Raw genomic sequence first — 144,179 nt, forward strand, 5'->3', positions numbered from 1 at the left:
TCTTCTTTCTTTCTTTCTTTCTTTCTTTCTTTCTTTCTTTCTTTCTTTCTTTCTTTCTTTCTTTCTTTCTTTCCCATTCCTTCCTCCCTCCCTCCCTTCCTTCCTTCATTCCTTTCTTTTTTTTTTTTTAACTGTAAAGCATTACAGATTCCATCTAAGTCCTGGCTGTACCCTGTCCCTGATCTCATTTCCACTTATGCAGGTATTAACTCTCCTGGAGTTGGCTGACCTCTGAGGGGAAAGTTTTCTGGGTCTCACTTGGGTCCTTTAAACATGGAACTGCCATACCGTTTCCTATGAGTTTGGTTATTTTTCCCTCTGGCCATGGAGAAAATGGCCAAACTTTTGTTCCAAGGTCGATGCCTTCAACAGCTCCCTTCTCACCCACAGAGACATTCTCAGGTGTCCTAGAGAATGCACAGTCCCCTTCCCCAAGTCTCTGTTTCATTGCCTCCGGTGGTCTCTCCAAGTTCAAATCGCTGCCAGCCATTCCTCCCCACTGGCTGATTCCATTTAACCATCCCAGTCCCAGAGTGCTGACCCCATTGCCTCATCCTTGTATATGGCCTCTCCATTGGTCTCTTCCACTGAGTGCCTCACTCATTCATTTATTCACTCACTGACTAACAAATGTTTATTGAGCACCTACTGTGTGCCATGTACTTTCCTAGGCACTGGATGCAGCAGTGAGTGAAGAAGACAGACAAAAATCCCTGCCTTTCTGAGTGCTCACATTCCTACATCCCCTAGTACTCTCTCCCTTGCTGTTTTCCACATTTTTCCAAACTCTGTGCTCTGCAATCTAACTACCGGCTTGTTAAACTCCTCCATTTATCCCTGGTTCTCTTATCCTGGCCTTTACTTCTCCAGAAAGACATTGACTGAGGGTGTAAATTCCTCTTTAGCACGAGGGCAGGCATGAGCCTCAGACATTATATAAACTTGAGGGTTTCAAATTCGGTATCTATTTAATAGAACAACCTTGTCTTGAAACAAAATTGTAGGTGGAAGTCTAAGCTATTAAAGCAGGTAAGAGAAGAACTGTTTTGGTACAAGTGAGGCAGGAGAGCTGGGAACCCCTTACCCTTGCCTGCCCATCATTTTCTGTGGCGGTTCCCAAGGCTCTGGCACAGTACCCTAGGGTGCCACAGAACACAATTAAGAACCACGTCTGCACAAGTTGCATGCTCACCAAGATGCACTTTGGGTTGGGGCTCTGCCTATCGAAATGCCAAAGGATGGGGGAAAACTGGTGATTGCTTCTCACCCCTCCCCTGACCCAGGTCACAGTTTCCCAAGGTCACTTGCTGAGTCGGCATTTAGGTATTCATTTTTTCCTCCTGTTGACTGACTTCCTGAGCTGCTCATTTTGTCATTGTGTTCTTTTGTTGTTGTTGTTGTACTTGTCAGGAGTTATTTTCTTTGAAGAAAAAGGACTCAACCCACATATTATGAGAAATTGGCTCTGACATGTACTTCTATTCCTTCTCCAATGAAGTTTCCCTCTACATTTTCTCAAAGTGTCATTAAACTCTAATAGGCTTCCCCCAGTAACTCCCCCACTCCTGGGCCTGACTTAACCAAGCATTTTCTGAAAACAAGGTGACTCTTATTTAAGGATTCTGAATGTATTCCAGTTTTTGGCAGTCTTAAGCACACAGCTGAATGTGTGCTAAGTCTAGCATGGATAATTACACCAGCTGTGACCTTTTAGAAACATGTATTTGGACTAAAGAGGTGTTTAGTCACTTTTGATTGACTTAGGTTTTACTTGGTTTATGTTTGGTAAACTTCGAATATTTGCTTCCGTGTAAGCTGGTTAAACTCTGAAAGATGAGTGCCACGTGTGGCCTCCTGTGTGGAAGGGCCTCTCTGTGATGTCTGTGACACAGCAGACTGTGTGTGCTTATGCACACGCCTGCACACACACAAGTGTGCGCACGTGATTAGAGGCAGGTGGGTTGGCAGGTGACATTTAGAAGTAATGTAGCATGACACTGCCATGCGTGGGGCATGAAGTCAGAAAGGGCACTGGCTGTCGGGAGACAGACACAAGCTATTACTGCTTTAAAGACAGTTTCCTTGCAGCTGCCGGAGACGCAGGAGAGAGCACTCGGAAACGAGCTGCTCTCCCATTTGTGCTCACCAGCCTAGCGTGATCTTGGACAAGCCTCTTAAACTCTCTGAGCCTCAGTGTTTCCATTTTCAAAATGGAAATGGTGTGACCCCATCCCCCACCCTTGCTGTTGAAGAATTAGGGATTCTGCATATTAACTGCTGGTGGCACACAGTTGGAATGCAGTAATGGTAGAGTACATCCATATTTGAGTTTCTTGCCGTCTGCTCGTCCTGCTCACAGACTCTGATTTGGGCCCTCCTCTTCTGCTGCATCTCCCCACTCTTGATCCCTTGGTGTAGCAGAAGCTGCCAGAGCCCTGCCCACAACCCCTTGCCCTTTCCCTCTCAGTGGAAGCCCTTCTGACCTCCAACTGCCAGAACCTGCATTTCTTCTCGTGGTCACCAGAACCTACTCCACCAGACTGGCAGCCTTGAGGAATTAACATCCTCCCCACCCCTCGTGCCAGGGACAGTCCTTCCCCAATGATTGATGAGAATTGCTGTGTACACCCCAGCTGCCTCGGCCCGCACGTGGGTTGATGCCGAGGTGCATGTTTTACGATGAGTGCCAGAGTTTCCCAGTGGAATAGCTTCGGTTGCCCGCACTGGTCGCTGGCTTGAAAACATTCCCTTTATTGCTTCTTGAGTATCTTCACAACATGGAAGCTGGCATTTGGACAATCCAAGAGATCAAGGTGGAAGCAGCAATGTCTTTTATGACGTGTATCTTTCCTATGACCACTGTGGCACATGGCCAAAAACTTGGTGGCTTAAAGCAACACAGATTTATTCCCTTATAGTTCTGTAGATTGGGAGTCCAAAATCAGTTTCACTGGGCTAAAAGCAAGGTTTCCTCCAGAGGCTTGAGCGGCGACTCTATTCCCTTGACTTTTCCAGTTTCTAGAGGTCGTCCTCATTCCTTGGCTCCTGGCCTTATCAAATCTGCTTCTTCCTCGTCAGTAGTCAAATCTTCTCTATCCTCCTCTTATAAGGACCTCACAACTACTTAGGGCCCATCTGGATAATCCAGGATAATCTTCCCATCTCTAGATCCTTAATCATATCTGTTAAGTCCCCTTTATCATTTAAGGTAACATTCACAGGTTCTAGGGATTAAGATGTGGACATTATTCAGCTGACCACAACCTGCCTTTCCTCCACATTAATTAAAAATGAGTTACTAGGTACAACACACATTCAAAGGAGAAGAATTAGGCCCTCATTTTGAAGGGAGGACTGTAGACATGTTTTAAAACCTCCAAATAGAGAAACCCTAACTAAGACATCTTGGTACCAGCATACATACACCCCAGTTTCTGATGCTTTCTCTTTCCCAAGTTCAGTTGCTAGAGACTGAGGGCTTGCACTGGACATCCTGCTCTTTCTCTGGGTTCAGTGGGTTCCACCCCAACCCTGGGACACTCAGTGCATCTGATTCTCAGCTGCCCTTCCTGTGACAGAGTGCTCATAAGGACACCAAAGTAAAAATAACACATGTAATCTTAAACTCCAACTGGCTGTTGCCTGTTTTGCTTCGGAGGGGGTCATAATTCATATGGCTGAAATATAAATTTCTATACAGAGACTAGAGGCAGCAGGAGGAAAAAAGGACTGGAATTTTATATTATCTGCCACTGTTTACTCCTTTGCTTTAATCAATCAGTATTTATTGAGAGCATACTATGTGCCAGGTGCTGGGACAGCTGGGGCAGAGCAATGAATTTGTGGTCACAGGGCCTGCCCTCCAGGGGCTTCCAGTACTAGTGGCCTCAGACAATGACAAAATGACGCCTCAGATGCATTGTGATCACAAGTGCCCCCTCCTCCTCTCCCCTTCCTCCTTTTTCTTCTTCTTCTTAAAGCATTGGAACTTTCAAAAGTGGCTAGAAAAGGGGCCACTAGAATACCTTTCTCTGATAGCACTGTCAGGCCGACCCTATTTCCACAAGGCCCTCACAGCCCCAGCTCCTGAATAGCAGAGAGACCGAGAAGCTTACGGTAGATGAGGCATAAGATGACCATGCAACAGGGTCCATTTGGGAAGTTCCATTTAGAGCCACTACAGGAAATGACCTCCTGAGGTCTCAGAACTGACAGAATTCTGGGGCGCCAAGAGAACCATGCAGCTGAGTGCCTCTGAGCCATTGACTTCAGCTTTGTCAGATACCTCAGATTAAGGAAGAAGCAAGTCTGCCCCTGCAGATTTGGCTATCAGCCTTGATGAGGATCCTCAAGTCAGCAACCCCTGGTAGCAAGAGTCGCCCCAGACAAACCTTTGTGGCATCCACCATCAGCCTGTGCTTGCCTCTGCTCAGCCTTGATCCTGGCTCAGGTGTTTTATGCTTGCTTGCTTTTTTTTTTGGTAACATATTTATTGAGATATAATTCACATACTATACAATTTACCCATTTTAAGTGTGCAATTCAATGTTTTCTTGTATATTTATAGAATTGTGCAACCATCCCCACAATTTTAGAACATTTTCATCACCCCCTAAAGGAACCTCTTACTCTTAGCTATCACCCTCTAATACTCTCATCCCCCACTCCAGGGCTAGGGAATAACTCATCTACACTCTGTCTCTATAGATTTGCCTATTTGGACATTTTGTATAAATGGAATCATACAATGTGTGGCCTTTTGTGTTGGCTTCTTTCACTAAGTATAATGTTCTCAAGGTTCATCCATGTTCTAGCATGTGTCAGTACTTCGTTTCTTTTTATGGATGAATAATATTCCATTTTATGGATATACCAGGTTTTATCTATCCATTCATTGGTTGATGGACATTTGGGTTGTTTCTACCTTTTGGTTATTATGAATAATGCTGCTATGAATATTCAAGTTTTTGTGTGGACATATGTTTTCATTTCTCTTGGGTGTATACCTAGGAGTGGAATTGCTGGGTCATATGGTGACTCTGTGTTACCTTTCTGAGGAACTGGTAGACTGTTTTCCAAAGTGGCTGCACCATTTTACAATCCCATCAAAAAAGTAGGAAAGTTCCAGTTTCTCCGCATCCTTGTCAGCACTTGTTGTTGTTTGTCTTTTTGGTTATAGCCGTCTCAGTGGATATAGATTGGCATCTCGCTGTGACCTGCTTGGAATTTAGCATCTTTTGAAGTTTGACTTTCCATGGGGCCAATGCCCATCTCGTTTGGCACTGTCTCTCCATATCTTGCCTGGTGCGTAGGTCATGGTAAATCCTCATGCACCACGGGGGTTAGATGCAGGAGGGTGGTTTTCCGTGTTTGAGGTTTCCAGTCATGCTCCATCTCATCTCCTGCCTCTCAAATAAGACTTTTCACTTTCTATCTATGATCTCCTTTTACCATCTAAATGTCCACCCTAACCTTTGGCTTTACATTTCTGCCCAGGGATGGCCATTCCTTACTTGACATCCAAGTGAGCTCAGAGTTGTGTAGGAGAGAATCTACTTCAAATGTCCAGAATGCACCGCAAATGCCCAATAAAGTAGCTCATGTTAGTTCCTCCAGCCCAGTACCTGACCCACAAGTGTTACCAAGAAATGCTTCCTTCCTTCATCTCCTAGCCTTGTATATTAGTTTCCTATTGCTGCTGTCACAAATGACCACAAACTTGGTGGCTTAAAACAACACATTTTATTACCTTAGTGTTATGTAGGTCAGAAGCCCCATACAGGTCTCACTGGGCTAAAATCAAGGTGTCAGCGGGGCAGCATTCCTTTTGGAGGCTTCAGGGGAGAGAATCCACTACCTTGCTTTTTCCACCTTCTGGAAGACACCCCCATTCCTTGACTCATAACCCCTTCCTCCATCTTCAAAGCCATCTTCTCACATCTCTCAGACCCTGCTTCCGTAGTCATATCCCCTCTGACTCTCTCTCCTGCCTCCCTCTCCACTTTTAAGGACCCCTGTGATTACATTGGGCGCACCTGGACAATCCAGGATACTCTCCTTATTTTAAGGTCAGCTAGCTGATTAACAATTTTAATTCCATCTGCAACCTTAATTCTGTTTTGCCATAAAACATAACATGGTTCTGAGGATTTGGATGTGGACATCTCTGGGAGTCATTATTCCTTCTCTCCTTCCCCTCACTCTTTCCCCTTCCTGCCTTCCATTCTCTCTCCCTTTCCTCCTGCCTGCTCCCACCACATTTTAATAGGGGAAGAAATCGAGCAGGCTGTCACTTTACCAAGTGTGCTGGCAGGTCAATGGCAGTTCTGGGGTCATTACTGAAATGCCAAAGGCAGTAAAAGCTGTCTGTCAAAACCGGCCTTGTAACTTGTAGGTCTTTCAGAGTATATTTTTAAATGGAACTTTAACTTCACAAGGTTCATTTTTTCAAGGATATTATGAATTTGCAAATTTTAGAATGCAATTCTTTCATCCTTTAATCAGAACCATTCAAAAGGCAAGTTATTTGGGCATTGTACACAAAGAGGATAAATTGCTTTGTGGCGCAATTGCATCTTGGTGCTGGGAAGAAAACTGGGAGGGAGGGGCCCATGGCAGAATCCTTCCATCCCGTGACCTTCACTCCAGCCTGTGAGAGAAGGCTGATGGGGTGATTCTTAGGGAAAGGGCATCAGGGCCATAATTAGCTTAAACCTTGAGAAAGATAAACTTGGAGGGTGAATGGGGGAAGGAAAAGAAAGTAATGGAGTCACAAAGCAATCTAGACTTTCTTTTTAAATTTTTCTATGATGGCGTTTGCAAGAAAACAGATGAAAACCATCTTATTCATTCAACAAATCTTTACTTGAGATGTGCAGTTTGCAAAGAGAAATATTATGCAATGTAAGAAGATTATAAGGCAGAGAAACAAAAGGCAATACCCTTGCTTTCATTGAGCTAATACTGACATAATCACACCCCATGCACCACATGCTGGGAAGGACACACTGATGCTGTCTGTGGTGGATGGTTCTCATTTCCTGGGTGTCTCCCACCCAGTTCCTCTCCAGATTGTGTAGTATTGGTGGTAATTATTATCCTGCTTCCTACTGTGGAAGCTACAGCAGGGTGAATCTCTGGAAGCAGAAGATGGACATATGCCCAAGGCTTGGCCAGTCAGGATTGAATGGGGTCAGACAAATGGAGAGAATTCCTTGATGGCAGCTGCAGGAGAAGCTAGTAGCCTGGTGGTAGAATCCTTGTCAGGCTGGTTTATCAAAACTTGCTGCCACTGGACCTCTAAGACTGACTTGGTTCATGCCCGTTTTCCAAGTTGGGTCCTTCATCTTCCCATCCGCCCAAGTTGGCTTCATCCATTGTGAACCCCAATTTCCTCCTCTAAATTACTTCTCTGCTTAACATATCAAAACTAGTTTCTGTTGCTTGCCACTCAGAACCCTGGTAGATAACACTCTTTATTAGCTAGGAGAAAATAAGCTTAGTGGCTACTAATTGTAGACACACAGGAAGCCTGGGCATTAGGGCTTAGGGACCAACATTTCCCTATGCCAGGAAGGATCTTCCATTGGATCTTGGCATGTCTCGCTCCCCTTGGACATTCCAGTCGTTGTTCAGTGCTGCCGCCTCAGAGGTGACTTCCACAACCAGCCTGTCCAAGTCAGCCACCCTGTCCCTCGCTATCAAGGAATTTGCCGCGTGGCTGTACACTGGGGGCTTTAAAAACATTGTTGCCCAGGTCCGACCCACGATGGATTCTGACTTAATTGGTCTGGAGATCATCCTGGGCATCTGGATTAAAAAAAAAAAAATCAGCCCAGGTGATTCTAATATGCAGCTGAGGTAAAGAATCTCTGATCTATCACACTACCCTATTTTAATACCCTCTAATACCTACATTTTCTATTTTTCTGATTTGAATCCTGGCTCTTTTCCTGCACCCAAATGTAAGCTTAGTGAGGACAAGAGTTTTTTCTTGTTCACATGCTTGTACTAAATAATAGAACAAACAATGAGTGAATGAATGAACGGTGCAAACATTTCTTTCCTTTTCCCAGCTGGTTGCCTTTCAGGATGCTCAGATTTGCTCTGGATCGTGCCTGAGCAACCTGTCTCCATCTTCCCTCCCACCTGATTTCCTTCTCTCTCTCAGCCTGGGATCTGTCCCTGCTATTGCCCCATGGACTTGGAGTCTTGGACACTGACATTTGAAATTTCATCTTGGGAGGGCTTTAGATTTCTCACGTGAGGTTGGGCAGGGGAGAGGCTTGGCTTTTCAGATTCTTCAGTGGAGAACTGACAAAACAACATCTCTGTAGATGGAGAGGAGCTAAGAATGGTGGTTTCTTCTGGTTTGAGTATTGGGGTTAATTGGGTGGGCTCGAGCTGAACTACCTGGATTTAAATTCTGGCTCAAGCTGTGTGCCCTTGGGCAAGTTGCCTCACCTTTCTGTGCCTCATTTTATTCACGGGTAAAATGGGGGCAATAATAATGAAACTTTTCTTGCAAGGCTGTTTGTATGAAATGAGTTTACTGTTTTTATAGCCCAATTTAAGGGTTGTGGGTTGTGCTAAAAGAGCCACCAGCCCTGAAGTTAAGAAGGAATGTGGGGTAGAGAGGGACAGGCAACATGGTTGTCTGCAGTAACCGTAATGGAACTAGGAGTTAGGCATGGTGCTGAGTGTTTCACAGGGATCCTCTTATTAAGTTATCACAACCAGATAAACCAGGCACTATGATTACCTCCAGTTTTGTAGACATATGAGCTGGAATCCAAACCCCAGCAAGTCTGCCTGACTCCAGAGCCCCAGGTGAGATATTGCTGCTAGAGCCTGAACCAAAAGGGATTTATCGCGGTAAATGCATTTCCTGGACTTGGACTGAGCTGGAGGAAGGATGTGAGAAGCTGGGATGAAAGAGTGGGCAGATTTCTTGGAGAAGGCATTGTGAGTGGGAACTTCAGGGAAGCGGAGAGCTAGAGAGAATATCGCAGACACTGATGACGGGGCCTACATAGGCAGAGGCGGTGTGAACCAGAAGAGGAAGCTATTGCAGGCACAGCTCTTTACCTGGTGGGGGTGCCCTGCAGGCAGAGTTTATGCAAAACCTCTCCTTCCAGTCTCCACCTTTCCTCCTGGCTTATCCTCTCCACTAGTAATCTCCCTTCCTTTCTCCTCTACTACTTCGCCAGTCTGATGACACAACAGTTGATGGATTAATCCATTCATTCAAATAGTAAACGTATTGAGAGCCTGCTTTGGGCCAGGCAGTCGCTGCAGGTAAAACAGTGAGCACCCCTTCATCTCAGTCCTCACCGTCCCCTCACCTCCTACCAGCTGCAGATGCCTCGGTCAGAGAGAGCTCCCTGCAGACCCCTGCCAGTCTCTGTGTGCTCACCTGGCTGAGCCTCTCGGTCTACATCAGAAACCCAGCGGGCGGGCCAGGAAAGTGCACGAAGAGAAAAATCACAAGCTGTATGTAGACCCAGGCTGGTTTCCCTCTTAAAGCCCCCCTCAGACCCATTAGTAGATGATGCAGAGACCACAGGGAGCCCATGTCTCTAAATGCTGCCCAATTTCCTCAGAAATGGGCCTGGCTGCCCAGGATTAGGTAGGTGGAAATACAGATCAGAAAATGATAGTTTCGCCTGCCTGAAGGAAGCTTCCCACAGCGTGGTTCTCCCAAGAGAAAGCCCTTGCTTTGTGCCCTGAGTGCTTCAGGGCAGGCTCTTTTTGGAAACTACATGCTTTCCTTCATTTTCGCTGTCAGTCCCTGAGTGACCACCCACTTGCATGGATTTTTGCAGTAACCTCCCCAAAAGACGCCTCCCCACATCCCATCAGCCAGAATGTTTCCAAGGTGGGAATACAGTTATGGAATCTTCGTCTCCACTCTGGCAAATGCTTCCCAAGTCTCCTAGAAGGAGTTAAGTCAGCACGTTTCACCTATAGGGCCTCAGGGTTGGCCTGTGCCTCCCAGTCTGGCCTGATTTACACCTCTCTTTGCTACTAGGAAGTGCTTCCCTCTCCGTCCTACAGCCCCTCATCAACTCCTCAGCTCTGCAGTCACATCTCAGCTCAGTTTCCAAAGTCCCCTTTCAATAGGCTCACCTCTAATTCACCCCAGCTGTGATTTCACCTTATTGGTGTGGTTCTTTCATTACCTCTGTCTCCCCGGTGAGCCCACTGAGGACAGGGAGCTCTAGTGTCATTTTTCCTCCTTCCTAGCCAAAACTTTTAGACTTCTAGCTGCTTCCCAATATTTATTCATCCCTCCTACTCTGAATTCTCTCAGAGCAGCAATATGCCCAGCTGAAAGACCATATTTCTCAGCTTCTCTTGCAGATAAATGGGGCCAGTTCTGGATATAAAGTATTGTGTAGAACACATGGGAAGGCTGTATGATGGTATATTACTTCACTGAGAGAAGGCAGTTTTGACCTTTGCATGCTTGCTATGTGGACATGATGGCTGGAGCTTGAGCAGCCATCATTAGACCATGAGGTAAAGCTGTAGATTGATGGAGCATCAAGACAGAAGGAGGCTGATGATGGATCATAAATAGACTTGTGGTGGTGATCACTCTAGTATATACAGATGTTGAATTTTAATGCTGTACACATGAAACTTATATAATAAAAAATAATACAGAAGTAAAATAAAATCAAAGAAGTTTGTATCCCTGATAACCATGGCAGTCCCCATACCAATTCTGGACTGCCTGACTTCAGACTTCTTTTTTTTTTTCCTTGAAGAATTATTTTTGTTGATTCTTTCCCTTATGAAATTTATTCAAATTACAACTATTTGAAGTGGTAAGATCACAGCTAGAGAACAAGTTATCCTGTAAGAAATCCATTTATAAAACTCTTCATAAAAGCTTTTTTCTCTTTTATATTATGTATTTTCCTTTTTAAAGGAGCATACAATACAAAGTTAACTTATTAACACTTTGCCTATTCCCAATTTTGGGAGAAATACTTACTTATTCAAAATCCTGTAGCCCATAGGAAAAGAAATTCTCACAACCTGACAACTGCCACCTGACTTTCTCTTTAAAGCTTCTTCCTTCAAGTATCTCCTCTCCTATACATTAGTTGTCATGTCCACACTTAGTTCTTACTTTCTTTTCCCAGAAAGGCAAAGCTTTAGCTACTACAACTTTATGAACAGATCTACGGAAATGAAACAAAAAATGAAAACGGAAATGAAAACAACAACCACAACAAAACATGAAAACAAAATACCCTCTCAAACAAACGTATGGACACCAAGGGGGGAAAATGGCAGGGGGCGGGGTGGTGGTGGGATGAATTGGGAGATTGGGATCGACATGTATACACTGATGTGTATAAAATAGATAACTAATAAGAACCTGCTGTATAAAAAAATAAATAAAATAAAATACCCTGTCAAAAATCACAGACCAGCTAGAAACTATTCTGGTGTTTACAGATTAATTGCTATTTTTGTAGAAAATTGTTAGATGATGAAAATGCGAGTAGAATACATACCAGTGTAAATAAATCCATCTCTCTCCAGAGTCTGTACAGGTAAACTCACACCTGACATTGTTGGACAGCTCACATGTTGCTGTTTACATGGTTTATGTTCTCAAGGCCGTTCTGTCATAATTCCCAACTAGTAACTTTTAGTCATTTCGTGTGTGAGTTGTAATAGCAGCAACTCAGTGGTACAGGAAATGTTTACTTACTTATACTTAAAGTAACACAAATACTAAACTAACACACTTTGTGTGCTGGTGATATGATAAAAATAAAATGACAAATGCAAGAAGAAAACAGAATGAACATCTAATTAATGGACATTTGTTAAGCCCATTTACTAAAGAACTCTTCCGCATGAAGGGACTTTTAAGATGTGTTAGGGGTCCTTTCACTTTCAAATCCATAAATATGGCATTACATTACCAAAAGATTTACTAAGAAAGTGAAAACAGAACATACAACAGCCAGGTGAAGTCTTTCATTAGACTTTGGAAAAAGCCTGCTGTGTGCAGCTTGAAAAGAGAATCAGACAAAGCTGGAAGCAGAGGCTGCTAACCAGATGAAATCAATATGGGAGATGGAGAAAAGTTTGATATAAATGTTTCCTACAAAGGAAGAAAAACCCACAGTGCATATCCAGGCGGCACTTAGCCTAAAGCCCCTGTTCTCTCTTGCACCCCAATACTTCACCTAGGAAGACCACATCAGTGCTATGTATCAAGTCCAGTGTGTGTGATAGGAGGAGGACAGGAATGGAGGCTGATGAAGAAAAAGGAAGATAATCTGCGCATTTGGCTTTCTTCCCAAACATCTGCTCACGCGTACCTGCACAAACAATTTAAAGCGCTGGTGCCATTATTTCAACCCCACCGCAACTTTGCCTTCAGTGAAAATCGACTTGCAGCAAACTACTGGGGCTGTCTTCTTTCTTTTTCCCCACAAAAGATATTTTCAACCTAATTAAACACATATAATGGAGTGCCCACTATGTGTGTAGCATCGTTTAGACACATAGTATTTCAATCTAACTGTTTCTCTTGCGTTTCCTTCCTCCCTCCCTCCCCTCCCTCCCTCTCCTCCCCCCCTCCCCTCCCCTCCCTCCCTCTCCTCCCCTCCCTCCCTCCCTTTCCTCCCCTCCCTCCCTCCCCTCCCTTCCCCTCCCCTCCCTCCCTCCCTCCCTTCTTTCCTCTTTCTTATAAATTTATTTTATTTATTTAGTTTTGGCAGTGTTGGGTCTTCGTTACTGCACGTGGGCTTTCTCTACTTGCAGCAAGTGGGAGCTACTCTTTGTAGCGGTGCATGGGCTTCTCATTGTAGTGGCTTCTCTTGTTGCGGAGCATGGGCTCTAGGCACGCGGGCTCAGTAGTTGTGGCTCATGGGCTTTAGAGAGCAGGCTCAGTAGTTGTGGCGCACGGGCTTAGTTGCTCTGCGGCATGTGGGATCTTCCCGGACCAGGGCTCGAACCCATGTCCCCTGCCTTGGCAGGTGGATTCTTAACCACTGCACCACCAGGGAAACCTCTCTTTCTTTCTTTCTTTCTTTCTTTCTTTCTTTCTTTCTTTCTTTCTTTCCTTTCTCTCTCTCTCTTTCTTTCTTTCCTTCCTTCTTTTTTTCTTTCTTTCTTTTCTTTCTTTCTTTCTTTCTTTCCTTCTTTCCTTCTCTCTTTCTCTCTCTCTCTCTCTCCCTCTCCCTCTCCCTCTCTCCCTCTCTCTCTCTCTCTCTCTCTTTCTCTCTTTCTCTTTCTCTCTTTCTCTCTTTCTTCCTCCCTTCCTCCCTTTGTCTCTTTCTCTCTCTTTTTTTCTTTCTTTCTTTCTTTTCTCTCTCTCTCTTTCTTTCTTTCATCCTCTCCTTCATACCCACAGCCCTTAGCATCTAGGGGATGGATCTTGAGGTACTAGGGAGCCAAAGCACACATATTCTCAATGAGCAATGGCATGGCCATCTCCACCTCCCAATGGAAATTTCATTCTTGGACGTTACCTGCAGGATTTGCAACTGGCACAAAGCTTCCAAGTTGAATTGCCTTCCTGAAGTGTTAATCAGTAGACACCCTGGCATGACATTGCTTCATTTTTTATGTGCTGACTTCCCTTGACCCAACCTACTCGATAGACAAAGGGGAAAGGGCTCTGGCTGGGGCTATTGCAACACTCAACCCAGTCACAGATTCTCTTCCTACCAGCCTCTCATCTGCCCCCATCCTGAAAAGTGTCCCCAGAGTGAAACACAACATAATCCTTTCCCCAGGCACAGGTGCCTGAGACATTCAAGTATGGAGGGGTCCATACCAGCTATTCCTTGGGACTTCTACATTATCTGACCTGGTTCTCTTTTCTCACAGGCCACTCTGGTCAGTGAGCTTCAGGCTAGATGGAGCTAGATGAGACAAGGCGTCTTGCAGAGGCTAACACTTAGGTCACACAGGGTTAGATACTCTGATTGCTAGGGGTTCTCTCATCCTTAAGTTAAGAGTGGCCTCTGCTTAACTACTTACTAACTACTAATTAGCAAAACTATTCAAAGTAAACAAATAAATTAAAATGGTAATGGGTGCCACAAGAATACTTAAATAGCAGCTGAAAGAAAGAAAGAAAAAGAAAGAAAGAAGGGAAGGAAGGAAGGAAAGGAGAAAGAGAGAAAGAGAATGGGAAAGAAAAATTTAAACAATCCACAAAGAATTCCTAAGTAAGCATTTGCTACAAATGTACTATAAACCTAGAGATACTTTGGGAGCAGGGAGTGGGGTGGTTTATGGAGACACAAAAATCCTCAGCAGGTTAGAGTGGCAGAACTCTACATTTCTTCTGGATTTGCACAGATATTTGAAAATAGTTTTCTTCATACTAAAGTCTTTGGAGATTCTCCTGACCTCCTAATGTGACAGTATGCTGCTTAAACTGAATAATGCGGTAACATGAGAGTAGATCCCCCTCATTTGCAGATGCTATATTTGTGAATCTGCCTACTTGCTGAAATTTATTTGTAATCCCCATATCAATACTGTGGCACTTTCTGGTTATTTGCATACACGAGCAAAGTGGTGGAAAATGTAAAGTGTCCTACACATGTTTCCAGCTGAGGTCGAACAGGGGACTTTCTGTCTTTTTGTTTCAGCTTTCATACTGCAAACAGTATTGTCCTTTTGCAGTCTTTTTAGTGCCCTGTTTTTCACATTTCTGTGCTTTTTGTTGGTGATTTCGCTATTTCAAATGGCCCACAAGTGCAGACATAGTGTCTAGTTTTCCTAAGTGCGAGAAGGCTGTGATGTGCCTTATATGGAAAATATAAGCTTCCTTCAGGTATGAGTTATAGTGAAGTTGGCCATGCACTGAATGTTAATGAATCAACAATATGTATTAAACAAGGTGTCTTTAAATATAAACACACATAAAACAAGTTTGTAAAGTAATTGGTTGACTAAGATTTATGACCAGAGGCTTGCAGGAACCTAACTCTATATTTCCTCTAGGAGCAGTGGCTCACTATTTACTTATACAGTATTCGTGGTGATTTTATCAAACATAAGTACTGTGGATAATGAGAATAGACTTTATTCCTAAGAAGAGTTAAATAAATTCATTTCAGAGTTTTGCTTCAAATTTGTGTTTCCTGCAGTTCCATTCCATACGAGCAGACCTCAAAGACATACTTCTCTCCAGAGAAGGCAGCGCTGGAATTGCCCTTAGGGTGATTTGTGCCGTTCTGCAGCCCAACTGTAGACAAAACAAGCCAGCCCAGGGCCAAGGGAAAGTACGTGTGTGGGACATGGAATTGCTCATTTCTCACTTGCTGGGTCATCTATGAGATCTTGGAACCTGGGACAAAGTAAGGCTTTCCCAAGGGAGCCTGCAAATGTGCACATGGACAGTTTTTCCTTTTTTAAAGAAAACATTCATTAAATGTCAACTTTGTTCTCAGGTTTGTAGTTTACTTCATGATAATGTGTTGATAGAAGAAGGGACAACACTGCATTAGAGATGTTCTGCTTCCCTGATTTAAAAATATGTCAGTTTATGAGGAGGATTCACATTAAGCATAATCAAGTGCACACCAAGTCTTCCACCAATCAGAGCATTTCCAGATAATAAGCCCCGAGTCTCAGGAACATGGATGCTCTTTGTTCTCCAGGAACCATCCAAAGGATCTAAATGGGAGCAGAGCTGGAGCAGAGAACAAAGCCTTCTTTTGGAGATGGCAAATACATCCCATCTTGTGGACCAACTGTTTTTCATTGGTAGTGATTCCAGGGGAAAGTGTGTTGAGAAGGAATCTGAGGCCAAATGCAGGCTCAGTGGTGCATCCTGACATGATTGACTAGTGATGTCTGCTGTGGATGAGGAGAGGTGTAGCATATGTGTCGTGTATTTGCCATCCATAAGTTAAAGCAACAGAGCTTCAGCAGAAGAATCCCTCTCTCACTAGCTCATAATAGGATTGTGTCAGGTTTGGTTTCTCTCAATGCTGTGCTTAGCGATGTTGTCTGATATAGAGTAGAAGCTCAATAAACAGCTGCTAAATGTAGGTATGTACTTATATACCAGTGAGTGTGTAAGGGAGGGGAGGGAAGGAAGGCAAGTTTTTCAGGCCTTTGAAGTAGAGTAGAGGCAGCAGTTTGAAGCCATGAAGTCTTCTATTTTAACTTGAAATCCTGCCCCATAGGTGGCAGCCTCCTTTGCCTTCACTTAAGGCCGTTTAAAGATGCAAACTGTTGCAGCAGCACTGGCACCACCCTTGAAGAACAGGCTGAGCTGCTGGGGGCCACAGAAACTCGGCAGGACCCAAGCTTGGGAATAGATTTTCTGATTTTTTTTGAGTACTTAAAACTACAGCTACCCATGGGGCATTATGTAGAAAGAGTCACCACATAAAGCCTTCTGTGATTGATTAGTGTCCCTTTCAGGGTCTTGTTTATCAGCATAACTGGTTGTTTACTAGGGGGTACATTAAGCCTGTCCATCCCTCCCTAGGCGCCCTGCAGGGCAGAGGGTCACACCTGCAGCTTCTCCTCATGATCTGCACAGGAGCCACACAGAAGGAACGCATGTCCGGACATCACAGGAACAGGCTCCAGAGGGGTGTCTGTGGAACACAGTGGAATCCAAGGGCCAGTTGCAGGAGGGAGGCCCTTCCCTCCTTGCTTTTCAAATGGAATACAAGCAGTGGTTCCCAGTATGGTACACAAGGTGAGCCATAGAATTTTGTTTCAAATTTAAAAATTTTTCGTACTTTTAATGTTGTGTTGTATGTTTTAAAATATCCATGGTACATTACCCTAGAGGTAAAGTGAATATATATGTATACAATTGACCCTTGAACAACACGGGTTTTCACTGTGCATCTCCACTTATACACAGATTTTTTTCCAGTAAATATTACAGTACTACATGATGATCCCAGTTGCTTGAATCTGCAGATGTGGAGCCATGGATATGGAGGGCAGACTATGGTGTATATATATATATATATACACACACACACATATACTCAAACAAACAACCTTTGAACATTATCCATAAAAGAAACATAAGAGGACTCTGAAAGGTGGAGGGGGAAAGCAGACCAGCTAGGCATCTTCAGACCTAAGACACGGCAATGGAGTTCCTTGGGTTTTCTTTTTGTCTCATATATCCTGGACTGGGTTCAGGAGAAGCCAGCAAAGTTGGAAATGTAATAGGTGCAGATCAAAAAAAAAAAAAAAAAAAATCCCTAAGAAAGGCCTACTCTCTCTCTAACCAAAAGGCCAGGAAAGGGGCAGTGTAGCAAGACAGGCCATCCAAACACCATGAAAAAAATCTGTGACCCCTGCCTTACCCCATTAGCAAAGGCCAAGTGGAGAGTCTAAATGTCCACTCTCACCAAGGATGGAGCGGTAAGGAGGTGAGGTGCCTTTCCCTCACCAGCCATGGTGGTACCAGGGGAGCCTTAATGGTGAGCCAGGAGTCCCACCCTCCAGCATTAATGAGGCACCCATCACCCCTAAGTGGAGGTTGAGTGTGGAACTTAGACTTCCATCCCCACCTGGCAGTAATGAGGCGGTGTAGAATCAGAGGAGGCATGCTAGAAAGTAATAACTTAGATAAGAACCAGAGTCTCACAATATAATAGAAAAGTGTCCAGCATACAAGTGAAAAATCACCCATTATACCAAGAACTGGGAAAATCTCAATGTGCATGAGAAAATACAGTTGTCAGATGCCAACACCTAGGTGACACAGATGTTGGAATCACCTAACAAGGATTTTAAAGCAGCCAACATGAAAATGCTTCAATGGGCAATTTTGAACATGCTTGAAACAAGTGAAAAAAATACAAAGTCTCAGCAAAGAAATAAAATGCTTCAGAAAAGTTTTAAAAAAAGAGAAGTTTTAAAGAAGAACCAAATGGACATTCCAGATCTGAAATATACAATAACTGAACTTAAAAAAACCAAAAAGCAAAAACCAAAAACCTCAATGGATAGGCTCAATAGCAGAATGGAAGTAAGGTTTCTACTAAGAAATCTATACAAAGGGATACACTCAAAAACACTACAGATAAATCAAAGTGAAATTCTAAAAAAATGTTCAGGTAACCCAGATGAAGGCAGGAAAAAGGAAACAGAAATGAAAAACAGAGAGAACACACAGAAAACAAAATGTCAAACTTAAACCTTAACATGTCAGTAAATACATTGACTGGAATGGTCTAAATGCACCAATTAAAATGCAGAGATTGATAGTGAATTAAAAAAAAAACATGATACAACTGCATGAACGAGAGCTTACTGCAACTGTGACATTATAGGTAGGAAAAGTAAAGAATAAAAGTAAAAGGATGGAAGAATGATATATCAGTAATCAAAAGCAATCAGAGCAGGAGTGGCTATGTTAACATCAGATAAAAGAGACTTCAGAATAAAGAAAATGATCAGGGACAAAGAGAGGCCTTACGTGATGATAAAAAGTTTGTCCACCAAGAAGACATAGCAGTCCTGAATGTGTATGAAACTAACAATGGAGCTGCAAAACATGCAAAAAAAAAAATTGATAGAACTGAAAGGCGAAATAGACAAATCCACAATTGTAGGTGAAGACGTCAACCTCCCTCTGTTCAACAACTGATAGAACAGTTAGAAAATCAGCAAGGATATAGAAGAACTCAGCACCGTCAATCAACAGGATCTAATGGACATAGAACACTCTGCCCAACAGCAGCAGAGTACACATGCTTCTCAAGTACCCAGGGGGCATTCACCAAGACAGACCATATCCTGGGCCATAAAACAAACCTCAAGAAATTTAAAAGGATTGACATCACACAGAGGATATCCTCTGACCACATGGAATCAAACTAGAAATCAATTACAGAAAGATAATGGGAAAATCTCCAAACATGTGGAAACTAAACAATGTAGTTCTAAATAATCCATGAGTCAAAGAGGAAGTCTCAGTGGAAATAAAAAAGTGTGTTGAACTGAATGAAAATAAGTAAATAAAGCAGGATAAAAATTTCATGTAAAATTATATTGTAAAATATAGAGAAACGACTAAGAAAGTCATTCCTACAAGTAAACAGTATTTTCTTCTCCAAATAAAACAAATAAACAAACAAAGCCCAAAACCAAACACAAGAAAAAACACTGGCAGGGGGTGACAGAAAATGCTCAATGTACTAAATCCCAGGTCACATTCCTCTTTCCTGGGCCCACAGAATACTCTGCCTCCCAGCTCTCTTTCCTGGGGGTATCAGTCCTGTTTGCAGCAGGAAACAAAAGATACATTCAAATTAGCATCAGCCAAGGGAGTTTAATTAAAGAGCTATTTATAAAGGTGTGGGTGGGGTTTAGGGAAACCTCAAGGGATGTTACAGTGCCTGGTCACAAAGGGTAATAGAACTGTTACTAATCTGAGGCTGGAAGGGCCAAGTGCAAACCGGTTCTACAGCCTGGAGACAATGAGGGGTGTAGAGAGAACCACCTAGAGAGAACTGAGACCTTTTATCAGGTGACTCAGGGGAAGAAGCTGGAAAAGTAAACCTCCCCCTCCTTCTCCCTCCTGGGACCTCCTGCCTGGATCCCTTTTGGCCAAACTCAACTGGAAGCCAGAGGCAAGAGGGTCCCTGTGATCTGTAATCCACAGAGATTAGCCTTCCAGGGGAGATAGCAAGGTGGAGAAAGGTAGATCAAGGATTTGGTGGGAGGCGATGCAGCTGGAGACAAATGGGAAGCTATCAGGGTGGCAAAGGGACCCAGAGATTGGGGGACAATGGCAGCATTACAGGATGGACTACTTGGAGGAGAGTTGCCAAAAGGAGCCACCCAACCCCCAGCTGACTAGAATGCAAGTGAGAAATAAAACCTTATTATATTAAGCCAGTGAGATTTGGGGGTGTTTATTAATGCAGTGAGTGTTAATTACCCTGACCAATATACCCAGTAAAAGTCCGGATCTCATATTCTGTGTCGAGTCACATATTAAACACACAGTATACCATTCAGGAGTAATTAAAAAGTGATTCCAGTATTTACTTGTGCCTCTTGAAAAACACCAATGGGGATACAATTCATAATTTTAGTAACTCCTCTTAAAACCTATTTTATCACCAATACAGTCCTCATTTGCCCAGATATTGTTATCCATCAACCCTTGCAACCAACCCCCCCCAACTCCCAGCCTGTGCAGGATTTGTTCTTATTTATCCCACTTCCCTCCCATCCCTTTATCATGTAGGTCATTTAGCTTCTCTCTGTTGACCTATTGCTCCTTTAGTCTCTCTCTTACCACAGAAGATCCCTGAATCTGGTTACCTAATACGGAGGGATGTGTAGGACGTAATAAAATTAAGATAGGCAAATAGGAGAAAACCAAGGATACAGTTGAACACAGGCCATGTGCTTGTGGCAGGCTGGCTGCCCTTGGAATTGGTCTGTGAGACAGAGTTGACATGCGGTGTAATAAATAAACTTAGGGAGCACACTTTGGATCAACACCTGTGGAAGGCAGAGGGAGGAAGTGGGTGCGCAGATGGAGAGCTGCGCTGTGACACAGGAGCTCCGGAGCCCATACAGCCCTTCAGATCTGTCCTGCTTTGGGCCACAATGGCTTGGCCTTTATCCCCCTGCCTCCATCTGACGTTGATGTGTGACTTTGGGTGAGGCAGTTCCTGAGAGGGCTGACAGCTCAAGGCTGCTTGCTGACAGCTCCCCCGGCAGCTGGAACAGTAAATTCTGCCTTGCAGGGAGACCTGGGCATCTGGTCTCCTGTCCATCACCGCGCAGAGGGTCTGTGAGAGGTGGGCTGCAGCCCTGGCTCGGAGCTGTCTGCAGTTTCTGTGGTCATCACCACTGTGTAGAGATCGCTGCCATTCCTTCCGTGCAATGCCTTGAGGCCCTTACACCAGGCTACATTTGCCACTTTCCAGAAGAACCACATCAAAAGTCTCTTCTTCCAAGAGGCCTTGATGTCTGACCCTCAGCCTCTCCCATCCTCCTGACCCAACGCTGCTGGGCCTGCTGCATGAGAACTGCAGCCCCAGAGGGGTCTCCCTGGGCTCTCTGACTTGCAGGGTTATAGAGTGTGTGTTGCTGGTCTTGCTGTAACTCACTGATTTCTCATTACTGTTAAAGAGTGGGGTAATGAGTGTCATCATTGCAAGGACTTATTTACAACTCTGTCCCTCCTGTTTGTTAGCCCCAGATGGCTAAGGGATATCCACTATCGCTCTGGGGCTGTGGATAACTTGCTGGCCCTCTGAGCTGATTCTTTTTCCTGATTGTGTATGATTAGGGCCTGGAGAGCAAGGGCTTTTTAATTTCTCTTTTCCCAATGAGCCTGATTTTTCAATTCTTTTGATGGCTCAGACCTGCCTTTTGTAAGCTTGGGAGTAGAGCCCAGGGGAATAAATGCTATGGGGCCCTAGGGCATGAATCTGCTTGGGTTTGAAACCCAGCTCGGACATGAACTGCCTGTATGAACTTGGGCAAGTTTCTTAATCCCTGTACACCTCAGTTTCCTCACCTGTAAAATATGGATAATGGTACCTGCCAAATACAGTCGTTGTGCGGAGAAAATCTTGTATCATATGCTTAGCACTGTACCTGACACCTGAGCAGTGTCTATTATGTGGTTGTCATTATTGCTAGTTCCATTTTTTCCTGTGAGAAAAGTGAAGCTTAGATTGCAATTAATGATTCTGATTGGCTGATGGCAGCTTCTCCATACGTATTCCTTCACCAGCTTTATTTTGTCACCTTCTGTCCACCCCACCCCTAGTTGTGATACCATAATAAAACCTTTCAACCATTCTATTGAATAATTCCAACACCAACCGCAATGCCCAACGAGATCACTGAGTCCTTGGCTCAGTTTGGTGTCCTCACTTTGTGCTGATGCAAACATTCATTGGCTCTGGCCCTTCTGAGTTCCCCAGATAACTGATCTTTGGGGAAAACAACCCAGACTCAGGCAAAAGGTATGAGTTCAAGGGAGTAGTTTCTAGAAAGTTGCCAATATTTAATGAACGCCCCTCGCCATATCTTCAGCTTTATTTCTTATCACCAAGTCCCTTGAACACTATGCTCCAACTATTGCTTTTCCCTGGACATTCCATGCTCAGAACCTCTGAGCATATGTGGAGGCTGTTTTCTTATGTCTGTAAGTCTCTTCTCTCCATTCCCTTGTCTTCACTTAGCTGATTTCTACAGTCTACCGTACATTCTAGGTTTTCCCTTGATTAACATCCTCCTGAAGATTGCCAGGTCTTCAGATTTCTATGGAAAATAGTCATATCTCAGTGCTCCATTCTGTCTCCTTATTCTTGGTCCTGCTGCTTTTTCAGCAATTTTCTTTAACTGCCAACATCACAACTTAGACAGGAGTTATCCAGGACTCATGGGTATGAAGAGGAAAGGGAGTACTGTTTATCTGGGACTGAAGGTTTTATAATAGAGACCTCTGTGCTCTGTGGTTTTGTGTATCAACTCTATATGTATTGAACGTGAATTCTGTCCATCCACACATCCATCCATTCAACAATAAAATGTTAATTGAGTAATACAAACCTGAATCAGGGGAAAGGTGAATCCCTGCCTTTTATGAGCTCACAGACCAATATAGGAGAAGAAGTATATGTACAAAGATTAAAAAGTGAATCAAAATTCAGTCAGTATCATATGATCAAGGTTTTATGGAAAAACAAAACCGCTTTTTGATGGGGGTACTAGGGAAAGGAATCTTTGGTAGATAATATGATACCTTAGCTTGACCTGGAAGGAAAGATAGGATTTCAACAGGTAGGAGTGGAGATAAATATTTCCAGGAAAAGGAAGGAGCAGGGGCAATGGCACCAGTGTACTGTTGAAACATTTCATGCATCCACAGGTAGCTTGAAGGAAGTAGTGGGAAGTGATACTAGATAGCTGGTTATCACAGTGAAGGGAAAAGCTAGATAAGAAGTGTAGACTGCATTTGGTAGGAGATATGGCATTATTGAAAGGTCTGATGTCAGAGTGACATCAGCAGGGCTGTGCTTTAGGCAGGTTTATTAGGCAATGTTGTGCAGAATTTACTTCAGGGAAAGACCAAAAGTAGATTAGAGACTCTGAGGTGGAGAATGAGATGGCTGGCTGGACCAGCCTGTTGGCAATGGGCTACGTAGGAGAGAAGGCTATGAGGGTGTTCAAGAAGCCAGATGCCTAAAGCTTGGACATCAGGATTGAAGGAGGTTTCAAATGCAGTAAAGAGGGAGGTGATGAGACCCTGACAGAACAGCCGGTTTTGGAGGAAGATGTTGAATTTCACTTTAAAGAAAGGAATTAGAGGTGTCAGCAAGACCGTCTAGATGGAGGGGTCTAGCTGCAGTGGGAATTGTGTGGTTAGAGCACAGAGGCATTGGATTAACTGCGTTAAGAGCTTGTAGGGAAGAACAGCAGAGAGACAGAAAGCTGATGGTCCCGTTCTACAGTGTGTAGACTTCTTTATCTTGCGAGGGACCTGTTAGCCAACTAATAGCTTTCCTGGCCTGAAGACAAAGTGAAACCAACTGCCTAGATAGAGTGATTGGGAATTCCAGAAACATCCAGTGTGGAATAGTTTCCCTCCACCATGAGGCTAGAACATGGACACAAGGTATTTGCTTTACTAATCGCAGGTTAGTTCTTTTGGTCACCCCATTAGTGTATCCAGATGACAGCATCTTTCCTGTCCCCCTCCCCTGAGATGGATGGTGAAGAACCAGAGTGTTATTTAAAATCCCATCTCTTTCTGGAGTCCCAGAGGGAAACAGACACACCAGAGTTGTGTGACAACCCTGAAGGTAGGAATGCCAGATGAAAGTGAGACCAAGTCTTGAGGTGCATGGGAGTCATAGATCACTCCATTTTCTCTGGAGACTGGCTGAGACCATTGTCCCTGAGTCCTTGGGAGTTTACAGTTTTGTATTAAATTTAAGTGTTTCCTTTTGATGAATTATTTTATGATGGACATTGTAAATTACTCTAAGGAAACTTTTTAGTCAGCAGGAATTTATGACAATGATAAATTTGGGCAATGTCTTTTTTTTTTTTTTTTAAATATTTATTTATTTATTTTATTTATTTATTTATGGCTGTGTTGGGTCTTTGTTTCTGTGCGAGGGCTTTCTCTAGTTGTGGCAAGTGGGGGCCACTCTTCATCGCGGTGCGCGGGCCTCTCACTATCGTGGCCTCTCTTGTTGCGGAGCACAGGCTCCAGACGCGCAGGCTCAGTAATTGTGGCTCACGGGCCTAGTTGCTCCGCGGCATGTGGGATCTTCCCAGGCCAGGGCTCGAACCCGTGTCCCCTGCATTGGCAGGCAGATTCTCAACCACTGCGCCACCAGGGAAGCCCTGGGCAATGTCTTTTTAAGTGTCTCTATGAATGAACACTTTCAAAATTTCCCCAGGTTCTAGTCAAAGATAGAGGCTATTGGTGATTAGTTTTGTACTTTCCACGTCTCAAGTGACTTCTTTTATTACGATTCCCAAGAATAATACTTTTGATTTACCCTGATGACATATTAACAGCTAGTCATACCAAATACATTTTTCTTTCTTATGCACCAAAAGTATTTTCTTGCCGTCAGCCTTTGGGGTACAGTGAATTTCAAAAAGTTGTCTGGTGTTTTTCTTCAACATTGAACATTTCTTAGCTTTGTAAGTTATCAAAATAGTTAGAGGGTCTGGAGACAAAAAGAAACAGAAATGAATGTAGAATAGTGTCTCACCGACAAGACATAAGAGAAGATGAAAGTCATCTTGTGGCTTTCATTTATTAAATGATTGAATTGGACCAATATTATGGTGAATCCCATTAATGGATGAGAAGGACCACCCCTCCCCCCAACTTGCACTCAGCCAAAATCAGTTGGTTCAGTGGCCACACTTAAATATTGCCAGTATGAATGAGAGCTCATATTTTGCACTAAAAATCATTTTCAGGGTAGTCTCATTTGTAACAGAAACAACATTATTTGACTTTTGCAGCGTCCTTTATTGTTTCTCTCTTATGCTCTACTTCTTAGATGTGTTTACAGCAGAAAAAGCAATCAAATAACTGGCCACTTCAGATTTTCCCAAGAGTAGATGAGTCATTCATGACTCATTAGAGGTGGGAAGCATCTTTCATCTCTTGAAAAAAAAAAAAACCTTTCTTCTTTCATATAACATAATTTGTCTTCGTTTTCTGATACAAGCCCTCACATTTGAATTCAGAGGCCTTAAGAGCAAGTTAAAAATATACAACATGTCCTTTGAGTATTTCAGAAGTACCATCTCCACACAACTAGTTAGGAATTTTCATGTCTCTGTCAGATGTCATTTTGACCTTGAAATTTTAATTTGGGTCCTTATAAATAGAAGCTAAAAATGCGTAAGGACAAAGGGAGAAACAGTGAAACAGCAGGAGTTATGAATGTAAGTAGTGGCTCCTTGATGCTTCTGTTCTAAAGAGGATGTTTCCCTGCTTTTTAGGGGGAAAAAAGACATAGTGTAGAAATGCAAAAATGTGCAATGGACATTGAATTTACTCTCACATCTCTTGATGTGCACAACACTGGACTGTTGATGTCTGTGGAAGGAACTGCCTGGATTTGTGCACAGAGAAGAAGTTCTGGCACAAGTTCTTGACATAAAATTGTTGCTCTACTGATAATTGTTGACTAAATCAGCTCATCAAAGTAGTTTTGAATGGGTTGGAGTTTATAATTCTGTACTGAATAGAATATATACATGAATAAATAGATGAGGGGCTATATGAGCCATTCTTCCGGGACATCAGGGGAGTCACAGACACTACCTTGGCAGCTTTTCCAAGGAAACTGGTGGATGCTGTCGAATCTCCAAAGTCTCTGTAGTTGGCTGGACATTCTAGAACTCATTTGAATGAACTAGAACTGGCTTGAAGGCTGTAGAGCTCATCTTGTTTAGCACAATAGTCATTGATTGCACTTTTATTTATCCTTCATTGATTAGTTCTACTCATTCAGTAGCTTTGGCACTGAGTTGGTGGTCCTCCAAGATGTTCATTGAATAAGTTCTTCTGTGTTTGCACTTCTAATGTAAGTACACTAAGGGTTCCTTGACCAGTTGCTGCCCAGCTGGTACTCCCCCCTCCACCCACATCCTCCTTCTTCCTCACCATCTATAATGTATGTGACATCTCATCCATTTCAGACCAGTGGTGAGCTAGTGTGTGTACAACATGTCCTCAGTAACAATGAGTGGGTGTGGGGCACTAATGTGAAGTGGTGGGTTTGGTGCAAAACCCAAGTGCAAATCCAAGGCAGAGGTGGCCTGGGAAAACAAAACAGATAATGGAGCCCAATCCAACTCCAGGCTTATGGTCTAAAATCAGAGCATGAAAGAGGCATCGCATGGTGTCTAAATGGCCTTTGACAATCCTTTGAACTGCTCATAAAGTTCTGCATGTGTCACTCCTTTGAGCACACTGGGGACCAACCTGGTGTTTCTCAACAAGCCACCCATGGCCAGTGTTCCTCCAGGGTCTCTCTCCCACTACTCCCTCCCTACCCCATCCGTCCCTCCCTTCTTCTCTCCCTCCTCCTTGGTCACGTGCATATATTTGAGTTTGCATAAATTGAGTCTATGATGCTAGACCCTGGGAACTGGACTATAAGGTCCAGAAATACTCAGAAAAGTGTAAGAAACAGTTCATGAACAGTAGGCCTGCAAAACATGTTTAGGAAGATGGATTGAGTGTTTGACTTGATGTGGTAGAACAAAGAGGGATGGCAGTGTCCTCACCCACAGCCCCACACTGACTGAGCAACAAGGATGTGGAGAGTACAGAGACTGGAGACAGAGTGTAGGGACCGTGCACACTCTCCTGGGACCGCTGTCCCTTGTCTCTGCAAGTGTACCCTATTTGCAGGATTTCCTGACTTATATTGTTATGAGACGGAGTATTGCAAAGGTTTACTACAATTTAAGATTCTTATTTACAATTCTCATTGACACACTCAAACTGAGTAACCCACTGAAAAACAAAAAGCAGTTCTAAGACATACCATCTGAGAATGCCAATAGTTTGCTATGTAGATGCTCTGGAGTTAAATTATAATAGGATTTAATAATAATAATAGCATAAAATGTTAGAAATAAAAAAAAAATGATAAATCTACCATTCTAATGTAGCTCTTTTTATTAATACATATTCCCCTTCCTTCCTTCCTTTCTTCCTTCCTTCCTTCCTTCCTTCCTTCCTTCCTTCCTTCCTTCCTTCTTCCCTCCCTCCCTCCCTCCCTCCCTTCCTTCCCATATTTATTGTGTCTACTCTTCCTAGGTACTTTTTTAGGCCCTAGAGATACAGCATCACAAAACCAAGATTGCTGCCCTCCTGGAGCTTACATATGTTAAACAACAGACATAAAAATAAGTCAATTAAATAGTGTATTAGAAGCTTTACATTTTATTGGACAAAAAACCCCATCACCCAGGGTAATATGGTGTGAGATTGCCTGGGGGAAGGGGCAGGTAATGGCATTAAGGAGAATGATCAGGGCCTGTGAGGCAAGCCTTCAAGGAGGGGAGGGAAGTCACTGCACGAATGTATGAAGGAAGAGCAGAGAGTACCACAACCACTAAAGTCTTGAGGTAGGAGCTTGCCTGGAAAGTTCAGGAATGGCAAAGTGGCCTGTGTAGCTGGAACAAAATGAATACGGGGGGAGGATATAGAAAGTGAGGTCAGAAAGATGAGATGGGGCCCCATCATGTAGGACCTTGAGGGCTTTGCCCCTCCTCCAAGTGGAGTCGAGCTGAGAAGTTGCATGAACTGACCTACATTTTTAAGGCATCCCTCTGGCTGCTCTGTGGAGAGGAGATAGAGGCAGGGCAAGGGTGGCAGCAAGGAGACCAGTTGGGGAGCCCTGTAGCAACAGGGCGAAGGTGGAACAGTGATCCACACATACCTGTTCTATGTGGTCCTAAACATAATAGACAGCATTGAAAAATATCAATAGCAGGCCAGAAACCCCAGCAACTTAGCTGTCAGTCTTCCTCTTAGCACTCCTATCAAAGGCCATGTAATTAACAGTGGGATTCAGAGTTTGGGAGGGAGCATGTCTTGGAGAGTTTTGCTGATCCATTGCCTGAGTATTGTCTGGAAGAGAATATCTATGCATTTATTAAATTTCATCTAATGAACATATTGATGAATCATTAGTATTATTGTTTGCTGCTTTAAGGATCACATGCTTCGTCCATTTACCTTTGTAGAATCTGGTAAACTGAATGTGTTTGAGATTATGAGAATCTTTTCTGCCTAATTTATTTTATAAACTGCAAATGTAAATTATACAGCTCTCATGTGCAATTTCAGTTGAGAAGGTAACAGCGATGTTGCTGTAATTGAGACATTCTAAGTTGGGGGGCGCGTGCAGAACCACTGAATTGGAACGCCATTTCAATTTTTTTAAGATGTTTTTAGTTTTAAAAATAATTTCCAGTGTGTCATTTTTGTAATTTTAATTTCAATTTATAGCCTAAACATTGCAATGAGCTCTGGGTGGTATTTCCGCTTGCTTTGGGTCTTTGTCTGCTAATGTTTCTATTATTGCGTGCATAGTGAAACAAGCACATTTAAAAAAACAAAAACAAAAACACACTTCTGACATAAGCATTTTCTAACTGTGTCCTATTATGGAGCACCAAACACTCCAGGGAAGCTTCTTGTTGCTCTTGTTTTGGGGAGTGATGTTGTGGTGGTAGTTTTACATCTTTTCTACTTTATTTCCATGGCAAGCAGAACAAGATATGGGTCTGTGGACCCTGACTGTGAAATGCTAGAAATGGAAGAGCTCTTAAAGATGACCTAGCCCACACCTTATATTTTCCAGATGGGAAAACTGAAGCTGAGGCTGGTCAAGTAACTTGATGAAGAACCGGTACTTACATTGTATCTTCCTGAGCTTATTAAAATGTGGATTATTATTGCACCCAATGTAGTCTGAGTCTGGCCATGTAAGGTGAGTGGTACCTAGGTTAATGGAATTCTTGTGGGGTTTTATTATGAATTTCTTATTTCTTATTATGAGTTTTATTTTTGCTGCAGTATTCTGTTGAAAGAACTGTTCTTTAGGTTGATGAGACATATAAAGCTTGAAAAAGGCAAAAGAGATGGGGTTTAAGGCAACTTTTCTCTCCCTATAGTTAGGACACTAGACAAATGATGAAGGAAATGATTTTCTCAAAGAGAAGCTCAGCTTTGTCTTCCTAAAGCTGAAGTGAGATGCTGTGTCTTGCTGTGCATTGTCATTCTGTAGAGATTGACCCATCCTCCCTGTTAGGAAACCACAGACTTACAATTCACCACTCACGGGAGAGTCACACCTCTCAGTAATAGACAGTAATGACTGTAATAAAATAAGGCTGCAGCTCAGAGAACAGAAAAGTATCACTGTTGGCAACGGGGGTGTAAACATGATCCAATTAATGGTCATACCAACAAGCTCAGGCAGCCATGCATAGTGGAATAAACCCAAAGTTGGGGTCCCCAAATGAGATGCAAATTCTGGTGCTGCGTGCTCCCTAGGTGTTCTTGGACAAGATGTTGGACCTCTGTTTCCTCATTTGAAAAATGAGAAATATAGTGCACACCTTACCAGGTGCAGAGTAAGAGAGAAGAATTCAGTGTGACATCTGGTGGCATCTAAGGGACCTGCTATGGAAAGTGCTCCCTTGGCCTGACATCCCTAAGCCTCTGATAAACAGCGCAGTGAGCTCAGTGTGGGAGCTGAGAACCCTGCTCAGGCACTGACATGTCTGCGGAAATGAAGGGGTTAGAGGTCTGCTCTTTCAGCCATTATTTTTAGAAATATTGAGTTTTACCAGCCATAGATCTGGGAGTGTAGCTCTGGTGGCAGCTAAAATGGGAATTCTTGATAAATTCAGTGTCATGGTGTCTCAGGGTGAGCCTGTTCTCATTGTCCATAGTGCCCTGTTGATTAGCCTATTAGGCGTGTTCAAAGTGTCCTATGCTTTTCTTTTCTCTTCTTCCCCCCGCTCCCCTCCTCTCCCCTCCTTTCCTCTTCCCCCCTCCCTTCCCCTCCCCTCCTTTCCCCTTCCCCTCCCCTCTTCCCTGCTTCCCTCCTTTCTCCTTCCCCCTCTCCCCCTTTTCACTTCCCTTCCCTTCCCTCCCCTCCCCTGCCCTCCCCTCCCCCCGCCTTGAGGACTGCGGGAAGCACTGTAGACACACAGCCCTCAAACATCAGCCTGCTCAGGAGTTGTCTCATCTGAAGAGCATCACTTTGCCCAGGGCCGGCCACATCCAATGACTGATTACTGTACGAGCTTTAAAGGCCTGGCCTCTCACATTATCTTGGGACAACTCTGAAGAGCCATCCTGGCTTCACAGCTCCCCACAGGGTCATCTGAAGCCTTTGTTGAGAATTTCAGCTCAGCTTCCTCCTGTGCCCAATCCTGCTTCCATCCTGTCCCTTGCATGGTGGCAATTCCATAAGCATTACCTGAGCAAACTACTGTGTGCTCTTTTCCACCTCAGAGACTGCTTCCCAGAGACCCTGATCCATTATGACAATGACCATATGTGTATAAAAGTGTGTGTATATGGACGTGCATCAAGAGTGTTTTCAGTGCTGTCTCTGTCAGTCCCTGTTGAGAATGACCACCCCCTTTCATATCCCACCTTGCTCTGTGTATTCTCTTCATCGTGCAGTTTCTCATCATTTTCCACCCTTGTCAGCATTTATGGGCCATTGAATTTTACTTTTAAATTTTTTTTGATTAAAAAATTTATTGAAGTATAGTTGATTTACAATGTTGTATTAATTTCTGTTGTACAGCAAAATGATTCAGTTATATATATATGTATATTCTTTTCCATATTCTTTTCCATTATGGTTTATCATAATTGAATATTGACTATAGTTCAATATGAGATATTGAATATAGTTCCCTGTGCTGTACAGTAGGACCTCGTTGTTTATCCATTCTATATATAATAGTTTGCATCTGCTAATCCCAAACTCCCAGTCCGTTCCTCCCCCACCCACCCTCCCCCTTGGCAACCACAAATCTGTTCTCTATATGTGAGTCTGTTTCTGTTTGTAGACAAGTTCATTTGTGTCATATTTTAGACTCCACATATAAGTGATAAAATATGGTATTTGTCTCTCTTTTTGACTTACTTCACTTAGTATGATAACCTCTAGGTCCATCCATGTTGTTGCAAATGGCACAATTTCATTCTTATTTATGGCTGAATAGTATTCCATTGTGTGTGTACGTGTGTATGTGTGTGTGTGTGTGTATATATATATATATACACACACACACACACATACACACGTACACACACACACACACACAAACACACCACATCTTCTTTATTCCTTTCTCGATGCACATTTACGTTGTTTCCATGTCTTGGCTATCGTAAATAGTGCTGCTGTGAACATAGGGGTGCATGTATCTTTCCGAATTATAGTTTTGTCTGGGTGCCCAAGAGTGGGATTGCAGGATCATATGGCAAGTCTATTTTTAGTTTTCTGAGGAAGCTCCATACTGTTCTCCGTAGTGACTGCACCAATTTACATTCCCACCAACAGTGTAGGAGGGTTCCCTTTTCTTTACACCCTCTCCAGCATTGGTTATTTGTGGACTTTTTAATGATGCCATTCTGACTGGTGTGAGGTGATACCTCACTGTGGTTTTGATTTGCATTTCTCTAATAATTAGCAATGATGAGCATCTTTTCATGTGCCTATTTGACCATTGAATTTTAAATTCTATCATCTTCTTTTGGGAGTGGTCTATGTCCAGTTGCAGGGGTGGAGGGTGGGCATTGGGGCTGGTGACCAGACTGGGCATTTCAACAGCCTTTGGGTCAGAACTTTGCAATTCAGATGAACAGTTTCAAAGAATTAAATTTTTTCTTCTCATTTTCATCTTTAACCCCTCTTCAACTTGTAGAGTAGATTTCTAATGATAAAGAATTCCTTTTCAAGTATTCAAGAGCTGACCAAGTCAGAAGTGAATTTTATTTTTCAAAGAATGATCTGAATTTACGTCAGTGTGTTGGATGTATTTTGCTTTGGAAGGTGGAGTTATATAGGTCCTCTTTTTCTGGCTTTCATTGTTTCTATTCTCCCCCCTCCCCAAATTTCTAAATAAAAGGCACATATTATTTTTGTAAATGAAAAAAACAAAAGATGTTTTATTAAGAAAACCCCCTCGAGATAGCCTCATCCACCAGAGGGCAGACAACAGAAGCAAGAAGAACTACAGTCCTGCAGCCTCTGGAACAAAAACCACATTCACAGAAAGATAGACAAGATGAAAAGGCAGGGGGCTATGTACCAGATGAAGGAACAAGATAAAACCCCAGAAAAACAACTAAATGAAGTGGAGATAGGCAACCTTCCAGAAGAAGAATTCAGAATAATGATAGTGAAGATGATCCAGGACCTCGGAAAAAGAATGGAGGCAAAGATCGAGAAGATGCAAGAAATGTTTAACAAAGACCTAGAAGAATTAAAGAACAAACAAACAGAGATGACCAATACAATAACTGAAATGAAAACTACACTAGAAGGAATCAATAGCAGAATAACTGAGGCAGAAGAACGGATAAGTGACCTGGAAGACAGAATGGTGGAATTCACTGCTGCGGAACAGAATAAAGAAAAAAGAATGAAAAGAAATGAAGACAGCCTAAGAGACCTCTGGGACAACATTAAACGCAACAACATTCGCATTATAGCGGTCCCAGAAGGAGAAGAGAGAGGGAAAGGACCCGAGAAAATATTTGAAGAGATTATAGTGGAAAACTTCCCTAACATGGGAAAGGAAATAGCCACCCAAGTCCAGGAAGCGCAGAGAGTCCCATACAGGATAAACCCAAGGAGAAACATGCCGAGACACATAGTAATCAAATTGGCAAAAATTAAAGACAAAGAAAAATTATTGAAAGCAGCAAGGGAAAAACGACAAATAACATACAAGGGAACTCCCATAAGGTTAACAGCTGATTTCTCAGCAGAAACTCTGCAAGCCAGAAGGGAGTGGCATGATATACTTAAAGTGATGAAAGGGAAGAAACTACAACCAAGATTACTCTACCCGGCAAGGATCTCATTCAGATTTGATGGAGAAATCAAAAGCTTTACAGACAAGCAAAAGCTAAGAGAATTCAGCACCACCAAACCAGCTCTACAACAAATGCTAAAGGAACTTCTCTAAGTGAGAAACACAAGAGAAGAAAAGGACCTACAAAAACAAACCCAAAACACTTAAGAAAACGGTCATAGGAACATACATATCGATAATTACCTTAAACGTGAATGGATTAATCCAACCAAAAGACACAGGCTTGCTGAATGGATACAAAAACAAGACCCATATATATGCTGTCTACAAGAGACCCACTTCAGACCTAGGGACACATACAGACTGAAAGTGAGGGGATAGAAAAAGATATTCCATGCAAATGGAAATCAAAAGAAAGCTGGAGTAGCAATACTCATATCAGACAAAATAGACTTTAAAATAAAGAATGTTACAAGAGACAAGGAAGGACACTACATAATGATCAAGGGATCAATCCAAGAAGAAGATATAACAATTATAAATATATATGCACCCAACATAGGAACACCTCAATACATAAGGCAACTGCTAGCAGCTATAAAAGAAGAAATCGACAGTAACACAATAACAGTGGGGGACTTTAACACCTCACTTACACCAATGGACAGATCATCCAAAATGAAAATAAATAAGGAAACAGAAGCTTTAAATGAAATAATAGACCAGATAGATTTAATTGATATTTATAGGACATTCTATCCCAAAACAGCAGATTACACTTTCTTCTCAAGTGCTCACAGAACATTCTCCAGGATAGATCACATCTTGGGTCACAAATCAAGCCTCAGTAAATTTAAGAAAATTGAAATCATATCAAACATCTTTTCTGACCACAACGCTATGAGATTAGAAATGAATTACAGGGAATAAAACATAAGAAACACAAACACATGGAGGCTAAACAATACGTTACTAAATAACCAAGAGATCACTGAAGAAATCAAAGAGGAAATCAAAAAATACCTGGAGACAAGTGACAATGAAAACACGACGATCCAAAACCTATGGGCTGCAGCAAAAGCAGTTCTAAGAGGAAAGTTTATAGCTATACAAGCCTACCTCAAGAAACAAGAAAAATCTCAAGTAAATAATCTAACCTTCCACCTAAAGGAACTAGAGAAAGAAGAACAAACAAAACCCAAAGTTAGCAGAAGGAAAGAAATCATAAAGATCACAGCAGAAATAAATAGAAACAAAGAAAGCAGTAGCAAAGATCAATAAAACTAAAAGCTGGTTCTTTTAGAAGATAAAATTGATAAACCATTAGCCAGACTGTTCAAGAAAAAGAGGGAGAGGACTCAAATCAATAAAATTAGAAATGAAAAAGGAGAAGTTACAACAGACACTGCAGAAATACAAAGCATCCTAAGAGACTACTAAAAGCAACTCTATGCCAATAAAATGGACAACCTGGAAGAAATGGACAAATTCTTAGAAAAGTATAACCTTCCAAGACTGAACCAGGAAGAAATAGAAAATATGAACAGACCAATCACAAGTAATGAAATTGAAACTGTGATTAAAAATCTTCCAACAAACAAAAGTCCAGGACCAGATGGCTTCACAGGTGAATTCTATCAAACATTTAGAGAAGAGCTAACACCCATCCTTCTCAAACTCTTCCAAAGAATTGCAGAGGAAGGAACACTCCCAAATTCATTCTATGAGGCCACCATCACCCTGATACCAAAACCAGACAAAGATACTACAAAAAGAGAAAATTACAGACCCATGTCACTGATGAATATAGATGCAAAAATCCTCAACAAAATACTAGCAAACAGAATCCAACAACACATTAAAAGGATCGTACACCATGATCAAGTGGGATTTATCCCAGGGATGCAAGGATTCTTCAATATACGCAAATCAATCAATGTGATACACCATATTAACAAATTGAAGAATAAAAACTGTACGATCATCTCAATAGATGCAGAAAAAGCTTTTGACAAAATTCAACACCCATTTATGATAAAAACTCTCCAGAAAGTGGGCATAGAGGGAACCTACCTCAACATAATAAAGGCCATACACGACAAACCCACAGCAAACATCATTCTCAATGGTGAAAAACTGAAAGCATTTCCTCTAAGATCAGGAACGAGGCAAGGATGTCCACTCTCACCACTATTATTCAACATAGTTTTGGAAGCCCTAGCCACAGCAATCAGAGAAGAAAAAGAAATAAAAGGAATACAAATTGGAAAAGAAGAAGTAAAACTGTCACTGTTTGCATATGACCTGATACTATACATAGAGAATCCTAAAGATGCCACCAGAAAACTACTAGAGCTAATCAATGAATTTGGTAAAGTTTCAGGATACAAAATTAATGCACAGAAATCTCTTGCATTCCTATACAGTAATGATGAAAAATCTGAAAGAGAAATTAAGGAAACACTCCCATTTACCATTGCAACAAAAAGAATAAAATACCTAGGAATAAACCTACCTAGGGAGACCAAAGACCTGTATGCAGAAAACTATAAGACACTGATGAAAGAAATTAAAGATGATACCAACAGATGGAGATATATACCATGTTCTTGGATTGGAAGAATCAACATTGTGAAAATGACTGTACTACCCAAAGCAATCTACAGATTCAGTGCAATCCCTATCAAACTACCAATGGCATTTTTTATGGAACTAGAACAAAAAATCTTAAAATTTGTATGGAGACACAAAAGACCCCGAATAGCCAAAGCAGTCTTGAGGGAAAAAAACGGAGCTGGAGGAATCAGACTCTCTGATTCAGACTATACTACAAAGCTATATTAATCAAGACAATATGGTACTGGCGCAAAAACAGAAACATAGATCAACGGAACAAGATAGAAAGCCCAGAGATAAACCAATGCACTTATGGTCAACTAATCTATGACAAAGGAGACAAGGGTATACAATGGAGAAAAGACAGTCTCTTCAATAAGTGGTGCTGGGAAAACTGGACAGCTACATGTAAAAGAATGAAATTAGAACACTCCCTAACACCATACACAAAAATAAACTCAAAATGGATTAGAGACCTAAATGTAAGACCGGACACTGTAAAACTCTTAGAGGAAAACATAGGAAGAACACTCTTTGACATAAGTCACAGCAAGATCTTTTTTGATCCACCTCCTAGAGTAATGGAAATAAAAACAAAAATAAACAAATGGGACCTAATGAAACTTCAAAGCTTTTGCACAGCAAAGGAAACCATAAACAAGACGAAAAGACAACCCTCAGAATGGGAGAAAGTATTTGCAAATGTATCAACGGACAAAGGATTAATCTCCAAAATATATAAACAGCTCATGGAGCTCAATATTAAAAAAAACAAACAACCCAATCCGAAAATGGGCAGAAGACCTAAACAGACATTTCTCCAAAGAGGACCTACAGATGGCCAAGAAGCACATGAAAATCTTCTCAACATCACTAATTATTAGAGAAATGCAAATCAAAACTACAATGAGGTATCATCTCACACCAGTTAGAATGGCCATCATCAGAAAATCTACAAGAAACAAATGCTGGAGAGGGTGTGGAGAAAAGGGAACCCTCTTGCACTGTTGGTGGGAGTGTAAATTGATACAGCCACTATGGAGAACAGTATGGAGGTGCCTTAAAAAACTAAAAATAGATTTACCATATGACCCAGCAATCCCACTACTGGCATATACCCTGAGAAAACCATAATTCAAAAAGGCACATGCACCCCAAAGTTCATTGTAGCACTATTTACAATAGCCAGGTCATGGAAGCAACCTAAATGCCCATCGACAGACAAATGGATAAAGAAGGTGTGGCACATATATACAATGGAATATTACTCAGCCATAAAAAGGAACGAAATGGGGTCATTTGTTGAGACGTGGATGAATCTAGAGACTGTCATACAGAGTGAAGTAAGTCAGAAAGAGAAAAACAAATATCGTATATTAACGCAAATATGTGGAACCTAGAAAAATGGTACAGATGAACCAGTTTGCAGGGCAGAAATTGAGACACAGATGTAGAGAACAAACATATGGACACCAAGGGGAGAAAGCCGCGGGAGGGTGGTGGTGGTGTGATGAATTGGGCAATTGGGATTGACATGTGTACACTGATGTGTATAAAATTGATGACTAATAAGAACCTGCTGTATAAAAAAATAAATAAAATAAAATTGAAATGTTGGAAAAAAAAAAAAGAAAACCCCCTCACTACATCCTGTGCATGTCCTTGATCGCTGAGGTAAGAAAACCCTAAATTCTTCTGACCTCTGTGAAACGAGCACCCTGTTTGAACCTGGAGATGGGACTTGAGGGCTTTTTGGTCAAGGCAGAAAGAATCATTAGAGGATATGGCGTATTTCATGCCTCAGCTCATAATCTCAGAAAATTGACTTTTTCAGTGCAAATTACAGAAAAGAAGATATGAGCATCGCAGGCTGGGTTCGGAAATTTCATCTCCCTTTTTACAGATGTACATTAACATAACAAAACATTAGTGAATGTTTAGCCTGTACCCTTGTTCTAAGCAAAGACTGAATAAAAATATGTCAGAAGTAAGCCAACTAGACTAGGAAGGCATTTTCACCCAGAAAAAAAAATGATGTGAAATATGCGGTCACCAAAGAAGGGCTACCATGTTTTATTTTGTAATTATGAAAATTTGTCTCTTTTGACAAGTAAAATGAATTTAGGCACCCAGGCATGGGAAGAAAGTTGAATTGTCTGAAAATTAAATCAAAGTAAAAATGAAAAATATAAATGGGTGTTTCATATTCACCAACATGGGAGTCATCTTTTAGATCTGACATTTTGAAGCACTCCCTGAGAAATTTGATAGCTCATACTTCTGAGTAAATTATGGTCCTGAGCAGTGCGGGAATAATTGAGAATGTTTGTTGTTTTTAAATAAATGCAATAAATCTGAAATGGCATCAGTGGTCTAGAGTACAGAGAGCACCATTTTATACCCTGAGATGTGTGATGTGCTGAGATCTACATCATAGGGAGACACATATATACAGACGCAATACGTGGGACAGGACCTGGGCATACACACATGCACATTCATAAAGACAGCTGCATGGAGTTGACTAAAGAGGGGAGATGTCCAACAGACAGATCACGTCTGGCTCCACCATGACCTAGAGGTGTGGCTTGAAGCAGGTCATTTCCTTTTAAAACAGGGGAATGATGACAGGACTGTGCCTTCTAGGGGTGCTGGGAAGATTCGTAAGCACTCATTCAGTGGTTGCTGTCGTGGCAGGTGCAAAAACACCTTTAACCACAGTGCCTGGCGCTGAGTCAGTGAGTAGGACCTCAATGAATGGTAGTCAAATCTCCACCTGAGTACTTTTCGTAATCTGTGTGTGTGTTTTACTGCATGTGCTTTGTGTATATATGTGTACTTTGTGTGTGTGTGTGTGTGTGTATGTGTGTACTTTGTGTGGGTGTGTGTATGTTTATATGCATACATTTTGTGTATGTGTACCTTGTGTGTGTATGTATGCACTTTGTGTTCTTCATGTGTGTGCATGTGTATATATGTGCATGGAGATAACTTGTGTGTCTGTGTGTGCTCTGTGTACTCTGTGTGTGCATTGTGCATGTGTGTTTGCACTTTGGGCATCTTTGAGGAGTGAGGCGCCTTCCAGGACCAGCAGTGAACCATTCTTTGTGCCTCACGGGCCTGCAGCTCCTCTGAGGAGAACTCAAGAAATGGACCCGGTGCTTTGGCATTTAAATGAGTGTCTGAACTGACTGCCTCAGTTCCTGTGTATCCTTAAGAACACAAGATACACACACACACACACACACACATATATATAATGTTATATATATATATATGTATGTATATAATTATATATATGTATATATATATAATTTTTTTTAAGTGTAGGTACTTTTTAGCCATAACCCAGTAAAATTTTGGGTATCTTGCATCATTTAAAAATGGACGAGCCCAAAAAATAGTGTCTTGTGGGTGACTAATGAGGTTAGGAGTCTTGAAATTTTTAATTAATTCCATAGTCAAGAGTGATTTATTCAAGGCAAAGAAACCCTTTGACCAAACTTGAGTAAGGGGATTCATGATAAGAAGTTGGCAGTATGAGCCTAAAAGGAGAAAACTAGCTGTAAGCCCTTTACATCCCTGTCTGTATCCCTCTTCCCTCCTTCCCTCCCCTTCTTTCTGGGAAAATGTGGCCTGTTGGCTTTGCACATCTGTGCCAACCATCTGACTTATCTGGTTTTGCACTTTGAGCTGGTTCTTTCTGGTTTTTTTTTTTTTTTTTTTTTTGGCACATGGGTGTCCAAATTGCCATTCCACTTGGCCTTCTCTGACAACATTATTTCCTATTCTCATCACTGTTTACTTCCTTCCCTTCAGTTTCACTCTTCATACCCACCCCATTTATCTGTGTGTTTATGCATCTTCCCCACTGGACCCAGGCTTCTTAAGAGCAGGTGCTATATCTGTCTGGTTTATTCATCGTCAGAGCCTCCCATGGTGTCCAGAACACAGGTGTTGCTAAATAAGTGTCTGCAAAGTGCATGAATGGATGGACAGCAGCCTCAGACCCACGCCCGAGCTAACTCTTGTGACCATCTCTCGTTCTGACCCAGCCAGCCTTCCTAGTGCCTTTTTCTAGCTAGTCCCTCCATTTTCCTTTGGCTCCAGGCCCAGCTAATCAGCATATTTTACCCTCTAACCACAGAAAACAGAGTTGGGCTTGAGACCCAAACTGATCCAATGGGACTTAATTCTAACTTTTACTGCAACGATTAGAAACAGGGTGGCTAACCTGTCCAGCATCTGCTTTGCTGTGCAAGAATGAAGTCAACACAGAGGAAAGCATACACAAAAGGTAGAGAGAAACCAAGTCCTGATGAAGTTGTTTCAGTCCCTGGATCCAGCCTTACCTGAAGCAGTGTGCCTCTGTACTTTTCAGTTGCAAGAGGCAAAACATTCTTCCCTCTTCTCCCTCAGCTTTTTCTTTTCAGTAAGCCCAGCAGATTTGGGACCCTTATTCTAAATCTCAACCTTTCCCATCTTGAATTCACTTTATGGAAAGGCAAGCACTCCCTGGGGCAGGCAGCTGAGAACAAAGTTTTCCTTGGGATGAGCTGGGGTCCAGCCCAAGTCTCTTAGGGTCTTAAGGGCACCCTGTGTGCCAAGTGCCTACTACAAAGAACTGGTGGGGTGAGGTTTATTTTGTTCAAATAATATTACTAAGAAAGTTGTAAAAAATAAGTTTGAGTTGTGCTTATGTTACTTTCAGCCCAAGCATCTTAGCTGCAAATGCCTTCCAGGAACAAGTTAACTCAGAGCTAACTAAGTTGGTCATGATGTATGCCAATTTTTTGTGAGGCATCCACCCTGGCCCTGGCAGTTGCGGTCAGAGGGTCAGCATCATGTGGCCTATTCCATGCTCGGCAGAAACATGCAGAAGTTTCTTTCAGGAGGTGTGGGATCAAGGAACATAAAAGGCAGCAGAAACAACAGGCTTTTCTAGGACAACTGACGGCATTAATTTATGAGACTGTGTGGAAGGCTGAGCTGGAGGTGCAGGAAGGAGTGGTAAAGTCTGTGGATGCATAAAAGGGTTTTGGTTGAGCTTTCCAGAGAGTCCTGGGAGTACCCCTGAGCCTTCCTGGGTGTGGAGGCAGGAAAGTGGGAACTGATGGCTGAACTTCCCTCTAACCTCTTGCAGGATAAAATGGAGGTTGTGCATCTTCACACAGCAAAAGACTAGGGCATCTTTTCCTTGTTAAGTCCTGTTTCCTTCTTGGTGTTTCCACGTCTTTGGTGCATTTGACAGTTTCCCCTGTGTAACTGCTTGCTTGGGCTCCATACACAGACAGCTCAGCAGAACTAACACCCCACCGAGGTCCCAATCTTCCCCTTTCCAATCTTACTTATGGAGAAGGACAGTCTCCCTGCGGCACGTGGCTGAGACCTGGGCCTCCCTGGGGTGGGGCCGAGCCCAAGGGTCTGAGGACCCTCAGCAGAGAGTGTCTAGTGGGGAGCACTGTGGGTAGGGTGGTTTGGAGAGAGGTCCCTGGCAGGTCCAGGTCTCGACAGGCGCAGTCATTGGAGCTTTTGCCCGAGAGAAGGGACTCCTGTGCCAAGGGATCTGAGTACAGGGCTGGCTGGGAGGGACCTCAGCCGACCTGGGGCCCCACTGCCCTTCTAGAGGAGAGCAGAAGGAGGGGACCACCAAACTGTGACAACTGGTAGCCCACGTGGAAGCCTCGCCCTGCCTCCTCCTACCCCCACTCACTGTGCAGCTGGGGGCATGTACCCTAATGTCTCTTTGACTCAGTTTCCTTCTCAGTAAAGTGGGGGTGAGGAGACTTGCCTGGCAGACCTGCTGTAATTATTAGAGAGAAAAAGCATGTGAAGTGTCATATGGGGTTCCTGGCAGATGTGATGGGCTTGGTCAAGGCCGTTGCTCCTCTGATTTCTCTCCCTACATGTTTTACTTCAGATGTGCGTACTTGGACCCAACAGTGCCCAGGAAGACCGTCTTTCTCAGCGCTGATTTCCAAGCACTAATGGCAGTTGCTCAGTATTTGAGTTCCTTCCTTTATGGGCTCAGTGAATTTCTATTGAACATGTGCTCTGAGCTATGATCTACGTCAGGGATGAGGCAGATGTTGTCCCTACTCTCATGCTTTGTGTGTTTAGCCAATACCAGGAGCTGCCCCCTGCTCATCCCTGCCGTGGGCCATGCCCTCTTTTTCCTCCGAGGCACACTGTGAAATAGGTGTTATTATCCCTGCTTTACAGAAAGACAGCTGTGACTTAGGATGATGTGAGCTCTTGGATAGATGAAGGTATAAAACAGAGTGGACTCTGGGGTAAGAGAGGGCTTCAGGACTCCTGCCGGTCAACAGAATCTGGGCCGGGGGCTCTCTTGTAGGCCAGAGCAGGCCTGAACTTCCCATATGGAGGAGAGGGGCTAGGTATGGCTCAGTGAGGTGACTGACATCTCTTTTCCAATTCTAGGGTATGTGTGTGTGTGTTTGTGTGTAAGAGAGACAGAGAAAAAGAGAGAGAGACAGACAGACAGAGGGACACATGCAGAGACTGCAGGGTTTGTACCCTGACTGCTACTTAGTAACTGAGACTTCAGATAATTGACTGACGGCTTCCTAAGCCTCAGTTTCCCCATCTGAAAAATGAGGATAATGGTTTGACTGCCGTCAGAACTAAATGCAGTGGAGCCTGTGACGTGCTTAGCACAGGACCTGGCACAGGGCACGTGCTGCACAAGTGCTAGCCTTGCCCAAGGCCACTGGGAGTGGGGCAGTGTGAGTCCCATCTCACAGCTGGGGAAACAGAGGCTCAGAGGGCTTTGATAGCTACTGCTCTTCTGGGGGGTCTCACAGCTGCTGGAGGTACACCAGAATCCAGAGCCTTCTCATCTGACTCCAAAGCCCTCTCTGTGACAGATTATTGATTTTTCTTCTCTTTTAATAACACTGGCTTCTCGTACACTGTGGCCCAAGAGTTTGCAAGTTAGGGAGTCAGCTGCAGCCTGCTGGACTGTTCCTGGGCACTGTCGCTATTGTCTTGGGTTTGGGGGAAGGTCTTTCAGACTAACAGTGATGTCCCCTTCTCCTTCGGATCCTGAGGAGCAGCACTGTCATACACAAAGTGACACTTCTGTTTTATAAAAACTTGTTTTAAAATTAAACTAACAAAATCTGCATGTGGTTAAAAAAAAAGCGGAACAAGAGGGTACAAAGTCAAAAGGGAGTGTCTCTTCAAGTTCAGATTCTTAGGCTCCTCTTCCAGGGACAACCACGGTGTGACAGTTTCATGTTTTTAAAATTTCCAAATTTTCTACCCATTTGCAAGTATTTGTATGTTTGTGTGTGTGCGCATGTATGTCTACATATCCCTCATTAATACCAATGGGTGCTTACTATCCACACACACACACACACACACACACACGCTCACTATGCCCTTTTGTGCCTCTCAATAACTTAGAGAATATTCTATACCGCCTCTGTTAGATCTAGCTCATTCTTTATTTATCTCATTAGGTGAATTAGGTCTAGGCTAACTGGATTTCTTCTAAGGTAGGCGGTATAAGTCTTGCCTTTTAGACCAGGAGTTGGCAAACATTTCTTAAAGGGCCAGATAGTAATTATTTTAGGCTTTGTGGGTCAGATGGTCTCTCTCAGAACTACTCAACTCTGCCCTTATAGTGCAAAAAGTAGCCAGAGACCATATGTAAATGAATGAGCCTGTCTATATTTGAATACAATTTTATTTACAAAAACAGTCAATGTGCTGTATTTGTCCTGTGGGCTACAGTTTTCAAAACCTTGTTCTACACCTTGCATGAGTGGTTGTCTGGAGAAAGGATCAACACCTCAATTTGCAGGTTCCAAATGGCCTAATTATTATATATCTGAAACCTTTCAGTTGTAGGCATTAAGATATGCAAAGTAGCTGAAGAAATAGATAAATACTCATTTATGCAGGTGTTTGGACATTCAACATATTAGACCTTAGGATCATGTCACCTGGAGAGTGAATGAGGCTGGATGTTCTAAAGTTTCCCCATGTGTGTGTATAACTTACCCTCTTAAATGTTAATATAATATCTTCTTACCCTAATACACATTAACTAACCGAATCTGCCCTGCTCTGGCCTCCTTCATGGCATGGACACGGCTAAAACCATAGGCCCCGAGGGAGGCACGTCCTAGCCCCACAGGGGAGTGAGCATTGTTGGCCAAAGCCTAAAGCAAGCCCTCTTGGTGCTCTGGGGTGAGGGTGGCAGAGAGTGTGGAGGAGAATGGAGGGTTCAGAGGTGGCAGAGGCAGGCTCTGAGCAGAGAACGGCAGCCTGGGCAGGAGCCAAGTGGGGCTTTGGGGTTCCCAGGAGAAATCTTAGAAGGAGATTTTGAGTTACATGTGTCACGGACACATATGATTTTAATAAAAGCGCTGATTCATTCGTCTGCTTTGGTCTATGGTACTCCTGTGCCTCCAACAGTGCCTGGAACATAATAGGGTTCAGTTAATGTTTGTTGGATGACTGAGTGAATGGAGGTAACGAGTACCACAAAATGACTTTTTACAGTCAGTGTGACAATTATCTATTTGCATATCAAGTCTTGTGAACAGTGCCTGGCACATAACAAGTACACAGAGTGTGGTGGCTATTAACGTTATCAGCTGTTGTCACAGTGGATTTCAAATGCAAATAATGATGATAATAGCGACATGTTTGTTGATGAGTTATACTATGCAAGTTCCAGTTTTAAATACTTTAAATGAATTTCTTCATTTAATTTGTATAATAAATTAAACTACGTACTACCAGTATTCCATTTCACAGAAGAGAAAACTGAGTTAGAGAAACATTAACTAACTTATGTCAAGCTATATAGCTAGATGTGAAGCAAAAGTATACCTCTGGTGTGTTTGGAGCAGTGGTTCTCCTAACTCCAATGAGCATCAGACTCCCCTGGAGGGCATATTAAAACACAGATTGCTGGGCCCCACCCCTGAAGCTTTTGGTTCAGTGGGTCTGAGGACAGGCCTAAGAATTTGCATTTCTAACAAGTTCCCCTTTGATGCCCAGGGACCCCACTTGATAACTTCTGGTTTAGAGAATTTTGTGACTATCAAAAAAAAAAAAAAAAGGTGATCCCAGTGAAGGCCGATTTAGTTAATTTCTGGCTGTTCTTAGGCCCCAAAAGAACCTTTTCAGTCCTGTAGTGGTGCTGCCCCATTCTTTTCTCTCACTCCCGCCCCCCATCTCTAGTGCTGTGGCCAATTCAGCCAGCGTGGTCACGAACTGAACCTCGAGGTAAAGACACAGAATGCTTGCAGAAGTGATGTGTTGAGTTCAAGGTCCAGGCTCCATCTCAGAAATGATGCCCAAAGTTTTTCTGCCGGCGCATAGAGTGTGCTTTGGTTCTGCCTGAAACACAAACACAACTCTTCTCTGATTTTAGTGTCTTACCCCTCACAAATGCTAAATTACCCCGTAAACAAAATACATCTGGTGTTTGACTCATGGAAAATATTTCTCTACGGTTGAAAGGAAGTGTGTGGACATTCTGACTCCATTAATTTCCACTGGAGTGACTCCGAACCATCTGTTCAGGCTCTGCTGCAAGGGGAGGGGTGGGGGCTGGCCACTCGGCAGGTGGCCTGGGAAGTGCAACATGGGCTCCACGGGTCTGTGGGTAGGAGTCTTGGTCACTGGTGTCCCTGACAGGGCGGGGAAGGCTTCCTGACATTGCTTTGTGTACTCAGGAGTTTTCTAAGACCCCTCAGACACATGGAGCACTCCGGTCCTGGTGGAGACAGCCTGGACCAAGTGCCTTCTTCTCCCTAGTTGGGGGTTTGCTGGGTGGGCTGCTGTGGCCAGGATCCCTGTGATGTCTGTGTGGCCCAGTACACTGGTCACTTCCTGGTCCCTCCAGGCAGCTCTTCTAGGGCAGTTCTGGGCTCTCCCTTCAAGGCTTGCAGGAAGTGAGAAGGGCTCCCTCTGGGGGCCTCTGGGACCCCGCTATCTGCAGAGAGCAAGACCTTGGGGCAGGTGCAGCAGGCTTTGCTACAGGGGCCACTAGGGGCAGCCTGGGCTTCGAAGTGGCACAGACTTGGGTTCAGTCCTGACTTCTTCTCGCCATGGTCACATGTCCTTTGCCAGGTTGTTGTTAACCTCTCTGACCTCTGTATCATTATCTTTAAAGTAAAGATTTTTTTTTTACATCCAAGGTGACAGTTATCTGGTTGTATATCAAGTCACTTGAAGAGTGCCTGGCGTGTAGAAGGTGCTAGAAGGATGATGGCTGTTAATATTATAAGTTATGAATTCTATGTTGCCCCACAATGACTGCCCCTCTCCCCCACCTCCAGTGTGCACACCTGGTATAATCCCCTCCCCTTGGGTGAGGGCAGGACCAGTGAATATGTTGGGCTATGACTTTGAGTTAATCCAGAATGAGATTATCTAGCTGGGCCTGAGTTAACTGGTGAGTTTTTAAATGGGACTGAACCCTTCCTGAGCCCAAAGAGGTTGGAAATGTGAGAGGATCAATGGAGGGGGCCATGTGGCAAGGGCCTGAGAGCAACTGCTAGTTGCCAAGAGTGGTCCACAACCAATAGCCAGCAAGGCTATGGAGACCTCAGTCCTACATCCACTAGGAAATGAATTCTGCTTCCAACCTGAGGCAGCTCGGAAGAAATCTTTTCCCAGTCAAACCACCAGATGAGAACACAGCGTAGCTGACATCTTGATTTCAGTTGTGTGAGACCCTGAGCAGAGGACACAGTTAAAACCTGCTCGACTTGTAACCCATGGAAACTATGAGATAAAAAATGTGCACTGTTTTAAGCCACTAAATTTGTAGTAATAAAAATAGCAATAGAAAATTGGTGTAGAGATAATAACACCTACCTCAGTGAAAGATTATGAGAAATAAATGTGATAATTTGCATAGAGCATACAAGACAGTTGCATAGTAGGCACCTAATATAGTTGCCCTGGGTTTCCCATCTCCCCAGCTAAGTAGTACAGCTCTTCCTCCCCCGTCAGAAACGTATTCTTGCCTCAAACCCCTAGCTGGGATCCTGCTGACCTCCTGCTCATCCTCTTCTTGAGGGTTGGCTCGTGTCTTACCATGGCTGGGTCTTGATGCCCACCACTGCCCATGTGACGCTTAAATATTGACCACTGTCTGGAATGCTTTTTTCACTCTATGTTTTTGCTCAAAGCATTTTTCCATCCATTCTTACAAGGCTGGCTCATCCTTCTAGTCTCAGCTCAAGTGTCACCACCTCTGAGAAGGTGACACTTAGGTAACAACTTAGGTGAGCTCTTCTTCGCTCACCAGTCTCTGAGTCCCTGTTCATTTCCTTCACAGCACTTTCACAGTCTGTAACTAAAGTTCTGTTTCGTTGTTTAGTTTGTGCACTTCCCCCTAGTAGCCTCTTGGGCCCATGAGACCAGACGCCATGCTGGTTTTATTTACTGCTGATCCCAGTGCCAGCTTGGTGCAAAGCACGAGCAGGAGCTTATTCCACACGTGTGCACGATGGCCAAGTGTGCATGCGTGGGTCCGTGAGGCTACCGCCACACCCAGCCCATGCTGACCCCCAGCCCTCCTCTGACCGCCTGAGATTTCTGTCCTCACTGCTCTGGGCACACCAGCGGATTATGAGAAAACTTCTTGTGGGATTGCCCCATATTCAGGCAGCTGGCATTCCTTATCCTCATTGCAGAGAGGGTTCTTGACCCCCGTTCCTCTCCAAGCCACTCCCTTCTCTGTATAGCTGAGCCCTGTTCCCCAGACTTGCACCACTCCTCTCCCCAAATACCATGTTTTAGCCTAAATACAATCAGATGCTTATGTGCATTTCATGAATATATGAGTCTAGAGTGAATCCTGGGTTCTCTGTGTGATGAAGAAGAACAAATATAGGCTTTGCTGAGATACAGACAAGCTGTTCAAATCTAAGCTCTGCCATTGACCAGCTTTCTGACATCGGCAGTAAGTCATTTTCCTGAGCCTCGGTTTCCTCATCTGTAAAATGGGATAATTATATCCACATGAAAGGGTGGTTGTGAGGGTGATATGAAATATATACACAGCATGTAGCCCAGGGCTGGAAGTTGGAAGATGTTCCAAGCATAATTACTCTTCCCCCCAACTTCCCCTTTCCAACTCTAAAAGTGGAAACCTTCTATAGCAAGAAAAGACCAAATTCAGTGTAGTGTGAGTGACAGATGAAGAAAGAAAACTGTTGGTAGGACCAGGTTGTAAAGATCCCGGTCAACGTCCTGGGAGTTCTGGGTAGTGGGACAGGTCTGGTCCACACTTCTTTGCATTTCCTCAGGCAGGATTCTCCTTCCTGTGGAGCACGTTATCACCAATGGGACCATTTCTGTTTTCATCCAAAGCTCCTGATTAGAGGCTCATGAATATTCAAATACTTGTCTCCCCTTATTTGCCTGACTATTAGCATTCTGTCTCTAGGCTTGTTTTGTGGTTTTTCTCTATTGCACATTTGTTCAGTGATTCACGCTTCATCGTCTGATGTGAGCAGTTTTGAGACGATCCCAGCTATTCCCAGTTCTCAGAAAGGCTGGGTTTCCTCTCTGCCCCGGCTGCCACCTTTCCCTTGCTCTTTCTGGTCCCAAAGATGGGTGGGTGGTGGAACAGCCTGCAGAGTGCCACTTTGGGAACTCACTTCTGTGTTTTGAAAATTCATATTAATAACAATAATTCAGTACATATGTCTATCGCTTCAAATTTTACAAAAAGATTTCATATCATCCTGTTTACATTCTAGCTTTCTGCACATGCAAAATGCTGACATTCTTTTCTGAGTGGGGCCATGTCTCTTTTCCTTCTGAATATTTAACAATAAGATTTGAACAAAACAGAATCTGTTTTAAAGCCCAGCTGTATAATGATTTCTCACAATGGCACAGCATAGAAGGGGTTTTGTCCTTCTGTTTTCCTATGCTGGTTGGAGCTTTGTTTGAAGTATGTTCAGCTTTGTAGGAGATGCAGAGTGTATTAGTTTACTTTTGCTGCTGCAACACATTATCACAGACTTAGGAAAACACAAATTTATGCTCTTACTATTCTGGACGTCAGAAGTCTGAAATGGGTCAGAAGGATTGTGTTCCTTCTGGAGATTCTGGAGGAAACTTCTTTTCCTTGTCTTTTCAGCCTCTAAAGGCTACTTGCATTCCTCAGCTCATTGCCCCTTTCTCCATCTTCAAAGCTAGCAGTGTAGCATCTTCATATCTCTCCCTGACTTGTTTCTTTTTTTTTTTTTTTTGTAACATCTTTATTGGAGTATAGTTGCTTTACAATGGTGTGTTAGTTTCTGCTGTATAACAAAGTGAATCAGCTATACATAAACATATATCCGCATATCTCTTCCCTCTTGCATCTCCCTCCCACCCTCCCTATCCCACCCCTCTAGGTGGACACAAAGCACCGAGCTGATTTGCCTGTGCTATGTGGCTGCTTCCCACTAGCTATCTATTTTACATTTGATAGTGTTTATATGTCCATGCCACTCTCTCACTTCGTCCCAGCTTACCCTTCCCCCTCCCCATGTCCTCATGACTTCAGTTTCTTTAATCTCATTTCCTTCTCTGACATTGACCCTCCTGCCTCCCTCTTAAAAAGACCTTGTGATGACATTGGGCCCACTTGGATAATCCAGGGTAATCTCCTCATCTCAAGATCCTTAATTTAATAATCTGCAAAGTCCCCTTTGCCATGTAAGATAACATGATCACAGGAGGTTAGGACCTGAATATCTTTGGGTGGGCATTGTACCTGCCACACCATCTTTCTGGTTTAATAAGAAAACTCAGATTGCTTGGGACTGACGCTTGCTTGCTTGTCTAGGATGTGGATCCTCTAGCTTCTTTTCTTCCTCTCTGCAGGGTGGACTCCTAATAGCTGCCATGAGTTTCTCAGCTGCAGGACCACAGTGTCTCCAATGAGTACATGGAAGGCTTGGTAGGTTTGACAAAAATATCCAACTTCCTAGCCAGATCTGTGTATGCCCACAGCATCTTCCTTAAATGCAGTACCCAATTTTATCCCCACAATCACCTCTGAAACAGGAATTATCACCTTCAATTAAAGCTGAAGTATAGAGAAGTTAAATAATGTGCTGCCTATTTCTTGTGTAATATGGTGCCAGATGGGCCTGGATTCAAATTCACATCTGACTTTGTGACTTGGTACATGTTATTTCACCTCGCTATCTGTAAGTACCCATTTCATAATTGTGAGCATTAAATGAGGTAAGGTTTGTAAAGTGCTTAGTATAGGGTCTAGATCAACACATGTTAACTGTTTGACAGTTTGTCATACAGTTGTCATACAATAATTTGTCATAATTATTGTTACCATTAGGATTATCATCATTTCTGAGAAATGCATTGTCTGTGCTTGCTGGAAGCACTAGTGAAATTTCTGTTATTATTGCTCTTGGGGCATGCACAGAGGTGATTTTCTAAGATTTTTTGGACCCTGGAAAGTCTACATAGATTGGGCATGTCCTATATAACATGTACAGGGCAAAGGGCCTTGGGCACACTATCACATTTGATCCCCAGGAGGTAAGTACAACTATTGCCTCATTTTACATACAAAGAAAACAAGGCTGGGGGAAGTGAAGTGATTTATCTATCATATTACTGATGTTAACCAGTGGAATTATAACCCCTGGGTCTGCCAGAGCCTGGACACCTAATCCCGGGCCCTCTGTGCTTTGCTGAGTCAGTCCCTGGTAGACATCCTAGGCTGTGCAGTCCTCCTGCATCTCTGATGGTTAACACACCCTGCAGCCTGGAGGCCTGAAAGAGCCTGGGAAAAGCTGAGAGCCAGCTGTCAATTAGAGCTCATTAGGATGGCACTGTCTCAGGCAGAAATCAGTACTTCTGACTTAGTCCCCATCTCACTGGGCTCCTGTCCCACGAAGCAGTGGGAGCAATCGGTCCCCTGGGGCATTTCTTCACACCTGCCCAGAGCTATTTTCTTATACACGTCCTTCTCGATCACCATAAAAGTCAATATTTACATCAAGACTGATATTAATGCTGAAACATAGGGAGAAACTGGGGGAGTTTTATTTAGAACAGAAAATGTCCAATTTCCAAAGATCTGGCTTGAGTGCAAATAAGTGTTGACTTCAGTCCTTCTGGGAGCTACTGCTGTGCATACCAACAGGGTCCCAGCGCTGCACCGAGACAAGCAGGCTTCTAATGGAGTGTTTGTCAACAGGAGGATCTATGTGGTGCTGGTGGAGTTCTTGAATAATGTGTAAAATCCACACGTTAAGGTTGATTAAAATCCTAAGCGCATTATCCAACTAGAGCAAAAGGCTCTTGAGTCTCTGGTCGTTGAAAGTCATTGATCTTCAAGGACTTTTATCCTCATGCTGTGCTCCAAGACAGTGAATTCCAGGACCATTCTATCCACAAGGAGACCAGCATGAACAAAGGAACTCATACAGACATCTCCATGTCAAGTCATAGAGGGTGGGAATATTGCGTCATATATTTGATCCTCATAGAGCTAGCAAGGAAGAAAAAAAATTCAGAATTTGTCTCTTTTGCTACTTATTCCCAGACAGAAAGCTAAAAGGAAGGAAGGAGTGAGAATCCAGTTACTAGGGTATCAAGAACAATGTTTGGTGCTTCATCATCTGCCACGTGTTTGATTATCCAGATTTCTTATATCATCAGGACATTAGGGAAGCTTTGACCTCTAATATGACCTGTGGGAAACAGACCTACGAACCTGGATTTCCTTAAAGAGGCTTGATGGTACACGAAGCAGGTCCCATCAGGAAACCACTCACCAGAAGGCCCTGATGAAAGCAGATACCAGGATATCCAGACTCTGGAGAGGAAACTTGGTCCTGCCCAGGACACTATGTCTGTCCTATGCCTGTCCTATCATTGTGTTTCAGAAGCTTAAAATAACTCATTGGTTTCGCACGTTCACAGATGGAGAGGAATTTTGCTCCAGGATGTATCATACCCCAATACCTGATTTAGATGAGATTTAGATGAGATTTTGGACTTAGAGTTGATTCCAGAGTGGGTTAAGAATTTGGGGGCTGCTGGGATGGGGTGAATGTATTTTGCATGTAAGAAGGACATGAATTTGGGGGACCAGAGGGTAGAGTGTTATGGGTTAAATTGTGTCCTCCCTACATTTCCAGGTTGAAATCCTAGACCCCAGTACCTCAGAAAATGACTTTATTTGGAGATAGGATCTTCCCAGAGGTAATCAAATTAAAGTGAGGTCATAGGGTGGATCCTAATCTGATATGACTGGTGTTGTTATGAAAAGGGGAAATTTGATTACAGAAAAAATGTACATAGGGAGAATGCCATGCAAAGATAAATGTAGATATTGGAGTTATGCTCCTATAAGCCAAGAAATGTCAAATATTGCCAAGAAACCAGAAGCTAGGAGAAAGACTTGGAACAGATCCTTCCTCACAGCCCTCAAAAGAAACCAAACCTGCCAACACCTTGATCTTGGACTTCTGGCCTCCAGAACTGTGAGACAGTATACTTCTGCTGTTTAAGCCACTCAGTTTGTGGTACTTCGTTTCAGCAGCCCTAGCAAATTTTGGTATGTTATTGAGGCATTACTTTGTTCAAATAAGATTTGATGAGAAGTCCATTATATAAAGTAGACAAAAGCTCTGGGTGAAGTAGAGTTTGACAGCCTGGAGAATCTCAGTGAGAATCTCTGTCTGTGTGTTTCTCTCTAAATAAATCCACTTCTTACCTATCACTTTGTCTCTCACTGAATTCTTTCTGCGATGAGACATCAAGAACCTGAGCTTCATTAAGTCCTGAAACCAGGTGTGTGATCTCAGTTGGAAGACTATGGGTTTTGGCCGGGTTCAAGTCCCGGCTGTGTGGGTTCAAGTCCCAATCTGAGTTTTGGCTGGGTTCGAGTCTCGGCCGTGTGGGTTCAGGTCCCATCAGGGTTTTGGCCAGGATTGAGTCCCAGCATGTGGGTTCAAGTCCCAATCTGAGGTGCACTGTTTCACTACTATATTGTATGCTTGATATTTGCTATGAGAGTAGATCTTAAGTGTCCTTACCACACACACACACACACACACACAAGAACAAAAAGAAAATAATTATGTGAAGTGGTGGATATGTTAATTAGCTTGATTGTAATGATTATTTCACAATGTATACATACATTAAAACTTCAAGTTTTATACTTTAAAATAGATAATTTATATTTGTCAATTATACCTAAATAAATTAAAAAAGAAGAAAGAGAGATGGGGCTGGTGAAATGAGCATTTGGGGCGAAGCATCAGGTAGGGAGGCAGGGAGCAGAGCTAGATGCAGGAGGCTATTGCAGTACCATGGGGAGAGTCACCAGACCAGAACAGAAGGAAGACAATGAGAGGGGTAGGTGGCTTGAAGGAGAGAGAGGTTTTAAGGACATACAGGGGCCTGGGGGCTAGGGGCTGAAGAAAATGAAAGTATTTTGGGGAAAAAAACAGCCAAGTTAGGAGATACGGCTGTAGGGACAGCAAAACGTTGAATTTATTCTGAGGTGTGTTGAGTTTGAGGCTACTGAGGAACATCTAGAAGGAGATGCAAAAAGGTAATAAGTCACTTTCAGTATCATGTGGTAGAAACCCATTACAAATAACTTAGGTTTAAAGAAGCATATATTGGTTCATATAACTGAAAAGGATTAGGTGCTACCTTTAGGCGTGATTGGATCCAGGGGTTCAATAAAGATGCCAGGGGTCCAATCCTCTCCATCTCCTGAGCAGACAAACATCATGACCTCCAGAAGCCCCAAACTTACGTCTTACCACCTTAGCAACTTGGAGGTGGGAGTGGGAGAAAGAGAGAGAATGATCTGGTGGTTTCCAGACTCCCAGACTTCTGGCAGTCAGTATCCCCCACTGAGGTAGGGGAGGTTGGGTTCTCCGTGCTGACAGCCTTTCCAGAATCACATAGAGTGATAGGTTAGCACTTCATTGTCCACTAGGTTGGTGTTTATCATTCATTCTGCAAGAAGCACATCCTAGAAAGGGGATATTTCAGAAGGTAGGGTCAGAGGAGAAGTTGTGAGTTTATGACTCTTTTTAAAAAAACACCCTCTGGCTGTTTCTTAAATTCCTTCTTGACTTCCCTGTGAGTCTCTAGGTCATAGGTGCTGCTTGGGAGTAATGAATGCACTTAAGAAGAAGCGCTTATGCCATTAGCACAGGTAACTGAGAGTCAATGTATAGGAAAAGGCAGCAGCCCTTTTGTAGTTTTATTGCTTGTTTTGTTCACAGTTACCTGCAATATGGCAGAGCTGCAGCAGGGGGAGAAACGCCTCCCAAAACACAACTCCTCAATGCCAAAAGCAGTCTTTGCATTTCCTAATCTGTGTTGCTTTCTGAATACAAAGAGACAGATGATTATTGTAGTAATGGACAATTGAGCTGTGGTCAGACACTCAAGAGGTACTTTAAACAGTTGGTCATAAATGTAAAATCAGAGTATTAATGATTTGCAGGAGAGGAAGATGAAAGCAGACCCTGGTAACGGTGCCTGAGATGGAGCTTAGAGCTGGGATTCAAAGCTGGACAAATGCAGGTCTTTAAAGCAAAAAGAATGATGGTCTGGGCTGGGTGAACCTGAATTTTCTGAAGATGTGTGATAGACATGCAGATTTCCCCTGGCCCCCCTTCAGGAAGGACTTGTGGCCCCAGCTTTGTGGTCAGCAGACGGTCTTCAGCTGTCAGTCCCCTTTAGGGATTGCTTCAGCTGGAAGACCCTCAGAGAATGAGTTATCGAGGGGGTATGTGGCAGGCTGAGAAATAGCCCCGTAAGATGTCCACATTCAGAACCTGTGAACCTGTTATATACCTGATGTGGCAAAAGGGACTTTGCAAATGTGATTACGTTAAGGGCCTTAGATGGGGAGATTATGCTGGATTATCCAGGTGGATTCTAAAGGTCACCACAGGGGACCTTGTAAGAGGGAGGCGGGCAGGTCAGAGTTTGAGAAGGAATGACGATGGAAGCAGAGAGAGAGGAATGTGATGACAGGAGCAGAGGTAGAAGTGATGCATTTTGAAGATGGAGGAAGAGCCACAAGCCAAGGAATGCAGGAGGCCTTCAGAAGCTGGAAACAGCAAGGAAGCAGATACTCCCCTAGAGCCTCCAGAAGGAACACAGCTGTGCCAGCACCTTGATCTTAGCCCTGTAAGACCCAACTCAGACTTCTGTCCTCCAGAACTGTACAAGAATAAATTTGTGTTGTTTTAAGCCGCTGAGTTTGTGGTTATTTGTTACTTTAGCCATTGGAAACTCATACAGGGTATAAAGACACAGTTGTCCTAGCCCAAGACAGGGCAATGTCACAGGCAGACCCTTCTAGCTCCAGAGCACCCCCTAGGGTGAGCCAGGGCTAAGATTGGTCCTGTGTCAGAGCCCGACTTCCCCTCTGCCCATTCCTGCTTCCTTCCCCTGCCTTCCACAGATTTTGGTCCCAAGGACTTCCCCTAATATACAGGCTGACCTTCAAACACTGTGTCTGAGTCAGCTTCCTGGGGCGCCCATGCTGTGTTTATAGATAGTGTTCCATAGTGATCCAGAACTTGAGCACTGGGTCAGTTTGTCCTGGCTTCCCAACTTGGTAACCTTGGGCATGTTGCCTTTCCTCTTCAAGACTCAGTCTCCTTGACTGTAAAATGAAGATTAAAACTCCTACACAGAGGCTTGTTGCAGGGATTGACTGAGACCACATGTGTACCATGTGGTACAGAGCCTGCCTTGGGGTAAGTTCTCAATAATATTCTTGATGCAATCGATGATGGTGAAGTTGACACTGATGGATGTCATTGATGGTGAGAAAGATGGTCAGGGTGAAGACAATGACTTAAGAACTCTAGGGGCCTATGGCCAGGTCTATGGCTTATAGAAGACAATCTGTAGAAAGTTCATATGTTGCTCAGCTATTAGTCCCCAGGAGGGTCAGGGAGAAAAGTACAGAGGAAAGACCTTTTTCAAGCTGATTTTCCATCCCCTCCCACCCGCCTCGTCTGACTCTAGAGAGAGACTGCTGGGTTCTGGGTCGTATTCTAAACTCCATGCTGGAATCCAGATACACACTGAACATCAGGTTTCGGCTGGGCATGGGCCCACCTAAGAGCTGTTTCTGGTGGTCATTCTGGCCTTAATTTCTAAGACTTGGCTTTGCTGATCCAAGGCCTGGGCTCTGGGACTGTCTGTCCAAGGAGACATATGACCTGTGTTGGGGCTGGAGGCATTGCAGATCATGTCCCACCTTCTCCAGGAGGACCTAAAGCCTGAACCTGAGGCTGGAAACAAGGGTCATATGAGGACCATTATAAAGAGAGAAGGTGGAAGATAACTTTTAAATGATTATCTGAGTAAAAATGACATCGTTTTTTTTTAACTTGAAAAGAAGCATAAACTACATTCATGGATTACAACTATAAATCCTCTCCCCTCCCCACAAAAGTTAGCCCCATGAAGGGCATAAAAAATGACTCTCCTGCTTTTGTTCCTCACCTTGGATAGCCTGTCAGGAAAGCACAATTTGCAGGTGAGCTACCGAGGATGCTCCGAACAAGAACTGCCACAAAAGTGCCAGAGGACCCAAACCTGGACCTAACTCATAGCTTGCAAGTCCTCAGCATGGAGCTGGCCAAACAATTCCAACTAAATTAAACTCCATACAGTTCTCCTGGGCTGGGCCCGTGGGTGCTAAGCCCCAGCTATCAGCCCAGCTTCATGGCTGAAGATAAATAACTGCAGAAAATGGGCTATAATGAAAATACTGACAGACCCTTCAAAGTAATGGCACTCGAGGGTTTCCCTTTTGTTACATTCCATATATTATGCAATTACTGCCTTGAAAATAGCCTTTTCTTCATTCTGAGAGTTGAGTCCTGGTTTCAGAAGAGGGGCCGTGGGAGTTGGAAGAGACCTTCATGCTTGGGACTTAGGTGTGTTGGATGCAGCCTGGGCCAGACCTATTGTTGACAATTGCAGAAGTTTTCTATTTCACGAAGGCTGGAATTGGCCACTTCTAATCACTAGAATAACTGCACCAAAGGCTGGACAGTGCAAACAGGTCAGGAATCCCTCCCATCTGCATTTGAGTTGTTCACACCCAAGAAATAGATTTTATGCTGCTTTCCTGTTCTATAAGAAGAGGTGTAACTGAACAAAGAACAACATCTCAAGGATGCTTATTGAGGTGGCCGTGGCCAGGGCCATGGTGGGGTTGGGGTACATTCAGTACCATTAAGGAAAGGGTCCAGGTACAGCAGATATGGGTCAACTCATAGCTGGGATTTTCCTTTAGGACTTGTTAAGTCCTCAAGAAGTTCCCGGCCATTGCCCCTCTCTGGCCTGCCTCTGGCTTTCCTAAGTACTCCAGCCTCTGGAAGCATCTAAATTAACATGAGGGCTTCCTGTTGGCAGCAAGTGAAAATGTGTCCCTGAGGAAGTACTGTATTGGGAATCTTTCAAAAGACAAACCCCCTCAATCTGAGTTAAGTTAGAAGGGGAGATGTATTGGATAACGTGCATGTAAAGTCCACTCACGTTAGGTGTGCTTGGATGCAGAAGGCCAGCTGGTGTCCTAGGGAGTCCACTTTCTGCCCCTTTTTTGATGACTTCTTGCCCGCATGGTAGCCCTAGGTAATTCCAGGCTGACATGCTCTCAATTCCAGGACGAATGGGGTAAAAAAAGATGATGTATTCCCAATAGTTCTAACATGTTTCAAAACTGAGACCCAGTGAACTGACTGGTTCACGGGCACCACCCTGAACCAATCACTGTGGCCAGAGAGATGCAATGTACTGATTGGCTGGGCTTGGGGCCATGCCTGTTTCTGAGCCAATTGCCAATTTCTGAGCTAAGTCTGGGCCACACCTCCTTCTGGAATAAATGGGGGAGTCAGCCCACTTTGGGACATAGATGGGGTTAGGAAGGGCAGTTTGCTCAGAGAATAGTGTATAGTCGCTCAAAGAACTGGGCACTGGATGCTAAGCAGGCAGAGGCGAAACTGCCTCCTGTAAGTGACACCAGTCTGCAGAGGGAGCTGGGTAAATATTCGGATGATTTTCCCCTCGAGCAGAGTTAGTCACCCTCAGTGTTGGACATAATCTTGGCACGTCCCAGATTCCCTAGACTACCTCTCCTTTGCTTAGTCAGCACTTTGACCATGTTGATGAGCATGAGCTACTGTGGGGCATGGAATGTGGATTTCTAGCAGCTGCCAAGGGGCTTTAAGGTGAAAACTGGAAGGGCAGGGAAGTTAGCACCCTAGAAGCTGAACTTTGCTGAGTAGGAAATGAGAGACATTCGGAAGCAACCATGCAGATATAGTCCTGCTCCTTTTCCTTCCCTCCATAAAATCTTTCTAGAAAACTCGTGGGTTCCAAGTGAACACATCTGCTAAGAGACCTGTGCGTTAGATTTCTATTGTTGCTGTAACAAATTTTACCACAAACGTAGTGGCTTAAAGCACTGTAAATTTATTCCCTTACAGATCTGGAGGTCGTAAATAGAAAATGAGTTGGCAGGGCTGCATTCCTTCTGGAGGTTCTGGGGAGAATCCATTTCCTGCCTTTTTCAGTTTCTAGAGGCCACCTGCATTCCCTGGCTCATGGCCACATCACTCTGATCTCTGCTTCTGTTGCCACATTGCCTTCTCTGACTCAGTCACTCCTGCCTCTCTTTTATAACGACTCTTGTGATTCCATCAGGCCCACGTAGATACTCCATGACACTCTCCCCTTCACAAGATCATTAACTTAATCACACTTATAAAATTGCTTTTCCTTTGTTAGATAACATATTCACAGGTCTGGGGACTAGGATGTGGATATCTTTGGGGACCATTATTCAGCCAACCACAGCCTGTGATGGCTCTTTGAGGCTCACCGTGTAGCCCTGGCCAGTGTAGGCCTGCATTGCCTCACATTACTTTTTTTCTTGCCTCAGTTCCCTTTTCTTCCTCACCCTTACGCCCTGGGCTTGCACATCTCAAAGAATCTTTCACTTTGATCTTTGCTCCAGGCTCTGTTTTCAGAAGGACCAGGGTGAAAGGAAGCTTCAGTGGACTCACATGGTCCCCTGTATGTCTCTGTCTTGCAGCATGTCCCCTTCTGCATGACCACTTGTCCATTTACATGTCTGGACAAGGAGCCACATGCAAAAAGGAGCTGTGTCTTTCTCATCTATATCCTCAGCCTAGGGAGGGAATCCAGTAGGTGCTCCATGGATCCTCAAATGAGTGAATGATGAATTGGCCTTTTAACTATCTTGGAATTCTTGGTTTGAAGCTTACTTGCTTTGGAAATGTGTCTATTACATTTCCCCACCAATGCTTGTTATGTGTATACACACTTCATGCTTCAGTGAGTTTTAATTGTGCACATTTGTGCTCAAGGGCAGAATCAAGAAAGAATTAGGTGAATAAATATTTTTAAAGATCTAGGATGAGATCCTGGCTATATGACCTTGGACTAGTCACTTTACCTTTTTGTACCTCAATTTCTTTGTCTGTGAAATGGTATAACAATTAAATTTATCCCATAGAGTTGATGAAATGATTAATTTTGATTATATATGAGAAGTACTCAAGGCAATATAACCCTAGTTTCCCAAATACCTGATTTCAAGGACTTCTTATGTATTCATAGAACCTAAATTTCATAAAGACTTTCTTTATGAGTATCCATTTCTTCAGTGATATTTTCCAGATGGACTGCTTGACAGACCCTTTTGCTTAGTTGACTGACTGCATCCACAGTCCTTTCTATTATGCCACCTTCTAGCTAGAGGTAGCCATGTGCCGATGTTTTGAACAACTAGATATGAGCCAAACTCGTATGGTAGGACTTTCTAGAAAGCTTTTCCATTTTTTATTGAAAGAGGTTGGAAAGGACCATCAGCCTTTGCGTCTCTCTTTTCTTCCTGTGTCCTGTAGAGATAATGCCTGGAGGTCCTTCAGCCATTTTGCAACATGAAGAAGCAATGAGCATAAGAAAAAAAAGTAAGAGGACCTCAGAGAATCCTGACCTTGACTGGTAGTGTGACCCCTGAACCAACACTGGCAGCCTCCTGCCTCCAGACTTCCTGTTTGTACCTTTTCAAGGATGATACCAGAAATGTGGAGAAAGGGATAGGAAATGTAAACATAGCCAAAATGAGAAAAAAGGAAAAAAAAAAATAGTCAAAGAGGTCAGCATCTCTCTTTGGATTTTAGAGAATTACGGAAAGGACGGGGGCTCAGAACCAAAACAAACCTGTACTCATCTCCCACAGCGGACTGGGAGCAACCTGAAAGCAGTGAATGTGCGCCTGGTGCTCGGTGCCATTTGTACCTGGCTTCGTACCTGGCATAGTAGGTGTTTGTTGAACAAGCAAAGGACTCTTTCTTTTCACCTGTTTTAGATTTGGCCAAGTCTGGCCCATCTGAGCAGTTGTAATGACAGTTGTTTGGTAGTTTTCCAAACACTATAATTTAAGTACAGCACACAGGCTTAGGGGGCCAGGCAGGCAATTGGACAGCTGAACCTGGCTGACCAGACCTGTGTTAGCAAAACTCACACATTTCATGTGAATCTTAAAGAGGAGGGGTTTTCTAAATACTTGCTCCAATATGTGATTCTCCTTGGAGGATTTTGAATGAAGAGCCAAATTTAAGGTTGTTAGGAGAAGCTCACTCGTGAAAGTTCTGGCTTCTGTCCCAAGGAGGATACGACCCAGTGGGAGACATACACATGTCAACAATTTTCAGGATCCTACCTGAGCTTCCATCCTGGACACCAGGAGCAGCTGCCGGCATCTCACCTGCACCACAGAGCGCCTCCTTACTGTGGCTTCCCAAAAGACAGGGACAGGGTCCTGCGGGCCTCGGGACATCTCATTCCACAGCACAAACTCAGGACCTCATTCATAACTGGGGTGCACAGTCTGTTAGAGCAAAGATCAATCCTTTGACATTTATTTTCATAATCCCTCATGGAGGAGAAGCAAAGCAAGAGAACATGTTCTTGAGTAATTTGTTCTGTTCCCTGGCATTGATGAAAGGGATAAAAATAAATCAGTGTTTCTAGTCAACTCATTTGAAGGACAAGCCAAAATCACACCATTAAAAATTAACATCTAAAATAGATTGTACATTACTAGGGATGAGTTCAGACCCAAAGTAGAATAATTGGCCAAATGTATCTACAGAACGTTGGATATGACAAATTCACTCTCATTTCCAGTGGTTAAGAAATGAAAGAAGACAGATTGTCTTCATTTCAGGCAAGGAAGATTTGAAGGAACAGCTCAGCACATCTTATGTCAGTTAAAGGAGGGACTAGGAAAAAGGCTAAGGCTTTTTCCTAGTGGGAAAGATGTGGGGCTTTCTGGAGCACCAGATTCATCACTGAGCACAATCCACCAGGTCCTGTGCAATTCATGTCAGAATTACCAGATTGTTCCCATTCTTGGAACCACCTGAATTCTAGGTTGGAAGGTTAAACCATCTGTTATATTTCTGATGGCCTAAATAACTCATTCGATGCCCATTATATACATCTGTTGATACCATCCCTAGATGTGGGATTCATATACTCATCCATCCATCTGTGCATCCAGCCAGCAGGCCAGTACTTATGGGGCACCTGCCTTTGCTGGGCCCTGTGCTGGGGCAGAAGATACAATGGTGGATTAGACGGAAACTTTACTTTCAAAGAAATTAATCCAGTGTCTGGCTTTAGAGCAGGATTTCTCAGTCTCCACACCATTAACATTTTGGGCTGGATAATCCTTTTTTGTGAGGGCTGTTGTGGATTATAAGACACTTAGTAGTGTGCCTAGCCTCTACCCACTAGATTCCAGTAGCACCTGCCCTTCTAGTCATGATTACCAAAAAATGTCTGCAGATACTAACAAATGTCCTCTGTTCAGAGAGGGCAAAATTGCCCCCAGTGGAGAAGCATTGCTTTAGAGTCAGAAACATAGCTTCTATTCCTGCCTTGACCTCTTACTAGTTGTTTATTTAACTAATTGTTTTTTAACTTTTCATTATGCCCAACACCTAACAGTTTCTGGCTCAGAGTAGGTATGTGATAAATATTTATAGGTTAAGTGAATGAATGAATGAATGAATGAATGTCTATATCCGTAAGACCAACCTATTCCTAAGGAGCTGACAGGCTGTTAGGAGGACCTTGAGTCTTGGCCATACACAAAGCCAAGCAAGCAATATATTCAATCAAAATATGCCTCAGCTGAGCAGGGAAAAAGCTGCTTATGGGATGTTTAGCTGTGTAGGCCTGACAGATAATTGAGCGGCTGGATTTTTCAGTTTCAACAGATTGGTTTGCCATTCTGTAGCCACAATAACAGAGCAAAGTAACAATCATGTCTATGTTTAATTTTCTGGAGAGTGTTGCATCGCTGAGGCTCACAGTCTGGCCAATTAACTGTGGCCGATTGGTACTCCCACACAAGTTTGGGGGCATTTAAAATAGCTCTGTGCAGAAGAAAAAAAAATCCAAGCTGCAGAGAAAGTTTTAACTCTCTCAACATTTCGTATTTCAAAAGCAGGCTTGTGATGGTAAAAATGTTCTGGGTGACAGAGAATAGATAAGCCATCCATTTTGAGTGTATTGGTGTCAAACTGAGTGTTGGCTTTGTGGCTGGTGATTGTGTCTCTCGGTGGAGTTGGATAATTTTTTTATATTCAAGGAAATCATCAAGCTTCCACTCGTTGGGGGGCTTAGGTTATGGGACTCTTGACCATGATGTGAACCATTCAGAGGGAGCCATGAGTGTCACTCATCAAGCTTTCTTTACTACTTAAGCTTCAATGAGGAGTAGCTGATAGAAATGGAGAAAGGCTCCCCTATCTTTTTTATTCTTAAGTCTTCCAGACACAATTCATGTAGGTTCATGTGGAGCAGACTGTTTCTGTTATCTATTGCCACAATAATGCTAAGTAACAAACAACCATAAAGTATCATTGGCATATGGCAATAACATTTGTTTAGCCTAGAAATCTGAAGGATTTAGCTGATCTCAGCTGGACTCAGCTGACTCGGGGGTCACGTGTATTTGGGGTCAGTTACCGGTTGGCTAATTGGCTCTGACAATCCTGGCTGGGCACGCTCACCTTCTGGAGGTTGAATGGCTGTTCGGTGATTTAGGATGGTCTTGGCGGGCGTAACTGGGATGACTTTCATTGTCTGGGGGCTAGCTGGGAAATGTGCTTATGGCAGTGGCAGAGGTACAAGAGCTTGCTTTGTGTTTGCTAACATTCCATTAGCCAAAGCACATCACATGGCTGAGGCCAGAGTTAAGAAATCAGGCAGAAGACACTGCCCAGAGTAAGAGGGCCCTGCAAAGTTCCATGGCCAAGGGTGTGGGTATCAAAGGTGTGACTAATTCAAATTGATTAATACATCACTGTACTATTGAATACAAAGGCTAGACTCCAGAAAGTGTTGGGGCCACACAATCAAGCTAAATCTGAACAAGAAAGATCCTTACAGAAATGTTCAGAGAAAGATGAAGAGGGAAGAGAGTGATCTGTGACTTGGGGGTGGCTCAGCCACCCAGCTGCTATTTGGGTTCTATTTGATCTAGTTAGGAAGAGTGTCTTCACACTGGAAAGGATAGGGTGACACAAGTATGAATAAGAGATAATTCAGGTGGGGAGGCAGCTAGCTCCCTGTAGAGTCCAAATTTGTAGTCCCATGGGATTTCCATCCCAGGCTGTTGAAGGACTTGACCATAGAACATGCTGACAGTGATTGTTAGGCATCATGGAAAAATGATAGAGGCTTCCACAGAAGGTAGGTTGGTTTTAAATGGTTGACATTTGAAAGAAATGTCTCCCTAAGACATCTGTAAATTTCTTAATTCACAGGTATACCAGAGTATATAATAACCACACCCCCTCCAACAAATGGCTTTAGAATAACTAAAGATGCTGAATATCAAGGGTTTTATATACCTAGGTCTAAAGTAATTTCTCAATTAGTTACAATAAATTCCTCTCAAATTATGTATGTACCTAGTGTCCCATACGTTTTACTTTGTCTTCTCGTAATAGTATTTTGTATTCAACATAGTAATAAACTAATTTATTTGCTCCTTTGTGTCAGGCATTGTGTTAAGCTATTTACATGCATGGTCTCGTTTTGTTCTCACAGCAATCTCAAGACACGGGCACCATCATTACCGTTTTATAGATGGGAGAATGGGAGCTCAGAGAATCAAAGCGTGTACCCAGGTCTGCCTGATGACTTCCTGTGGTCTTAATTCCCTCACGTGGCTGCCTCTTGAAAGAGGTGAGTTGTAATAGGATGAAATAGAAGTGGGATTCCAAGTAAAAAAAATCAGCAGTGCAAGTAGAAGATTGGGAAACCCTGACTTGCCAGCAATTGATGTCAATAAACACCTTAGAGCTTTTGTTGACCACAAGTTCAATAGGCGTTAACAGAGCAAGGCTGCTGCCAAGAACCTACAAGGAAGCTTTGATTCTTTCCTAGGGATGTGTATGGCTCTGTCCACAGACTGTGCCATTTAGGGAGTCAGATTTCATTCACTAGTGATTATTAGATTGATTAACTGCATCTGTGGCTTATAAGGTAGCGCGTTTTAAGAAGGTCATTGACAGTTTGGAGTGTGTCCACTGAAGGAGAATTAGGAGGTTCAGAGTTTGGTGAAACCATGATATGTGGGAAAGAATTAAAAAATGGAGTATGTGTAATCTTCTACCAAGAAGACTTAGAGGTTATATGGATAAATTTCTTCAGCTACTTGAAGGGATTCCATGTGGAAGATGACACAATCTCATTTAAGACTGATCCAGAAGTCATGGGTAATAGTTATATGATCTGTTGGGCTGGTGGTTGCAGTCTGGGTTGTGAATTGCTTTGAGATGTGGTAAGCTCCATGACTCTGACGGAGTGCCGACAGAGGTGACTTAGAGGGGGCTGCTGCCCTGGGGAGGTCCTTTTCCCCACGTTGTCTTCCGAAACGATGACTTCATTACTTATGACCAGAGTATTTACTGAGGTTTCCTGTGTGCTCAGCCATTACGATACAATGTAGTTGGGAAAGTGGTACACCTGCTCATCAAATAATGCATGAAAATAGTATTTTTTTTTTTTTGAAAATAGTATTTTAAAGGGAGAATGTTTATTCCTCACTCCTGTTGTTTCCTTTCACTTGGAGGAAACTCCACTAGTGTAACACCCCTGGCTTCTTTCTGCCGCTCTGCTCATTCCACACCATTGAAGGGTGAGAGAGAAGAGACTCATGTGCTATACAGTTTAAGAATAATAAACTTGACATTCTTGGCTCAGAAACCCCCTCTTCTCTCTTGGGAGTGAGCTGCCCGCAGAAAGCATAATTCATCCATTCTTTTCCAGGCATAAACACCCTGTTCATGTCCTCATATTGGGTGGCTGTCTGAGTTCAGTGTTGCCATTACTATGTGAATAAACCTGTCAAATTTTGAGGTTTGGGATTAAGAATCAGGTTTGATTTTACCTTAAGTGGCATCTTGAATTCAGGCTTGTTTGGGAATAAGGGGGCTATGGTAGCTTCCATCTGCAGCTCTCTCGTCTCACGTCTCAATTTTTTTGGAACTCAGGGAAAGAAGAGTAGTTGGATGTTTATTCCCGGAGCCTCGGGTCTTTACTCACACTATCTCCTCTGAGCATGCCAACTATATCTCTGTTATTACCATCCGCAGTTTATAGATGAGAAAGATGAGGCCTGGTCAAGTTAGGAAGTGAGAGAGCAAATTTCAACCCATGTCTGCTTGAACTCAAAGTCAAGGCTTTCAGTTGGTGTTCAGTGAAGAGAAAGGTTTTGAGCTACAGAGGATATTGACAGTCACAGAAGGGAATGACTCTCTGGGCCCCTGAGGGAGTGAGAACTATTATGGGCCTTAGATGGTCAAAGTGATTAATGGAGGAAAAGAAAGGAGTGTGGACCTTCCAAGGATATAAGCAAGAAGCAGTGTTCCCTCCCAAGAGTGACAGCTGCAGTAATAATGTCATCGTCACTGCCAACTTCTTCATCTTCAGCACCATCTTCATCATAAGAGCCCCCATTTGTTGACCTTTTACTCTATACCAGAGGCTGCTCTAAGCACTTTACATCTGTTATCCCGTATAGTTTTTAACTGCTTTACTGAGTTAAAATTGACATTCAGTAAACTGCACATATTTAAATGTATAATTTGATAAATTTTGACATATGAAAACTCCCGTGAAACCATTCCCACAAATAGTGAACATATCGATCATCCCAAAAAGTTTCCTTAGGCCCCTTTCTAATCCTTCCCTAATTCTCTTTTCCCCTGGGCCCTAGTTCTGTCCCCACACAACCACCGATAAGCCTTCTGTCACTAAATTTGCATTTTCTAGAATGTTATACAAATGAAATCATACAATATGTACTTTTTTGTTGTTGTTTGGCTTCTTTAACCTAATATAAATACATTGAGATTCATCCATCTTGTGATGTATTGATAGAGTTTATTCCTTTCTGTCGCTGAGTAGTATTCCATTGTATGAATATAACACAATTTGTTTATCCATTCGCGTATTGGTGGCTATTTGGATTGTTTCTAGTGTTTGACTGTTACACATAAAATTGTTTTGAACATCTGTGTACAAGTCTTCGTGTGCACAAATGCTTTCATTTCACAGCCCATATTTAATCCTTACAATGAACGAATGGCATAGTACTATTACAATCCCAATTTTACAGATGAGGAAGCTGGGGTCCACCAAGATCAATCACACTGCCTGAGGCCAGTGGCTAATTTGAGGCCGGATCTGTCTGACAACCCCATGCTCAAAGTTCCCGTGCAATTCTGCATCCCCATGCTGAGAGGAATACCTTCACTTGGAGAAATAAAGACGTTTATTTTTTTCGCTATAAGAATATATTTCTCAGCCTATCTCTACTCCCTGTCATGGTTATCCAGATTGGCTGCTGCACCCAGACTCTCAGAGGGCAAGATGAGCATTCCTGCTGAGTTTTTTAGTTTACCCATCAACAAGAGATAAGAAAATGCTACTAGGGGCCAGGACATTTTCCTGTCAAGAATATGAGATTATATCTTCATTTACGGAGTAACTTTTAGACCCTGAAAATGAGAGTTTAAAAAAGAAAGCAGATAGAAGAAACAAAGAGAGTGTGCAAACATCCTTGTGCATATTCGCAATCCAAGAGCTGAAAATTTTGTGGATAAAATTAATCCATAAAGAGAGCTCACCTGCAGAATTATAGTCAAAAGTCTTAGGAGGTTCAATTGTGGCTGATACCCTGGGGTTCCAGGCAAGCAGTTTGAGGAATCCCTACCCACATTTCTCTGTTTGAATCTGGTCTGGGCCTTTGTCCTGTGCTCCTTCCTCATTCTGATTCTCCAACTGATTGATTCATTCACATGCTGTGCAGCTACTCTGTGCAGGGTGGCAGTGTGAGAGAGAAGACTCGACACAGTCCAAAGAACTTACAGGTTGGTAGGGGAAGATTTACAGGAACCAGATGCTTTGCAGGGCAGCGTGACAGCTGCTCCTGACAGAGGGGTACTTGAAGGACACTGTGGGAACATTAAGCAGGGAGAAACTGAGAGAACCAGGGAAGGCTTCCCTGAAGAGGTGTCATTTAATTATTTAATGTTTTTCTTTTGTTTATGCTTTTTGTAATGCACATGCTTATTATGATAAGTGATACAACCAGTGGTGTGCTGGTAAATGTTTGACAAATAGTTTTCTGGGAGAAAACAATATGTATATACGTAAATCAAACATACATACGACATATATACAAATACTTATTATAAGAGAGTTATGATATAAGGAATGTATAGTATAAAATTTACAAATAACAATAAAATATACAATATTCTTTTTTTTTTTTTTTTTTTTTTTTTTTTTTTTTTTTAGCACTCTTTTTTTTTTTCTACTTTATTTATTTATTTTATTTTATTTTTGGCTGTGTTGGGTCTTCGGTTCATGCAAGGGCTTTCTCTAGTTGAGGCAAGTGGGGGCCACTCTTCATCGCGGTGCGGGGACCGCTCTTCATCGCGGTGCGCGGGCCTTTCACTATCGCGGCCCCTCCCGTCGCGGGGCACAGGCTCCAGACGCGCAGGCTCAGTAGTCGTGGCTCACGGGCCCAGCCGCTCCGCGGCATGTGGGATCTTCCCAGACCAGGGCTCGAACCCGCGTCCCCTGCACTAGCAGGCGGATTCTCAACCACTGCGCCACCAGGGAAGCCCCTATACAATATTCTTTACTGTCAATTTCATATATATGGCCAATTGATTTTTCACAGAATGGTTTCACTGATTTTTGCCAAACTCTTATATCCTTAGCCAGCCTATGGTTGTAGTTAACAAACAGGTATACTTCTACATGACTGCTGATGAATGTTTTCATTTATGTTAACAAAGAAATAAGGTAATGTTATAATGTTACATGAGACCAAAAGTGAAACAGTGAAAACATGTCAGAACTTCACTTGTTCCTCATTGATGTCAGGCACATGTTTGCTGAATCAGATAATAATTTTTGATAACTTGAGGAATAATTCTCTCTATATTTTATGCTATTCACAATATAACAGCTACAGATACACCCACTTTTGTTACCGAATTGGTGGCCTGGACCCATGCCAGGGTCCTAGCCCAGGCTGAGACCTCTTGTCTCGGCCAGGGAGGGTCTTTTTCCGCTCAGATTCACACAGCCAATAACAAAATCAATGCTGAGACGGAAACAGCCAAAGCTTCATTCAATGGCCAAAGAATGGAGAAGCTGGAACTTAGTTCACAAATCAACTTCTCAACTCAACTCGGACTGAGTCACCATACATGTAGGAGGGTCGAGGTAAAAGGGAGGAAATTGGAAAGAGAGGGAGGCATATTCATGAGTTTTCTAAGAACAGGAGTGTGGTTTGAACCTGGAACTGAGGCAACACTCCTTTTCAGTCCTTGTATGGGCTGTTTTGGTTGTTGTTATGGCAGTTGTCAACTGTCATGGCGCTGGTGGGTGTGTCATTTAGCATATGCTAATGTATTGCAGTATGTGTATAATGAGGCTCAAGGTCTACTGGAAGTCACATCTTCTGCCATCTTGGGCCTAGGTGGTTCTAATCGGTTCTTGTTTTTCTCTTTGCAGCTTCCTCCTGAAACTTAGATAAGAGCAGTTGGTTTCCATTCCAGGGAGGGGCAGGGATATGATTCTGGGGCAACAGCCTTGGTAGCACTCTGAGGTTTAATCTATGTTATTAGCACTTTTCTCCATCCATTTCTTAAATTTAGATAATCATCAAAGCCATCAATTGAGCCCTGGCTTGTAGTGTTTGCCAATTTTTGTGGTGTAAATACTCCCACTATGGCTGATTTCAAACTACAATGTGATGTCACTAAACATGGAGCTGGCAAGAAATGTGCAGTCATACCCCATAACATGGTAATTCTATCATACTGATTCTATACGTGTAAATAGCCTCAAGAGCATAGATAATAGTAAAAATAGTAAAATGATTAAGAAATGATGAGTATTATCTGTTTATCACCTTTTAAAAATATAATTTATTTAATTAAAAGTTTGTATAATTTAATTTTTAATAATGGCTAGGTTTAACAACCATCTTGCAAAACTCCTGAATATTTAACAACGGAAAGTCAGTAGGAACATACAACTAGATACATTTATAAAGGGTAATCATTACCCTCCAGTCAACACTCCCTTCCCTTTGTCCTCCCATCCTGTCCCACTTGAGGTGTATGCTGGCTTCCATACCCTTCTCTTTAGACCAGTAAACAGATACAAACATGTGCATAACGTGTACAAGACTATAGGGGAGTTGGTTGTCTCTGTGTTGACTGAGTAATATCATACCATAAATGTTACTCTGTCAGAGATGGAGCTCTAAGAAGTAAATTGGATCAAGTGCTAGTTTTTTATTTTCTAACACACATTTCCCAAAACAGTCATGTCATACATACTGCTTTGTTGATGTCATTAGTGTAGTCTTTTTTCTTTTGGGCTGGCTTTGCTCTCCTATCTCTCTCTCCAACTCTACCTTAGTCAGTGCCACCACGCTACCCTAATGACCCTCCCTCCACATCATAAACCCAGGCTAATAGCCTGTTGCATATTTTTGTATACATTTCTTCATTCTTACATAATTACTTATATCTATACATACATACACATATACATAGGATTTGTTTTTAAATGTTTTGTTCATTAAAACATGGTATTATATTATGCATACTTACTTGTATCTTGTACTCTACGGTTGTTCTAATTTCAGCAATTGTTCTAAATCTCATTTTTCATTTATTTGGCTGCACAGTATAATATTTCATGGTATGATTATACTATAATTTAATACATATTCTGCTACCGATGAACACTTACTGTTTTCCGTATTTTTCTCCTCTCTGAAGAATGCTGTAATACATGTCCTTGAACATCTATCTTTAGATACTGAAGCTTTTATTTTTGTAGGGCAGAATAGGAGGAATGGGGCTTCTGGGTTGAAGGGTATGTGTATTTTTAATATTAATAGATATATCTGTGTGGCTTTCAGAAACACTTCATATTTACACCAGTAATAACTGAGAGAACTTTTCCATCAACTCCACCAGCAATAAGTCTTAACTCTCTTTTTAATTTTTGCCTAGGACAGGAGTATAGAGAAATAACTCATTGGTACTTTAATTTGCATTTCTCTGACTACCAGTGAGCTTGAATATATTTTCTTATATTTATTGGCAATTTGGGTTTGCTCTTCTGTGAATTGCCTATTCATATCCTTTGTTTATCTTTTCTGTGGAATTGTTTCTCTTTGTCAATCTCTTTGTATAGCATAGATATTAACCTGTTATTTGTCATCTGCATTGAAAATATTTTTCCAAGTCTTTGGTTTCTCTGTTGACTTGTAAATTGTTACTTTTAGCTATGTTTAGATAGTTTATGGTTTATAGTGATATAGTATATAGTTTGTAGTTAATGTTTATATAGAATGAACACAAATGCTTTGTTTTTCCATTAAAACATAGGGTTCCCCTTTTGGGTATGAAGATCTTCCACCTCTAGACTATAAACAGATATACATTTTCTTGTGATTTTTTTTTTTATATAAAATTTAATATCTAGACCTTTTTAAAATCTATGAAAATTTATTTTTTATATGGTATGAGATAATAGTCCAACTTCATTCTTTTAATTCAGTAGCCATTTGTGCATGGCCATTTGCTAAATAAACCATTCTTTCCTCATTGAATGGTTTACTGGGATCTATTTTTTGATCCTCTATTCTTTTCCACTGACTAATTTTTCTATTCTTATGCTAATACTACATTGATTTGTTTAGAGTGGTTTGTAGTGTGTGTTGGTGTCTGGTAAGGCAAATCCCCCATCTTTAGTCTTTATACATGTATATATAAATTGTAGTATTCTCAAGCATTTTTTTCATCTATATGAACTGAAGATTATTTTACCTACAAGGAAAAGGAAAGTAAAATGCTATTCATGTTTTAATAGGAGTATCATTAAATTTTATACATTTATATGTATAATTTTGACACTTTTATGACATTAGATCTCCCTAATGAAGGACCTAGTTTCTATTTCCATTATGCTCAAAATCTTTTTTATGTCATCCAATAAGATTTTATAGTTTTATTCATATAGGTCCTATGGCTCTCTTGTTAATTTTTTCCTCTATTATAATTTTTTTTTTTTTTTACTATTTCCATTTTTAGGTACTTATTGCTAGCATATAGAGGATCTGTTTTCTCCTGAAATTCTTCTTATACTCTTGAATCTTATCAAATACTCTTGTTAATTATAGAATTAAAAAAATAGCTTATGTAGGCATTATAGATATGCAATCAAATCATCAGCCAAAAAAAGAGAGTTTTACCTCTTCTTTTCTGGTTTTAGGTCCATTATTTAATATTCTTACTTTATTGCATTGTTAGAACCATTTAGACAATGCTGACCGATTTATTATTGATGGTAGGCATCTCTATCCAGTGTTTAATTTTTATGGAATTGTTTTCTTATTTTAAAACTTGTTAGTAACTTCTGTTAAAAAGCATGTATCATATTTAAATGTTTCCTTTTGATTCTTATTTTACTTAGAGTATGTATTATAAGTGGCTGCAAGAGTTTATCAAATGTCTTTTCAGCATGTGTTAATATGATCATAGAGTTTTCTCCTTTATTGTTGATGTAATGACTGGTGGTAATAAATTTTCTTATACTACAAATTGAGTCTCTAAGGATGAAGAGGAGTCCCCTTGGAGGGAAGGAGAAGAGCATATTCGACATAGGGGGGAAAACTATTAATTAAGGGAAAACAAGGAAGTTATGGTTAAAGTTAGACATAAAACAAAGCTCTCCAGGGTTTGAAGGCAGGCAGTCTGCCATGCAAAGTGGGTAAATGAGGACACTCAAGTGTGAAGGCTGAAGTTCCTGAGAAACATGGTGGCTATTGCGTATGTGGTCATGGGGGTGTTTTCTGCTGGAGGCAGGACTGGATGCCATATGTTCAGTAACTGGATAAAGGCTCATGGGTAATGGAGAAGCAGGAAATGCTCCAATGATGAGTGTGAACAAAATATCCAGATATCCAGTCAGAAAAATACAAGCCCATGGGGAGAGAAAGTGGAGAATTGTTTGGCCACCAAAGATGGAAAAATGTACCTACTGCTTAGTGTCAGATAGATGGGGGATTAGAAACTGGAGATGTAATCAGATGAAAGACTGAAGTTGTTTCTTGTGGGTAAAGCTTTTTTTTTTTTTTTCTTTTTTGGCCATGCCACCTGGCTTGTGGGATCTTAGTTCCCCAACCAGAGATCGAACCAGTCCTCCCTGCAGTGGAAGTATGGAGTCCTAATCACTGGACCGCCAGGGAATTCCCAGAATCTTTTAAACTATGTGATTTTTATGTGCAGATACTACCTTTTAACTATTTTCAGGGCTCAGCATAGAACATCCTATCCAGAAGTTGCTGAGTAAGTGCTTGATGGAGGCATGTGAGCCCAATTTGGGCAATAGGAAGACGGAAATGAACTAGAAAGAGAAAACCACTGATCACCAAACATTAGAGTTTGAAGAAACTTTGAAAATGCAGTCATTCATTTATTCATTTATTTATTATTTCATATTTATTTGATACTTACCATGTATCAGCTGCTAGGCACTGGAAATACAATGATAAATAGGATAGACAATGTCCCTGCCTTCATGGATCTTACCTTTCAGTTTGGAGTGAGATAGGTGATTACTAAATACTAAATTACTAAACAGATTAGACAATTACAGGCTTTGAGAAGTGCTTTAAACAGTGCTTCTCAAACTTTCATGTGCGTATGGGTGACAGGGAATCTTGTTAAAATGCAAATTCTGACTCAGCAGGTCTAGGGTGAGGCTGAGATTCTGCATTTCTGACAATTTCCTGGCTGATGCTGCTGCTCCTAATCCAGGGACCAGACTTTGAGGATTGGCGAGATCATGAGGATACAGATAGAGAGTGATGGGGAGAGGGGATGCTTTGCAGACACGGTGGTCAGCAGAGGCCTCTCTGGAGAGATGCTTTTGAGCTGAGTTCTACAGGAGCACTCAGGCCAGGCCAGACACCGGTCCTGCAGACTCCTGGAGAGTGTGTTGTGGGTGTGACTGGTGGAATCCACTGTTGTCCTTGACAGAGGGCCTGAAAACAGAGAAGTGGTGATGAACTGAGGATGATGAGGAGAGGAGATGGGCTTGTTTCTGGGAAGTGATGTGCCCAGGGCCACTGGAGGATGTAAGTGGAGGTGCTCGGAAGGCAAGCCAGGAAGTAACATTCACCAGAGGGAGAAAGAGAAGGAGTGGAAAGTTGTGTCTCAGACTCAGATATAGAGGCATTCCAAGGAGAGGGAGAGTCTCATTGGATGAGGCTGGAAGGGTGGGTGGGGGCCAATCCAAGAAGAGGCCCAGTGGCTTCTTAAGGCTCTATTTATAATGCTGGTGTCAGTAATGGGGCTGGTGTCCACTTATGGGCTTCCTCTGTTGTCCTCAGCTCTTAGGGCCTGCAACTGGCCACCCTTTGGCAATATGGCCCAACTCATTGGCCATGTCAATCCTTGTTGTTTGGCTACAGCAGGAACCTTGATTACTTGGGTGATACGGAAATTATTTTCCCTGGGGGGCAGAGGGCAAAGTCATCCATAGTTAGCTGTAACCAAGATGCATGTGTCTGCCGGCATCGCTGTTGGGATGGTTTGAAGGGTGGGGTGAGCCAGCCTCTCTGTGACTTCTCCACCTCTGCCATCCCAGCTCTTTCTGCCTGACTCCGAGGGCTCCACCAGCAGGCTGGACCCTGCTCCGAGTTCCTTCTTTCTTGTGAGAATAGAGCCAAATTGTACCACTGTCTTTACACAATTTCTCCTTGGGTGCCACAATGAGGAAGGCTCTGATCCTAAAGCTCACTTTACACCGAAGTGAAACTTGCCCAATAATTAGGGCATCCAACCTTTGTTAAGTATGTATCATGCACCAGGTGCAATGCAGTAAGTAATTTCATCAAGAATTAGTTCCCTTAGGGACTTCCCTGGCGGTACAGTGGTTAAGACTTTGCCTTCCAGTGCAGGAGGTGTGGGTTTGATCCCTGGTCAGGGAGCTAAGATCCCACGTGCCTTGCGACCAAAAAACCAAAACATAAAACAGAAGCCATATTGTAACAAGGTCAATGACCTAGAGGGGTGGAATAGGGAGGATGGGAGAGAGGCTCAAGAGGGAGGGGCTATGGGGACATGTGTATACATATGGCTGATTTGCTTTGTTGTGCAACAGAAACTAACACGCTATTGTGAAGCAATTATACTCCAATAAAGATCTATTAAAAAAATAAATGGTCCACATCAAAAAAAATCTTAAAAAAAAAAGAATTAGCTCCCTTGGACTTCCTGGCAACTCTACGAGATAGAAAAAGGGGAAGAGAAAGGAAGACTCAAAATAAAGATGTGTGTAGCTTTAGTCAACAAAAAATTAATCCAACAAATTTAGATTGAGCCCCTACCTCGTACCAGGTAGAGCTGACAATACTGGGGAGATATCAGTGGACACACAGACAAAAAGCCCTGTTGTCACTGGCTTACATTCTATTAATAGTTAGGAGACTGAGGTTATAAATCAAAGAAGGAAGCAAGATATAAGCCATATCAGAAGGTGATGAGTGCCAACAAAGGCAAAGCAGGCAGCGGGAGAGTTGAGGAGGAGGGTTGCCTAGACAGAGAAAGGCTCCATGAGACTGAGAGCTTCTAGCTGAGGTTGAAAGAGGGGAGGGAGGGTGAGCAAAGGCCTGAAATGAGAGCCCCACGTGTGTCCAGTGATCTGTAAGAAGCAGGGTGTGGCTGGGGGGAGTGAGAGAAGGAGGCAGAGAGTGAAGTCAGAGGGATAGGGGATGCCTTTGGAGGCCTTGGGCATGCCTTTGGAGGCCTTGGGTGGGGGCTTTGGCTTTACTCTGAGTGAGGGGAAAGCCACTGAGGGTTTTGAGCAGAGGGGTGATGATGCTGGCATCATTTTTAATGCATCTCTGGCTGTCTCATCAGGATGAGGGTATTAAGGAACCAGGATCGAGAATAACACATTATGGGAAACATCTAACTTCCACTTTCCTCCACTCTTAAAATGCGCTTGAGCTCCATCTTCTAGGATTCTCAGGAGCTCGAGAGAGAGCAAGTCCATAAATAAAAATGGGTACCGGAGTCAGGGTGGAGCGGTGGGGGCTACCCGCTCCCCTCCTGGAATGTGCTCCCCTCCCCTCAGGCTCCCAGCGCCTGCACACCTGGGGCGTGTTGATAATGCTCTTGATTATGTTTGTTCTCCCAGCCTCCTCTGAGTTTGTAGAGTTTTCTATTTGCATACTTTCCCTGAGCTTTTTATGATTATCTCCCCAACTTTACAGTCTGCCCCATTATTTAAATGAGCGTGAGGTAGATGCAAAACTGCCAGCTGGATGAACATACTGCTTTGGTGCTGTGAGGAAGGTAGTGTGGAGAGCGTGTGGAGCCACGGGCCTTCCTTCTGCCATCTGGGGTCCATGTAGCTACCTGTGTCCCTACATAGCCCCCTGCTGCCCCCTGTATAAGCCCTGCGGTCCTGTGTCTTCAAGTTCATGGACTCATGGGGACTTTAAGGGGAACGTTAAACAATGACCACAGCTGTCCACATGAACTCTGACTGGCAACTAATTTGTAGATGTGCTGATTTTTTTTCCATTGGCTTGAAAAGACTCAATGAAATATCTGGGTTTCATTCTCCTCCCTCTTCCTCCAAATTGTTTGTTTTTTAAATGCACGTAGATGATGCATTTGTCAAATGCCTGGTGTGGTACTGCGTACTTTGTTACTGTGTTCCGTCCTCACAACAACTCTAGGGGTAGGAATTATTGTCTTATGTACCAGATGCAAGGAGGCAAAGAGAATCACCATTGCCAAAATTTACAAGGTAGGAAGTGGAGAAGGTGGGATTCAAAATGTGGTCTAGCCTGTTCTTGAGCCTGTGGTCTGTTCTGTAGTCCTCCTTCTTGGGTGTGGGGTAGAGGAGGCTGGACATGCACAGGAGGGAGGTGAGGCTATATCCTGATTTTCCCAACTTGGCCAGCAAGGACAGCGAGGAGGCCAGAAGAGGGAGGGGCTTGCCCACCACCGCCATCTCTGCCTTGAAAACGATGTGGGTAGCAGCTTTATAAAGTTTCTGCAGACAGGCCAAGACAGTGTTATGCTGAATGACAGAATCAGGATCACGAAGATCTCAGTGGACTAGAATGAGGAGTTGAATCTAGTGCAGTGATATTTAATTAATTTAGTAAATGTAAGATTTGGCCCTGGGGTAAAAATATTAACCAAAAAAATGTAGGTGCAAGAAAATCCTGCCTTAGCTGGATGGATAGCCAACAAATATTTACTGAACGCCTATTCTTTGCCTGACTTTAGGGTTACAGCAATAAACAAATCAGGTACAACCCTTGTGTCAGGAGGCTGATATTCATGTGGGCAGAGAGAAGCAAACCTAAGTAAACAAAAATAGATAGTAAGTCACCAGTGTTGATGAATGCTGGGATGGGATGGGGACATGTATCAGGTGATGTGAGGGTGACAAACAGAAGAGGACCATTTAGTTAGTCTTGGGGACTTTGTAATCATGAAGTGCATGTTCGTGGCTTCCAAAGCCAGGTCTTCAAAAGGGGGGCTAGAGTGCTCCGAAGTTTGCCCCATAGTTAGGGAAGGAGTTGTTCATTCTTTCATTTAATACATACTTGTGCACTACATGGCAGGTGCTCTCCTAAGCACTCGGGATAGACACTCTTTTAGGGAACATGGGCAGGGAAGAGCTCTCTGGGGACATAATATTTGAGCAGAGACCTGAATGAAGAGATGGAACAAACGTGAGAATATATGAAGAATGATATCTTGGCAGCAAGTACAAAGGCCCTGGGGCATGAAATGAGTTAAGAGTGTTCTAGGTCTAGGACAAAGCCTTTGTCCCTGAAGGGAAGTGAGCAAGACCAAGGAAGTTGGGGAATGAGTCTGGAGAGCAGGCGCGGTGGATCCTGTGAGGCCAGTGGGCATGGGAGGACGTTTGGATTTTTTTATAAATGAGAGGGGAAGGACAGCACCATGGTCTCTTGCAGCTTTAAAGGCCACTCTATGCTGCTGTGTGGAGCATAGGTTCTAACGGCAAGGAGACCGGTTGTGAGGAGGGAGTGGAAGGGGGCTTGGATGAAGCAGTGGATTAACAGCAGCAGTCCTAAAGTCCCACCCCGTACCTCATGTGGCCCAGGCAAGCCCTCACTGGCACACAAGCTGCTGAATCAGGCTTCCTGAGGCTCCTGGGGTTAAATGTCACTTGAAGAACAACCTTCTTGGTCAAGAGAGATTTCAGGCTCTTGGCCATAGTGACTTGTTGGTCTCAGCCCACGTAGTGCTGACTATTTATAGCAATGCTTACCTCACATGTAGGTTTGCAATTAGACATACTCAAAACAGGCTTTTCTCCTGATGTTCAAGTCTTTGTGTTTTCTGCTTAGTTGTCATTCCTTCTGTTTTCCCACTGGTACCACCGGGCTCCCTACCCCCTGAGCTCAGAATGAAGATGTCTGCTGACAGATTCCTAATCAATACCTCGAGTATGTCCAGGAGTCCCCAGAGGGCGTTCCACATGGGCCCACATGCAGTCTCATGCTGCTCTGCCCGGAGCTGGACATCCTTGCAACATCCTTGCTCCATACTGAGATCCCATTTTCTTCTTCTGGGAAACAGAGCTCTGCCCTTGAGGCTGCCTGTGTCCCAGGGTGAAGGGCAAGAACTTCGCGTTCTTTGCACAGCTCCCGATTCCCTGCTGGTTCAGCCACTGCTCTCCACGCAGGCGTGGGGAGACCGCCCTTCCCTTGGAGCCTATACCTTATCCCTTTACTTCTAGTTATGCCCTTGTCTCTTATGCAGGGACACCGCTGATTGCTGAGTCCCAGGCGGAGGTGGGCATCATGCCATGCCTTTCTCAGCTGCCTGACTCTCCACCGCATGTGTCCCTCCTTCATTCAGGAGACCAACAGCCCTCTTGCATATCAGTCCATAAGAAATGATTCCCGGGGACCGAGGATTGCCCTGCCTCTGTGTCCAATTTTCACTTAGCTTCATCTGAAACCCCCCAGCTCAGTATCTCTCTTTGGAATCTCATTTGGAGCTAAACTCAGACTATTCAGTATTATTGATTATGTTTTATAGGTCCCTAACTAGACTACACACACCTAGAGGGCAGTCTCTGTGTCTTATCCGTCTCAGAATCCCCCAGAGAGATTAATGCAGTGACTTATTTATGGTGGGTGTTCAGCGAGTACACACTGATTCACTGGCTGCTGTGCAGGCCGCAGGGGCTGAAGGGCTTCTGGGAGTGTTTGTCTCTCAGCCTATTCAGTTGTAACAACAGATCAAGGCGGGACTTCGATTATCCTTCACTTTCATTCCCAAACTCTCTTCTCTGTTCATTCTGTTGAAAATGCCTGGTGACAGAGAGCAAGACGCTGAGAGAGACAGAATGCTTTCAGAGCCTTAGGAAAGCCGTGTAGCAGGAAGGACATATTTAAAATGAAGTTATTTTCCACCAAGGCTAATATTGTGCTTCAATTCTTCAGGCTCTAGTGAGCTCATCAACAACGTTTGCCTTTAATTTTACCATTTGTACTCAGTCATATGTTACTTGCTATGTTTCTGTCTAGCTTCATTTTATCAAAGAGATCTTAGGGCTTTCATTGTCTTTGAAAAGTTGCTTTAAGATGGACGAGCATGGATATCTATCACGTTTAACTATCCCCATCACATTCTTCAGTCGTCTGTTAAAGGATAAATTGTTCGTATACTCATTAAAAAATGGAACTTTTGTTATTGAATGGAGGAAGGAAATTGCATATTGGGTTGGGGTGTGGGGAACCATCTGCTTGATTTCCCTCTGGGAGGACCCTTGGCCTTTCCCTGAAAGAGCACATGGCCAAGGCCCGGGGAGCCTCTTGCTTGCAGGAGAGGAGAACCTGTGTTCTCTCAGAAAGGATTCCATATAGCTTTGTGAGAGGTTCTCAACTCTGGGGTGAGTGTTAGAATCACCTAGGGGTAGACGCTGGCACCCCACCTACTCTGGCCAGTTAAGTAAAAATCTCTTGTTTGGGGCTTGGAAACTGGCATTGATGCAGTTTTAAAAGCTCTCCAGGTGAGTCTGATGTGCAGCCAGAGGGGAAGGCTACTGACCTAGACCAGTGATTCTGGGACAGTTTTGTCCCTAGCAGACATTTGGCCGTATCTGGGATATTTTGACTGACATTTTGGTCCTTGGGGACTGCTACTGGCATCTAGTGAGTTGCGGCCAGGGACGCTGCTAAACATCCTGCAATGCACGGGGCAGTTCCCCACCGTGAAGCGCAATCCAGTGCAAACTGTCAACAGTGCTGAGGTTGAAAAACCCTTCCCTAGAGTGTCAGCGAAGCAAACACACACACATACACACACACACACAGTTGTTTGAGTGTAGATATTGTTGCAGTTACATTACCGTCTGTTTGTAAATACATTGCGGTTCCCAAAGCAGTTTTAAACACTTCACTGGATTTGATCTTCACTATGACCCTATAAAGGAAATATCACCATCTTGATTTTACAGATCAGGAAACTGAGGCTGAGGATAGTGAATGACTTCCCTAAGACCACACCACCTCAATTCCTCAGTTAAGACTCTTTTCACTAGCTGAAGTGCCAAATGTGTGCACAGACATCTCCCTTGCCCCGTGCCCTTCTCAAGGCAAACAGTGTAACTCCTATAATCAGTCCTCATTCCCACTGAGCCCAAGTGCAGCCTCAGAATCTTTCCCAACACAGCACTCCAGGCGGTCCCAACTGATTGGGGTCGGCATGTGAGTCAAAGCTTGTTTGTCACATCGCCTCTCCAACCTAAGCACGGTACCTCTCCCTGAATTAAGCTGATCTTGTTGAAAGAGACACGAAGGAGAGTACTTGAGAGTAGGAGGGTCGTTGAGCGTCTGCAGGTGTTCAGACAATCTGTTTGGAAATTGCAGTGTTAGCAGCATACGCTCCTGCCTGAGCCCGTGAGGAAGCGGCAGTCTCCCTAACCCTTATATTTCCTTATAACTTTATTAGCGCATTTTGCTCTCACCATATGCCGCTAATTGATACACAAAGGAAGTGCACACAGTTGTGTTCTTCATTTGGTATAAACGAAATATTTCGCCTTCTTCTTGAGCTTGCTAGGATCTCCCTTTCAAGCCTTCAACATGATATAATTATGAGAACGTGATGAACTATGATTCATGAAGCGGGCAGGGCAGGAGCCGGTGTGTGCTCAGTTTGCAGAGTGAAGAAGCTAGAGGCAGCAGCCCCTGCCTGCACCCTGGGGACAGTGAATTGTGGCATGCACAATTAAATGCCTAATGCCTGTACGCGCTCTGCAGTGGGAGGGGTGCAAGCAGAGGAAGAAAAGCAAGCACAATTAGAGACTAACTTCTCCATCTCCCAGGCAGGCAGGTAATGGAGAAGATGCAGGCAGCTCAGTGGATCATTTAGCACCATCCTTGGCAGGCAGAAGTACAAAACAGGGCACTGAGCAGCTGCTCACTGGGGCGTATGCCACCAGTTTCAAAAAGTTGTATGAGTCTCTTCAGAATCAACAGGCCTCTGGCCTGGCTGTGCCACCCACGGGTATCCATGGACTCAGTCTCCAGCATCAAACATGGAGAGCTCATCTTATAATTCAGGTGAGGAGATGGGTTTGACCTGACTGGTCTCATTTTGTGTCTTTGGCTCTCACCATGGGGCTGCCTGGCATGTGGGTCCAAAGGCACTCCAGTATGAGGCCACACAGGTGCTCTGCTGTTATGTGCTTCCATCATAGTGGCGAAGAGGAGGGCTCAGGACACCCTCTCCTGTTGGGTATGCAGCCACAATGCAGAGGCAATAGTCAGGTGGGTCTTGGTAAAAGGACAACTCACAGCCTCCTCACCTTCACCAGGAATGTGGCAATAGACTTTCCATGAGTGGCGCCTGCTGTTGCCCTGGAGTTCTGGTGCCCACCCTGGCTGTCCCTTGGAATCACCTAGGGAGCCAGACTCTATAGAAGTTTCTCTCTTGCTCTGCTGGGCTAGAATCTCCTAAGGACAGGGACTTTTGTCTGTTTTGTTTATAGCTCCACCCTCAGATTCTCTATCAGTGCCTGACACTCCATGAATGAAATTTCACCTACTACGTGTCAGACCTTGCTATACCCTTTCAAAGACATCCTCTACTATCATGGTTCTGTAGTCTATTGTGTATTCATTTTTATTTTTATGGTTGAGAAAATTGAGGCTGAGATAATTAATCTGCAGAATGTTATACAGCTGCTAAGTAGCAGAGCTGAGACTTGTACTAAGTCAAGCTCACAGCAAAACCCAATCTCTTTTGATTCTGGTGCTTCCGCTCTTAAGAGGAATGGATGAGGTAGTGTGAATGAGTTTGCGCACCATCTTCCATTATGGTAGACCAGTCATTTTTAGCAAACTAAGTGGTTAAGAAAATGCAAAACTCCTCATGATATGGTATTCTTGAAAACAGCATTTCTAAAACTGTTCTTGGAATAGGCATCCTTTGGGTGTTTCATCAAATATCTAAAAAATAGGTTTTTTTTAAAAAATTAATTTATTTTATTTTTTTATTTTTGGCTGCATTGGGTCTTCATTGCTACACGTGGGCTTTCTCTAGTTGCAGTGAGCTGGGGCTACTCTTCATTGCGGTGTGTGGGCTTCTCATTGTGGTGGTTTCTCTTGTTGCGGAGCATGGGCTGTAGGTGCACGGGCTTCAGAAGTTGTGGCACGCGGGCTCAGTAGTGGTGGCTTGCGGGCTCTAGAGCACAGGCTCAGTAGTTGAGGTGCACGGGCTTATTTGCTCCACGGCATGTGGGATCTTCCCAGACCAGGGCTCGAACCTATGTTCCCTGCATTGGCAGGCAGATTCTTAACCACTGCACCACCAAGGAAGCCCTAAAAAATAGGGTTTAAGCAACAAAGAATGTGGGGATTACCATCTTTTGAGACCCTCTCCCAGGGGATCACAAGCTCATATTAGCATAACAAAGGCTCTGAGCAATCCTGCATTGAAGAACTCTCTGCTTAATGCAGTATTTGTAAAATCTGTGTCTTCAGAACCTCTCCTTTTTTCTCAAAGACAACCTACCAGTAGTTCCCAAGGCATTGGTGGCCCATTTACGACAATATCATGATCTGGAGACAGCCTGGAATGTGCTAGTACGTCAAGCTAATAAAAATAGAAAGCTCAACAAAATGCAAACATGCTCATATTAGCAAGCACATGCTCCAGTGACAAATCTGACCTTGATTGATAAGTTGGAATTGATTCAACACTCTTAAAAACAGGGCTAAAAAAGTCTTAGAGATTGAACTAATACAGAATTTTCACCGAAGACTTGAAGAGTGTTGAGAATCCTAATTCATTTCAAGCTAAGTAATATTAGCCTCCATTTCACAGAAAGAATCATTTGTTCCACAATGATTTATTGAGTGCTATTAGGTGCCAGGCTCTGCTGGGCATTGGAAAGACAAGATTAAATGAGATAGGCATGGTATTGATCGTCACAGGGTTGGCAGGTTTGGGTCTTTTCCCTTAGGTGGTTCTGAGGGGTAGTGAGGAAACAGCTGCTTTCCTGTCTCTACTCATATCCAGTTCACATCCCTGCCTTTTATTCAGCCAGCGCTGGTCATTTATCCATTCATTTATTCATCCAAGAGATCTTTGTTTTGAGCACCTACTATATAGCAGGCACAGGTATAGCAGTGAATGGTACAGATCAAAATCCCTCCCCTAGGGAAGCTTCTTCCTATTGGAGCTTATATTCAGATTATTCTATATTTACTTAAAGGGTTGCCATCACCCTGAGATCACACCTGGCATCTCCTTAAATGGAAACCCAGAACCATCTCACTTGTTCAGGGTCTTGGATCTCATCTACTGATCCAAACCTTCCTGGTATGACATCCTGTTATGTCCTTGAGACCCACTGATCCCCATTACTTGTTCTCTATTTCCTGGCCCTTCAGGCTTAACTTTACCTTCCTACTACTCCTGGCTGATTGATTTATGCAGTCCTAACACCTTTATGGAAATGTCCTAGGCACTGAGCTCCAGACATTGTACAGGACAGGGTATTAATACTTGTATTAGTCAGGTTTCTCTAGAGAAACGGAACCAATAGAATATACATGGACAACCACAAAGAGATCTATGATGAGGGATTGATTCATGCAATTATGGAGGCTGAGAAGTTCCACAATCTGCCATCTGTAAGCTGGAGCCCCAGGAAAGCCAGTGGTGTAGTTCTGATCCAAACCCAAAGGCCTGAGAACCAGGAGAGCCAATGTCCAAAGGCAGGAGAAGATGAACGTTCGGGCTGAAGAAGGGAGAATAAATTTGCCCTTCCTCTGATTTTTTCTTCTGGTCGTGCCCTCAGTAGATTGGATGATTCCCCCTGCATTGGTGAGGGCAGATCTTCTTTTCTCAGTCTGTGGATTCAAATGCTAATCTCTTCTGGAAACAGCTTCACAGACACACCCAGAAACAATGTTTTGTCGCAACTTAGTCTAGTCAAGATGACCTGTAAATTTAACCATCCCAGTTCTCAAGGGACACAGAGTGTGGTGAGGGTGAGAGACACATGAATGATACGATGAATTTGGTGATGGAAGTGAGCACAGGGAGTGAGCACAGAAGCAGTCTGGGCTTCCCAGAGGAGGTCACGCTGTATCTGAACTTGAAGAGTGGGTAGGATGTGACGTGGAATGACAGGGGGTGGCTTGAGAGGGAAGAGGAAGACCTTATAGGTCGAAGGAGCAGGAAGAGCAGACGCTGGAAGAGGAGATAGGAATGGAAAAGGAGGCAGGGCAAGACCATGGCTTCACTCCTCCTTTCAGTCTTCAGTGATGTGTTGGCTGCTACCTTCTGCTCAGCACTGAGCTGAGCTCAACTTCAGGATGAAAATGGTGACTGTAACAGACTGTGTTCCTCCCAGTCCAATGAAGGAGACAGGAACAAACCTAGACTTTGGGATGAGTGGTGTGAAACACGTGAACATTATTTAGTGGAAGAACAAAGCAGCCAACTGGGGGCCTACTTAGGGAAGAGGGGATCTTAGAGCTGAGACCTGAAGGTTGAAAAGGAGCTGACAGGGAGAGCAGCGGGACAGGCAATTCAAATAGAGGGAACACTGAATGGGCACTGAATGGGGAGGGACTGAGGGTGCTGTTTAAGGAACTGGGAAAGGGTGCCTGAGTGATAGTGTGGTGGGCAAAGAGGAGCGGGCAGGCAGGGGCCAGTCGTGCTGTGTGTTTTGGCCTCTGTGAGGCGTGTGGACGTGGTCATGAAGGAGATGGGGTGATGCTGGAGGGATCCAATCATATTTGCAGTTTCAAAGTATAGTAATAATAATAATAATAATAATAACAGCATGGTAGGTGATATTAAAGGAATTACTGATGATTGTTTGGGTATGATAATGGTGAGGTGGTTAAACAAAAAGCCCTTATCAGTTAGAGGTTCATACAGAATTATTTGTGGGTGAAATGATGTGGACTTTGCTTTAATATATTCCAGAAAGATACATAGGGGAAGAGATAAAACAGGGTTGGAAAAATGATAATTGCCAAAGTTGGATAAAGGTACATAACGGGTCATAAATTCCTTCTATGTTTTAGGTATTTGAAATTTTCCATAATAAAGTTTTTTTAAGTTGAAAAATAATCATATGTGGTATGTGCTCAATAAGTGGGAAATTGTTAATAACAGTTGCTTTTTATTGAGCATCTACTGCATGGAAGCTTTTGAATTAATGACTTTATTATTATATACATTAGCTCAGGGGTCTCCATGCTTTTTATTTTTTTAATTAAAACTTTCTTTTAATTTTTAAAAAAATTTTTAAAAATTAAAAAAGTTTTTTATTTTTTGGCCGCGTTGGGTCTTTGTTGCTGCGTGTGGGCTTTCTCTAGTGGTGGCGAGAGGGGGCTACTCTTCGTTGTGGTGCGCGGGCTTCTCATAGCGGTGGCTTCTCTTGTTGCGGAGGACAGGCTCTAGGTGCGCAGGCTTCAGTAGTTGTGGTGTGTGGGCTCAGTAGTTGCGGTGCACAGGCCTAGGGCACATGGGCTTCAGTAGTTGTAGCATGTGGGCTCACTAGTTGTGGCTCACCGGCTCAGGAGTGCAGGCTCAGTAGTTGTGGCGCATGGGCTTAGTTGCTCCAAGGCATGTGGGATCTTCCCAGACCAGGGATCGAACCCGTGTCCCCTGAATTAGCAGGCCGATTCTTAACCACTGTGCCACCAGGGAAGTCCCTCCATGCTTTTTAAATTGTACACCCCACCAACAAAAATGATGTTAAGCACATATCACCAATATAATTACGCTTGATTAGTTGCTTACACAGTGTCAGATGGTGCTTTCTGAGTACCTTATAAAACATACACAAAATGAGAAATTCTAAAAGAATGAAACTAACTTGGAATAAATAATGTTTAATGTCTTGCTAATTGTGGTAGCCTTGTACTATTATTAGCTAACGTCTCCAAGCACAAGATAAACGTAGAGAAAAAATTGTGATTAATAGTAGTTGTTGTAAATCCATATTATAAACCATTTTATGATAATTTCCTTTGGATGGGTGAGGGGCGATGTTTTGTCAGCTCAGAGTATATTATCATTTTCTTTACCTATCATGGTATAGCCCGTGAGGAAACCTTAACGAAGTAGAAGAAAGGTGAATTCTATCATTTTTTGCATGCTCATTTATACTTACCTTGTTAGCATGTTTTGAAATAGATCCCTAGCAGGATTTTTTAAAAGTCACTTGTCCTTTTTGTGCATTTGCTTAAAAACTGGTTATTATAATCCTTAAATCTGTTTACCTGGTCTCACATCAATTGCCACACAAGGCAATTTGCTCAAAGCAAATGAATGAATGAATTTGATCAAAGCAAGTGAATGTGTTAGCAGCTAATCTGCGTTGTAGAGGAAAGAAAAGAGCTGACACACAGATCAAATATGGGTGTCAAGCGTCTATTCATACAATAATATGAGTAAAGCTTCATTTCCTTTTTTATTTTGAAGTGAATTAAATAAGCTAGAGATCAAAATTCTGATACCTTCTTCTTGCATCCCACCTCAGAGTGCGCACGCTCCACTTCGGAGACCTCTGCATTTGTGGAGTTCTCACCACAGCCATGTAAGGCAGACGTTACTATCCTCCACTTGGCACATGAGGGAACTGAGCCCAGGCAGGTCAAATGATTTGCCTGAGGGACATAGCTGTTTAGAAGCAGAGCAGGATCGTAACTCAGGGATGCCAGACTCAAAGTTCCTTACTTCCTAATAATGGTGCTAGCTGCCAGCCGTAGCATTGACCATGGGCCAGGCAGTGGGGTGGTTCATCATAATCCTGGTGTTATAGAGGACAGAGGGTCAGCAAAGTAACTTCCTACGATCAGGCTGGTCTATCTGACTCTAGAGTCTACTTGTCTGCTTATGAATCCTAGTTCACCATCATGCAGCTTGGGCAAATAACTTTCTCCAAGTCTCAGTCTCCTCACCTTAAAATGGGCCAATAGGAATGCCCCCCACATAGAGCTTTTAAAAGATCTGGATGAGACAGTGGATGAAAATGTGACTATTACCTTTAACTTTTTTGTTCTATGTACTCAGGGTGATGTCATAGAATAGACTTAAATGAGAAAGAGCCGGAGTTACTCTCAAATATCAATATATGGAATGAATGAGTGACTGACTGAATGAGCTGCCCCAGTAGTTCCCACATATTCTCAAACAGACTCTATGGCTGGAGTCTGGTCTTGCATTTTACCTGCAGTGAATCTGCCCAGGGCCCCATGTTCTCTTGGGCAGGGGCATGGTGATTTCACTTGCCTTGTTTGAATCTCATCCAACCTTACTTGCAGAGGCTGGAGCCCAACCTTTCTCCTCCTGTCACCAGCAATAAAAATCAGGCTCATCCATTCTTACTACTGAGTCAGGAAACCCAGAGACAAAAAGGCCAGCATGGACATTGCTTCCAAATTTATGTGACAGGATGACAAATAATGTCTTGCATTCTGAGAGGAGAGACAGGCCTGGAATTTCTGCAAAGTTTTCCCAACTCATAGCATATTTTAATGCCATATTTGAGCTCTGCAGCAGAATGGCTGTCTCTAGACACTAGAGCATAGCTGTAAAAAAAAAAAAGATCTCTTAAGATCCCAGTATGCTGGAAATTAAAAAGGGAGAAAAATTTTCAGGTGGATCATATGAAGGAAGGGTCATCTGTCCAGAGAACCCAAGGTAACAGCAAGGCCCAGAGTGGAACTGTGAGAAGGCTGTAATTCACTGAACATTCACAGCATGCCTCACATCATGCCAAATGTTTCTATCTATTATCTCATTGAAATCTTATAATAGCCTTAAGAGGTTGTTATTGATATCACCCAGAATCCCAAAAGGAAACAGATCATCAAATTAAGATAACTTGAAGAGGGTTTATTTGAAAGGGGACTATTTACAAAGATGTGGCAAGGTACAAAGGAGCCTCAAAAGGAAGTGTGGTTCCCTGGGGCCAGTATCAGCAGAGCTGTTACCACCCTTAGGCCAAAGAAATGAGCCCAGGCAGCAGTTGCTAGATCCCAGAAGGAGAAAAGCCTGCTTTGAGTGGAGCAGGGGCCTACGGGGAGGGACACAGCCAACCCAAGGCAACCCCTTTGAATTAGAGCAAAGGGAATGACTAGCCTGACTTCATACTCCTCTCCCTCCTGATTTCTGCTAGGGCTCCCCATGGGCCGATGCCAACCAGGAGCCAGAGGAGCAGAGAACCTATTGGTGTAGCCCAGCGTTTCTCAACCTCTGCACTATTGATATTTGGGGTTGGATAATTCTTTGTTGTGAAGAAACCCTCCTGTGCACTGTAGGATGTTTCATAGCATCTCTGGCCTCTACTCACTAGATGTTAATAGTGACTTCCTCAGCTGTGATACCCCAAAATGTCTCCATATCTCCAAATGTCCCTTGAGGGGGCAAAATTGTCCCAGTTGAGAACCACTGGTATAGTCCGTATAGGTTGGTCTGCCTTATAGGTTGGTTCGGATGTATAGAGAGTGGATCTGGTGAAAATATCCAAGAGAGAACTTACATTAGTCTTAATTCACTGCCAAGGAAAAATATCCAAGAGAGAACTTACATTAGTCTTAATTCACTGCCAAGGAAACTGTGGCTCAAGCAAAGTAATTAACTTCCTGAAACACACAGATTGTGAGTGCAGAAGCCAGTCTGGAAACCTAGGTCTGTTTGATCTCAGTGCCAGAACTTCTAATCACAAGTTGTATTGCATATTCACAAATGAGGAATGTATCAGAGGAAGTGAATGGAGATTTGGAAGTGGAGCTCTTGGAAATTCTGGGAGGGTTGGAATGCCAGCATTGTGGGGCCCTTACATTCTGAATCCAGAGTGCTTAATAGCCCATGTTGCAGACCTCTCAGCAAAAGGAGACCATCAGACATGTAAGGACTTTGGCATCTTGGAAGTAGTCTTTTAAAACTATTATTGCCCATAAGGGAGGAACAAGAAATATGGAGCCTGGGTAGATCAGATCTCTATCCACTGTTAGTCCAGGAGATCATTCCATCTCAGGTTCCATCACTATGGGGTGGACTGCTAGAGGGTGCCCAGCCACATCACTTTTTTTTTTCTTTAAAACCATCTTAACCATTTTTAAGTATAATTCAGTAGTGTTACATATATTCCAAGAGCTGGAAGCAACCCAAATATTCATTGAGGAATGAATGGATAAACAAAATATGGCATATATAGACAATGGAATATTACTCAGCCTTAAAAAGGAAGGAAATCCTGTCACATGCTACAACATAGATGGACCCTGAGGACATTATGCTAAATGAAATAAAGCACTCACGAAAACACCAAATACTGTAGCTCAAGCCACATCAGAATAGGTCAACATGAGGAATACTACCACCAGGGCTAGCCATTAAAACTCTCCATGCATGAGCCTCTTTTCTTTCTCTCCCTTCAGCTGCTGGTCAAATGTAGCAGATCCAGAGAAAGATGTTCATGACCCAGGTATTGGTAGAAACACTAAATGGAAGAAGCCTGGGTTCCTTGGTCACTGTGTGCAAGGCTGCCTCCCAAACATCCAACTACATGTTAGCTGAATGAGAAAAAACAAAACAAAAACAAACAAACAAACAAAACTTGTGGTTTCCGAGTAATCCATCTTGGTTTTTGCATCTGTTTGTTTTTCGCCCTAATACATTCCTGTCCTCTGGAGCTTACAGTCTAATGGAAGGCATAGACATCTGAGCCACACAAATAATTGTAAAATTGCAGCTGTGATAAGTAGTACAAGGAGAGATGCAAGGTGTTATAAAAGTGTAGCGTAATGGGATTCACGTTGGTCAAGGAGGTAAGAGGAAGCAGCTCCAGAGTCCAAGGATCACACCAGTCCCCCCATTCTTGTTATTATCTATCTCACAGCATGCTCTTTCCTACTCTGCCTTTCCACAGAGTGTTCTCTCTGAACTTGTGTCCTCCATTTCCATCCCCCTTTCTGCTGTCAATATAAGATAAAATCTTAGTAATCAAGAAACTCTCACTTGCTAAAAAGCGGAATATTGCAAACAAATTTGTTATACTGAGGGATATAGAGTGTGAACTCACAATTTTAAAATAGCATAGTTCTGTCATTGCTAAAAATGGCTCATTAATGGCAGTAACTGACGCACCTTTGCCCAGCACCAAGAGGTTAAGTGACCTTTTCAAGGTTACATAGCTGGTGAGTGGGGTACCCCAAATTTGAAGCCAGGCCATTTGGCTCCAGGGTCTGTGCTCTTATCACAAAACATTCCATTTCCCATAGAACCAAATATTTTTATGTTCTTTGATCAAGTATTTGTCTGCACGCAAAATAGAAATCTGTACTTGCTTCTATCAGTGCAATTAAGAAAGAATAAACTAGATAAGTGTGCATAAGTCAAGTAGTTCCAAAAATAACGAAGTATATTGTGTTCAAAGTGTAGGCAGGACAGATCATACTGATGGTCATGCATAATGGCCAAGTAGGAGGAGGGTTCAAGTCAGTGTTCCAAAATGATTAATTAGCTCAAAGTCCTTAAGAGGCATGCTAAGTACCCAGACCCAATTGCTCATCTCCTAGGAGATGAAACCTCTAGAAAGCTGTAGAAATTATAATAAAATAGAAACAGAAATTTGTACATTTTAAATAATGCTAACAGACAAGATCAGTAAATTAAAGTGACAGCACTAAGAGGCAAAGAGGTGTAATGCTAGCCAAACACGACATTCAAAGTACACAGTTTGCGAGGCTATCCCCAAGTTGCCAAAAAGTAAGCCCGGTGTGAAAGGGTGGATTTAGAAAGTTCTATCTTGAGGATATAATGAATGGACTTTACTCAGTCTTATGACCAGGCTTGAATTATTTTAGGTGATCGTTAACCTCAAGTGGCCTGAGAGGTTCTCCTTTTACTTGGGTATAGCATAATAACTACAACCAGGAAATATTGTCAAAATATTACAGTGAAAACCCTAGAAGAAATAAAAGCTACCTAGCAATAACCCTAGAAAGTAAGAAGTACAAAGACAAATATAATGAAGCAATGAATGGAATGCTTGGTGTTGCTGTTTTAGAATAAGTTTTAGTACATTTGTAAGCATTATATGCCTGTATATTTTGCCTGCTCTTGAAGGTGTCTGAAATATTCAAGACTCATACATAGTACATGTAGCAGCTGCTGCTGGTATTTCACCCATGTGCCCTCAGAATCCCATTTCCATGCTCTCCAGCCCAACTCCAGGCAGACTGCACTACATCTTTGTCATTGGGCTGTCCGCAGGCTTCCAGAACCCACCCGCACATGTGCACAGGGTAGACTGGAAGTGCCTTGGAATTAACTACCCCTATCACTATCCTGTGACAGTCCCTACCCAGTGACTGACAGGTGTGGGAGTATAGCTACCTCAGTTCCCTTGCCCCTTGGCCAGGATAACTTCCAGGTATGACTTTACATCATTTCCCACAGCTTCCTCATGAGATTGTTTCAGTCACCAGCTATGGTAGCTGGCTTGATAACATATCCCTTCTGGTCTGACTCTCCTTACCTGGACTGATTCTCCAGTTACTGCCCCCCGCTTCCATCCCTTACAGCTCCCAACCACATTGTGCACACTTGAACCCGGATCAGGGAGTGCTTCTGCAGAAAACCCAACTAAGAGACTACGCTTGTAATTGTAGCTTAATTTCTCTACTGGAGGTTCATAAAATTTGTAAGCAACGTTTACATTACCAAAAGAGTTGTTTTGAAAAATTTACCTATGATCTAATGAATGATTTTAGTAAATGGAACATCAAAACAAAGCACAGTATTTGTGGTTGTTTGTAACCAGGCACAAAAGTCTTTCAGACATTAAACAGTATATCAACATCTGATAGTAAAACTCCTAATCCACTTTGTAGAAACAGCTCAAATGTTAGGGTTTCATGGAATCCTCTAGAATGAATTAGCTGTTTCATTTTCTTTGCTTTCACACATTCGATTCATGTTTCTGAAACAGCATGTACCATGCTGTATTGTAATGGATCTGTTTACATAAAATGTATCTCCTAGATTATATTCAGAGTTCCTCAAAGGCGAAGACTAAATCTCATTTGCCTTTGTCATCCCCACACCCTGATCTGGCCCTGCCACATTGTTGGCTGCAATATTTAGTTTTTGAAAAAACAAATAAGTGAATGGATGAATAAATGAATGAATAAAGGGGCATCTTCCTTGTCTAATAGGTTATATTATGTGTCTTTAAGGACTGAGACTATTTTATTTATCATCAAAACCACTCCAGCACTATGCATAGGGCCTAATAAGCAGGTGGGACCTGTTGCTGAAAACTAAAGTGAGTGAATGAACGAACGAGTGAATGAATAATAAGTGGAGCATATGGCCGACCCCAGATCATTTCTGAGCAATTTTTGCCAAAGGCAGTTTTCTCCCTTCATTGTGTTGATAGATAGAATGTAGCTTATTTTCATTACTGATGATGCTTTGTTAATCAAAGAACAATATACTTTTAGGCATGAACTTATATCACATTAATTTGGGCTGGTAGTTTTGGTGTCTCTGCCTAATTTAAAATTTTGACTTTGTCATCCATCATGTTGGATATTTCTCCCAGCTTTGCATCACTCATGAATGTAGTCAGCCTATTCTCATATCATTGCAGTAGAGACTGTTTGCCAGTTCAGTCCGTGGCACACTTAGGATTATAGCCATTCCACCATCTAGGTCAGGAAATGGCAAACTACAGCCATGGGCCAGATCCAGCCAGCAGCATTTTTTTGTAAATAAAGTTTTATTGGAACACAGCTACACTTATTTGTTTATATGTTGTTTATGGCTGTCTATTTTTCTCACACTACAATGGCAAAACTGAATAGTTCTGACAGAGACAATATGGCCAGCAAAATTTGAAATATTCACTGTCTGGCTGTTTACAGAAAAAGTTTATTGATCTTTGGTCCAAGTGATAAATCCAACAAGTGAACCTACATTTCACTGTCTTATGCATAAAGTCTAAAAGGGGTCTTGTTACATACTCTGTTGAAATCAAGATACATTGTGCTTGGCCTATAGCTTTCCTCTATTATCACAGTAACATTATCAAGGAAGGAAATGCGCTTATGTAGTACAAATACCTCCTAGTGAACCAACATGATTTCTAGTGATCACCACATTAGGAAGTAAAATGTTCACTGAACATACATCTGATCACTGTTTTTGGAATTCTATCCCTGTGCTAGTCTGGGGCTAACCATCCTTTGCTAGAAAAGGCTTGAAAAAGATGGAACATGAATTCCTTTGCCTCTCTTCTAGCCTTCTCTTTATACTGTTCCCACAAATGAAGCGTCTCTGATGTTAGATCAAACTAACAACTGGTTTTCTCTCTATAAATTATATTTTCCTCATCAGCAAGATGTTACTTTTCAGAGTTAACATGAGGATCACATGAGAAAATTAATTGATATAAAAAGCACTATAATTGCCTACATCTATTGACTATTTTTTGCCAGGCACTATGCTGGGTGTTTTTTGCATGCATCATCTCATTTAATATCCATAAAACACAGTGAACATTGTCCCCATTTTACAGACAAGACAGAGAGATTAAGGAACTTCATTCATTCATTCAATAAGTATTTATTAAACACTACAGTGTGCCAGGTACTATTCTAGGCAGTTGGGATATATTTTTGGGCAAAATCAGCAAACATCTTAGCCTTATTGTATGTGGTGGGTTGGGTTGCACAATAAACAATACACTACACATAATAATAATAAACTTGTTTAGTATGAGAAGAGATGATAAGTCCTGTGGAAAGGGAAGGGTGGAACAGGGAAAGTGAGATTAAAAGTCTTGGAGCTGGGGAGAGGAGGGAGAGGATTTAAATAGGATAGTCAGGTTAGCCTCATTGAAAAGGTGATGGTATGAACCAAGACTTGAAGAAAACAGGGTGTTAGCTCCATCTGGAAGTAGGGCCTGTCTAAAGTCACTAGGTTAGTCTAAGACACAAGGTAGATTCCAACTCAGCTACATCAGACTCCAGAAGCCAAACTTATAACAATTAAGGTCAATGAATGTTAGTTCCATTCTTAGTACTCCCCAGGAAATGTGCTGTGCACCCTGGTCTTTTTTCTTTGGCTGTTGCCTGCATTAATTCTGGGCTTTCCCCTTCCCCAAAGCCTTGCATTCCTCCAGGTCAGTGGGATGTCACATCTCTGTCTCTCTGATCACATGCTCTGCCTTTGTTACTGAGCCTTTCAAGACACGATGCCTTCAGAGAGCCAGTGTCGCCTTGCTGACTTCACCCCTTTTCCTTCTCACTGGAGCTATTTGGGATTTCACCTTTACAATCTTTCTTTAGAATCTTCCATCTATTTTTAAGTCATGTAACTATTTAGCCTACAAAACCCCGTGCCCATGTTTTCTCTGTGTAAAGTGAACAGCTACACTTTTATCTTCTTTGGAGCTGTTGTTGTTGTTTGCTAAGGTATCCAGAGTCACTTTCTGTCACTCATAATCACAGAACTCTGATATATCAAGTTAAAAAAAAATCTATTTCTAAGAATTCAGGGTTTGTACCTGCCAGTGCTAGTTTTTCTCTTTCTGAATGACTAAGATCCTCAGGAAAACAGAGTTACTTTCCTATGGCCTTCTGCCACCTCACCATTGCTAACTCATCTTTCTTCCTTAACCCAGGCTAAGCCCTCAGTCGCAGGTCACCTCATTGCTTCATCAACACTGAAAGAATGAAACCGTCCCCAGTGTAGCAACTCGCCAGACCCTCTATTTTTAGCCAGATTCCCAGCAGATGTCTGGATAGTACAAGTCTCCCTTAATTACTATAACTTGTCTGGGTGCCATTTTTGAGCTCTGCAAAATAGGAATTGAAAATAGAACCCACCTCGTAGCGTTGTTGTGGAAATCAAATGCAAAAAGTGCACACAGGAATAGCACAGCGCCTAGTCTGGGCCAAAGTCTTCGCTTGTCGGCTATTAGTGTTGGGGGAGGCCTTTCATTTGTGGTGACGAGAGAAGAAGCACGGGGGCCAGACAGGCCTGCGTGCCAGCCTTGCTCCAGTGCTTACCAGCTTCTTGATTCTCAGCGATACCTCACACTCCTTGGGCATCAGTACCTTGCACTGTAAAGCTGGAATGATACTATCAATTTCAGTGTCAAATGAGATAAAAGGTATAAAAATGCATAAAATTATATGTAGAAAAATGCTGAAATAATATCTATTTGAGTGTTAAATGAGATTAAATGTACACAATGTATACAGTAATATGTATAAACATGCTGGAATAATAATATCAATGTAAGTATTGAGTGAGAAGCTGTATGAAGTAAAAATCCTCTTTAATCAGATCAATTTGAATATTAAATGAGATGTGTATAAAATTAATATTAATCAGATCAATAAAATTTTAAATGAGATTAATACATATAAAGGGCTGAGTGTAATGTCAGGCACTTAGTAGGTACTTGAAAAATGATAGGTACCAGTGTTACCATTTTTGTTAATACCATCAGCATCCTCCTCAGTTTAGGCTGCATTACTCTCAAGGTCATACTTTGCTATAAAATCTTCTCCTCAGTGGTACCGAGTGAGTGTTTAATAGTTACAATTCTGATCATACATCATTATCCTTTAGGCATGTATATACCATTTTCAGACTACCTTTTCTTTCACAGTCTCATGAGCTCTCATTTGAAAGTGGCTCTGAACACAGATTGGCAGTCAAATTGGGATTTAACAGGTTTTATCTCCATCAATATTTTCATACCAGAAGACTAAATATGATCTTTTAGGAACTCCAGAGTTCTCGAAGGGAATAATTTTGCTCCAGAGAACTTCGTCACATAGAAAGAGAAGGGGAGTGAGCATTATATGTCCAGAAGCTGCACAGGAAGACAAAAACTTCCTAGATGGAAAGACAACACTGGTCATATATAATAGATTGGAGGAGATTATTTGATTCAGAGTTAAATGAGAGAAAAATTACAGACAAAGGACACCATGAGGGTATCCTGGAGGCTGAATGTAGCCAGCTAGAGGGGAGTACTTTGCTGAGATAACAGATACTGATCATCGCTGGGTCATGACTGTGTGCTGACTCTCTTCCATTGTCCCTCCAGGTCTTCTCTGCTTCCTTCTCCTGCCCAGTGCCCTCAGTAGCTCATCTGTAGGAACTCTATCAGTGGGGCTCTTTGGTCCTCTGGACTCTGATTGGGTTGGCCAATGGAGAGCCTTAAGAGGGAATAAAGAGGGTGAAAGTGCCTCAGTCTGGTTCTGTCCCTTGACTAATGGTCACATATCTTGTCAGGGTCACGTTCTCTCCATGACTGTCTCCTTCTGGGCCGGGAGTCTTTGAAATGGAGTTAGACCCTAAGCTCTGTGAGTACAGAAATGACTTTGCTTACCATTATACCCTAACACTATGGCTGGCCCCAAAGAGACATTCAATTAATATATTTTGATTGAATGAATGCATTGGAGAAGCCTCACTAAATTGCATTCTAAGAAAAACCACCACCTAAACCTGCCTGTGTACTAGCTGTTGAAAGAAGCCACGCTCTCTCTGAGCAGTGGTTCTTAGAGATAAAGGCTCTTAAAATTCCCATCCACAAGCTGTGACTGCGTGAGTGTTTTCTACTGGATTGCGCCTGGTGTCCCAGATGTTTGAGTCTTTTATTTTACAGCATTTGCTTTTCTGTGAGATTCTAATTAATTGGATTGGGAAAAACTGTAAACCCCCATGACAGAGGAACTATCTTTTTGACAAGACCCACATGCTGTAAAGTCTAAGATTCCTCTGTCTCCTGTTTTCTTAGGTTCATAAGGATGAATAAAACAGTTTGATTTCCTGTTTTAATATATTTGGCTGAGTAGCTAGAAATTTTGATATCATTCATAGATAGACCAGAGTGTCATTTGGGGAAACCCTCTTAGGTGACGTAGCTTTCTAGAGCATCAAGGGATAGGGCGAGAATCCCAGGATACCTGCTCTTACATTCAAGGTTATTTTTTCCTGGAAATTGAAAATTCATTTTCTCTCTGTTACTTTCTCTCCTCAAAGCATCAACCAACATTGTTTTCAGCAACAACCACTCAATTCCACAGTCCTTACATATTTTCCTCCACCCCCATACCTCTCAAATGCCAGAGATACTGCATCAGGTAGGGCCTCCCCTTCCACCTGTAGCCTGTTTCAGTTTACCCCAGGTAAAAGTCTTTGCAGTTGCATTGTGCCCACACATCAGAGATGATCTCTAATGATGGAAATCTTCGTTGCCCACCAGCAAATGATTCAACATCACCCTCATTTTTCCCCAGGACCACTCTTGTTTGCCAGATGCCTTAGGTTTGGTTTCCTGGAGGTCAAGTCTGATCAGGGATCCAGGTACATGTGATTTACTGAGGGATTGCTCTTAAGAAAAAAAACCCCCAAAACTGTGAGGGAGTAAGGGCAGCAGAAGAGGGAAGGGAAAAAAGCTGAGCAGGGAAGTGGCCTCTAGTCTTGGCGTGACCCATGGAGGCCTCTGGGATATAAAATGTCCCACAAGGTTGTCCTCTGAACTGAGGCAGCAGGATTGGTCTATTGTCCACCTATATCGGCCAGTCATTGACTATGGGATGCCCCTGGAGAATGGTGTACCCTTCTGGATGACGGATTTCTGGTCGTCCAAGGGCTGTTTTCTGGAAAAGCGGAGCAGCTGTGAGCAGTTAGCAGCCAAAGCTCATAGCAGCTGGGGGATGGATGCACTTGATGTAGATGCTTTACTCTCAAGGAGGTGGAGTATAACTTCCCACTCCTTAGGTGTAGGCTGCACATGATGATTTCCTTCCAGAGGTTACAGTATGTGGTGGGGGGAGGAGTGAGTAACTTCACAGCGAAGAAGCCTGATAAACATTACCCAGCCAGGTGATCAAGGTGAAACAACAATGATAAATCATGTTGATAGCATGTACCCTGGGCATGATGAGATGGAAATGACACTTTCCCTCTGTGATCTTCCTTCCCAAACCCATAACCCCAGTGTAATCATGAGAAAAACATCAGACAAATCCCAATTGAGGGACATTCTACAAAACACTGACCGTACTCCTCAGGGTCATCAAAAACAAGTAAAGTCTGAAAAACTGCCACAGCCCAGAAGAGCCTAAGGAGACATGATGACTAAATGTGATGTGGGATCCTGGATGGGATCTTGGAGCAGAAAAAGGAAATTAGCCAAAAAACTGAGCAAATCTGAATAAAGTATGGACTTTACTTAACATCTATGTATGAATATTGATTCAGTGATTACAAATGTATTATACTGGTGGAAGGTGTTAATAATAGGTGTTGACCTAAAACAAATAGACTGCTAGATATTTCCCCAAGCAAAAGTTTTTTTTGGGGGGGTGGGGCGGGGATCAGCAGAGAATTGCTATTCAGGGTCTGGAACCATAGGGAGCCACATGCACGTTCCCACATGGCAAGGGAAAGAGACCCTTTTCTAGACAGAAGAAGGAACTTAGGAGGGCTATAGTAAACAAAGAATCCATGGCTTTTCATTGGTTGAGGCCTTGCCAGGAAAGAAGAGGACTCTTTCTTCTTCCTGTTGGGCTCTGCTATCATCACAGGACGTGAGAGCTTTTCCTTCTGGTCTCTCAACTCTATTTAATTGAGGTTTCTGTTTATTAATTTTTTACATAGTCTAAACTGGATATGAGGTATATGGGAACCCCACATATCGGAAATATAGTATATTGTACTTTCTGAAAATTTTCTGTAAATCAAAAACTACTCTAAAATAAAAAGTTTATATATATTAAAAAAAAAAGAAAGAAAGTGTTCCCTGGGGAAATTGGTATGAGAGGGTAGGGTAGGGAAACAGCCACTCGAGGTTAGATTTCACCCTCAGCCTGATGTGGTGCAGGAGATCGGGAGGCGAATCACACAGCAGAGTTTGCCCTGCATGGAGTCGAGGTCACTGGACTTTGATACTCCCGCACCAGTCATTGGCTGCACATGCTCGGGCATTGTAAGCTCTCAGCACTTCTGGCTTTCTCGGTTTGTTTGAGTAAAGTGGCTCCAGAAATCCATAATGGTCTCCTGAAGGGCATGGGATAAAAGAAAAAAAGCATGTCAAAGTGGGGAGATGGACAAACAGAATCGCTTAAAGGAATCCAAGGAGATTTAGGCGGTACCTTTTCAGCGTCCACTATGCAGAGACAGAGAGAATAGCTGTCTACGGTCACAGTGCTAGCAGGTAGCATAACCAGACGGCCCCAAGATTTCTCCCCAAGTCTACACTATAGTAGACTATGCTGACGACTTTGGAACTCTCAGCAGTCCATGAAATTGGAAATAAATTTCACATTTTCCTGCATCCTCAAGGGGCAGGGAGATAGCAGTAGACCTCTGCATGATGTCTGGACATCCCTGTTCAGGAGAACTGAGATGTTTCTGCAGAGAAATCTATGAATGACTCACATATCTGAGAGGAAAGGCATTCTTTAAATATTTATTGAAAAAATGCACCTTTTTGAAAAGCAAGAGATGCAGTGGGTCTTAGCTAATGGTGTCTAACTGACTCTTTAAGCAGAGAAAGAGCAGAGAACTGGTGGGATTTAGCAGTCATCACAGACAGGAATTACTATTAGCGAAAGGGATTAATGTCTGATAAGCTGTGGCCATAAATGTCTATTTTCCACATTACCCCCAATATCAATGGCCATATCTGTCCCATTAAACAATTGCCAAGTGACAGCTCCAAGGGACATAGAGCTGCCAGAGGAATCATTGCTAATGCAGGTTTTATAATCTCCACTTATGTAACATAATTGGCGTAAGACTCTTTCTGAAGGAAAGAAGCAAAATGGTGTTTGGTATGGGAAAACTTTTCTTTAGAAGCAAACTATAGGTTAACAGAATAGAGATTACCATTCCTAATCATTTGCTGTTTAGAACCTGGACCACAATTATTATAAAAATGCTTCCTCTCTCCACCAGGGTAAGGCACAAAAATCATTGCTGCTGTTAACGGAGTTTATTGTCTCTGATTCCTCACCTTTCTGAATCCTGCTTCTGCTACTTCTTTTTTTTTTTTTTTTTTTTTTTTTTTTTTTTTTTTTTTTTTTTTTTGTTTTTCACCTGTTCATTTTTTATCATTTCCTTTCCTGCTCATCTCAATGTAATGAGGTTAACAAGAAAGATTTTACATATTAGGGGAGGGAAGTGTTACAAAAAGAATATGAGGCGCAGACCCAATTTTGGTAAAAACAACAATAACAACAACACTTGTATGAGATACAAGAGATACACAGAGTAGCTAAATAAAACTAAACAACAGTGAATGATTAAGTGTTCCAAAGAAAAATAAAAGCAGTAGACACTGCAGATATCCACGGAAGAGGAAGACTTTAAGGATGAGTGGGATTTAGTGGCTGGAGGACAGAAACCAGAGTGAAGACAGAAACCGGCGTCTTCATCACTGACCACTGTTTACCAAGCACCCCATGGGTTAGATATTAAATTAAAGTTATTGGGATAAAGAGATGTACAAGCTGCTGTCTTTCTCCAAATACTTGGTTTATGGGAAAAGCCTAATTTACAGATAGTGAAATAAACAGCAATACAAAGAGGCGCATAATATACAGAGCAAGAGTTTCAGTAATTCTGAAAATGAAATTTACCCCAACAAGAGGAATAAGCCCAGGGACAGAGAGTGAGCCATTAGGCATGGAGCAAAGGGCTCACTCATTGTAACAAAGACTTCCATAAGCCAGGCACTGAATACAATTGATACCAAGAGCTCAAAGCCAACAGGAGGAACCAGGAGTGTGATTTGTGAGAGCAGGATATGAGGGGAGAGGTACCTTTCCCAGTCACAGGCATCAGAGAAGCCTTCCCAGGGAGGGGAGAAAAGTAGGAATAGGAGTCACCTGGGCCAGAATGGGCAGGCCGGGAGGGCAGGACCCTTCTGAGCAAAAGCACAGGTTAGAAGATGCTCTCATGTAGGGGGAAAGAACAGAACCTACTGGTCCTTTAGTGTCGCTGTGAGAGTGTGTGAGATGACACGGAAGACATAGGCAGAGGCTGGATGGGAAGGGTCCTGATGGCTTCATGTTGGGAGCCTCGGCTTAATGTTGAGCCACTGAAGTGCAATATGTTAAGCATTCCTTAGGTTGAGAGGGCTGTAGGAATTGGATTCAGGTTGGGCCTGGGTTACAGTGAGCTTCACATGCCAAACCTAGTCTTTCCTCCACGTGAGTTCTATGCTTACTGTTCTTGTAGTTCAGAGAATAAACTGGGCACTAGACATTCCAAGCAAACAGCCCAATTCAAAGTAGAGCTGCTGAAAATTTATCAGCACTGAAGAGCAAAGATGCTCTTAATGGATGACTCAGTATTTCCAAGGGCTGTGGATAAAAGGTGAGAGTTCTCTGAAGTCCAGTTTCAAAACCCAGAGCAACTCCCCCTCTAAGTTTCCCACTTATAACTAATGTCTTCTCTTCTTCTTGTTCTATCATTAACTTTTTTGTTCCCCTTGGGTCTTTTTCTTTTTTTTTTTTTTCCACTGTAACAGCTCCTTTACTTTGCAGTGAAAATTGATTTGTATATTCTTTGCCTCTGAGTCCGTGTGGAATTTTTTTTTTTTTTTTTTTTTTTTTTTTTTTTTTTTAAATTCAGACAGAAAGTCACAAAAATTATACTCATCCTCATCAGTTCACTCAGTCCCATGTAATTAATTTTTTTTTTCGTCTTGATCTTTTGTTAGCACTTTTATGAGTTCATCAGTTTTTCATTAGAGTTCTGAAAATGCTTATTCATTCAGTTCAGCAGTACAGTCCGTTACCAGAAACCTGTACTTGTCAGAGTCTTTTCCATGTATTTCTTGAAGATGAAACCCTTTTATAGGAACATATTTGCAAAATCATCAGAGTACACCCAGAACTGTCTGTAAATGACAAAAGACTTAAAAATGACCACGGTTAAAGATTTGATGACAGTTCATAATAATGCAGTTGACAAGAAAATTAGTTATTTCTGAGATATACATTTTAAAGTAATAACTAGGATTATTACTTATAACATTATACCAGAACATATAAGATTTTTAGAACTTTCATGTAATGTCTGAAACATTTATATTAACATATTTCCATACATATTTCCATACAAGTACAAATATAAGATTTTTAGTAATTTCATGTAATGTCTGAAACATTTATATTAACATATTTCCATACATATTTCCATACAAATACAAATATAAGATTTTTAGAAATTTCATGTAATGTCTGAAACATTTATATTAACATATTTCCATACAAATAACCCAATGAAAGTTTAGTATTAGTTGTTTTGTTTGTTTTTTTATACTGCAGGTTCTTATTAGGCATCAGTTTTATACACATCAGTGTATACATGTCAATCCCATTCGCCCAATTCAGCACACCACCATCCCCACCCCACCGCAGTTTTCCCCCCTTGGTGTCCATATGTCCATTCTCTACATCTGTGTCTCAACTTCTGCCCTGCAAACTGGCTCATCTGTACCATTTTTCTAGGTTCCGCATACATGCATTAATATACGATATTTGTTTTTCTCTTTCTGACTTACTTCACTCTGTATGACAGTCTCTAGATCCATCCACGTCTCAACAAATGACTCAATTTCGTTCCTTTTTATGGCTGAGTAATATTCCATTGTATATATGTACCACAACTTCTTTATCCATTCGTCTGTTGATGGGCATTTAGGTTGCTTCCATGACCTGGCTATTGTAAATAGTGCTGCAATGAACATTCGGGTGCATGTGTCTTTTTGAATTACGGTTTTCTCTGGGTATATGCCCAGTAGTGGGATTGCTGGGTCATATGGTAATTCTATTTTTAGTTTTTTAAGGAACCTCCATATTGTTCTCCATAGTGGCTGTATCAATTTACATTCCCACCAACAGTGCAAGAGGGTTCCCTTTTCACCACACCCTCTCCAGCATTTGTTGTTTGTAGATTTTCTGATGATGCCCATTCTAACAGGAGTGAGGTGATACCTCATTGTAGTTTTGATTTGCATTTCTCTAATAATTAGTGATGTTGAGCATCTTTTCATGTGCTTCGTGGCCATCTGTATGTCTTCTTTGGAGAAATGTCTATTTAGGTCTTCTGCCCATTTTTGGATTGGGGTGTTTGTTTCTTTGATATTGAGCTGAATGAGCTGTTTATATATTTTGGAGATTAATCCTTTGTCCGTTGATTCATTTGCAAATATTTTCTCCCATTCTGAGGGTTGTCTTTTCGTCTTGTTTATGGTTTCCTTTGCTGTGCAAAAGCTTTGAAGTTTCATTAGGTCCCACTTGTTTATTTTTGTTTTTATTTCCATTACTCTAGGAGGTGGATCAAAAAAGATCTTGCTGTGATTTATGTCAAAGAGTGTTCTTCCTATGTTTTCCTCTAAGAGTTTTATAGTGTCCAGTCTTATATTTAGGTCTCTAATCCATTTTGAGTTTATTTTTGTGTATGGTGTTAGGGAGTATTCTAATTTCATTCTTTTACATGTAGCTGTCCAGTTTTCCCAGCACCACTTATTGAAGAGACTGTCTTTTCTCCATTGTATATCTTTGCCTCCTTTGTCATAGATTAGTTGACCATAGGTGCGTGGGTTAATGTCTGGGCTTTCTATCTTGTTCCATTGATCTATGTTTCTGTTTTTGTGCCAGTACCATATTGTCTTGATTACTGTAGCTTTGTAGTATAGTCTGAAGTCAGGGAGTCTGATTCCTCCAGCTCCATTTTTTTGCCTCAAGACTGCTTTGCCTATTCGGGGTCTTTTGTGTCTCCATACAAATTTTAAGATGATTTGTTCTAGCTCAGTAAAAAATGCCATTGGTAATTTGATAGGGATTGCATTGAATCTGTAGATTGCTTTGGGTAGTATACTCATTTTCACAATGTTGATTCTTCCAATCCAAGAACATGGTATATCTCTCCATCTGTTGGTATCATCTTTAATTTCTTTCATCAGTGTCTTATAGTTTTCTGCATACAGGTCTTTTGTCTCCCTAGGTAGGTTTATTCCTAGGTATTTTATTCTTTTTGTTGCAATGGTAAATGGGAGTGTTTCCATAATTTCTCTTTCAGATTTTTCATCATTAGTGTATAGGAATGCAAGAGATTTCTGTGCATTAATTTTGTATCCTGCAACTTTACCATATTCATTAATTAGCTCTAGCAGTTTTCTGGTGGCAGTTTTAGGATTCTCTATGTATAGTATCATGTCATCCGCAAACAGTGACAGTTTTACTTCTTCTTTTCCAATTTGGATTCCTTTTATTTCTTTTTCTTCTCTGATTGCCGTGGCTAGGACTTCCAGAACTATGTTGAATAATAGTGGTGAGAGTGGACATCCTTGTCTCGTTCCTGATCTTAGAGGAAATGCTTTCAGTTTTTCACCATTGAGAATGATGTTTGCTGTGGGTTTGTCATATATGGCCTTTATTATGTTGAGGTAGGTTCCCTCTATGCCCACTTTCTGGAGAGTTTTTATCAGAAATGGGTGTTGAATTTTGTCAAAAGCTTTTTCTGCATCTATTGAGATGATCATATGGTTTTTATTCTTCAATTTGTTAATATGGTGTATCACATTGATTGATTTGCGTATATTGAAGAATCCTTGCATCCCTGGGATAAATCCCACTTGATCGTGGTGTATGATCCTTTTAATGTGTTGTTGGATTCTGTTTGCTAGTATTTTGTTGAGGATTTTTGCATCTATATTCATCAGTGATATTGGTCTGGAATTTTCTTTTTTTGTAGTGTCTTTGTCTGGTTTTGGTATCAGGGTGATGGTGGCCTCATAGAATGAGTTTGGGAGTGTTCCTTCCTCTGCAATTTTTTGGAAGAGTTTGAGAAGGATGGGTGTTAGCTCTTCTCTAAATGTTTGATAGAATTCACCTGTGAAACCGTCTGGTCCTGGACTTTTGTTTGTTGGAAGATTTTTAATCACAGTTTCAATTTCATTACTTGTGATTGGTCTGTTCATATTTTCTATTTCTTCCTGGTTCAGTCTTGGAAGGTTATACCTTTCTAAGAATTTGTCCATTTCTTCCAGGTTGTCCATTTTATTGGCGTAAAGTTGCTTGTAGTAGTCTCTTAGGATGCTTTGTATTTCTGCAGTGTCTGTTGTAACTTCTCCTTTTTCATTTCTGATTTTATTGATTTGAGTCCTCTCCCTCTTTTTCTTGATGAGTCTGGCTAATGGCTTATCAATTTTGTTTATCTTCTCAAAGAACCAACTTTTAGTTTTATTGATCTTTGCTATTGTTTTCTTTGTTTCTATTTCATTTATTTCTGCTCTGATCTTTATGATTTCTTTCCTTCTGCTAACTTTGGGTTTTGTTTGTTCTTCTTTCTCTAGCTTCTTTAAGTGTAAGGTTAGATTGTTTACTTGAGCTTTTTCTTGTTTCTTTAGGTAGGCTTGTATAGCTATAAACTTCCCTCTTAGAACTGCTTTTGCTGCATCCCATAGGTTTTGGGTCGTCGTGTTTTCATTGTCATTTGTCTCTAGGTATTTTTTGATTTCCTCTTTGATTTCTTCAGTGATCTCTTGGTTATTTAGTAACGTATTGTTTAGCCTCCATGTGTTTGTCCTTTTTACGTTTTTTTCCCTGTAATTCATTTCTAATCTCATAGCGTTGTGGTCAGAAAAGATGCTTGATATGATTTCAATTTTCTTAAATTTACTGAGGCTTGATTTGTGACCCAAGATGTGATCTATCTTGGAGAATGTTCCGTGCGCACTTGAGAAGAACGTGTAATCTGCTGTTTTTGGATGGAATGTCCGATATATATCAATTAAATCTATCTGGTCTATTGTGTCATTTAAAGCTTCTGTTTCCTTATTTATTTTCATTTTGGATGATCTGTCCATTGGTGTAAGTGAAGTGTTAAAGTCCCCCACTATTATTGTGTTACTGTCGATTTCCTCTTTTATAGCTGTTAGCAGTTGCCTTATGTATTGAGGTGCTCCTATGTTGGGTGCATATATATTTATAATTGTTATATCTTCTTCTTGGATTGATCCCTGGATCATTATGTAGTGTCCTTCCTTGTCTCTTGTAACATTCTTTATTTTAAAGTCTATTTTATCTGATATGAGTATAGCTACTCCAGCTTTCTTTTGATTTCCATTTGCATGGAATATCTTTTTCCATCCCCTCACTTTCAGTCTGTATGTGTCCCTAGGTCTAAAGTGGGTCTCTTGTAGACAGCATATATATGGGTCTTGTTTTTGTATCCATTCAGCCAGTCTATGTCTTTTGGTTGGGGCATTTAATCCATTCACGTTTAAGGTAATAATCGATATGTATGTTCCTATGACCATTTTCTTAATTGTTTTGGGTTTGTTTTTGTAGGTCCTTTTCTTCTCTTGTGTTTCCCACTTAGAGAAGTTCCTTTAGCATTTGTTGTAGAGCTGGTTTGGTGGTGCTGAATTCTCTTAGCTTTTGCTTGTCTGTAAAGCTTTTGATTTCTCCATCAAATCTAAATGAGATCCTTGCCGGGTAGAGTAATCTTGGTTGTAGGTTCTTCCCTTTCATCACTTTAAGTATATCATGCCACTCCCTTCTGGCTTGCAGAGTTTCTGCTGAGAAATCAGCTGTTAACCTTATGGGAGTTCCCTTGTATGTTATTTGTCGTTTTTCCCTTGCTGCTTTCAATAATTTTTCTTTGTCTTTAATTTTTGCCACTTTGATTACTATGTGTCTCGGCGTGTTTCTCCTTGGGTTTATCCTGTATGGGACTCTCTGCGCTTCCTGGACTTGGGTGGCTATTTCCTTTCCCATGTTAGGGAAGTTTTCGACTATAATCTCTTCAAATATTTTCTCTGGTCCTTTCTCTCTCTCTTCTCCTTCTGGGACCCCTATAATGCGAATGTTGTTGCGTTTAATGTTGTCCCAGAGGTCTCTTAGGCTGTCTTCATTTCTTTTCATTCTTTTTTCTTTAGTCTGTTCCGCAGCAGTGAATTCCATCATTCTGTCTTCCAGGTCACTTATCCGTTCTTCTGCCTCAGTTATTCTGCTATTGATTCCTTCTAGTGTAGTTTTCATTTCAGTTATTGTATTGGTCATCTCTGTTTGTTTGTTCTTTAATTCTTCTAGGTCTTTGTTAATCATTTCTTGCATCTTCTCAATCTTTGCCTCCATTCTTATTCCAAGGTCCTGGATCATCTTCACTATCATTATTCTGAATTCTTTTTCTGGAAGGTTGCCTATCTCCACTTCATTTAGTTGTTTTTCTGGGGTTTTATCTTGTTCCTTCATCTGGTACATAGCCCTCTGCCTTTTCATCTTCTCTATCTTTCTGTAACTGTGGTTTTTGGTCCACAGGCTGCAGGATTATAGTTTTTCTTGCTTCTGTTGTCTGCCCTCTGGTGGTTGAGGCTATCTAAGAGGCTTGATGGGAGGCTCTGGTGGTGGGTAGAGCTGACTGTTGCTGTGGCGGTCAGAGCTCAGTAAAACTTTAATCCACTTGACTGTTGATGGGTGGGGCTGGGTTCCCTCCCTGTTGCTGTGGCGGTCAGAGCTCAGTAAAACCTTAATCCACTTGACTGTTGATGGGTGGGGCTGGGTTCCCTCCCTGTTGGCTGTTTTGCCTGAGGCAACCCAACACTGGAGCCTACCCGTGCTCTTTGGTGGGGTTAATGGCAGACTCTGGGAGGGCTCACGCCAAGGAGAACTTCCCAGAACCTCTGCTGCCAGTGTCCTTATCCCCACGGTGAAACAGAGCCACCACTCGCCTCTGCAGGAGACCCCCCAACACCAGCAGGTAGGTCTGGTTCAGTCTCCCCCAGGCTCACTGCTCCTTCCCCTGGGTCCTGATGCACACATTACTTTGTGTGTGCCCTCCAAGAGTGGGATCTCTGTTTCCCCCAGTCCCGTCAAAGTCCTGCAATCCAATTCCCACTAGCCTTCAAAGTCTGATTCTCTAGGAATTCCTCCTCCCGTTGCCTGACCCCCAGGTTGGGAAGCCTGACGTGGGGCTCAGAACCTTTACTCCAGTGGGTGGACTTCTGTGGTATAAGTGTTCGCCAGTCTGTGAGTCACCCACCTAGCAGTTATGGGGTTTGATTTTACTCTGATTGCGCCCCTCCTACCGTCTCACTGTGGCTTCTCCTCTGTCCTTGGATGTGGGGTATCCTCCTTGGTGAAGTCCAGGGTCTTCCTGTCAATGATTGTCCAGCAGCCAGTTGTGATTCTGGTGCTCTCGCAAGAGGGAGTGACAGCACGTCCTTCTACTCCGCCATCTTGGTTAATCTCCACTCTGCTACTTCTTTGTTGTTCTCATTTTGTCAAGAATTCTGAGTGCTCTCTGCTGCTATTTATTAGTCAGCTTAGGCAATACAATGCTGCTGTAACAGTTAACCTTGAAATATCAGAGGCTTAAGACAATGAAGACATTTCTCTCATGTGAAATGCCTTCTCATACATTTCTAGTTAGGTTGTTTGGAACATGTGTCCTCCCTCGGGGGAGGGAAATTGAGGCACACTAAGTCTTAATTGCCTCAGCCTTAGAGCCCTGTGTCACTTCCACTCAGAGCTCTTTGGCCAGATTAGTCACACGGCCCCAACCTAACTGCAAGGGAAGCTGGGAAATGTAGGGGGCACATGGCTCTTTGGTGTGTGTTTTCTCCTAGACCTTTCTTGTCGCCTGAGGTCACACTTTTATTCCTAATCAACTGTGTGTGTGTGTTTTTTAAGATATTATTTTTTAAGAGAAGTTTTAGGTTTGGAGCAAAATTTAGAGGAATGCACAGAGATTTCCCAAATGTCCTCTGCCCTCACCATGCATAACATCTATTATCAATATCTCACACCAGAGTGGTACATTTGTTACAATTGATGAACCTACACTGACATATCATAACCACCCAAAGTCCCTAGTTTAGTGTTCACTCTTGGTGTTATAACTCATATTCTATGGGTTTGGACAATTGTATAACGACATGTATCCATCATCATGGCATCATACCAATTATTTTCACTACCCTAAAATCTTCTGTGCTCTGCCTATTCATCCCTCTCCTACACCAACCCCTGGCAACCACTGATCTTTTTACTGTCTCCATACTTTTGCCTTTTCCAGAATGTCACATTGTTGTAATCATGCAGTATGTAGCCTTTTCAGATTGACTTCTTCCACTTAGTAATATGGATTTAAGTTTTCTCCATATCTTTTCATGACTCTGTTGTGTTTTAAAGACTATAAGGAAGTGTGAGATAGAGGCTGATAAAATAAGGCCAACTCATAATTTCTGTGGCTATTTAAATTTGTATAAATTAAATTAAACTTAAAAATCAGTTTTTCAGTTACACTAGCCACATTTCTAGTGTTTAGTAGCACATGGGGTTAGTGACTATAATATTGGACAGCACAGAATGGAACATTTCCATCATTATAGACTTTCCCAGAGTATTCTAAAATGTTCCAGAATACTCTAGTATATTCCAGAACAGGTGACTGGTTACTGTGAATCTAACAGGTTTCTAGGGGTTCACCCAGGCCTCTGATTTAGGCCTTCTTTGGTGAAAATCAGTCCAATGTGCTGCAGTAATTTTGAAGCTGTGCTAGGCAGAGATCTATTCTGATTTTAGCTGTATGGCAGGCTTCCATGTAAGATTTACCTGAAGCAACAGACTTCATGGCTAAGAAAAGTTTGAAAACCACTACAGTCATGTAAAGAGGCTTAGGAGACAGAGATGCCTGAGTTCAAATCTTTGTCTTTCCATTTATGTGCTGTGAGATCACAGACAAGTTAACTGATCCTCAGAGCCACAGATTTACCATCTCTAAAGTCTGAGATGAAAATACCCACCTCCTAATGTTGTTAGGAAGGTGACAGGAGTCAGTGTGCCAATAGGCACAGGACCTGATGCTTTTAAATAAGGGCTCAAGAAATGATAGATATCTTCATAGTTATCACTGTAATTATACAACCTTCATCAGTAATTTAAAAGACAGGTAATTGTGGGTGACATGAAACTAGAGGAAACATGGAATTTGACACAATCAGGGTTCAGAAGGATCTTTAAAACGTTGAAATTATGGGCTTAGTTTACAAGAGGAAATTTAGTAGGGATAAACATAACATTTCACCTTGGAATCCTGGAATGCAAGTATGTACATAAGAATAAAATTGGAGATGATGTGGTCTAATGGTGGCATGTCAGAGGATAGTAACTTCACTTTTGTTCAACCCTATAATAGGGCTATATTCAGAAATGTGTGCGTCCTGCACTTATATGACTTGGCAAACCATGCATGGGTGAACTTTAGGTCTTGCTATTTTAGGAGTGGCCCAGATGAACTGGAGTAGTTTGCTTCTTTCAGTAAATATTTATTAAGCATATCTTATGGTCCAGGTACTCAGGCTACAATAGCAAACACAAAGAGATTGGCCATTGATTTCTGAGAGCTCACAGTCTAGGGGAGGAGAGAGATATTAAGTAACCACCCAAAACAATCATAAAATTAAAACCGTGGTATGTGCCAGGAAGGAGAAGTCCATGATATTCAAAGAAACTTTATTGGGAGAACTTCTATTCAGGGAGACCAGGTAAATTTTCCCTGGGAATAGAAGATAAAGCTAAGACCTGGGAAAAATAAAGGTGAATTGGGAGAAGGAGAGGAGTGGTCCAGGAGAAAGGATCACAGTCGAAAAGGCTGGGATGAGAGGGAATGAGGAACTCTGAGTGCAGAGAGGAAGGCTCTTGTTGATGTAGGACAGATACTGGGACATAAAGTTCAGGGGGAGACAGTGGCCAGACCATAGAGGATCACGTAGGCTGTGCTATGATTTAGATCTTTATTCTAGAAGCAACTGGAAGTCCTTGAAGGGATTTAGATAAGGAAGTAGCCTGGTCATATTTGCTCTTTGAAAAGATTACTCTGGCTGTAGTGTTGAGAATAGATTAGAAGTGGCAGAAAAGTAGATTTCAGCATTTGGCTTTCAACAGTTATTCTCCTGCTATCAGTAAGTAAGAGAACCTGCTTCATTCCACCTCAAAAGCCTAGAGCATGATCATTGAAAAGAAAAGTTTTGAAATAAAATTCTATTTTACTGTTTTGTTTTGCATTTTTCATTGGAGACATTGAATTAATTTTGTTTAGTTGGACACTTGCTTTTCTTTTGTAATTTGTTTTTCTGTGACTTGAAATTTTAAAAATTTGGCTCAAGAGTTTTTATTACAGACTTACAAGTATTCTCAAAATATTGAGGCATTATCAATTTGTTTTATTTTTGAAACTTTTATTGACGTATAATTGATCTATACACACACACACACACGCTTTGTGGGGGTTTAAAACAATTTTTCCTGTATTTTGTTACTTTTAAAAGTTAAGAAAAGCTTTACTTTCTGTAGAAAAAATATATGTCTTTTTCATTGCTTTGATGCTTGGATACTTTGAGAAGAATCAGCTAATTTTACACTTTTAAAAAACTTTAAAAAGTGTTCTAGATATACATTTAACTCTTTATCCCATCTGGAACTTACTCAATGGACTAGAACTCCTAGAAAAAATTAAAAATAACTTTGGATATTATGGACTCTTACCTAATTTTCAATTTTAGGAGGAATGTTGCTAGTGTTTCACTATTAAATATAATGACACTCAGTTTAACTTAGTGTTCATTTCACATTGTCAATTCTCTTTTTTTTTTTTAAAGGGATTCCTTTATTTTTATTATTTATTTATTTATTTATTTATTTATTTTTGGCTGTGTTGGGTCTTCGTTTCTGTGAGAGGGCTTTCTCTAGTTGCGGCAAGCGGGGGCCCCTCTTCATCGCGGTGCGCGGGCCTCTCACTATCGCGGCCTCTCTTGTTGCGGAGCACAAGGTCAATTCTCTTTTACTCCTAATATGGTAAATTTTTGCTTTTAATTATGACTAGTTACCTTTTATTGATTTATTTTTCAATTTACCTTTAAAATTTACCTATAAATATGATGCATTTTGTTATAGATTTCCTATTATTAAACTACCCTTGCTCTGAAATAGTAAACTATGTTTGGTTGTAGTAAATTTTTCTTCCCCTGATTTATTCATGCATTCATATAATAAATACTCATTAAATGCCTCCTACATGCCCAGTACTCCTTTGGGGGTAATGGCTCAGCAGTGGGCAGATAAGGACTCTGTCCCCATGGGGTTCCCAGTCAGGGAGATAGTAAACATATATTAAAAATAAATGTGAAGAAAAGCACAACACAGTGAGTAAACAGTGGGCAAATGGGCGAATCTATTTTAGATCATCAGGGAGGGCATCTCCATGGAAGTGAGTAAGTGATGAGATGGAGAGAACCCTATAGAAACAGTCCCAGCTTCCTTGTCCGTCTGGGATTTTCTCAGCTGTCAAAGGCACATATCTGATTTAATTTCCACATTGTCCCTTCTGCTCTTCTCTGCCTCCAGTGAGGACCTAGGTTCTGCTATTGAGTATTTGAATTCTCAGTGAGTCTCAGTAGCGAGCTCTCCATGTGCTGTCTTTCTCAACCTCTCCACCTGTTTGTCCCTGTGGCTCCTGGCCTGGCTCTGCAAAAATCCATGGTCTGCCCATTTCTTAAAGAGCATAATTTCCAGAGACATGTTCTTCTTTTTCCTGAAACTCGTTATCCCTTTTTGTTCATTTTATCATCTCTTCATTTAGTCATAATCTTTTATTCATTTGCTCCACACGTCATTTTGTTAGTGTCCTCTTTGCACTGGGTATGATATTGCTGCAATCCTGTTAGCACTTCCTTAGAAGGTTGGGGGTGTCTTGTCAACAGATTGGGCAAACGCCCTTAGTTAGCCCAGCTGGGTGCTGACTTTTCTCTCTGATGAGATCTCAGTGCTGAGTACTTGCACAAGATCATGTTTGCAGGCCTGCTGGAGTGAGGGAGGGGCCTTTCTTACCCCAGCCTGGTTTCTCAGATTATGTGCACAGTTCTTCATTGTATAGCGTGGGCACGGGAGACTGCAATTTTAGTAACAGGGTATTTTCTTAGGTTGCCAAGCATCTCAGAATCAAAACTAATTCTCACCACAGCACATGTCAAATGTTACTGTCTTAGAATGAATGGAGATTAAGAGGAGCCATTGATGGGGAGAGAAGGAATCTCCTATAATCCTAGTTCTGGATCTCTTAGAAGGATGTTCCTGTGGACTGCCTTCCATTTCTTTCCTGGGCACTGTAGAAATAAAGAACATAAAGTGAAATTGAATGGAGTAAGGATCTGATGTGTTACCTATGTTCTTTGGGGGCATTTATGCTGCTGTGAATTAAAGGGTAGGATTTATGGCATGTATTCCAAAAATGTGCTCTTCCTTCAATCCCTATCATCAATGCAGTTAGAGAAAATTCCCCCTTGGATTTTTGTCTTTTTTTTTTTTTTTTTGGCAAGGGCCAGCTGCTCTCTGTTATTTGTATTTTCAAGTGTATTTTAATAAAAATTTGGAAAGAGGCAAGCATAGAAGACATGGGTGTTCTGTCTCTATGTTCACCAGAAGTATCCCTAAGAAAGGTTTTCTAACAGAATTCTGAAGATGGAATATGCTGGTGTTATGAGCATGTATTTCCAGTCTGTGGAGGTGTTCAGACATGAGCTGGGTCATTGCTTGGCTGTGATGCTGAATTGGTCATTCCAAAGGTCTTGAGTCAGGAAAATAAATGGGTTTTACCTTGTGGATCCAGTCTGATGGATTGTTACTGGCCATCCGGGCTCAGCTGGAAGAGTGTCATGATCCATTAACAAGGTCTGTCCTGGGCATGGGGAGTGGGGAGGGTAGAGACACACATGCTAAGTATTTGTCATCCCTGGAAAAGGAATTGTATTAGAAAATCTATAATGCACTTCAAACACTGAGAATTCCCAGAAGAACAGCTTTGGTATCCCTGTTAGATTAGTTTATGGGAACACAGTGAGCAATATTAGCCGGAGCAGCCCTTCTAGAAGGATCCAAAAGTTAAGTGTCATAGGAGTTCCAAAGTGGACTATTTTAGAGATGATAAGATTCTGAGTTTACATTGGTGTGTTACCTCTAGAACGTCAACCACCTGTGGGGTCTGTTGGTTTTCTTGATTCCATTTAGTTGTCATTGAGTCATTGGCTTATGTGGGTTGATTAATGTATATATTCATCACTTATTGAGAATTTACTTCACACCATACGCTGTGCTAGATCTAGATAGAGATGGACTAAGGGGTGAACAATTCCTAATTTTATGGTTTCCTGAGAAATTGGGTTACCTTGAGGTTTGCTGTTGAGGATAAAACCCTTGGGCTGCATGCAGATTTTCAAGACTTAACCTCTAACAAAGCCATCTGCTTTTTAACCCAGGAATTTTGTTGGGTTAAGGTCAGGAGCTGGCTGGTGGAGGAAGAGAGGCTTTCGCAGGGTTTAAGCACACTTATTTTTCACAACTTTTGATGAGGCATAGATATAGCAACACTGAGTTCACAACATCTCAGTTCCTGTTGGTGGCTAAGGAGTTGGTGCTTTCTTCTCACATTATGCAAGAGATGCCTGCCACGAGGTATAGCACGGTGGTTATGAGTGTGGGCTTTGGCGTCTGAAGTTGGCTCAGATCCCAGCTCTGTCACTCACTAGTTGGTAACTTGGAGCAATTCATTTGACTCTCTGAGCCTCAGTTTCGTCATCTGTAAAATGGAGATGGCAACAGGACCCACCCACATAGAGGTGAAGATTAAATAAGATAATGCATGTAAAGCATTTAGCATCATGAAGCTGGGCTATAGTAATCACTCTATTTTAAATACGTGTGTGTGTGTTTCTGCTTCAGATCCTAAAATCTTGATGTTCCATGAAGGAGTCAGTTTCACTCTGTAGCCACTCTTTATTTTAGAATCTTGTTAATCTGTGAGTTTGAGAACAGGAAACAATGAAGGCTATAACTATAATCCTATGACCTCCCCCCGCCCAAATGGCACACTCAAATTTATTGTAAACCTCCTGTTTCTTCAAGTGTGCTGTGCACTTCCGAATGTATTAATAGTGCCCTCTGCTGCCCACAATGCGACAACTTAATGGGAGCTCCTGGGGCAGACGGGTGGGATGTGGGTCTGAGCATCTGGCTCTTCCATCTCTCCCTCTCATGCTCAGACATATTTTCCTCCCAGTACACAGATCCATTTTCTCGCCTGCAATTCCAGCTAAGCTCTGAGTCATCAATTTCAACCTTTAATTCAAGTTTATGCCTGGACCTGAACCAAACTGTAGATAGATACCCATAAAGGTTGTGCAGATGAGAATATACGGTTCTCTCACTTTTGATCCTCAGCAGGCCGAGATTGGTTCCAGGGTGGCAGAAACCAAGTCTATTTTCTTGTGCTATAACGCGGGACTTAAGTCATGCCCAGAGCTGGCTGAGTGATCATCTAAATCGGAGCTGTCTGCAAAGTCGCTCGCCATGTTTATCAACTGATTTCATTCTAGTCCCCTTTTCACAGCCAAATGCAGTCATAGTTCCATAGGATGGTGCTCCAAATCTGCTCACTTTGTCTTTTGTGGTGGTACGGTGGTGTAGAGAAATTACGATGGAAGCAAGAGTAAGGACTTCTGACAAACTTAGGCTCCATTTGAACTCTGCCTCATTTAGACCTTTTAGTGTAATTATAACTCCTCTCACAGGAATGAAATGTGGAGACGTTGGTGATAAAATGATCAGTATGCAGAAAATCCTGTACATTACACCTCATAGTGTGCAGGTTAGACATAGGGAGACGGTGGAGAAATGTGAGGCAATGAATTGCCTTCTGTAATGGAGTGTGTACTTTGAGTAGCGAGGCAAGAGGCTGAGATGTATTTGCCCTGCATCAGTCACTCTCCCTGTGCTCCCACTGGTGCCAGTGTCAGGCAGGCAGGTGCCTACGATGGCACAGCCTGAGCCTCCTGGGTGAAAAATCTAATTAACTTCTACCACATCAGGAATGGCCATCCTGGCATCCCCAACTCATGATCCCAAACACTGGAGCTAGCCGTCCAAGTTAAAGAGAGATGCAAAGTCTACAACACTGTATATAATTTTCACACCCAAAATGTTCTATTTGCTTCCACATAGCTTTATAATATACCATAGCACAGCAGTTATGAACACAAGCTTTGGAATCATGCTGACCTGGGTTTGAATCCCAACCATGCCACTCACTAGCTCTGCAACTTTGGTAAGTTACCTGTTGATTTCCTTATCCCCCCCACTGTAGGAATACCTAAACTTACCCAACAGAGCTATTGTGAGAATTAAAGTTGGTAGTGCATGCAGGCACTTTGCACAATGCCTGACACAATTAATGTTAGCTGCTGTTTCAGTGATAGTGTCATGCTGGAAAGAAGCTGGTCCACCCGTTTCAAAAAAGGAACCAAGTGATGAGCCCAAGGAAGTGGCAGAGCTGAGTTACCCTCCTCTCTTGCTGCCTCACAAACAGGTTGCTCATCTGGGTATTTCTCATTAGTCTTCAAGGGTTTCCAGATCTCATGCCATTAGGCAAGTATCAGATCTGTAGTTCCCCCAGACATGGAGTTTTTATAGATCTATATAGATCTATATACTACCTACATTGCAGAATAGTTTTAAGGACTAAATACAATACTGTGTGTGAGTACTTTATATATATATATATATATATATATATATATATATATATATATATATATATATGACACTAGAAAATAGGCTCATCAACTTCTTATGCCAAGTAAGGACATTCAAAAACAAATGTACACCACCATCTACTCTCACCGCCATTTCATAGAGGAAATTAAAATTATATACAATGTGGATTTTTCTTTTCTCTTTAACTTGCATGATTAGTTTCAGTGTTTGGGGTGCATGCTTCTGGGACTCCAGGATGCCCAGTTATGATTCGATAAAAATTAATTAGAGTTTTCAACCCAAGGGACACAGGCTGTAGTATCCGGGGCCCTACCCCTAACCAATACTCGTCACAGTGGTTGTAGAGAGAGTGGCTGGAAACCAACAAAGATCGCGTTTTATATTGAATAAGTTTAGCTCTGTGACAAAACTTAAAATGTTGCTCATTTTTCAAGAACAAGTGAAAATTTGATCTCCAGCCAGCTCTTGGGAATCGTTGGCACAGAGGGCAGGAAGTCCTCACCTTTCAGAATAGCTCAGGGCTCCGCAGTGACCTCCTCTGAGAGGGTGGAATGGAAGGATGAAGAGAGACCATCAGTGCTGCTCTTCTAAAGGTCACCTCAGGCTGGCAGACATGCTTTCTAAAATGTCTCAAGGGTCGGGGAGCATGAGGGGTGGGATAGAGATGCGTGGATTTAAGCCAAGCAATTCAAAGTGATTTGAAGAGATTACTGAGGCTTCTGTGTCCTTCACTGTGGTGAATAAGCAAGTAGTATACTGTCCCCAGAGACCAGCACCAATGAGTCATCCCACTCCCTAAGGACACCTCAGGCTTGCCAAGGTCTGGTCTGAAGTAGAAAGGACATATCAACTTCTGGAAAGAGGTTACCTCTGGGAGGGAAGGGAGGTGAGAAACGCAGCTGTATTTGTATCTTAACAGAACAAGATAGAGAGAGGTCCCCCCACTCCCCACAAGAAAGTATGTGCGGGGGCTTCCCTGGTGGCGCGGTGGTTAAGAATCCGTCTGCCAATGCAGCGGACACGGGTTTGAGCCTTGTGTCGGGAAGATCCCACATGCCTTGGAGCAACTAAGCCCGTGCACCACAACTACTGACCCTGCACTCTAGAGCCCACGTGCCACAACTACTGAGGCCAGCGCGCCTAGAGCCCGTGCTCCGCAACAAGAGAAGCCACCGCAGTGAGAAGCCCACGCACCACAACCAAGTGTAGCTCCCACTCACCACAACTAGAGAAAGCCCACGTGCAGCAAAGAAGACCCAACGCAGCCAAAAATAAATAAATAAAATAAATAAAATTAAAAAAAAAAAAGAATGTATATGCACATTAATGTGACAGCAGCAGTTAGAGAGATGGAGGGCAACCTGCCAGCCTAAAGGGTTGGGTTTCCAGTCACACTTAGAGCATAATAATCATTCCACGTGGCAACCTAGAGGAAATAAAACTAGGCCCTTGAGACACTATCTAACTGTTTATGTGACTATCACAAAATCATGGCAGGCTTTGGAGCTAGACAGGCATGGTTTGAATCCTGGTCATACCACTTCTGAGCCATGTGGGCCGGGACAGATGACTTACCCTCTTTATCTATCTCCATCTTCTTTGTCTGTCACTGCCCTGTTCAGTAGCATAGCCACCAGCCACATGTAAGTTTTGAGTCCTTGAAATGTGGCTGCTGTGACCCAAGATGTGCTGCAGGTGTCAAGTCCCTGCTGGATGACATTGAGTATTAAAAAAATGACTGTAAATATGTGATTAATGATTTTTATACTGGCTACATGTTGACGTGTTGAAATGATAATATTTTGGATATAGGGTTAGATACAATTTGTTGTTAGAGTTAATTTTACTTGTTTCTTTTTGCCTTTTTTTAAAAAAAATGTGGTCACTAGGAAATTTAGTTATGTCTGTGGCTTACATATACAATTTGGGGCATCCGTTGTTCTGTTGGACAGTTTTAGTCTATAGAACTAGGAACAGAAGAAGAGGATGGGGAGAGAGAGAGGGCAGCTACACAGAGAGTCCTATTATGTGCCAGATGCTGTACCCTGACCTTAAACCGCTCAGCAGCCCATCGCAGTAGCTGCTATATTTACTTCACCATTTTACAGATGAGGCTCCCAGAGATGAAATTGTTTGCTGAGGGACCAACAGTTAGTAAGTGCCAGGTGGTGATTAGAACCCAGGTATTTGCACTCAACAGCCCAACATCTCACTATTAATTAATGCCTTTGCTGCAGTCAGGGGCACTCAGTAATGTCCACCTTGCAGACAACCGTTATAGGGATTAAATGAAATGCTGTGGGTGAACTCTTAGCTTAGGACCTGACACTTAGTAAGAGCATCAGAAAATGACAGCTGCTATTAGTGTTAAAATAATAATAGAAAAGAGGAAGAGGAGGAGGGGGATGAGGGAGAAGAAAGAAGGAGGAGAGGAGGGAGAAGAGGAGGAAAGGGTCATGTGGTCACCACCACCACCACCACCAGGTGCCACGTGCTATCTTGGGCACTTTACGTACATTATGTAATTTAACACTCACAGCAAGCCTGGCCCATGTTCACCCACCCTTTCAGTCTTTGATTTTTGCTGGTATGAGTGTAGGCAAAGTCTGCCTGGCACTCGAGTGCTCACTTTCACTTCATGGACCTTTCCCGTGATCTGTCGTGGGGTAGGAAGCTTGAGATGGCAGAAGAGGGTGCGGGTGGAGACTGGCAGCCAGTGAGCACACTGTGGAGCTAAGAGGGTGGACAGGGTTGGGGTTTTCTGAGAGAAGAGTGGATGCTGTATTTTTAGCATCTGATTCATACAGGGAAATTTGGAGCACTGTCCCCAGCACTCAGAAACTGTGAATACTAAGGAAGGAATGACCAGTTGTTGAAGATGTCAGTGAGGGTGGGGGAAGGAAACAGAAAGAAAGATGATGGAACCTTACTAATAAGGATCGTAATTCTAACCTAGTCAAATGCCAATAGGAATGGAAGAGTGGCGTTTTCCTTTAGGGAATTCTAGAAACTTATTTCATGTAATTGGCCTTGCCCCAAAAGATGAGGCAAGAAAGTGTACTTTAATGGGACTAAATAAAGAATCACGCTTAAGTGGTTTGGAAGGCAATTGCCTTGAAGTGAGAAAGATGTGAAGGTAGTGTGTATTTACCGGGTCCTTGGAAAATTTTGGTAACAGAATCTATACCCAGCCTTGTCCCTGGTCAAGGGACATGGGGCACAGAGTTAACAGGTCAGCCGTTCCTGCTGCTCTTGCTGCCTTTGCCAGCTCAAAGCACATGGCCTCTCGTCATCAAGACAGACTTCCCCCACTTTCCAAAAACAGTGAGTGGACGGCAAGGGTCAGCCTTTGCTCTGTCAGATTCCATGCCAGGCCCAGTTCTAGCTGCACGTTTGCTGTATGTTACCTCCTTGAATCCTCACTCTAACCCTCTGAAGCATTTATTTTTATCCTTCATTTTACAGGTGAGATTGAATTATTCTGCCAGGCCATTTAATTACAAGTTGGCAGAACCAGAATTCTAAACTAGGTCGATGTGACTCCCAGAGCCTTGATGATTCTGCTACGTCACACAGCCTTTTCTTTTAACCCCATGGTCAGGACCAGAGATTTCTCTACCTACACTCATTGCATGAAGGAGGTCTTGCTGCTGTGACTTCTCAGAGTAAAGAGCTGGTTCACTTCAAGCACATCCAAGGGTAATGCTAGAGAGTCAGGGTGGAAGGGGGAGTAGGGAATTGCTCTTTTGTTAAATGCAACTTGTTTTTGTTTGGAAGTGAGAGAGAGAGAGAGAGAGGGAGATAGGGAAAAGGAAAGAAGAGAAGAAGAAGGTTCTGAAAAAGAATCACAGGTTGCTCAATGTATTTTGTAAAATGAAATTAGATAGTTAATAAATTCATACTATACATGATCACATACACATGTATATATCTACACACATTTATGTGTATAAATACATATACATATGTGTGTGAATAGCTAGCTAGCTAGATACTTGTTTGGGTTATTTTTTTCGTGTCTACTATTTTTTATAAAACCTAACTATTCCTTTATGGCCTTTAAAAAAATCCAGAAATTACCCTTCAAAATATAAAATAGTTAATTGACATGATGATTTGAAATGTTCAAGTGGCAAGAGAATACGTCCTAATCATCAGAAATCAAAACGATTCCACAAATGTGAAACCCCCATTCACTTGTTCCCCTCTGCCTCCAAGCCATCTCTTCTTCCCGGAGGCGAACACTGCCATCAGCTTACTATGAATATTCGTAGCCTTTTTTTTCTAGCATTTTCGTGTATAGGAACATAAAGAAATCTATGGTTTCTTTCTTGTATCAAAAATGGGATCCCCTATTATGTATTATTCTGCAACCTCTGCTTTTACATAATGTGTCTTTCTTTCTTGGTGGCTATATACTACCCCAGAATACAGAGGTACCAGAATTTATTTAACCATCCTCTACTGATAGACATTCAGGTGGTTTCTTTTTTTTCACTATTAGGAGGGTAATTCTCTATTCTTTCGTTCTGGAGAATGCTTGATGTTTTACAGTCAACATATGGCTAAGTAAATATTTAAAATTTTATGTTGACATTTTGCTGTCAAGTTCAGAACTTTTATTATGCAATTCACCTCTTGAATTATATAATATATATTATCACTTTCTAAGTTTTAATTTACAAGGCTACAGCTATAAATGTTGATTGTCTTTTCAGACAATCTTCAGTTTCCATAGCTAAGAGCCAGTAAACAATACTGACACCTGCCTTGGATATGCGAACCATGGTTAGGGATGTATACACGGGACACAATAGAAAAGTGGAGATTTGAGGGTTCTAATCCTACCTCCTTTCTCCCTGTGGAAGAACCAGGTGATTATCAAGTGAAACCTCAGATGCATTAATGAGCAAGGCCAGTGCCAAACCCTTAAAATTCAGGGTCTTTTATTAACTGTGCTGGAGAACACAGCTTGGACCTGAGGTCAAAGTGAGTGTTCTTGCAGTTAACTCCTATATCTAGAACTTGGACCTATCTGAAGTGAAGCCGGGTTTTCGTTTCCAGCAAGTTCCCAGCCAGCCAAGCATTTCTGGCTGCCCACTTACCCATTATTTGTGGGGGAATAGAGTTATGCTGCCTGCTTATCTATTCTTATCCTTGGTAAGTAAGGGGCCAGAGGATGTCAAACCTTCCCCAGTTTCCACCGAAAAAGTAGTCTCTGGCCTTCCCATAAGAATGAGTAAGTGAGGAGGTGCAAAGGGGGCCAGAAGAACTCCAGTCCCACTCTCTTCTGGGGAATGGGATAGAAGTGCACTCATGGAAACATGCAAGGAGGTGAACTGGGTCTCCCCCAAGACAGCACGTGAAAAATTACAGATTTTCCCAAAAAATGATGATATTAATTTTTGTTTACAACAGTCTTAAACAAAAATTTCCTAAGGTTGACTAGTGGCCCCCTATCCCAAATAGGACCATATCCTAATATCTGCTCCCTGTGAATGTTATTTGGAAGAAAAGAAAGGTCTTTGCAGATGTAGTTAAGTTAAAGCTCCTGAGATGAAATTATCCTGGATTAGCCAGATGCGTCCTAAATCTAATGACAAGTGTCATGAGAGACAAAGATACAGAGTGTGTGACATTGGAGGCAGAGATTGTAGGGATGTTGCCACAGCTAAGGAACATCTGGAGTCTTGAAGCTGGACGAGGTGAGAAAGGACACTTCCCTAGAGCCTTCAGAGGGAGTATGGCCCTGCTGACACCTTGATTTCAGACTTCTGACCTCCGAAACTGAGACGGGATAAATTCCCTTTGTTTCAAGCCAGCCAGTTTTTGGTTATTTGTTATAGCAGCTCTAGGAAATGAGTACATGTACTATAAGAATAAAATAAGGAAGTGGTGCTCTAGTCCAAGGTAGAATATCTAGGTAAGGCTGGTTGCCTTTACTCTAAACTCAGCTGTTTCCTCTCACTATTTAGAGCAGAAGTTGTTTTTCCCCCATTCATGACCCATTTATAATTATTTTTCCACTTAGAGCATTTCACCTGAGCTTATTCACGGCTCCTGCCTGCTGATGGCTTGCTCCAGCTTGTGCCAGGAAGCAGGCAGACCTCTTGTAAATGGTGCTTACCTCAGCTCTCTTCTGCTTACCAGCTCTTCTAGGGGGATCTGACTTTTCTGCATCGTTGCTTTGGTTGCCCAATAGTCTAACTCCCAGCTTCAACTCTTCATACATCTTGGTTAAAGCAAAGTGAGAAGAAGATAACAAAGGCTCTCTGCTTCTGCTGGTAGCCTGAGTCCTCCAAGACAGGCTCCTTATATTCAGGAGGAATTTACCTGGGAAACTTTTATATGTCAAGTAATTCAATTCTCTGTTCACCCACGTTGACCCTTCTGTCATTGTACCAAATAGCTTTACTAAGAGCAAGGTTCTTCAGAATCTTTACCCTCTTTGGTCCTTTGTTTCCAATTGGTGCTTTCAAAAAGGAATCAGATCCTTCACTTTCTTGGTGGGAAGTATATTGAACAACAAATTGAACAAAACAGAACAGTTTGGGAACAGTTTGTTCAATGTTTAGCTTATCGAACTTGTACCAGGCCACTGGTGATCCTCACAGTACTGGGGGAGATAACAGGCAGAGAATCCTTTAGGGTAGATCTTCCCAACCAGCGAGGATTCCTTCAGTGGGGATTCTCAGAGTGGCTGGCAGCACCAGCTTCATGAATGTGCCCCTGGTATAGTTACATGGTGCTTAGTTTAGCCCTCTGCTGGTACTGTCTTGAAATCCTCAATAATTTCTGAGTAAGGGGCCCCACATTTTTATTTTGCAGTGGGCCCTGTAAATTATGTAGCTGGTCCTGGTGGCTAGCACTGGCCTGGGGCAGCTGAAGTCCTTCCTACAGCAAGCTACCTCCTCCATTGTCCAGCACACTGTGGGTGCATGTTGGTTTTCCTTTTTGCTGTATGCTGTGGCCTGAAAGACATCAGGAAGCAGTGCCCTAAGGTAAAGCATATAGGCCTGAGAAGTGGTTTTCAAATGGAGTGATTTTTGTACACCTCCCCACCATTGGAGATACTTGGCAACATCTGGAGACATTTTTGGTTGTCACAACTGGGGAATGCTATTAGCATCTGGTGGGTTGAGGCCAGAGATGCTGCTAAACATTTCATAGTGCTCAGGACAACACCCACCACAAAGGATTATCTGGCCCCAGATCTCAACATTGCCAAGGTTGGAAAACCCTGTGTTAGAGCCCGGCCACTCAAAGGTTATCTTCTCACCAGCAGCCTCAGAAACACCCAGGAGCCTGTTGGAAATTCAGACTCTCAGGCTATACCCAGACCTACTTGAGTCATAATCAGCCTTTTAACCAGATCCCCAGGTGACTCATACACACATCAGAGTCTGAGAAGCAATGGGCCAGAACAAAACTTATCTGGTTTAGGCTTAAGCGTCTGCAGAGTTTCTGATTGGAGGGCTATCCTTGGCATTGAAGATCATGAATTTGGATCAAACAGGGAGAGTATGGCCTGAGGGAGGAAAACCTGAAAACCAGCCCAGTATAGAGCAATAGGTTCAAAAGGCAAAGCAGGAAAGGAAATAGGGGAAGAGTCCTCAGGGCGAGCCACCAGTGGTTCCTCAGATCATGAAGACCTAAGGAGAGCTTGAATCCCCCTTGCATGTAGCCCATTGCGTGAGGTGGGTAGGAAGCTTCTAAAGGAACCACAACTGTGAACACACACATTTGTGACCATCAGAGACCACTCTGTCTAGTGGTGTGTCTATTGGACTTGGGATATGGACACGACCAGAGTCTGCCTATATTACTTTGCTAGGATCCATAACAAAGTGCCACAGGCTGAGTAGCTTAAACAACAGAAATTTATTTTCTCACAGCTCTATAGGTTGGAAGTCCAAGATCAAGGTGTCATCAGGGTTGGTTTCTTCTGAGATTTCTTTCCTTGGCTTGCAGATGGCTGTCTTCTCCCTGTGTCTACACATGGTGTTCCTCTGTGTTTGTCTGTGTCCCGGTCTCCTTTTATTACAAGGACACCAGTCATATTGGATTAGAGACCACTCATATAACCCCATTTCAAATTAACTACCTCTTTAAGACCTATCTCCAAATACAGTCATGTTCTGAGATACTGGCAGTTAGGACCTCAACATATGAATTAGGGGAGGGGACACAGTTCAACCCACTGTCCTCTCTTCCCACATACTCCTCAACATCACAGTCTCCCATTCATCTCCACTGGGCTCTCTTAGCTGCTAACTTTGGGCCTTTTCCCATATGACCCGCCTCATTGAGAGTTGAAGTTCACTAGCTCCTGGGAAGTCTGGTGCCCTGCTGAATATTAAACATACGGGCTCTAAGCTCTTGAGACACAAAGTGAGTTGTGAACCAAGACTCTGCTCTTCTCTCCAGAAGGCATTTGGCATTTCCTTCCCTTTGTGGGTACACCACACCATATCCATGACCCTCAGGTTAACTAGGGCAATTACTAATAAATGGTTAGAGTGTGATTGCCTCAAGGTTCTGATAGATAGGTCAAAGGAATATGAATGCAAATGCATTTTTTAAAGCACACTGCAGCTATTGTTGGGTATAATGGAAAGTCATTAAGCATATTAGCTGCTGATTCTATAATTAAGTGCTAGCATTTTCTGGATGCTAACCTAAGTAACAGGAGATATTGGCCATTTGCAAAACATGTTTAAACAAAAAAGATTCAGGGACAAGAAGTGCCTCTCATCTTAATTATTTTTTTTTTGCATCATAAAAACCTCATGAACAATGCTATTGCAAAGCATAATGGATGTGGAGCAGCTGTAGAAAACATCTCACTTCCTTTGTTTGGAAACAACGTTTTACATTTGGAAAGAAAAATTCTGTCCAGCTGATTTTATTCCAAGGAGAGGGCGATTCTCTGCTGTCTGAGGAGTATCTATCCATGTCCATCGAACACTGGTAAAACTTTAGAGGGAATGGTTTGAAATTGTGCTTGTTTTCTGTCAGTACTGCTTCTTCAAGGTCTCCAGGTGGCTGCTAAGTCTGCAGGGGAAGGCGGACTGTTGAACATCACGTCCTGACCTTGATTGCCAAGGAGCAGACTTTCATGCTTTCATGAGTGGAGAGAGAACTTCTTATTCTCTTTTTCGGAGCCATTCACAAGCCATCAGCATCAGCCCAGACTTGTTTTTCCAGATGGATAAAATAAAATTACTGATCGCATCACATCAGGAGCAGAACTTCCCCAGCATGTCAGCTGATCGTGCTTAGGCAGGCAGCACATCTTGCCTTTCCAAGTTCTTAGATGTGAATCTATGGCCAATGAACTCTGTGTCCAGTGTGCCCAGCAATGGCCAACATAACCATGGATCCTCTGAGTCACAGCATTCTCTACCTCTATGAGTTGACCCCCTTCAGGGGACAAGCCATCTATCTACTCTATACCAGTTAGCAGTTGCCATGTAACAAACCGTGCCAAAATTTAGTGGCTTAAACCACAACCACATGCTACTTCTCATGAGTACCTGGTGACTGGCTGGTCCAGCTGATCTGGGTCAGGTGTGGTTGATCTGGACTGGGCTTGCTAATAAATCTGCGGGCAGTTAGCAGGTCTACTTGAGGCTAATCAGCCTAGGATGATCTTTGTTGGGATAAGTTTTTTCCAGAGTCTCTCTCCTCATCCAGGTGAGACTGGGCATGTGCTCATGGTGGTGGCATGGGTCCAAGCAAGGAAACGTAATTGCTGAAGTACTTTATCAGGCCTCTGGCCCCATTAGCCAGAGCAAGTCACTGTCCAGTGACCATGTTGAATTACCCACTTTAATTGAGGTCCAACTGGCCTGAGTCAGACTAACTAACATCGCTCTGCTCAGCTTCCCTCCTTTTCATGGACGGATGAGATCTTACCCTTTGTGACCCCCACTCCTGACCGGGGTACTGGCATGAACAGGGTCGTAAGACCATGGGCACCTAAGGGGAACAGGTCAAAACTGCATCATGAAACGTGGTAGAATATGAATGCATGATACAGTGGAAAAAGACAAATTCTGTATTCCCAAGGTACAACTTAAATTCAGTTTTATCATTGCCCAAAGTCTCCCACCAGAAAGGCCCTTGCTCCTCACTCAGTGTGGATATTTGCCTCAATCACACCTGAGCTCTTTAGCCTGCCTTATTTGGTGCTGACAAACAGCCCTGGGAGAACTGGAGAAAACTGAACTGTCAACCAGCAAGTATCTGAACAATAGATGTGGCTCAAGATAAGGAGTCTTTTGGTAACTTTCCTTGAGATAAGAGAGTTCTTGGACTTCTTGGTCCACAAATTCAATTTACTCCATTCACCCAGGGAGTATTAGATCTGAGAAAGCTTGTTAGGTGTTTTGTTTACTTGCTAAATGTGTATTTATCCATCAAATTTTTGCCTAACTGTTCCCTTCTCTATTAAGTCTTCCTTGAACAGGTCGAATTAGCCAGTCCCCTGTGTGTGAACCATTGCACTTATGCAATAGACTTTTTATTCTTCTTCCATTCATATGTTCACCAAAAATGTATTGAATGCTTCCTATGTGCCAGGCACTGAGTAAAAACCTTTGAACAAAAGCAAGGTCCCCACCCTCATGGAGCTTACATTTGGAAGAGAGGGTTCCATAATTAATAAATAACCAAATAAATATATACTATAGCAGATGCTAAGAAAAAAAATAAGATTGGGTAAGGAACAGACAATGATGGTGTTTGTGTGTGTGTGTGTGTGTGTTTGGGGTCTGTGTTAGGTGGTCAGGAAGCCCTTTCGAAAAGTTGCATTTGGGCAAAGGTCTGAACCACGTGAGGGAGTGGGCTACATGGGCATTTAGGGGATAGCTTCCTAGGGAGAAGAAGTTTCAGCACATGGAGCAAGCTTGGCTCTTTTGAAGGACAGCAAGGGAGCTGGTGGGGTTTGATTGAACAGGGAGAGAATGGTAGGGCATGAGATCAGAGAGATAGTAGGGTTCCTGATTGTATGAGGCCTTATAGGCCAGGGAAACAACTTTTAATTTTGTTCTAAGTGGGATCGTAAGTATGGTAGATAGAATAGTGGCCTCCAAAGATGACCATGTCCTAATCCTTGGAACCTGCGACTATGTTATCCTTACATGGCAAAAGAGACTTTCCAGATGAGATTAAGCCAAGACTCTTGAGACGGGGAGATGATCCTGGGTTATCAGGGTGGGCCCAATGGAATTACTAGCGTCCTTATAGAAGGGAAGCAGGAGGGTCAGATACAGAGAAGGAGATGGGATGACAGAAGCAGAGGCTAAGGTCATGCAGGGCCATGAACCAAGGAATGGAGACATCCTCTAGAAGTTAGAAAAGGCAAGGAATAGATCCTCTCCTGAAGCCTCTAGAAAGGAACAAAATCTGCTGACACATTGATTTTAGCCCATTAAGACCCTTTTCAAACTTCTGACCTCCAGAACTGTAAGATAATCAGTTTGTGTCACTTTAAGTCACTAAGTTTGTGGTAATATTTTACAACAGGAAGTCACTGGAGCGTTTTGAAGAGAAATGTGATATAGAATGCCTTACATTTAAGAAAAAAATCACTGACTGATTATGTGGAGGATGCAGTGAGGAAGGCCAAGTAGAAGCGTTCGCAGGAGTTCAGAGAAGAGATTATGATGCTCGGTCTAAGGCGATGATGGTGGAGAGAAGTGGTGGGATCTTCATGTGTTCTGAAAATAGACTCTAGGACTCAGTATGTAAGAAATTGGTTGAAGGGGCTGAAGGAGACAGAGGAGCATGGATGACTCCCAGATTCTCAATTTAAGTCCTAGAAAAGATGAAAATGTTATTTATTGAGTATGGTCAGAGGAAAATCAGTTTTGGAGGTTTGGTGTCTATATGTGGAGGGAGAGAGTGGACTGAGAATTCCATTTGGATATTTTATGTTTAAAATGTCTGTAAACCATCAAATAGGCAGTTTTTTTTTTTTAAATGAATTTGGAACTCAGGAGTATTCTGGGCTAGAGGTCTAAATGGAAGAGTTGTCAGTGTAAAATGATGCTTAAAGCCATGGGGACAGATGAGATTGAGGTGTAGATTGAGAAGAGCACAGGCTGGGGAGGGTAAGTGGCAGCATTCCATGCAGAACTTCCTCATGTTAGCAATACTCACTCTTGACTGGGACTTAGGCTGGGAAAGAACTCTGCTAGAATGTTGGGGTGGGGAATACACAGCTAAGGAGATTTCTTAGTTACCCATTGCCCTCTACAATGTAGAAGATGACTGGACTCAAACTGATATTCCCTAGCACTTATTCATAATGGAAAGATGATGCTTTCTTAAACAGATAAATAAAACCACATATTTAAGCAAAGGCAGCCATCATAGCATGTGTACTATGATACCCTTTGGCTGAGTATACCCATGAAAGTGCTTTAATATGGGTTCATCGGATAAATAATGATTGTAAGAAAAGGGTAGATACTTGGGGGAAGCAGAAAGAACAATACTATGTGGAGGGCAACATGGCTTCCCAGATTGATTCATTTGCTCTTGTTGACTATTTCCATGCTATAAATCTCAGTTGAAGAGTCTCGCTGTATCCAAAATGAGGGCCCAGAAACCCCAAACAAGAATACAGTAGCTCACCAGGGAAGGCAGTCACCAACCTAAATGCTGCTTTCCTTCCCTGAAGAAATCTCCTCCATCTGTGCCAGAGTCATTATCTCTGCCTTCCTTGGAAAAGAGGAAATTTGCACTATCAAAAATAGGATTTGTGTGTCCAACCTGACTTCAAAGATATTAAATGATAATCTTTCCAAATAAAGAACAGAATGAACTCAAAGCTCCCACTCCACTTGCTGGGTAAATGAAGATGGAGCCTCAAGCAAAACCCTCTGTGGGAAGGAAAGCAGGTTTCTTGGTATCCTACCCATAGGCAGGCTCTGACAAGAGCTCTATTTCAAAGACCTTGTCCTATATTAGGGCCTCTAAGTAACTCATGATAATTGCTTGGTTATTTTCTATGTAAGTTATCTCCTATTAAAAACTGCTCCTGCTGCTATATTCTTGCTGTATGAAGAGTGTATCAATTAGATATTGCCACCATAATGCTGTGTAACAAGCCATCCCCAAACTCAGTGGCACATAACAATAAGTATTTACTTATACCCATATATCTGTGGGGCAGCTGAGGTTGGCTCAGGTGGCTCTGCTCCACATATTTTCACTCCTGGGCCCAGGATAATGGGGTAGCAGTTATCTGGGGGGGGGGGGGGGTCTTGAATGGTAGAGGTTGGAAGCTCTCAAAGGGGTGAACAGAATGACATAGTATCTCTTAAGGCCTAGGTTCAGAAGTGATACATTTCATTGTCCAGAGCAAGTCATATGACCAAATCCAATATCAGTAAGGCAGGGAAGTGTACTCCTCCCATGACGTTTGGGTAAAGGGAGTGAATATTTACCAAATGATAAGCTAATCTATATAGGGAGGAATACTAATATCTCTGGGTTTTAGATGGGAAAACTGAAATAGAGATCAACGCCATGTCTGTGAAATAGTTCTCAGTTGAAACTTAGAGAAATCATTCTGTATTGATTACCAAAATGGTTATTAACTAGGCTATTTTTGCATCTTCATGTACTTAGCCACCAGATATAGTTATTTTCTAGAAGGGACCAGAGTGACCCTCCTGCTATTCATGGAATGCCTGGATGGCATTGACTATGCAGTGACCTTGTCAGGTAGTTGAAAGTTGATCAGAATGACCCTCAGATAATTTGGATGATGGTGTTGGAGCACGGAGGGAACAAAAAGTGCCCACCAAACTGAGAAGGCATTCTGAGACAGAAAAATGAGGCAGGCAGCTCCATGTAATCAATGGGTCTGTTTATTATAGGGTATTATAGGGTAACTTACTCACAGGGTGGGGTCTGGATCAGGCCGACAGGGACCTGAAAGGGTTTGCGGCTGCACTCTGCACCGCCGAGGGGCCACTGGGACAATTTTATGGTTAACCTAGGGCAAGGGGGTAGGTGTTTGGAAACAGGACATGCATTCCTAAGTTAAGATTTATGAATGTATAACTAGTCTTGTGGGCACCAGGAATATGTCAGGGAAGGTTTTCATCATTGTTTGGGGACTAACAGAGTATAGTGGCTACCTGGTCCTAATGATCATGAAACAATATCTATTAACTACAAAGCCCTTGACAACAGAGAAGTGATTCACTGCACCGTACAGTTTTGGGTAGGGTCAGCAAAAGGACAAGAGAAACTGTAAGGGCCCAACATAGCATCAGTTATACTAACAACAGTCATACAAATGGCTTATGATCGGATTGCAGGGCATGGTTTTGAATATCTTCTCTTTCCAAAATCAGTGAGCTGTTAGTTAAAATTCTTGTTCCTGGGAGATCAAACCGTGACCATATTATGGCTTGAAGTTATGACAGTGTGGCACACATAATTAATCATTCAAGCATCGATTCATATTTTCCCAACTGTCAAGATAACTAAGAGTCCAGTAGTGGCATAGTCTTAAAGCCAGTATGGTTTGGTCAGCTTGCCCAAAATAATGGAGGCATGTGTCACCTCATGGCCTCACAGTGAAGACTGAGGATCTTTGTGCCTAAGAGAGTTTCTCAAAGCCTAGTCTTAGACACCAGATCCCTCTTTCTAACTTCATCCTTAAGAAAAACCGAGGTCAGCTTCTCCTACCTCTTTTTGATATCATGTGTTGGCAGTGCGCTACTCTTTCAGGAAAGGACATGCCCCACATTATTTTTCCTGCCATGTGCATGGTCTTGGAATCTAAAGGCGTGCCAAAAGAGAAGGAAGAATTGGCGGTCACATGACTGTGAGGAATTCCAGGGCACAGGACTCAGCAGTGCCTTTCCATGCAGAACCGCCCCCCCCCCAGAACCTTGAAGACAAGGCTCCAGGAATGAGCCTGGCCTCTTGAGAAGAGGCATTAATTGAAGTTCATTTTTATTCATCGAATGTGTTCACCAAAACTCATTTCCTTTTCCTCCTGAGCAGACAAACAGATATTTCCCAGCCTTCCTTGCAGCTCGATGGAGTCATGTGACTGAGTTCCAGCCAATGGGCTAGTTGTGATCCGCACCACTGCCTGGCCCGCTTGATGCATACCTCCCTCGTGCATTCCCCACGCTCTCTCCCTTTTCTCCAGCCGCTTGTCCTCACGCAGCGCAACTTTGGGGCCACACGTTAAAGATGGCAGAGATGCCTTCCAACCAGAAACACCTACTGTGACCTGCTACATGAGCGAAAAATAAACTTTTGTTAAGCCACTGGTATTTGGGAGTTTATATGTTAGAAGTTAGTGTTACACTAATTAATATGTTTTTTAATTTTTTTAGACTCATAAAAGTCTCTCACTTTCCTTTGTCTCCAAGGCCCTGCTTGGACACAGTGGACCATCTGAAGACCCAAACATGTCCGTCCCATCTCTAAGTCCTAGCAGGTGTCCCTATCATTGAGCCTCACATTCTGTCCATGATGAGGCTGATGACAACTAAAATGTGTTGGCAATTTATTATATGCCAGGCATTTTATGGACTTTATCACATTTTAACCTCACAAATCCACTGATATTTGTCATGTCCATTTTACTGTTTGGTAAATTTAGGCTCTGGGTGGATAAGTCATGTGCCCAAGACTTCACAACTAGAAAAGTGGGGAAGTCAGGAATGAAGCCCAGGGTAGGGGACTCTAGAGCGTGTGTCCCTAACAGCCGTGCTGAGTTCCCAGCCAAGCAGATTATTAGGCCTGCCAGCAGCCCTTTCTCCAGGCAGCCTCACACTCCCGCTTCTCACGGCCATCCTGGAAACCAGTGACTGCTTTCTCGACACTCCTGAGTGACTAAGCTTTCCCTGCGTGGCCCAGCCCTGGCCCATCCCTGACTCTCCTGAGATCTGAGCAGAACTACACTCCGTGTGCTCCATGCTACAACACCATGTATCTTCAAGCTGCCTCTGTTTAGAAACAGGCCTCCCTGAGCCAGCCCTTTCATTAAAACACCTCTGCCTGCCCTTTCGCTCACCCACACTGGGAGGCCATGTCCACAGAAGACTCTCCTATTTGCCCTAATGACGAAGAGAATGATTACCCATCGCCCCGTTTTCCAGATTACTGAAGCCGGTAGCGGTGGGAAAAATACAATCAAGGCTACTGCGTCAGAGCATGGACTTAGCGGAACAATGATGAATGGGCTTAAAGAGGCCTGCGCGGACTCTCGCAGCATAATAAGGTGCTGGCTAGCAGGCTCTCGCCAAGAAGGGCATAGACACTCCCTTGCTGGAATCAGGGCTCCTTTTTCTCTTTCTGGAGGAGGTCTGAGCTCCTGTCACTGTCACTCAACTTTGGTGTCAGTTTCCAGGAAATAGTCAAAGGCAGCTCAGAGAACTGGGAGGCTCTGGGAGGTGACTTGGGGTGAGAGGGCGGAATGGCAGTGAGCATGGGGCAGGGCTCCTGACCAGCTGAACCCAGACTCCTCAGCATTTCCAAGGTGGCCTTGGTCTGAGCCTGGAGCTGATCCTATAGTTATAACTGAGGCAGTGTGTGAAGTAGTGATCAGGAGTCCGTTGGCCTTGCTTGGAGTGTTTGCTCCATCACTTCCTTATTGCGAGACCATAAGTTAATTTCTTAACACCTGCAGGGGTAAGTTTTCTTATGTGTGCAGTGGAGATTTTCGAAATAGTACTGCTCCAAAAGGGGAGGACTTATGCAATAGGCAGAGAAAGCACTTAGAAGAGTCTCAACTTTTATGAAGTCCATCCTGGCCACCACATCCTAAGCATAGCTTGTTTGGTCAAAAATAATTTTCAAGAGAACATTAAGGCCCTGGAAGAAAATTACAGAGAAATCCATTTGTGTTCCTGTGGTCATACTTCGGGGTTGGGGTTCTGAAGGAGAGGCAGGAATAACCCTTTAAGCTGCCCCCCTTCGTTCTCTCTGCCGGTGAGAGTCTGTCTGGAGCTGAGGGTGAAGAAGTGAAGTTGATGCATTTTTCCCAGTGAATAAGCTGTCAGCTAGCCCCGTTCAACCTCAGTGGCATGTGTCCATCTGCTTTCCATCTGGAGGTGGCACCTTACTTTTAAGGTGGGAAGTGTATTACTGTAGATGAGACCGGGGGGGTGGGTGGGGCTGACCACCAAGGCAGTGGAGAGATCACCACCATGGCTTAGGTCCTGAGAAGGTGAAGGAGAGCAGAGTCTTCAGTGAAACCAGAGGGACTGACTTTTGCTCTGAGGAAGAACTCTTCTTTCATTGCAAGAACACTTATAGAGCCCTGGTCTTGTCCCATGGCAAGTTTGTATTTTAAAAAGTCTAGTATAGGCTTTCTTCATGTTCTCAAACAATTAAGGGGGTTGTCTAGGTTTGGGTTTCCCCAAAAGCAGGCCCTGAGATTAGGATTCGAGTGCAAGGATTTTATCTGGGGAATGATCCCAGGAGTTCCCGTCGGGGGAGGGGAATAGGGAAGAGACACAGGTGTGGTAGATTAAAAAATGGCACCCAGTCGATTTCCATGTCCTAATCCCTGGAACCTGTGGATGTTAAGTTATGTGGCAAAGTCACTGCAGATGTAATTATTAAAGATCTTGAGATGGGGCAGATGATCCTGGATTATCTGGGTGGGCAATTACATGTATCCTTATAAGGAGGCAGAGGGAGATTTGAAGCACACAGAGAAGGCAATGTGACCACAGAGGCAGAGATTGGAGTGATGTGACTACAAATCAAGGAGTCCCAGCAGCCACCAGAAGCTGTGAAGTTTTTCCCCTAGAACCTCTAGAGGGAGCATGACCCTGCTGACACCTTGATCTTGGACTTCCGGCCTCCAGAACAGTGAGAGAATAAAGTTCTTTGTTTTAACCCACCAAGTTAATGATAATTTGTTAGAGCAGACCTAGGAAGCTCATACAACAAGGAAGGAAGGATATTTTCAGAGCGTTAATAACCTGGTTTTCCCTCTGGGCAACTGGGGCCCAATCCCACTGGGGGTTTCTTGGAGTTTTGCAGCCATATCTTCCAGTTGCATCCCCTGAGGATCAAAGAAATTGGAGTATTTATTCACTAAATCTTTTCGTCAGTGCTCGGTGGCTACTCATGGGGACATCAGCTCCCTGGCGCCACCGGCTTGCTCTGTGTACCAGAGCTTTCCACACCAGAGAACACTGTCAGGCAGAGTAGCTGTTGCAGTTTTCTATAGTAAGAATTTGCCAGCCTGCTTGGAATGAGGGGATAGAGTCTGCTCTGGAGGTCACAGTGGACTCTACCCATGTACATAATCCAGGTGAACTGGTTTTTTTTCTCCTAGTGTCTGAAACCCTCACAGAGCCAGCAGCCTCTTGCTCTCCTAGCCCAGGACTTCCCCCTCACTGACAGCATCCCTGTTCTGTCATCTTTGATACCTGAAAGCTCTGAGTCAGGGAAGGGGAAAGTTGGTGAATCCCTACTGGTGAATAATTTTGGTCCCATCCTAAGTACAGTAAGAGGCAAAAAGAGAAATGGATTTGAACACAGGATTGTAGAAATGAATTTCCTCCAAGACTCCTAATTGTGGGAGAGAGACATCATCTGGACGTTCTGGTGGCCTCCCCCCACCCCCACCTTTGCTTCTCTAGAACACGTTTCTCTGGATTTCAGGTGTGTTTGGGCAATGCACTGCAGACATCCGGAAATTAATTGCCTATGTAGGGTGTTTTGCAGCCTACAACTAAGTTTTTTTTTTTTTTTAACATCTTTATTGGAGTATAATTACTTTACAATGGTGTATTAGTTTCTGCTGTATAACAAAATGAATCAGCTATACGTTTACATATATCCCCATATCTCCTCCCTCTTGCGTCTCCCTCCCACCCTCTCTATCCCACCCCTCTAGGTGGTCACAAAGCACCGAGCTGATCTCCCTGTGCTATGCGGCTGCTTCCGACTAGCTAGCTATTTTACATTTCGTAGTATATATAAGTCCATGCCACTCTCTCACTTCGTCCCAGCTTACCCTTCCCCCTCCCCATGTCCTCAAGTCCATTCTCTATGTCTGTGTCTTTATTCCTGTCCTGCCCCTAAGTTCTTCATAACCATTTTTTTTTTTTTTTTTAGATTCCGTATATATGTGTTAGCATACGGTATTTGTTTTTCTCTTTCTGACTTACTTCACTCTGTATGACAGACTCTGGGTCCATCCACCTCACTACAAATAACTCAATTTCGTTTCTTTTGGTGGCTGAGTAATATTCCATTGTATATATGTGCCACATCTTGTTTATCCATTCATCTGTCAATGGACACTTAGGTTGCTTCCATGTCCTGGCTATTGTAAATAGAGCTGCAGTGAACATTGTGGTACATGACTCTTTTTGAATTATGGTTTTCTCAGGGTATATGCCCAGTAGTGGGATTGCTGGGTCATATGGTAGTTCTATTTTTAGCTTTTTAAGGAACCTCCCTACTGTTCTCCATAGTGGCTGTATCAATTTACATTCCCACCAACAGTGCAAGAGGGTTCCCTTTTCTCCACACCCTCTCCAGCATTTGTTGTTTGTAGATTTTTTGATGATGGCCATTCTAACTGGTGTGAGATGATACCTCATTGTAGTTTTGATTTGCATTTCTCTAATGATTAGTGATGTTAAGCATTCTTTCATGTGTTTGTTGGCAATCTGTATATCTTCTTTGGAGAAATGTCTGTTTAGGTCTTTTGCCTATTTTTGGATTGGGTTGTTTGTTTTTTTGATATTGAGCTGCATGAGCTGCTCGTAAATTTTGGAGATTAATCCTTTGTCAGTTACTTCATTTGCAAATATTTTCTCCCATTCTGAGGGTTGTCTTTTCATCTTGTTTATGTTTTCCTTTGCTGTGCAAAAGCTTTTAAGTTTCATTAGGTCCCATTTGTTTATTTTTGTTTTTATTTCCATTTCCTTAGGAGGTGGGTCAAAAAGGATCTTGCTGTGATTTATGTCATAGAGTGTTCTGCCTATGTTTTTCTCTAAGAGTTTTATAGTGTCTGGCCTTACATTTAGGTCTTTAATCCATTTTGAGTTTATTTTTTTGTATGGTGTTAGCGAGTGTTCTAATTTCATTCTTTTACATGTAGCTGTCCAGTTTTCCCAGCACCACTTATTGAAGAGGCTGTCTTGTCTCCACTGTATATTCTTGCCTCCTTTATCAAAAATAAGGTGACCATATGTGCATGGGTTTATCTCTGGGCTTTCTGTCCTGTTCCATTGATCTATATTTCTGTTTTTGTGCCAGTACCATACTGTCTTGATTACTGTAGCTTTGTAGTATAGTCTGAAGTCAGGGAGCCTGATTCCTCCAGCTCTGTTTTTCTTCCTCAAGATTGCTCTGGCTATTCAGGGTCTTTTGTGTTTCCATACAAATTGTGCAATTTTTTGTTCTAGTTCTGTGAAAAATGCCACTGGTAGTTTGATAGGGATTGTATTGAATCTGTAGATTGCTTTGGGTAGTATAGTCATTTTCACAATGTTGATTCTTCCAATCCAGGAACATGGTATATCTCTCCATCTGTTTGTATCATCTTTAATTTCTTTCATCAGTGTCTTATAGTTTTATTGCATGCAGGTCTTATGTCTCCTTAGGTAGGCTTATTCCTAGGTATTTTATTCTTTTTGTTGCAGTGGTAAATGGGAGTGTTTCCTTAATTTCTCTTTCAGATTTTTCATCATTAGTGTATAGGAATGCTAGAGATTTCTGTGCATTAATTTTGTATCCTGCAACTTTACCAAATTCATTGATTCGCTCTAGTAGTTTTCTCGTAGCATCTTTCAGATTCTCTATGTATAGTGTCATGTCATCTGCAAACATACAACTCAGTTTTGAAACCAGTGTTTTAGTTACTTATGATGATGAGATGGTAAGGATGATAGTATAATCATATTGACCATTTCTAACCATTAACCATTATCAACCAAATCTATTTTGAAAACTTAAGCTTATGTCTTTGCTACTCAAAGTGTGGTCTGTGGACCAGCAGTAGCAGCAACACCTGGGAGCTTGTTAGAAATGCAGAATCTCAGGCTCCTCTTTGGATCCGCTGAACTTGCATTTTGCCCAGTTCCCAGGTGGCTCATTAACTTTGAGAATTGCTAACTTATACATCTTAACTGAGACCTGGGCCTCTCCTGTGGCTCTGTCGACCTGGGGTCTTCTTTGCGGGCTTGAGGAGAAGGAATGGGGTGAGCAGAAGTAGACACTCAGGAGGCCTTTTCTGGGGGATGCCCTAGGGTCTGAGGACCCAGTGATGCAGCAGGCAAGTCTTTGTGACCTTCTCCCCTTCTCTTCCTCCAGGTTGGTAGACCAGGCCTTTCTTTGTTTGTTTGTTTTTTACTGCTGACCCCCAGTTGCTTGCCCTCTGCAAGTATTGGCATTGTGGGGGTGGAGAAGGACAAAGCCGCTTCTAGTTTTTTCTGGGAAGCCAAGAGTTTAGGGTAATTTTCTAAGCTGCTTCCTCTGGCAACCTCCCCTTGCCCTCTTGCCCTCTGTTCTGAGTCTCTGGGGGTAGGGGGCTATGCTTTGCTGTGCTTAAATTTGGAAACCCCTTGTTACCTGTCTCAGCCCCCAGCTCTGACAGTGCCTGTCAGATTCTGCTCCCTAAACCTTCCCAGGCTCCAAATAATCTCCTGTGTCTTTCCTATAAGCTCCTTTGAATTCGCTCACTCATGTAACAGCGAGGAGAAGAGCTGCGTTGTTATGCCAAAGCCAGCTTCTCCCATGAGCCTTTGTCACACAAATAAAATAGATGTTTGCTTTGTTCCTCCTGCTCCACTTTTTTACACGCCCAGGCACAGGCTTTTAACAGAGTTTATTAGAAATGGAAAAGAAAGCCTCTAAAGGCAGCAAAGGGCGCCTGTGCATTCTTCTGATTCTAACTCCTGCCCTTCCTGGTGCCTGTGTTTTCGATAATGAATGTCACAGGGGGACGGGGAGATGAATGGGGACTGATAAGTGCAGACCGTTATTGTGTTCAGCTCTGTGGAGCCTGCGAGGGGTGCCACCACCGAGCTCCGGCTGCGACAGCAGAAAGCACTTTCCTGCCGTCCTCCCATGTCCTCCACCCCAACCCGGAGGAGGACTTTTTTGTAATGGTGCAGAGGGGGAAAAGCAGTGGGTGTCCCAATACTCCGGTTACTGGTTCTGGCTTTGCCACCAACATGCTGGGAGACCGTGGCTGTGTGACTGAAGCTTTCTGGGCTATAAACCTAAACTGAACCTATAAACTTGTTCCTGCTTCATGAGCTTGCACAACTATATATGTTAAAATATTCTTACTTGGATTAAGGAAGAAATATAGGCCGCTCCATGCACCCCGAAGTGCCTACCACTGGTTGCTTTCCTGTGGGGCTCCAGAGACCAAGGCTAGCCTGACTTGATGGGATAATAGACAGATGTGGAAGCACTTGGTAAACTGTAAAGTGCTATGCCTGAGAGCAGTGTTGCCATTGCCATTATCCTTGAGTCTGCTGGGGCAGTGTGGGCCCATTGTGGGGTGCTGAGAGGGAAAAAGTGAAGGAAGTTATGAGGGTTGGGTAGGCCTGGTGAAAGGCTATTGATGGGGGAATCTAAGGTGAGATAAAAGCTGGATAATGTGGGAAGGGAAGACTGAGGGAAGTGATGGATGGTAAGAAAACAGGTCAGACAATGCACTGGAGATAATGATTGTCTTAGTCTGTTCAGGCTGCTGTAACAAACCGCCACAGACCAAGAGGTCTACAAACAATAGATATTAATTTCGCAGAGCTCTGGAGGCTGGAAGCCCGAGATCAGGGACCAGCATGGTTAGGTGTGATGTGGGCCCTCCTCTGGGTCACAGTGGTGAGGGAGCTCTGTGACATTTCTTTTTTTTTTTTTTTTTTTTGCCTGCAACAATTATACTTGTAGTATTGTTGCAAGCTCTATTTTTTTTAAATATATAAATTTATTTATTTATTTATTTATTTTTGTCTGTGTTGGGTCTCTGTTGCTGCGGGCTTTCTCTAGTTGTGGCGAGCAAGGGCTACTCTTCATTGCGGTGCGTGGGCTTCTCATTGCAGTGGCTTCTCTTGTTGCGGAGCACGGGCTCTAGGCGCATGGAATTCAGTAGTTGTGGCACGTGGGCCTAGAACGCAGGCTCAGTAGTTGTGGCGCGTGGGCTTAGTTGCTCCGCGGCATGTGGGATCTTCCCGGTCCAGGGCTCGAACCTGCATCCCCCGCATTGGCAGGCGGATTCTCAACCACTGCACCACCAGGGAAGCCCAGATTTCTTTCATAAGAACACTAATCTCATTTGTGAGGGTTCCACTCAAAGGCTCCACCTCCTAATACCATTACCTTGGGCATTAAGATTTAATATATGGATTTTGGTGGGGAAAACGCAAACATTCAGACCATAGCAAAGATTGTAAAATGCTTGGCATCTTTATTATGCTTTCAGTTTGGATTTCACCCTTGCTCCCTCATTTCTGAACTTACTTTGGGTTGTCAAAGCCCCTCCTGATATGTTACAAGACTTAAGCTCAAATTTCAGTCATCAGTAAGAATGTCACCTCATTTAAGAAACATACTCTAGAGCTATTAATATAGCCCAGAATTGCAATGATCGTTTTTTGGTCTGTTTTTGTCAATCGTGTTTTCCTGCAGACTATCTGAACTTCTTGTCCACCAATGCAGTCCCATCTTTTCTCTCATAAGCTGGTGCCAATGTGGCTCTCACTGATTCTCTATTTTATATTTAAGAGAAAAGCTTTGCTCTGATAAATAATGACATTTTTAATAATTTTAAATATTGGCAGCTTCAGCAGGCATGATAGGTAAGGGTTCAGCCAGGTGGATAAATCCTTGTATGGATATCCAGGGACTTAAAATAGCATTGGTGAAGTGGTGACCAGAAGCAGAGAGAGGAGGGGAGGAGCAGATGGTAAATGTGGGATCTAGCCTCCTTGATGACCCCCAGTGATCCTGAGCTCTAGGTATTCACACCCTTATGTAATCTCCTCCCATGATGACTCAGAGGGCCAATCAAGTATGGCAGTGGTTACAGTGTGTGACTTCTGAGGCTAGGTCATAAAAGGCATTGCAGCTTCCACCCTGGCCTCTTGGATCTCTCACTCTGGGGGAAGCCAGTCACCATGACATGAGGAAACTCAAAGGACTAGGTGAAGAAGAGCTGGGGCCTCCTGCCAACAGTGAGCATGAGTTTGCCAGCCACATGAGGGATCCACTTTGAAAGAAGGTTCTCCAACCCCAGTCAAGCCTTCAGATGACTGTAGTCCTGGTCAATCTCTTGGCCCTAATAGACTACCTCAAGTTAGAATTTTCCAGCTAAGCTGCTCCTGAATTCCTGACCCATAGAAACTCTGAGTGATAACAAATGTTTACTGTTATTTTCAGCCACTGCGTTTGGGGCAGCAATAGGTTACTAATACAGGGGTATGAACTTGGTGGCAGGGAGATGAGGTCAAAACTACAGAAGCCAATTTTTTTTTTTTTTTTTTAAAGCACTTTTCTTTTTTATAGCTACTTTATTTATTTATTTATTTTATTTTTGGCTGTGTTGGGTCTTCGGTTCATGCGAGGGCTTTCTCTAGTTGAGGCAAGTGGGGGCCACTCTTCATCGCGGTGCGGGGACCGCTCTTCATCGCGGTGCGCGGGCCTTTCACTATCGCGGCCCCTCCCGTCGCGGGGCACAGGCTCCAGACGCGCAGGCTCAGTAGTTGTGGCTCACGGGCCCAGCTGCTCCGTGGCATGTGGGATCTTCCCAGACCAGGGCTCGAACCCGTGTCCCCTGCATTAGCAGGCAGATTCTCAACCACTGCGCCACCAGGGAAGCCCCCAGAAGCCAATTTTTGCTTTTAATCTACAAAGTAAAAAAGCAAGGAAACAAAAAGACTGGGATTTTTTTTTTAAAAAGAAAACTTTGTAGTTTATGAGAATCGCACTGTAGGAAGCAAAGAGGAGGATACTCACCATTTGGAGGCCTGGGACTTCCACACCCCAGATCCTTAATACATAAAGTTCCAGGCTTAAAAAATATCCATGAGTACAACCAAAGGCCCCTATGAATGTTGCCTTGTGGTCGTCAGGGGAGGAGGGATCTTGTGACATTTGTGGGGGAAAGATGAAGTCTTGTGATGCTCAGCAGAGGAGAGGAAGGTGGTCCTTGCCATAAGCTAGCAAACTTCAAAAAGGCTTTTGAAAAACATACAGATAACTTATCTTTGAAAGAAGTCACTATATTTGTCCAATAAAACATGCAGGGTCTCTAAATGGCCTCTAGCATTTTTCCAAGAGAGTAAGGCTTTGAAGATCTATAAAGGGGTCATGGTGGGGGTCGAGCAGAGTAAAACACTCCAGCTGTCTTGTTAGCTGAGATTTTTCAGTTTCAGAATATGTGACATGAAGTTCAGTTAACTGTGGACTGTCATCAGCGTGAGGACAGAAGTAAAAGCCAGACCATAAGGATGAGGAGCTGGGCAGCGCTGGGGTGGCCAGGGTCAGGGCCAGCACGGGGGGCCAAGTGAGAAGGACTTTACAGTTGTTACAGACACGGCTGCTCAGATATTTTTAGAGGGACTTAAGCCTCTATGACTGGGATAAGCAGTTCCCTGCTCTGTCTGGAATTCTCCAATTTACTTTCCAAAATTCAGGGGAAAACTTTAGTGCTTCCCTGCTCCTGGGGTGTATAAAGAAATCCATTGACTAGACCAGGATGAGGCCACAGATGCTGGGCAACGAAGGAGTCTGGCCCTTGCCATGAGAGATCCACCCCATACAGGAAGCATAGGGTGGGGTTTTCACTTTCCTTCAGAGAAGGCAGTTTTCCTGCCCTTTCCATTTATGTGCCTGTGCCATCCAGATGGTATGTGAGATGGAGGGTGCTCGTCAAAGCTGATGACACTTAGAATTACCGTTATTTTCAAGACATTAAATCATGTTACCTTTTCCATTAGATGGGCCTCTGGATAGTATTTTTTCTGATTTAAAATAAAATGTAACCAATTGAGGAAATACATAACATTAGATATTAGGGAAATTTTAAAAGGCAATAATATCTTCATCCAGGCACTCAAAAATATGGGTCATTTTATATCTCTTCTGGGCAAATAAAATGACCGCAAGACAGGTATGGCCTAGTCAAGAGTGATTTGATTATAAGAGCCAAAATCCCACTTGAAACAAAATAAGCAAACCAAAGCAAAAGCAAAACGAGAAAACGAAAGAAGAAAGAAAGAGAAATTTATTGGACTGTTTCATGGTTCATTGACTTAGCTCCATCTTCCACTTTCTTGGTTCAAATTCTCAAGAGAGAGAATTGGATTGGTAAGAGTGGTTTGGGATCCTTTCCAGGCAGGCAGGTAGCATGGTGGTGCGGGCCTACCCTTGTGTGTGGGGTAGGGTCATTATCAGATAAGAGGGCCACGAAGTGCACAGACACTCTGAAATGTCTTCTACAAACTTCTGCCCTGGCGGGGAGCTCTGGTTAGCTCACAGACATGCACACCGTGAGGGACTGTAAGAAATGCAAGGCTATAAAGTTGCCAGATTAACAAAAAAAAAAAAAAAGAGAGAGAGAGGGAGAGAGAAATGAAAGGAGGAAGGGAAGGAGGAAGGTGGTAGAAAGAGAAATGGAAGGGAGAGAAAACTATCATTAAGTATGCAATAATTGTTATATACTAAAAAATCATTTTTTCTTTATCTGAAATGCAAATTTAACTAAGCATCCTGCATTTTATCTGGCAATGCTACCCAAGGGCAATCCTTCTCCATTGGAGCTGTCATGGAGGAGGACTAGGGAGAATTTAAACTGAGTCTTAAACTAAACTTTCTGTGCCCTGGGGCTGCTTGTGTCCATGTCCTGTTGGTTTTCTGTGATCTGCTTTTATTCTCAAGAGAAGCAACCTGGTGTGATGAAAAAGCAGAGAACCTGGCTTTGAGGTCTGGATCTGTCACTTAGGAACTGGGTGATACTGGGCAAACCATTTGGTTTTGAGGTGCCTCTGTTTCCTCATCTAGAAACCAGGGGTAGTCATGCCTATTTCAGAAGACAGCTGTGGGGGAGTAACTTCAGGCAGGCAAAATTAGCTGGAGGGATACCAGCCATGTAGCCGGTACTCAGCTAACATGTATGCCCCTTTCTTTTTCCATCCTCATTGTATGAATAGAAATACCAGTATGTATTACTATTTATTGAATTGCTGTAATCATTTATATGCCAGGTACAGGATAATATGCTGTACAAGCATTGCCTCATTTAATTCAAGCAACAATTGAGTGAGAGAGCTACTATTTTCCTTCCCAATTTGCTGATGATGAAACTGGGGCTCAGATTGGTGCAAGAGGACTGACCAGAACCTCTTAAAGGACAGAACTTGGGTGTAAACCTGGGCCTATGGGTCTCCAGAATGCATGCTCTCTACTTTCACTCGAATGCCTTTCATTGTACTCATAAAGCACACACCCCACGGCATGGCACGTGGAGCATTTGCAGTGCTGGATCCACTCACTGTCCAGTCACTCGTTTCACTAATATTTTTTGCATGCTCGCGCTGTTGCAGGCTTCCTTCTGGACACTGAG

Source organism: Balaenoptera ricei, chromosome 19 (genome assembly GCF_028023285.1).
Source record: "Balaenoptera ricei isolate mBalRic1 chromosome 19, mBalRic1.hap2, whole genome shotgun sequence".
In the NCBI taxonomy this organism is placed as follows: Eukaryota; Metazoa; Chordata; class Mammalia; order Artiodactyla; family Balaenopteridae; genus Balaenoptera; species Balaenoptera ricei.